General features: G+C 40.3%; 1 protein-coding gene, 1 long non-coding RNA gene and 1 pseudogene across 3 annotated transcripts; 2 read left to right on the top strand and 1 right to left on the bottom strand.

Moving 5' to 3' along the window:
* Positions 1–32,696: 32,696 nt before the first annotated feature.
* Positions 32,697–107,338, bottom strand: CWC22 (CWC22 spliceosome associated protein homolog). Of its 2 annotated transcripts, XM_070070512.1 has the most exons (21): positions 107,077–107,141; positions 97,390–97,532; positions 86,837–86,974; positions 80,770–80,837; positions 78,674–78,784; positions 73,708–73,956; positions 72,416–72,544; positions 68,163–68,331; positions 66,421–66,474; positions 62,396–62,531; positions 62,098–62,304; positions 61,945–62,007; positions 56,735–56,839; positions 55,415–55,496; positions 48,121–48,181; positions 44,883–44,960; positions 43,384–43,536; positions 42,048–42,175; positions 39,930–40,031; positions 39,610–39,848; positions 32,697–33,539 (listed from the first exon to the last, which is right to left on the bottom strand). In XM_070070512.1, the coding sequence occupies exons 3-21, from the start codon at positions 86,861–86,863 to the stop codon at positions 32,953–32,955; spliced, it is 2,748 nt and encodes a 915-aa protein (XP_069926613.1). In that variant the 5' UTR covers positions 86,864–86,974; positions 97,390–97,532; positions 107,077–107,141; the 3' UTR covers positions 32,697–32,952. The 2 variants fall into 2 exon arrangements, with proteins under 2 accessions (XP_069926613.1, XP_051704346.2); XM_051848386.2 differs by lacking the exon at positions 97,390–97,532 and having other exon boundaries at positions 107,077–107,338.
* On the top strand, positions 92,144–93,430 carry LOC138848968 (protein AF1q-like; annotated as a pseudogene).
* LOC103348789 (uncharacterized) lies at positions 102,465–143,923 on the top strand. The gene is made up of 6 exons (XR_011387215.1): positions 102,465–107,163; positions 107,978–108,065; positions 108,724–108,834; positions 130,265–130,357; positions 136,839–137,032; positions 142,987–143,923. It is a non-coding gene; the product is annotated as an uncharacterized lncRNA (long non-coding RNA).
* The last annotated feature ends 256 nt before the right edge of the window (positions 143,924–144,179 follow it).

The raw sequence follows: 144,179 nt of genomic DNA, 5'->3' as shown, positions 1-144,179 counted from the left end.
CTCTCCTTCTCTCTCTCTGTGTAACTTACTTTCAAGTAAACAAATAGATCTTTAGAAAAAATGTGAATGGTACTGGCAAAACTAGATTTGTATATGTAGAAGAATGAAATTAGATATGCACCTCTCACCATATACGAAAGTCCATTGAAGATGGATCAAAGACTTACATATAAAATCTGAGACAACAAAGATGCTGGAAGAAAATGTAGGGGAAACACCCCAAGGCACCGGTGTAGGGAAGAACCTCTCGGAGAAGATCCCCAAAGAACAGGCAAGGAGAGGAAAACTGAACAAATGGGAGTACAGCAAACTCAGCAGCTTTTGCACAACAAAGCAGACCATCAATAGAGTGAAGAGACATCCAAAAGATTGGGAAAAACATTTGCAAACCACCTACATGAAAAAAATTAATATATCAGCAACTTAAAAAACTCAATAACAAAAAGACAACCAATTCAATTGAAAAATGGGCAAAGGACTTCTAAAGACAGTTCTCAAAGGAAGAAATAGAAATGCTCAACAAATACACGAAAAAATGCCCAACATCACCAGCCATCATGGAAATGCAAATCAAACCCACAATGAGGTATCGTCTCACCGTGTCAGAGTGGTTAAAATCCCAAACTCAGAGGGTAACAAACATTTACTCATTAATAACTTTTTCAAGAAATATGTGTGCAGTGGCTGTTATTTATCACGCAGTATTCTAGGCACTGAGGAACACACAAGTGAGAAGACCCTGTTTTACCTTCAAGGTACTCCCGTTCTAGGTGGGAAGGTGGTAAGCAAACTCCCACTGGAGGTCTGCAAATGTTTCCCAAACCAACTATATTATATATTCTTTTCTTTTTCCTTATTTGACAGGTAGAGTTATAGACAGAGACAGACATTTCTACTACGAGTTTTTCTTATAGCTGAATACATCTGTATATGTTCTCCCATCATCATCCTTACTTTTTAAGGCACAACACAAACAGCATATATTCTAATAATGCTTTTCTTAATTATTCAATCTGACAATTTTACCAGTTACTTAACACATCACAAATGTTAACAATTTCTTGTCTGTTTGTCACAAGTTCTGTGTTGTGAGCAATATACGGGCAGACTGTGCTGTATTCAAAGTCTACAACATCATAGCACTAGCCTTGGACCTTACACATCTGTCTGTATAATAAATGTTTATCCAGTGAATGATATGAGTGTTAAATGATAGACTTTAGTAATACATAAAAATGTCCTATACTAATTTTTGCATTTCTATTTCATTTCAATGAACCTTTTGTCTTTTACTTTTTTTTTTTTTTTTTTTTTTTGCTTGAAAGAACTCTGGGCAGGAACCTCATCTGTTACGTCTTTTCTGTCTGCCCACAGCATCTAATACAGTGTTGGATCTCAGTGTGTGCTCATTAAAGGTTGACTGACTAAGCATTTAATACCTTAAAACAGAAATTCAATAAGTGTAGTCCCAGTGACCTGAAAGAGTAATGTTTCTCCTTGTGTGTCTAATGGATTTCCAAAGAGTATCTTAGAGCCAGGATTTTAGAAACAATTGTCAGTGTCAGATACAAGGACATAGCTATCACTTGAAAGAGCCTACCCCAGAGAAAGAAAACTCCCAAAGGGCAATAAAGGGCTGAAGGAATCAGCCTGCACTCAGGCCACAGAAACCGAGACTCCTTCATAGCAGACTCCCCACGATCAGGAACTACACCCACCCGAAAATCAAAGATTTCCTTCCAGGGGAGTGAATATCCCGTCCAAGCCCAGGGACCAGTCAGAGCCCAAGAAGCTCATGGGAGGGTGTTCAGCACAGGGGCTAAGACACCCGCATCCCGTTCACTGTGCCTGGGTTCAATACCCCGCTCTGGCTCCTGAATCCAGCTTTTTGCTAACACAGATCATGAGAGGCCATAGTGGTGACTCACGTGACTGTGCTGGCACCAGCGTGGGAGAACTGAGTTGAGCTCCTGGCTCCCAGCTTCAACCTGGCCTGAGTTCCATTGTGGACATTTAGGGAGTGAACTAAAGGAAGGGAAAGGATCCTTCTCTTTCTTGTCTCTCTGTCCCTTCTCTCTTTTCTTTGCCTCTGCAAAAACAAACAAATGATGATTAAAAAAAAAAAAAGCACTTGCACATTTTCCATGAACTTTTCTTAGACTTCTCATGTTAATGATGAGGCTAAGAAATAACTACTACTGATGAAATGGCAGACTTCTACTGCAAATTCTCATCAAAGAAAACAAATCCACAGGGCCAGCTATGTATACCCGATAGTACCTGCCCCTGCTACCCTCATGGGAGACCTGGAAGGGGCTCCTGGCTCCTGGCTTTGGCCTGGCCCTGGTGCTAGCTATGAGTGGCCCTCTGGGGAGTGAACCAGTGGATGGAAGATCTGACTCTACTGGAAGATCTGTCTCTCTCTGTCTTTCTCTCTATATATAACTCTTTCAAATAAATAAATAAAAGTTAAAAAAAAAGAATTAACTAATTTTTTTAAAAAAGGAAAGAGTTTGAGCTCCCATGATGTAATTACTCTTCAAATATACTTGGTTATGACATTTAGTATATTCAGGGCTATGGAAATAATAATATTTTTGTCAAATAAAAGAAAAATATAAAAGTGGAAGATATAATGAATATTCAAGCCTCAGAATATAACATTTACCATTTGGATTTTCAATAATTTAATAGAGAACCAAAGCAGTTTTTATTATTTTGCTTCTGGATTATCCATCAGAGATGTAATTGCCTCTAATTCAACCATGCTTATATTGTAGGTATATTAATAACCACTACTGATAGCTTCTGTTTTTTGTATTTAATTTACATTTGTTATTATGAGAACAATAAATATTATTTTTAAGGAAGAGACAAAATTACATAAAGTGAAATGATATCTAAGGGGGAATGGAATAAAAGAAAAATTATTACTAGAAACAGGCCTTAGAAAATAAATTGATTTTAAAATTCACAATTATAGTATAGAATATTTTTTAAAAATTTGTATGCCCTAAAAAAGAATTAAAATGATTCATGGAAGTCTTTTGGCTTCAGAAGGCTATTAAATTTAATAATTTAAATAGCCTTGAAAAGTCCTTGGTATTTTATTAAGAAGTTGAATAAAGAATAGCAAATAGGCCGGTGCCACGGCTCACTAGGCTAATCCTCTGCCTGCGGCACCGGCACACCGGGTTCTAGTCCCGGTCAAGGCGCCTGAGTCTGTCCCAGTTGCTCCTCTTCCAGGCCAGCTCTCTGCTGTGGCCCGGGAGTGCAGTGGAGGATGGCCCAAGTGCTTGGGCCCTGCACCCCATGGGAGACCAGGAGAAGCACCTGGCTCCTGGCTTCGAATCAGCGCTATGCGCTGGCCACAGCAACCACTGGAGGGTGAGCCACCGGCAAAAAGGAAACCTTTCTCTCTGTCTCTCTCTCTCTCTCTCACTATCCACTCTGCCTGTCAGAAAAAAAAAAAGCAAATAAAGCATGATCATCACAAACTCAAAGTGGTATTTATTAAGCTCCTGTCTGTTTTCTTTAAAATCATCTCAAAGACATAAATAACAACAAGGGGCACATCAAAAATTGATCCTTGTGTTGCTTTCACATTAATTTTTATCTCTGTGCTCCTGCACAGTACTTCTAGCCACCACAGCAGTAGTTATAAGGCACACGCCACAAGTCAAAATCTGCACCAGGCACTCTAAGCATACAGCCCTATGGCTATGTACTCACCTAGCTGCTGATGGAGAAACTGAGGCTTACGGAGCTAAAATCTTTGTCCTGGAACACACAGCTGTACATAGCAGTACCAGAATTCAAATATCAGTTTGGCTCTAGAATCTAAGCTCTAATTCATTCTACTGTGTCTTTAAGACCCTTAAATTAAAAAAAAAAAGATTTTATTTATTTATTTGACAGGTAGAGTTACAGACAGTGAGAGGGAGGGACAGAGAGAAAGGTCTTTCATCTGCTGGTTCACTCCCCAAATGGCCTCAACAGCTGGAGCTGAGCACATATGAAGCCAGGAGCCAGAAGCTTCTTCCAGGTCTTCCATGTGGGTACAGGGGCCCGAGCACTTGGGCCATCTTCTACTGCTATCCCAGGCCATAGCAGAGAGCTGGATGGAAAGTGGTGCAGCTGGGTCTCCAACTAGCATCGATAGGGGATGCTGGTAGCAGCTTAACCCGCTACGCCGGCCACAGCGGCCATTGGGGGCTGAACCAACGGAAAAGGAAGACCTTTCTCTCTGTCTCTCTCTGCTGTCCACTCTGCCTGTCAAAAGAAAAAAAAAAAAGAATTGGTCAAGGGGCTGGCACTGTGGCAAAGCAGGTAAAGCCACCACCTGCAGTGCTGGCATCCCATGCGGGTGCTGATTTGAGTCCTGAGTGCACCATTTTCAATCCAGCTCCCGGCTAATAGCCTGGGAAAAGCAGTGGAATATGGCCCAGGTGCTCGGGCCCCTGCATCCACGTGGGAGAGCAGGATGAAGTTCCTGTTGCAGCTTCAGCCTCGCCCAGCCCTGGCTGTTGCAGCCATTTGGGGAGTGAACCAGTGGGAGGAAGATCTCTTTCTCTCTTTCTTTCCCTGTAACTCTGCCTTTCAAAAAAATAAATAAAATAAATTTAAAAATATGTTTTATGAAATATTACACTTGGGTTTGAAATTTTGTTTGTACTGAAATAAATTTATCACTTAATTCTATTTTCCCACAATCTTTTTTGAAGCATTTTTGTACTATGTGCCTGAGTACAAGGGACTGAATGAAAGTAATATAATGACATATTTTTGATACATTTTGTGGAGTGGAGGAGGATATGGGTAGAAGACAGTCTTTTTAGAGATATAACTCACTTGGGAGACAGAAATTTGAATTTCATAAGAATATTATCTGTGGGGCCAGTGTTGTGGTGTAGTGGTTAAAGCTGCTGCCTACAGTGCCAGCATCCCATACTGGCACTGGTTTGAGTCCCAGCTGCTCCACTTCCGATCCAGCTCTCTGCTATGGCCTGAGAAAGCAGTGGAAAATGGTCCAAGTCATTGGGCCCCTGTACCTGCATGGGAGACCTGGAAGACGCTCCTGGCTCTTGGCTTTGGATGGGCACAGCTCCGGCCTTTGTGGCCATCTGGGGAGTGAACCAGCAGATGGAAGACCTCTTTCTCTCTCTCTCTCTCTCTCTCTCTCTCTCTCTCTGCCTCTGCCTCTACCTCTGCCTCTCTGTAACTCTGCCTTTGAAGTAAATAAATATTTTTTTAAAAAGAGTATTATCTGTAATCTTTTTACCACTAACGCTTGAGGCCTAAACAGCCTCTGATTTCATAAGTGATGGACAACCATGAGTATTAGCGAAGTACAGTTGCTTTAATTCCGCTTCTTAATTTTTTGATATGAGTTCATTTTAACATGGGATATTCCATAGCCCATTGTTATTTCCTTTTAAATGTAATCTTTGGACTGGCATTTAGCCTACCAATGCAATGCCAGTTAAGATACTTGCATTCCATAGTGGAGTGCCCAAGTTCAGGTGCAGGCTCTGCTCCTGTTTCCAGCTTTCTGCTGATGGACACCTTGGTGATGGCTCAAGTGCTTGGGTCCCTCCACCTGGATGGGAAATCTAAGTTGATTTCCTGGCTCCCTGTTTCAGTCCCAGTCTTTGTGGGCCTTTGTAGAGTGCACCATCGGATAGGAATGCTCTCCTCTCTCCTTTCCTCCCCCCTCTTATGCAATAAAATAAAAATAACAATCTTGAATGTTGCCTTTTGACCACAAATCTTATGGGAAACATCACCTGCTCTTTCCAGTGCATTTGTATTACGTTAAAAATATGTTTTATTCTTTTCCAGGGGTCAGCTTTGAATCATTTTTTTCACTTCCTCTTGCATATCCTTTCCTGATAGAAGATTCACTCAAAAGAGTTCCAATCAAAAGAAATCACAGAGCATTAGGAATGATGAGGAATGCTCTGAGAGAAAGTACTGACCCCTACTGTAATTCCTCTTAAAGTGATGACTCACTTCTGTGGCCAACACCGGCTTCCTTGGGTGCAGATTCTTTTCTGTTTCTATACCTTTACCAAAGATGGTCACAATGGCTTGCAATATCTTCATTTGCTGGGAAGCAACACTTTTACTGGTTTCAAGGTAACTATACCAGCAGTTAATAGAGTTGTCAATATCCAGAAGCAAAATTGATTCTAGTAACATAGAACTGGAAAAAAAGAAAAGACTTAGATATTTTCTTTGGCCTTTGAAAAGTTTCGTTTAACTATATATCCCTTCGTGGTACCATTTCTTTAAATATCTGGCCAACAAAGTAAAGTTCTATAAATAGGATTATTAGTGATAAAATATTGGAGTTGTAGCAAAAGAAATGTGATTGTTTCAGAATGAGACAAAGCTGAACAAGGCAGAAATAAGAATGGGATAAAACAGTCCAATGCCATAGAAAACATTGTCTCAATTCCAAGGATAGAGAAAAAAATTCATTACTCCAAGTAGCTGACCAGAAGTATACCTTTTATGTTCATTTAAGCATTATTTACAATGGTGAAAACTTAAAAGCAATAGAAATCGTCAATATTCTAGCTCACTCATGTGAGAAAACACAATGTAGTCATAAAAATGGACTGCAGAGGAATACTTAATGACATGATAAAAATGTATGAAATATAAGGAAGTAAAAACCAGATTATAAAATGGTAAATATAGCATGATGCAAATGAGATAAAACACACACACATATTTACATACACACACATAATATACGAATGGCAAAGATAAACACCAGAATGCCAGCACTACTCCGTTCTCTCTCGGTTATGAGCTTATGGATGGTTTTAATATTCTTCCATGTACTTTTGTATATTTCTAAATCTTTTTATAATTATGTTTTATTTTTATAACCACAGAATAAAAAACAGTACAATATAGTTCTAAAAGAGAAGAAGCCAGTAAGGAGAAGTTCTAGTTTTGGTAATAAGGTTGACAACACACCCTAACCAGCCCTTTTGCTAAAAATAAGAAATTCTGGGATTAAACAAATGAATAAAACCTTCTTCTTAAACGTCTTGCCAAGCTGGTAGATATACACAGAAACCTAAAACAAAGTCAAAATAGAAATCCAGGTAGATAAGCAAGTAGTCAAATGTCTTTCACTCTGAGGGATATGCCAAATTCCAGTGAATTCATAACCACGCAAAGTGCATGCAGTGATGGGAGTGACTACTTCTGACCCTGGGAGCTTATTGTACACATCCTTTGCAACTTCCCCTTCAGTGCCATCATGTTGATAGCTTGGCACTGGCCATTTGAGTATTTACAACAAATAAATTGACAAATGCTATGAATCGGGATTTTTTTTCCAGAGTCAGTTCTCAAGCATTTACTAACACATTGCTAAAGATAAAGTTTAGGAAACAAATCCAAGAATCCTATGGAAGATCAAGAATCTGAATGTACACCTTGAGAAAATACTGGAAGATGCAGAATAGTGAGGGAGTGCACTGACAGTCCAGGAAAAGATAGTTTAATAAAAGTGGAGTTACTGTAGTCTCAGGAAAAGGCTCAGGAAAAAATTGCAGAGGAAACTCTTTTGGATCTAGTGGATGTGACATGGAGTCCCTACGGGGAGAGCAAGGTCGCCCACTGTGTGGAAGCCCAGCCGCAGAGTCTGTGCGGCAGCGCTGGAAGGGGAGGTGAGACAAAAACCTCGGTAACCCGAGACTTTGGCAGGGAAAGGCAAAAAGAGCCTAGAGGGAACGAGGCCTGAAGCCCCACTGGGGAAAGTTCACCAGGCTGACTGGAGGAGAGAAAAAAATGAATAAATAAGGGGAACCGGCACAGACACTAGCCTCTCTCTCCACTCACCTTGCAAAGCCGAGCAGGACAAAGAGCAGGCACCATTTCGGACATACGTAAAGTGGCGCCCGCCATCAGCCAAGCAGGAAAACCTGACTCTGGTGGGGAGAAATGACAGGAGGTTAGGACCTAGTGAAAATGTGGAGCTAACAAACTGAGACTGTGAAAATCTGGGGAGGGGGGAGAGAACTCACTGAGCACACAAACTCGGTAACCCTGGCAACCCAGTGAGAGACTGCGGAGAAATTTGAGACCATACTGAGGGCTGCATAAACTCTTTGTGTGGTCTCAGGGGTAGATCAGATGAATACCCACAGAGGCCAGATTTCATACATCAACTACCCTCAATTCCACTCAGCTGTGCAGAATTACTTCCCAACTGAGTCAAGAAAAAAAAAAGAGAGAGAGAGAGAGAGCGAGAGAGAGCGAGAGAACAATCTGGGTGAGTCACCTTTGGAACACCCTTAACCCTGAAGAACCAAACAGAGCTCTCTGGCCACACCCATCACAGCCTCTAAGGATCCATCAAAAGCAGACAGTCCACTTAATCTAGAGTCATAATATAATGAGAAAAAGCACCACAGTGAAGAAACCAAAGAGTATCTACACAATGCCAAACAAAAGCAGAAACCGAGGTAACAAAAACAAGGAAGACACTATGATGCCCCCAAATGAAAAATACACCCCAATTCAAGATTATGAAGATGATGAGATAGAAGAAATGCAAGAAGCAGATCTCAAAAAATTGATAAGAACATTAAGAAGTTCTCAAAAACAAATTCTTGAACTACAGAAATCATTAATGGACAGGATAGAAAATCTCTCTCATGAAAATGAAATATTAAGGAGGAATCAAAATGAAATGAAACAACTAGTAGAACGTGAAACTGTGATAGTGACGAGAAATCACAATGAAATGAAGAATTCAATAGATCAAATGACAAGCACATTAGAGAGCTTTACAAACAGAATGGGTGAAGCAGAAGAGAGAATATTGGACTTAGAAGACAAAGAACAGGAAAATATACAGTCAAACCAAAGAAAACAAGAGGAAATTAGAAATCTAAAAAACATTGTCGGGAATCTTCAGGATACTATTAAAAAAACCAATATTCGGGTTCTAGGAGTTCCTGAAGGCATGGAGAGGGAGAAAGGATTAGAAGGCCTTTTTAGGGAGATACTAGCAGAGAATTTCCCAGGTTTGGAGAAGGATAGAGACATCCTAGTACAGGAAGCTCATAGAACCCCTAATAAACATGACCAAAAGAGATCCTCAACACAACACGTGTAATTAAACTCACCACAGTGAAACATAAAGAAAAGATCCTAAAATATGCAAGAGAGAAACGTCAGATTACTCTCAGATGATCTCCAATTAGAATCACAGCTGACTTCTCATCAGAAACCCTATAAGCTAGGAGGGAATGGCAAGATATAGCCCAGGTACTAAGAGAGAAAAATTGCCAGCCCAGAATATTATATCCTGCAAAGCTCTCATTTATGAATGAAGGTGAAATAAAGACCTTTCATAGCAAACAGAAATTGAAAGAATTTGTCACCACTCATCCAGCCATGCAAAAAATGCTTAAAGATGTGCTACACACAGAAACACAGAAACACAGCCATCAATATGAAAGAAGGCAAAGAAAAAACACATACCAGTAAAAGATCATAGGAAGCTCAAAGCATTTACTAGAAAATATCTTTGGAAAAATGGCAGGGCAAAGTCACTACTTATCAATAGCCACATTGAGCGTTAATGGACTCAACTCTACAGTTAAAAGGCACAGACTGGCTGAATGGATTAAGGAACAAAACACATCTATTTGCTGCCTACAAGAAACACATCGTTCCAACAAAGATGCATGCAGACTGAAAGTGAAAGGTTGGAAAAAGATATACCATGCCAACAGAAATGAAAAAAAAAAAGAAGGTATAGCCATATTAATATCAGACAACATAAACTTTAATACAAAAAAACGGTTAAGAGAGACAAAGAGGGGCACTATATAATGATTAAAGGTTCAATTCAACAGGAAGATGTAACTATTATAAAGGTTTAAGCACCTAATTATAGAGCACCGGTTTATTTAAAAGGTATGTTAAGATACTTAAAGGGAGACTTAGATCCAAATACAATAGTACTGGGGGACCTCAATACTACACTCTCAGAAATAGACAGATCAACAGGACAGAAGATCAACAAGGAAACAGTAGATTTAATTGACACTATAGCCCAAATGGATCTAACAGATATCTACAGAACTTTCAATCCTACATCTAAAGATTTTACATTCTTCGCAGCAGTGCATGGAACCTTCTCTAGGACTGACCACATACTAGGCCATAAAGCAAGTATCAGCAAATTTAAAAAAATTAGAATCATACCATGCAGCTTCTAAGACCACAGTGGAATGAAGGTGGAAATTAGCAACTCAGGAATCCCTAGAGCATACACAAACACATGGAGATTGAACAACATGCTCCTGAATGAACAATGGGTCATAGAAGAAATCAAAAGAGAAATCAAAAACTTTCTGGAAGTAAAAACTTACGGGATACAGCAAAAGCAGTGTTGACAAGAAAGTTTATAGCAATAGGTGCCTACATCAAGAAATTGGAAAGGCACCAAATAAATGACCTTTCAGTGCATCTCAAGGATCTAGAAAAACTGCAGCAAATCAGACCCAAATCTAGTAGGAGAAGAGAAATAATTAAAATCAGAGAAGAAATCAATAGGATTGAATCCAAAAAAAAATTGCAAAAAATCAGCCAAGTGAAGAGCTGTTTTTTTTTTAAAATAAAATTGACACCCCATTGGCACAACTAACTAAAAAAAGAAGAGAAAAGACCCAAATCAATAAAATCAGAGATGAAAAAGGAAATGTAACAACAGATACCACAGAAATAAAAAGAATCATCAGAAATTACTACAAGGAGTTGTATGCCTGCAAACAAGAAAATCTATCAGAAATGGATAGATTCCTGGACACATGCAATCTACCTAAATTGAACCATGAAGACATAGAAAACCTAAATAGACCAATAACTGAAACAGAAATTGAAACAGTAATAAAGGCCCTCCCAACAAAGAAAAGCCCAGGACCAGATGGATTCACTGCTGAATTCTACCAGACATTTAAAGAAGAACTAACTCCAATTCTTCTCAAACTATTCAGAACAATCGAAAAAGAGGGAGTCCTCCCAAATTCTTTCTATGAAGCCAGCATCACCTTAATCCCTAAGCCAGAGAAAGATGCAACACTGAAATAAAATTATAGACCAATATCCCTGATGAACATAGACGCAAAAATCCTCAATAAAATTCTTGCCAATAGAATTCAACAACACATCAGAAAAATCATCCACCCAGACCAAGTGGGATTTATCCCTGGAATGCAGGGATGGTTCAATGTTCACAAATCAATCAATGTGACACACCACATTAACAGACTGCAGAAGAAAAACCATATGATTATCTCAATAGATGCTGAGAAAGCATTTGATAAAATACAACACCCTTTCATGATGAAAACTCTAAGCAAATTGGGAATAGAAGGAACATTCCTCAATATAATCAAAGCAATTTATGAAAAACCCACAGCCAGCATCCTATTGAATGGGGAAAAGTTGGAAGCATTTCCACTGAGATCTGGGACCAGACAGGGATGTCCACTCTCACCACTGCTATTCAATATAGTTCTGGAAGTTCTATCCAGAGCTATTAGGCAAGAAAAAGAAATTAAAGGGATACAAATTGGGAAAGAAGAAGTCAAACTATCCCTCTTTGCAGACGACATGATTCTTTATTTAGAGGATCCAAAGAACTCTACTAAGAGACTATTGGAACTCATAGAAGAGTTTGACAAAGTAGCAGGATATAAAATCAATGCACAAAAATCAACAGCCTTTGATACACAGGCAATGCCACGACTGAGAAAGAACTGCCAAGGTCAATCCCATTCACAATAGCTACAAAAACAATCAAATACCTTGGAATAAACTTAACCAAGGACATTAAAGATCTCTATGGTGAGAATTACAAAACCTTAAAGAAAGAAATAGAAGAGGATACCAAAAAATGGAAAAATCTTCCATGCTCATGGATTGGAAGAATCAATATCATCAAAATGTCCATTCTCCCAAAAGCAATTTACAGATTCAATGCAGTACCAATCAAGATACCAAAGACATTCTTTTCAGATCTAGAAAAAATGATGCTGAAATTCATATGGAGATGCAGGAAACCTCAAATAGCTAAAGCAATTTTGTTCAACAAAAACAAAGCCGGAGGCATCACAATACCAGATTTCAGGACATACTACAGGGCAGTTGTAGTCAAAACAGCATGGTACTGGTACAGAAACAGACGGATAGACCAATGGAACAGAATTGAAACACCAGAAATGAATCCAAACCTCTACAGCCAACTTATATTTGATCAAGGATCTAAAACCAATTCCTGGAGCAAGGACAGTCTATTCAATAAATGGTGCTGGGAAAACTGGATTTCCACGTGCAGAAGCATGAAGCAAGACCCCTACCTTACACCTTACACAAAAATCCACTAAACGTGGATTAAAGACCTAAATCTACAACCCGACACCATCAAATAATTAGAGAACATTGGAGAAACCCTGCAAGATATTGGCACTGGCAAAGACTTCATGGAAAAGACCCTGGAGGTGCAGGCAGTCAAAGCCAAAATTAACTATTGGGATTGCATCAAATTGAGAAGTTTCTGTACTGCAAAAGAAACAGTCAGGAGAGTGAAGAGGCAACTGACAGAATGGGAAAAAATATTTGCAAGCTATGCTACAGATAAAGGATTAATAACCAGAATCTACAAAGAGATCAAGAAACTCCACAACAACAAAACAAGCAACCCACTTAAGACGTGGGCCAAGGGCCTCAATAGACATTTTTCAAAAGAGGAAATCCAAATGGCCAACAGGCACATGAAAAAATGTTCAAGATCACTAGCAATCAGGGAAATGCAAATCAAAGCCACAATGAGGTTCCACCTTATCCCGGTGAGAATGGCTTACATTCAGAAATCTACCAACAACAGATGCTGGTGAGGATGCGGGGAAAAAGGGACAATAACCCACTGATGGTGGGAATGCAAACTGGTTAAGCCACTATGGAAGTCAGTCTGGAGATTCCTCAGAAACCTGAATATAACCCTACCATTCAACCCAGCCATCCCACTCCTTGGAATTTACCCAAAGGAAATTAAATGGGGAAACAAAAAAACGGTCTGCACCTTAATGTTTATTGCAGCTCAATTCACAATAGCCAAGACGTGGGATCAATCTAAATGCCCATCAACAGTAGCCTGGATAAAGAAATTATGGGATATATACTCTATAGAATACTATGCAGCAGTAAAATCAATGAAATCTGGTCATTTGCAACAAAACGGAGGGATCTGGAAAACATTATGCTGAGTGAAATAAGCCAGTCCCGAAGGGACAAATATCATATGTTCTCCTTGATTGGTGACAGCTAACCGAGTAACAAAAAGGAAACCTGTTAAAGTGAAATGAACACTATGAGAAACGGTGACTTGATCAGCCCTTGTCCTGACTGTTGATGAACAATTTAATACGTTATCCCTCTTAGTATATTTTTTGTTTGTTCTACTTAATACTATTGGTTGAATTCTGTAATTAATATAAGTTATTCTTAAGTGTTGAAACTTAATTGAAAAGTGATCCTTGTTAAATATAAGAATGGGAATAAGAGAGGGAAGAGATGTACAATTTGGGACATGCTCAAGCTGACTTGCCCCAAATGATAGAGTTAGAAACATACCAGGGGATTCCAATTCAATCCCATCAAGGTAGCATATACCAATGCCATCTCACTAGTCAAAGTGATCAATTTCTGTTCACAATTGATCATAATGATAGGACTAAGAGTCAAAGGGATCACATAAACAAGACTAGTGTCTGCAAATACTAGCTGATAGAATAAAAAAGGGAGAGAACGATCCAACATGGGAAGTGAGATACACAGCAGACTCATAGAATGGCAGATGTCCTAAACAGCACTCTGGCCTCAGAATCAGCCCTTAAGGCATGCGGATCTGGCTGAAAATCCCATGCGAGTATTTCAGGCATGGAAAGCCAAGACACTCTTGGGGAAAAAAAAGAAAGACCTAAATGAAAGATCCCCACGAGTGAGATCCCAGTTGAAAGAACAGGTCATCAAAGAAGGAGGTACCTTTCTCTGAAGGGAGGAGAGAACTTCCACTTTGACTATGACCTTGTCTAAATATGATCAGAGTCGGTGAACTCAAAAGGCTTCCATAGCCTTGGCAACTCATGACAATAGCCTAGGGTGATTACTGATGCCATAAACAAGAGTGTCAATTTGTTAAGTCAACAACAGGAGTCACTGTGCACTTACTCCTCATGTAGGATCTCTGTCTTTAGTGTGCTGTACATTGAGATTTAATGCTATAACTAGTACTCAAACAGTATTTTTCACTTTGTGTTTCTGTGTGGGTGCAAACTGTTGAAACCTTTACTTAATACATGCTAAACTGATCTGCTGTATATAAAGAGAATTGAGGGGCCGGCGCCGCGGCTCATTAGGCTAATCCTCTGCCTTGCGGCGCCAGCACACCAGGTTCTAGTCCCAGTCGGGGCGCCGGATTCTGTCCCGGTTGCCCCTCTTCCAGGCCAGCTCTCTGCTGTGGCCAGTGAGTGTAGTGGAGGATGGCCCAGGTACTTGGGCCCTGCACCCCATGGGAGACCAGGATAAGCCTGGCTCCTGCCATCGGATCAGCACGGTGCGCCGGCCGCAGCGTGCCGGCCGTGGCGGCCATTGGAGGGTGAACCAACGGCAAAAGGAAGACCTTTCTCTCTGTCTCTCTCTCTCACTGTCCACTCTGCCTGTCAAAAAAAAAATAATAAAGAGAATTGGAAATGAATCTTGATGTGAATGGAAGGGGAGAGGGAGCGGGAAAGGGGAAGGTTGCGGGTGGGAGGGAAGTTATGTGGGGGAAGCCATTGTACTCCATAAGCTGTACTTTGGAAATTTATATTCATTAAATAAAAGTTAAAAAAAAAAAAGAAAGAACCCTACCTCATAAAAGGAATCATCAAGAAAACAACCTTCGGGGCTGGTGCTGTGGTGTAGTGAGTAAAGCTGCCGCTGCGGAACTGGCATCCCATATGGGCGCCAGTTCATGTCCCTGGTGTTCCTCTTCCAATCCAACTCACTACTAATGCACCTAGGAAAGCAACAGAAGATGGCCCAAGTGTTTGGACCCTTGCACCCAGAAGGTCACTCACGTGGGGACCTGGAAGAAGCTCCTGGCTTCAGATCAGCACAGCTCCAGCCATTTCGGCCATTTGGGGGGTGAACCAGCAGATGGAAGACCTCTCTCTCTTTCTTTCTGCCTCTCCTTCTCTCTCTGTATAACTCTTTCAAGTAAATAAATAAATCTTAGACATAAAATAAAATAATGGAAGTAAAACTTGGCAGAAGAATTAAACAGAATATAAAAGACAGCTGAAGAGAGAATGAGAAAAATCAAAGGGCAGATATAAAGGAAGGATCCAGAATGTAGCAACACAGAGATGCAGGGGTGGCATATATGTGAGAGAAGAGACGAGGTGAGATGCATGTGGTTAGCGTACAAGCAAGAGCATGGGGATGCAAATATTAAATTTAGGATCATGTTTACCTACAGGATGGAGCGAGGCATTGGAGGAAGAGCATATAGGGTTTCACAGATACTGGGAATATTTTATTTCTGAAGATAGATGGTAAGTGCACAGTTATTCCTTTTTATTCATTTTTTGCTCTAAATTATATTATAAATACTCCTTTGTGTGTTCTCAATATTTAAAGAAAACTATTTTAGCTGTATTCAAAAAGGAAATACTTCACAGTATTAACTGTAATTGCATTTGAGTCATAAGACTATCACTATTTCTATTTGCCCATATTTTTCTGACACTTTCAAATTTTCCTTCATAAAACTATTAAGTTTACAATAAAAATAAACATACTTTTTAAAAATAAAAGGAAGCATGCGGTTGTTCAACATGATAAACCTGTTTATATAAAGGAGCAAACAAACTCAGCTGATCTAGGATCTTCTCCTTTATTTGTGGATAAATAGGCAAAATTTTAAGATGTTACAAACCAAAGTGGGAAGATGCCTCTGGGCTCTGCTTTTTCTGTGGTTCCCAATAAATTAAGGAAGGCTACTAATTTCTCTGTGGAACTTATGAAGCTTCTTAAGTGGAATCACTTCATTTTCCTAATTTTATTTAATGACAAATTTATTAGAGTCCTGGGATTGGTAAAATTAGGATAAGACTGCTGAGGTTTAAACTTGTTTAAAATAGAGTCCATGGTAAAGATGAGATTCGTGTAATTTATCTATTTTGTTTTTAAAAAGAGAACAAGATGCATTGGTAAGAGAGGTACTGACACTGGTAGAGAATTTTGCTAAGCTTCAAAGCATTTGTAACACCTGATGACTAACTGAATCCTAAAGAGAAAAGACAGACTTTTTAAAATTAATTATTTTATTTATTTGAAAGACAGAGTTAGAGAGAGAGAGAGAGGTAGAGCCAAAGAGAGAGAGGTCTTCCATCCACTGGTTCACTCCCCAGATGACCGCAACAGCCAGAGCTGAGTTGATCCAAAGCCAGGAACCAGGAGTTTCTTCTGGGTCTCCCACGCGGGTGCAGGGGCCCAAGGACTTGGGCCATCTTCTACTGCTTTCCCAGGCCATAGCAGAGAGCTGGATCGGAAGAGAAGCATCCGGGGCTCATATGCGACGCCAGTGCTGCAGGCTGGAGCTTTAACCCACTGCGCCACAGCGCCGGCCCTAAGACAGACTTTTTTGAAGTTCCACATTTGACTTGCCATAAAATTACACTTTGCAAAATCACTTAAGGGAAACAGAGGTAAAAATTTTAAAAATAATCTCATTGGAGATTGCTTCACTTTTTCTAACAAAAAATAAGCTATCTTGTAATATGCTGAAGGCTTAGTACTGTTTCCTTATTTAAAACCAACCTTATCTAGCAATTTTTACTGGAAATATAGAAAATAACTTCTCATGAATATTTTTGTGTTTCCAGTCATATTTTTAAGGTATAATTCATACATAGTGTAAAAGCACAGATGTTCTAACATTCGATCAATTTTGACAAATGCATACATCTGTGTAACTCAAACCACTGTAAGATATAAATCATTTCCATTGCCTCGAAGATATCTTTTGTGCCTGACAGCCCTTGAAGCTCTGCAAACATGCTTCTGATTTCTATTACCATTAATCGAATCAGATATTTCTAGAACCATGGGATATTCACTCGTGTTTGATTTCTTTCATTGAGCATAATGTTTAGGAAATATTTAAAACATTTTATTGTATACCACAACTTGTTGATTCATCTTCCTGCTGTTGGCCACCTGGGTTGATTCCAGTTTTTAGCTATTGCACATGCTGTTCCTATAAACATTTTTTAAATAAAGCTTTGGTGGACAATATGTTTTAAGTTCATTTGGAGTAAAGAACTAAGTGTGGCAATGGGGGATCCCACATCAGATAGAGCTTTTGGAAAAAACTGCCAGGGTTCCCCAAAAGAAGGACATGATTTTATATTCCTGTTGTGACTATATGAGATTTTGGTTGATTCACTCTTTTTAAAAAATTTATTTATTTGGAAAGTAGAGTTTCAAGAGGCAGCGACAGAGAGAGAGGGATGGCTAGGAGCTTCTTCTGGGTCTCCCACACAGGTGCAGGGGCCCAAGGATTTGGACCATCTTCTACTGCTTTCCCAGGCCATAGCAGAGAGCTGGATCAGAAGTGGAGCAGCCGGGATTAGAACCAACGTCCACATAGGATGCTGGCGCTGCAGGCAGTGCTTTACCCGCTACTCCCCAGCGCCGGCCCCTGGCTGATTCAGTCTTTGTCAGATCTCTTGTGCTGTCAGTCCACTCCATTTCAGCCATTCTAGAGGTGTGTAGCGAGCTGTGCTTTTCTCTTCTTCAGTGTTCTTGTATGATCTTAACATGACAGCACTCTGACCTCATAAGCTGGGAAGGATTTCTTCTTCCTGTATTTACTGAATACTGGGAAGTTTTATATTCTGTTTTAAATAAAAGTATTGATTTCTTTAACATCTATAAGGCTAGTAAGATTCTCTGTATACTTCCATGTTAGATTTTATAATTTCTGTATTTTTGGAATTTGTCTATTCACCTAGATTGTGGAACATATTGGTAAAAGTTTTTTCTAATATCCTCTTTTGTCCTGTAGTATCTGCAGAAAATGTGATACTTTCCTCTCTGACACTCATAACACTGGCAATTTGAATGTTACCTTTTTTTTAGATTTAATTTTTTATTTGAAAGTCAGAGTTACACAGAGAGAGAAAGAGAGGCAGAGAGAGAGAGGTCTTCCATCCATAGGTTCACTCCCCAGTTGGCCGTAATGGCTGGAGCTGAGCCGATCTGAAGCCAAGAGCCAGGAGCTTCCTCCAGGTTTCCCACATGTGTGCAGGGGCCTAAAGAGTTGTGCCATCTTCTACTGCTTTCCCAGGCCACAGCAGAGAGCTGGATTGGGAGTGGAGCAGCTGGGACTCGAAGCAGCGTCCATATGGGATGCCGGTACTGCAGGCGGCAGCTTTACTCACTGCGTCACAGCACCAATCCCACTTCTTTTCTTAATCAGCCCAGTAGATATCAATTAATTTTATTAATATTATCAGAAAGTTTTTCTAAGTTAAAAGCATAGATCATTTAATGAAGCATAACTCATTTCATGTATGTCTTTATTTGATCTAATATAAGCATTTAAAGCCATAAATTTATCTTTAAGCACAGTTTTTGCTGCATGCTACAAAATGTGAAATGTTATGTTTTGTCGTATAGTTCTAATTAGTTTTAATTTCTCTGTGATTTCTTCTTTGATCAATGAGTTATTTAAAAAATCAAGCTGGATGGAGATGGGGCTGCTGTGGTGAGGGAGCTGGCAAAACTACTGATTGCAACACTAGCATACCATATGGGCCCCAGTTTGTGTCCTGGCTGCTCCACTTCTGATCTAGGCTCCTGCTAATGGCCTAGGAAAAGCAGCAGAAGATGGCCCAAGTGTTTGGACCCTTGCACCCATATGGGAGACCTGGATGGAACTCCTGGCTCCTGGCTTTGGTCTGGCCCAATCCTGGCCACTGCAGCCATTTGGGGTGAACCGTAGAAGATTTTCTCTCTCTCTCTCTGTCCCCCTCCCCCTTCACTGTAGCTTATTATTTATTGGAAATAAATAAATAAATCTTTTCAAAGAATCAAGCTGGAGAGGCTGGCACTGTGGCATAGCAGGTAAAATTGCCACCTGCAGTGTCGGCATCCCATATGGGTGCCAGTTTGAGTCCTAGCTGCTCCACTTCTGACCCAGCTCTCTGCTAAGGCCTGGGAAAGAAGTGGGCCCCTGCACCCACATCAAGATTCAGAAGAAGTTCCTGGCTCCTGGCTTTGGATAAATGCAGTGCCGGCCATTGCGGCCAATTGGGGTATGAACCAGCGGATGAAAGACCTTTCTCTCTCTTTCTCTGCCTCTTCTCTCTCTGTGCAACTCTGACTTTCAAATAAATAAATAAATCTTTAAAAAAATCAAGCTGGAGGCATCACAACACCTGATTTCAAAGTATACTAAAGTTACAGCAATTAAAATAGCATGGTATTGGCATAAGAACCAACACATAGATCAATAGAACAGCACAGAGATACCAGAAATTAATCCACATACACGCAGCCAACTAATTTTTCACAAAGGTGACAAGACCATGCATTAGAGAAAGGAGAGTCTTTTCTCTCTCTCTCTCTCTTTTTTTTTTTTTTTTTTTTTTTTTTTTTTACAGGCAGGGTAGACAGTGAGAGAGAGAGACAGAGAGAAAGGTTTTCCTTTTTTCATTGGTTCACCCCCCAAGTGGCCGCCACGGCCAGCGTGTTGTGGCCAGCGTGCTGCACCGATCTGAAGCCAGGAGCCAGGTGCTTCTCTTGGTCTCCCATGGGGTGCAGGGCCCAGGCACTTGGGCCATCCTCCACTGCCTTCCTGGCCACAGCAGAGAGCTGGCCTGGAAGAGGAGCAACCGGGAAAGAATCCGGCGCCCTGACCGGGACTAGAACCCGGTGTGCTGGCGCTGCTAGGTGGAGGATTAGCCTATTGAGCCGCGGCGGCGGCCAAGAAAGGAGAGTCTTTTCAATGAGATACTTGCAATACTGAATATACAATATGCAGAATAATGAAATTAGATCCTCACTTCTCACCATACACAAAAGTCTATTTGAGATGGATCAAAGACCTAAATGTAAAATCTAAAACGGGGACAACTTCCACTGAGGACAATAGGCGCTCCTGTCTAAGGACATAAAACCTGAAACTGGGTACTCAGTAATGGAAAATGATGAGGAAAGATGAAAAAGAACCATCAGTTACTATTTCAAATCACCTAAGACGGAAACTTGATTTAACCCTTTTCAAATGGAAGTACTTGGGATGAGTAGGAAATGTAAGAATAGAGACATTGTCTGCAATACTGCTAGTTGTTTAAAGATGATGCTGATGAGCCTCTCTACAGAGCACTTATTTGGGTTGGTTTTCCTGTTGTGGCCACACAGTTGTGTTAATCAATCAACATTAGCCCTCACCCTGCAATTCTGATGAGCATATTCACATTGGAGGAACAGTGGCCAAGCGCAGGGGTATTGCTTCCAACAATAACCAACATAACCAATTAAGTAGAATTCTCCAAAAATCCAGATTACAAGCCACAAGTCTTAGAGGAAACAACACTGCAAAAATTCAGGCCACTATTACTACACTGCAAAGAGATGCGTGCAAACGTTCCCTGGGCTTTCTTCTCTGTGTTGCATTTCTGGCATAAGCTAAAATCCTACAGTCAGTAGGAATCAGGAGATCAAATAGGATATGGTCTACCTGCCCAAATTGAAGAAAAGGTCTTTCTTTCAACGGCTTAGGAGATTCCGCAATCTCCATAAGCAATTTATTCTATAGTTCTCTGGTAGGGAACGTATTCCTTTAAGCAAAAAACCACACAGCTGCTGAAGAGGAGTTTTAAGTGTTAGTTTCTAAATGGGTAGAACAGAGATCATCATGGTTTGTGGGGAGAACTTCAGCATGTCGGGAAGTCATTGCTAGAGCTCTCAAAGAGGCTAGTGAAACAAAACAAGTGACAATGGTACAAACAACTAAATAGGCATAGTAAGTATTTTAACATTTGTGAAGGTAAATGCCGGGGATTGATGTTGTAAAACTAAGTAGGAGGAAACATTACATGATCAAGAAATGTTCACCATTGCAAAAGCATCTACTAAGTGTATAACAGTAGGTGGTGTTACACTAGTTGCTATTCAAAAATTTCAGGGACTATTTTGTCAGCTTATGAAGTGTAGCAAATTACCATACAACTAGTGGCTTAAAAGAAACATTTATTAGTTCTTAAAGTTCTGAGACTTAAACATTGTGTGCAGGCAGTCTTGCTGATGTATGCTGAACAGGTTAAGGCTCACCCACAAGTCTAGTCTTGGGAATCTTGTTGGCACGGAGAGGACTCAAGTGCCTGGCATTTCCCACAAAGTCAGTTAGTAGAGGGCTGGCCACCATGTGTCATTATCCAACAAGCTGGACCGAGTTCATTCTCTGGGTGGTGGAAGCACCGGTGCACAACAACTATTCAAGTTTCTGTACCCATCATGCTTATCATTGTTCTGTTGAGCAAAGCAAGTTACATGCCTGGATTCAATCTACTCAGAGTTATAAAAGCATATTCTTGGCCAGCGCCGCGGCTCACTAGGCTAATCCTCCATCTGTGGCACTGGCACACCGGGTTCTAGTGCCGGTCGGGGTGCCGGAGTCTGTCCCAGTTGCCCCTCTTCCAGGCCAACTCTCTGCTGTGGCCCGGGAGTGCAGTGGAGGATGGCCCAAGTCCTTGGGCCCTGCACCCCATGGGAGACCAGGAGAAGCAGCTGGCTCCTGCCTTCGGATCAGCGCTGCGGCCACTGGAGGGTGAACCAACGGCAAAAGAAAGACCTTTCTCTCTCTCTCTCTCACTGTCCACTCTGCCTGTCAAAAAAAAAAAGAAGAAAGAAAGAAAGAAAGAAAGAAAGAAAGAAAGAAAGAAAGAAAGACAGACAGACAGACATTCTTGGGGCTGGTGCTATGGCACAGCGGGTTAATGCCCTGGCCTGAAGCGCTGGCATCCCATATGAGCACTGTTCGAGACCTGGCTGCTCCACTTCCAATCTAGCTCTCTGCTATGGCCTGGGAAAGCAGTGGAAGATGGCCCAAGTCCTTGGGCCCTTGCACCCATGTGGGAGACCTGGAAGAAGCTCCTGGCTCCTCGCTTTGGATCAGTGCAGCCCCTGCCATTTCGGCAATCTGGGGAGTGAACCAGTGGATGGAGGAGCTCTCTCTCTTTCTCTCTTCCTCTCCTCTCTCTGTGTAACTCTGACTTTCAAATAAAAAATAAATAAATCTTTAAAAAAAACCATATTGTTGTAAAATGGCTAAAATTCTAAATACGGTTCAGATAAAGCTTAGATTTAGTGTTGAGCCTCTCTTTGGGTTCCAAGGGGAAAGATAAAGCTATGGGGGTACTTCAAAAGGTACATGGAAAAAACCTATTATGTAAAATCTATGCATTGATTTCAAATTTTTTTTGAGTGTGCCAAATAAACATATTTTAATTCCATTTTTTGCACAAATTTTCTGAAGTATACCTGCAAAATACTTCATAAGGGACATGTATAGGCCAGCGCTGCGGCTCAATAGGCTAATCCTCCACCTAGCGGCGCTGGCACACCGGGTTCTAGCCCCGGTCGGGGCGCCAGATTCTGTCCCGGTTGCCCCTCTTCCAGGCCAGCTCTCTGCTGTGGCCCGGGAGTGCAGTGGAGGATGGCCCAAGTGCTTGGGCCCTGCACCCCATGGGAGACCAGGTGAAGCACCTGGCTCCTGCCTTCGGATAAGCGCAGTGCGCCGGCCGCAGTGCGCCGGCCGTGGCGGCCATTGGAAGGTGAACCAGCAGCAAAAGGAAGACCTTTCTCTCTGTCTCTCTCTCACTGTCCACTCTGCCTGTAAAAAAAAAAAAAAAAAAAAGGGACATGTATAGAGAGATTAATTTGTGGTTATTTGGTTATCTCCCATACCATGCATTTTTATCTACGGTTAACAAGAGGCAATAATTCTAGTTGTATTCAGTTGGAAAGAAGGGCAAAATCAGTTTACTATAGGATAATACCTTCTTTATTCCAAGTTGATTTTGCTACAGACCACAAAGAACACAAATCCCAAGGATTTACAATTCAATGCATATTAGGGCTAAATTCATGCAACTCGTGAAACTAACACCTATCTGGAAATGTAGTCCCGTTTATCTCTTCTCCCAACACTATCCCACTCTCCTCCCCAAAGATAATCCCTATTCTCACTGTTAGGTTTGCCTGCTTTACTTTATATAGTTGGGATCATAGAGCATGCATTCCTTTTATTATGCTTTATTCAACATTTATGCTTGTTAGATTGATCCATATTGTTGAATGTTGCTGTGGTTTTACCATTTCCGTTTCTGGGGAGTAATCAGTTGCATGACTGTAACATGCATTTGGATGTCTGGACTGCTTCCAAGCTTTGGCTGGTCTGAGTACTACTGCTCTGAACACTCTTGCACATGACTTTTGCTGAGCTTGTGTGCATGCTTTTGTTGAGAATATACCTAGTATGGAACTGCTGAATCAGAGGAAATGTTCAAATTTAGCTGAGACTATAAAACAGGTTTTTAGCATACTTTTATGCATACATTTTATCTTCATTTAGTGTCCTAGGTTTTCAGCTAATACCCTAGGTATTCTATCTTTCTCCTGCTTGACCATAAAATACTCCGAAGTTTAAAATCCCAGTACAATTTTAAGAATCTCAAAGTATACCAAACCAATCTTCCTAAGAATAAGCAAATATAATAGTACTATGTCCCCCATCCATAAATCAACTGTTTATTGAACACCTGTGATTTAGATTTGAACCTTGCTTTACCAAGGAATGAAAAGCAAAATTAAACTTCCAGCGTCCAAGAAGTGTGAACAGTGGTTGATGAGTCGTTTTCATCAGCATCCGTCTGCCCTCCTGTGCCTTCCTCTCCACTTCCTGTCACTTCAGCACTTGCCTCTACACCCTACATAAGCACTACACCACAGGCTGCTGGCTGTGAATGGGACTATTTGTAGTACTACAGGCAGCATCCTTCATTAATCACAAACATAATTTTCCCTCTCTTTCACCTCTCTGGATGACTATTCATAAGAGTTCTCTTCTGGACAAAAATTGTTAAGATCATGAGCAAAATCAATCTCGAACCTTGAGGAATGGTGGTAATAGTTACTTTTCGAAGGTATTCTATATTTTGAGGAAGAGTTTCTGCATCTATTTGTAGCTAATAACGTTTTCAAACTACATGTGTATTGAATAAGAAGACTGAAAATGTTTGCAGTGACCTTACTGTTGAGTGTTTCAAACAGTTAAATGATTGGGAGAATACATTAGTTGTTAATGTGTTCAAGTATCTTTATGGCTTAAAGGTGGTATTACAGCTTCTAAAATAATTAGTCCTTCTCACATTTATACAAAACTACTTTTTGTTTGTGAATTGAATTGTTTCCTTGGGTAATATAATTTCTTTCTGTAAAGCATTAAGAGCCACCCAAAGGTCCTGTACTGTATCTTTTCACAACTACTTTTATTGGGTCTATTTATTTCCATCTGTAGTCAAAAGAAAGGGATTCCAGCAAAATTATGTAAGCAGAAGTACAATTAGGGTGGGGGTCGGGACAGGTGCTGTGGTGCAGCAGGTTGAAGCCCTGGCCAGCAGCACAGCTATCCCAGAATGGAGTCCCAGTTGCTTCACTTCTAATCCAGCTCTCTGCTAATGTGCCTGGGAAAGCAGCAGAGGATGGCCCAAGTCCTCGGGCCCCTGCACCTGCATGAGAGACCTGGAAGAAGCTCCTGGCTCCTGATTGGCTCAGCTCTGGTCATTGCAGCCATTTGGGGAATGAACCAGCAGATGGAAGACAACTCCCCCCCACCCCACACACCTCTGTCTTTAATTCTTTAAAATAAATAAATCTTTTTTTTTTTTTTTTTTTTTTAAAGTGTAGTTAGGTAGAAACAGGAATCCTACCACCCACAGAATACCAACCTGGCCATTGACAGGAAATCACCTCAAATTCATACGGATCCTTTTAGTGCAAGTGGTAAAAATTTATTATTTTTTTTTAAAGATTTTATTTATTGATTTGAGAGGTAGAGTTACAGACAGTGAGAGAGAGAGACAGAGAGAAAGGTTTTCCTTCCGTTGGTTCGCTCTCCAGATGGCTGCAACGGCTGGAGCTTCACCGATCCAAAGCCAGGAGCCAAGTGCCTCCTCCTGGTCTCTCCCACAGGTGCAGGGGCCCAAGGACTTGGGCCATCCTCTATTGCTTTCCCAGGCCATAGCAGAGAGCTGGATTGGAAGAGGAGCAGCCAGGTCTAGAACTGGTGCCCATATGGGATACCAGAGCAGAAGGTGGGGACTTAGCCTACGATGCCACAGTGCTGACCCCAAGATTTATTTTATTTATTCAGAATGGGAGGGAGAGGGAGGAAGAAAGAGAGAAAGAGACAGAGACAGAGAGAGAGAGAGACAAAGAAACAGAGACAGAGAGATCTTCCATCTGCTGGTTCACTCCCATAACGGCCACAACAGCTGGGGCTTGCCAGGCCAGAGCCAGGAGCCAGAAGCATTAACTGGGTCTCCCACATGGGTGCAGGGGCCCAAGCACTTGGGCCATCTTCTACTGCTTTCCCAGGCACATCAGCAGGGAGCTGGATTGGAAGTGGAGTAGCCAGGACATGAACTAGAGCCCATATGGGATGCTGGCGCTACAAGCAGCAGCTTAACTTAGCATGCCACAGTGTCAGCCCCAAGTGGCATGAACTTAAAGTAGCTTGTGTGAAAAAGGGAATTCACCGGGGCACATAACTGAGAAGTCCAGCTTCAGGCACAATTCAATTCAGAGACTCAAATTAAACTATTGGGACTATCCCTGCTTTCTTCCAGGTACATGAGTCTCTCTGACTACAAATTTGCTTATTCCATGGGGCAGGTGATAAAGAAACACTCCACTGAACTCCCTTCCTGCTCTGTGTGTCCTTTAGACATGACTGTGTTTCAAGCCCCAAATTGAAAAATTCCTGGGAAAGAACTCTGAGCATCCCAGCATGGGTCACATGCTCACTCTCACACCATTTACAGTGGCCAGGCTAAGAAGTTCTTTCATTGGTAGACTAACTAGAATCACCTAATCAAAAACAGGCATAATCTTCAGGCAAATACAGGTAATGCTCAACACAGCTCTTACACAGGCTTCACTACTATATAAAAACTCACAAGAATTCCTAATTCATATCGAAGATGCTTACTGCAGAATTTATTTCCATGAGGGAAGCCGTCTTGCAGCAGATTCAATTTCACTTTTTAGGTCTTGTAATGCATGAAATTACAGATTAAAGAACCAGTTAATTCACTTTAACAAAGATTTGAATGTCACTGAAGTATTAGACTAAAAAAAATGAAGATGCTTGCAAGACCGAACTTTTTAATGTCGACTACAGACATTGGTTGATCATCTCATATCAGTGTAGGTTCATCCGTTGTGACAGATATACCAGTCCGGGGGGATGTTGACAATGGAAGAAGTGTACATGGCAGGGGCAGGGGAAATGTGGGGACTCTGTACTTTCTGCTGAATTTTGCTGTGAACCTAAAACTGCTCTATAAAATACAATCTATTGAAGGCTAATCCTCCACCTAGCGGTGCCGGCACACCGGGTTCTAGTCCCAGTCGGGGTGCCAGATTCTGTCCCGGTTGCCCCTCTTCCAGGCCAGCTCTCTGCTGTGGCCTGGGAGTGCAGTGGAGGATGGCCCAAGTGCTTGGGCCCTGCACCCTATGGGAGACCAGGAGAAGCACCTGGCTCCTGCCTTCTGACAGACACGGTGCGCCGGCCGCAGCGCACTGGCAGCGGTGGCCATTGGAGGGTGAACCAACGGCAAAGGAAGACCTCTCTCTCTGTCTCTCTCTCACTATCCACTCTGCCTGTCCAAAAAAAAAAAAAAAAAAAAAAAACAATCTATTGAAACAGTAGAAAATTATAGATATTAAAAAATTGAAGAATTTGAGTACTGGATAACCTAACTCTGTAATAAAGTATTAACAGTCACAGTGGTTGTTTTCCATTCCTAGTATAAACGTTGGTTCTATAAAAGGCTACAGTGAAAAACAAAAAACTTTACGGGACAATTATATTTACAGGCTTATCATGCTTCCATTTTCAGCAAACTTGTTATAAATGCCAACTGGAATGTCTTCCCTAGAATGAGATATCAGGATATCTTGCTACATAAAGATAACTGGGATACTCTTGCTGACTACTCTATTAAATGGGTTCCCAATTTAAAACGAATCTTGCCCTAAACACAAAAACAAAAACACTGAGTCAACACAGCTTTCTGAGGGAAGAGCAATGCTACCTAGAATAAACAGTCATGGCTATCAGCTACATGGTTTCTCAATGTTAGATCCATGGGACTGGTAATCAACTAGTGATGATCTTGTCCCCCTCTTCCAGGGATGTACTTGGCAATGTCTGGAGACCATCTTGGGACTGGGAGATCTGTGCTCCTGGATAAGGCCAGTGATACTACTCAACATTCTACAATGCACAGGACGGTCCTACTCAATACAAATTTAACTGGTCCAAATACGTCAATAGGGCTGAAGTTAAGGATCCTGGTTTTTAACAAGGTACAGAAATAAAGCAAATGTTTAAGTCAGAGGACCTGATCATGGTGAGTATATAATTTGAGGGGAAGATAAATAAAATTGATCTCATTGTACAATGTCTGACAATTTCAAGGCCTTTACTATGTTTTCCTTGAATTGCACCAAGTGCTATAGAAGCAAAAGCCATGGCTGTGATCTACAACACAGAAACGTGCAGGGGATGAATGTATGTCGACTCTGAAAAGATTTGGATAGGCAAGCGAAAAAAAATAGTATTTTAGGTAGCAGAGTTAACAGCGAAGCATTCATTTTGGAGTTGCAAAATAAAAAGGGCCAGAACTATGGTGGTGGTTAGCTGGGAAGTTTGGGATATGAAGCAAAGTGATAAGAACAGTGTTTTCTTGGAACAACAACTAATCAGTGGAGCTATAGTAAGAACTTAGAGGAAAACAATGCATCACCTTGTCAGGCAGGAAAATGTGGCCAACGGAATCCTGGCTCTTGATAGCTCTTAGCTGGGGAGACACCAGTAGCCGAGTGCCTCTTACCTTAAAAGTTGCTCCTTTAAAAATCAGGCATTAAAATGCCTGTCACAGTCATGCTCAAAGAATGGTAGGTCTGAGAGCAACCATCAAGGAACGAAAGGTTGAACTTGAACTTTTAAAGAAACTGAACAGGCTGGGAATTTACATTTACCCTATGGGCTTAGATGAAGTCACTGGACTTAACTGTATAAAGGAGAGATGAGATGAAAATATACTTTAGACTAATCTGAATCTAGGTGGATGACATACAGGTGGTCACTGCTCTATTCTCTCAGCTTTTTTGAACTGCAGTATTTGAAGTCTAAGTACTTATTTTTTTGTTATTATTTATTTTATTTTTTGACAGGCAGAGTGGATAATGAGAAGACAGAGAAAGGTCTTCCTTTTGCCATTGGTTCACCCTCCAATTGGCTGGTGCGCTGCTGCCGGTGCACCACGTTGATCCGAAGGCAGGAGCCAGGTGCTTCCTCCTGGTCTCCCATGGGGTGCAGGGCCCAAGCACTTGGGCCATCCTCCACTGCCTTCCTGGGCCACAGCAGAGAGCGGAAAGAATCCGGCGCCCCGACCGGGACTAGAACCCGATGTGCCTGAGCCACTAGGTGGAGGATTAGCCTACTGAGCCGTGGCGCTGGCCTGAAGTCTAAGTACTTATTTTCTGTTTCCTTGTGCAAGAATTTATGCTCAGCAGACAACAGGTACCTAATTGCTCACTGCTGTAACCTCAGCAACTAAAACAGTACCTGGCATACAGCAGACATCCACAGACTATGGTTAAACAGCCTCGCAGAAGTTAAAAAGTAAAAAGAGCTATAACTATGGTGGTAGTAGTTTGAGTGGGAAGTCAGGACATATTCCAAAGTTTGTTGGAAGCAAAATGGATAAAATTTGTTTATGTGTGGGGCAGCCGTGAAACTCAAAACATGAAGAGTTGGCGGGATTAGTTGCAGGGAAGTTAGAAAAGTTTTGAAGAAAAATGAATCATATTTGAATGCCAAGAATTATGGGGAGGGAGTAGACCAATGAAGAATAGAACTAACGCTTGACAAAAGTTTCAGAGCAATGTAGCGAGAGGGGATTGCTGAGGCTGGCACAGTAAATGAGGCTTCCCAAGGAATATGAAGGGCCTTACCCTCCCACTGTACGAACAGCAGAGACAAAAAATGGTCTGCTTTGTACAAGTAGTGTCATCTGAAATTAAACAATAAATAATTTTTGAGGGTATAGGAAAACAAGCTATTCAAATGTTAGTTTATCTGTACATTGGTTTTTTGGACTACATATTTTTGGGCCCATTTTAAGTTATTTTTAGATCACTGCTAACATTTAAAAATCAGAAGTTACATAAAAGTCCTGACTCTTTAATCCTCTTTGACAACAGTCAGGTGGTCAACTCAGAGCCTTCGTTTCTGCAGGCAGAACCGGATGGAGCTAAGAAAGTGTTGCTGCCTTTAAGTGACCCCAGTTTATGACCCAATTCAACTTGCCTCATTTGCACGATCAACCTAGCCCTGGTTGAGAGCTTTAGTGACAATGACAACAACAAAAACAGTAAGTTAAGTGTTGCACATGGAGCTGCTAGTTCCAGGCACTGTTCTAGGTGTACTGTACCACGGTGTAGGTGGGAGGCCTGAGACAAGTAAAGTAACTGCCTCAAGGTCAACAACCTGCCAGTGTTAAAAAGTGAGATAGAAACCCAGACAGAATTAAATGTGTTGTCAAAAATGTCGTAGTCCAACTATAATAAATAACTGTCCATGAACCGGAGTCTTTTTTTAAGATTTATATATGTATGTATGTATGTATGTACGTATTTATTAGAAAGTTAGGGAAAGACAGAGATCTTCCATACTCTAGCTCACACCCCAAATGGCCACAAATGCCAGGGCCAGGCCAAGCTGAAGCCAGGGGCCTGGAACTTCATCCAGGTCTCCCATGTGGGTGGCAGAAGCTCAAGTACGTGGGATGTCTGCCACTTCCTTCTGGGGTACATCAGCAGGAAGCTGGATCACAAGTGGAGCAGCCGACTTGAACTAGTACACAGGTGGCCAGCACTGCATGTGCCACCCCAGGTCTTCTTCTAAAAGCAAGTGCCTTCACTTCAGCCATAAATGCTTGTGCTCTTTTCTGCAATGTATGCAAACATGCAGACTTCTTTACAACTCTGGGTAACTGAGCATCTTCTTTCTTTTACCTGTGCATAGCTGATCAACGGTGAACTCAACAGTTGAATTCCTAAGCATAGAACAGGAACTTTGGATGATGGGGGGGTCAGTAAGACTTGTGCTCACTTTTATCGGTAGTAAAAACAAAACACACAAATATAGCTATCTTCAAGAAATGCTTGTTTGAACTAGAGATATTCAACAAATGCACAAGTTTTTAAAAATACATTTGGAAGGAAACACATGGGTAGGTATAAATGGAAGTTATGGCATATTCAAGGCTTGAGGAGACACAAGATCAGACTAAGGAAAGCCAGGAACACAATTTGGAGGTGTCTCAGCTAGGGTTTAAAAGTGTGTAATGTGATGCTGTCCATGTTAAAGGAACATAAATATCCTCCAAGTCACACTGGCACTCTGAGCACTTTCTGCTAAAGTAACAGTGAATGTCAGAGAAAGTTTATTTGAAGGAAAAGTCATTCTGTGAAATAAACATGGAACAGAAGGAAATAATTTTAAAGATCAGACAAAAAGGTCATTTGACTGCTGCTTAAATCAGATTTTCTTCTCTATAACAAAATACCTGAAACAAGGTACTTATGAAAGAAAAATATGTATTTTGGCTCAGAGTTTTGGAGATTCACAGACCAAGATTGGGAGATTCCATTTGTTCAACATATGGTGATAGTATTCTTGCTGGCAGAGTCCAGAGGGGTACATAACATCACATGGCAAGAGTGGGCACATGTATCTATCTGTCTCTCTCCTTATAAAGCCACCACAACTCAATCATGTGGGCTCCACTCAAACTAATCCAATGCAGTCACTACGAGAAGGCAGCACATTTAAACCCCATGTTTGGATTATTAAGTTTCTACCTCCTTCGTACCGTTAACATAAAACTTTGAGGACCAAGCCTAAAACACACGCGCTTTTGGGGAACATGCAAGCCAATATATCCACACCACAATAAGTACACTGGTAAAAGTGATACCTGGATCAGAAAGCAGATCAGGGTTCTAAGGAATCCTGATGCATGGAAGCTGCTGTGAAATGAGGAGAAATGCATCAGTCAAGATAAACAGAAAACTCTAAACAAAGTATTGAAGGCAAGAATCCAAAGTTCACTCAGAGCTATCACAGATACAAAATATTTTTTCCCCTCATCACAAATCTGAGAAATGTGAAACAAGTTGTATATGAAGCAGTTGCTTTAGCTGAAAGGATACACACATTGTAAGTCTATTGCTTTTGTTTTTATTTTTTCTTTCTTATGACCTTTAAAGATCATGCAAATAAATTCTTGCTTATTTTCTTTAGGAGTCATAGCCTAATGTGTTCCTTAAATCCAATATGCTAGGCTAATAGTTCCATGAAATGTGCTAACCCTATGATAGCCCCTTCTAATGACATCACCTTCTAACAACTGCAGTTCTAGAAAACACTATAAAGAAGTTTTCCAAGCTATTATATTCGATGAATATTTTTTGGTGGTGGGCACATAATATTTATTTATAAAGAGTCTATACTGATACTCAAGTTTTTAAACCAAAAAACATTTTGAATCAGAGTATGCCTGAAAATTAAACACTAAGATAGTTTAATTTCACACATCTTGAAACTAGACATTGGCTAAGATGGACTATTAATCTCCTTCTAAAACAAGCAAGCACAAGAAATCTATTTCATAAGTAGGGTTTAATATATGTCAGTAAATCTAAGATCTCAGAGGTACTATTTCAAAAGTAATAAATAACATGGTCACATATTCACTGAAGAAAGTTACAATAATGGAAATTCTTAAAATTCTTCTAACAGTGGAATTATTTCAGATAGCCTGTTTGCATATCTCATGATTATATGTTTCCCAATGACCTACTAATCTAAATTAAAAATTAAATACATATTTATTCACCAACAGTGACACAGCTTTAAGGCTGAGAAAAAGAACTAATCACGAGTTTAACACTTTATAGCCATCCAAAAAAGAAATGTTACCCAACAGAGAAGTCCTCATTGTAGCTAATGAGAGCTATACATCAGTTTAAAGACTAATAAAATTCAACTAGCTTCACCAAAACACTCGTGGAAAAAATTACACCTTACCTATTTTGTTCAAGACATAATATGAAACTTGAAAGGGTTTGTCTATTTTGGTATTCAGTTACAAATAAGAAGCTATAATAATTCATTATAATACCTTTGCAAACAACTAGAAACATTAATTTGGGGAAACTATTTGTCCATAAAAAAATCACCAATTCAATTACCATTGGATCATTTTATTCACAAAATAGAAGCAAGATTTACAGCCCCTTTCAGTTGAAAGTTTTCTCTCCAAATAATTTTAAGTAAAAGGCCTTGAGATGTATAAACTATAAAACATGTTGAAATGAAAAAAAAATTCTTAAAATTTACAAACTAGTACTTTGTATAAGAATTCTGTATAAAGTTTGTCAATCAATGTAAAAATATTTTTCAATTGAATATAAGGCATGTTCAGTTTATATCATTCTGTAGAATTATTTTTGTTTCGTTGGAGACTTCTCTCTCCGCCGTTCCTGATTTTTCCTGGATTCTCTGGAATGTTCAGAGTATCTGCTAGATTTTTCCCATTGTCTTTCAGCACCATTTTGATATCTATCTTCATCACTTCTAGAACCAGAGTGTTTTTTATTCTTTTCCCTTGACTTTGATCTATCTTTTCTTCTGAAATGTTCACTGTCCTTATTTTGGTGTCTGTGTTTTTCACTTTCAGAAACAGAATTTCTTCTCTCTCCTCTCTTCTTTTTGGGATCACTATGTCTCTTTTCCAAATCCATATGCATTTCTTGGTCTCTGTCATTCCCAATTCTACCATAACTATTTCGTTCAGGAGGAATACCTCTGTCTGATGTGTACTTTGTTATGGGATCTCTCCAATTTGGATCTCTTGAATTTTGATCTCTGTGTTTTTCTGATCTTCTTTCTCTCTCAGACCTTGTTTCTTGGTGCCTTTGTCCTTGTCTTCCTTCTTCTTGCTTCCTGTCATTTGTATGTTGGCTCCTGATCAATTTATTTACTTCTCTTCTTCTGGTCTTCCCTTGTCCTTTCTTTCTTTTGTCTTTAGCTGCATGTGTAAAATTAAACAATTAGATTTTATCTTAACCTTGATTTCATAACTTAATCACATTAACTGGTTGTAATTCCGATAACCTACTTATAAAGCCAAAATGATAAAATGGAGAATCTGATGACAGAATATTTTACAAAATGTATAATTTTCAGGAATATATATTATCTCAACATTAACCCAAAGCACTATTTTGATCCTTAGCTCAAGATAGTAAACAGGAACATTAAATAAACACTTTTCCAAAAAGTTCATGGAAAAATGGAATTAAGAGATATAGATGCCAAAACATTTTGAAATCCATGCGTACTGTTTTCATAATATATCTTCCACAAATATTAAGCCACTCATGTGCATGGATTTCAAAGTTTCTATACTAAAGTAAACTTATCTTTTATAATTTCATTCCCACAAATTTTTGAAGTATTTTTGTATAGCAAATGTTGTGAACATTTTTATGAAGTGACTACAATGGTATATTTCCATTTTAAAATTTTAATGTAACTTGGAAATTCCAGACCATAAATATTAATCATCTCCTATGAAATATTATGTCAGAGCTGCACATAATCACAATAAATGACCACAAACACCAGAAACTTCACTCCTAAAGTGAGAGGAATTCAGTAACTGAGTTTGCTTAACAACACGAACACATATTTTTCAAATAAAAATCTCTTCCTATGAAAACAAGAGCTGGGCCCGCCAGTACTGGCAGAGAGGCACTAACTGCACAAATGAGAGAAGCTATGTGAAGATATACAGCCACAGGTTAATGAGAGCCACAGAGGCTTAGTTTGTGGAAAAACCATTCTAAGACCTTGAACAATTTAATTTTACTGATATAATCACAAATACAAATATAAATCTTAATGAAACAATTTATCATTTTAAGCTATAAAACAAATTTAACCACTTTATGTTGAGTGCATAAATCAGATACTGAGATGACTAAAATTCTGTCAAAAATCTACGTACAAACAAGAGTGACAAAAATGCGAAAGAAACTTGTCTATGTTTTCCCTAATTCTATCCAATCTCAAAGCTTCTGTTTCTTCTGCCAAATGCCTGCCCCTGGCACACAGGACAGTCAGCTGGTTTGCCACCAAGGACTTATTTCTCTGGTTCCTATCAAACAGCTCAGCTGAGCTGCAGCTACCCAAGCAGAAACCATCTGGCTCTGTGCGACACTGACGTCTCTGACTCCACTCCGCACCACTCTCAGGGCCCTGTCAATACTAAAATCCAGACACCAAACAGGATTGCAATCTCCTGTCCCTCTGCCCTGCTTGCTTTTGCAATATTCTATTTTGTGGAAAGTTTATACTGCTTTTAGGCTAATACTTTTACATTAATAAAATAAAGTTCTCTTCTGAAACTGTATAGTAAGGGAAATTAATTTTCAATCAGCCAGCTTCCTTATTGCAGCAATTCATGCTGTGTTATCATCTGTTCTCAAAACAGATACAATAACAAATTCTGTAGAATTAAAGAGGTGAATGTTAAATGAACAATATTTGTGAATTTCCATTCAAGAATAAAAGTTCCTTTGAGAAATTGGAATTTGGGTCTAAAATATAAAATACTGAGAGCTCCACAATTCTGGATGCCACATAGTATGTGAAACACTTTGAAATGTAACAAGCTAGTGAACAAGACCATAAAGATTAGCCTTTCCAGCCTAAGGCTGCAGGGAAAAGTACTACCACTCTGAAACACGGCATTAAAAAAACATAACACATAACACAAATGCATATAGACACACAAACACTAAGAAAGAAATGGCATGCCTTTTAGAAAAGCAGTCCCTTATTTAGCCCAAGATACCAGAGTGGAAGAAAGCAACGCTGACCTTGGGTAAAACAACACAGACCTATGTCAAAAACATGAACCAGAATGAAATTTTGAAAAACATCTTTTGCTACAGCATATCCACTTCCAAGTAGGACAGGGAAGACTATAGAAGACATGTGTTTCCTGCTGAAAACAGATAAAAATTTTTAAAATTTTCTGTATAAAGATATTGAAGTTCTAAAACAACATATGATACTAAAATGGAAGAAAGTGCTCAAAAAATGGGTGGAGATACGTAAAAGGAATGCTAGAGACAAGGTGAGGCAACTCGGGCTTGCCAAACTGAAAAAATCACAACAGAACAAACGACAGTACTGGTGGGGTTGGCGCTGTAGCACAGGAGGTTAAGCTGCCATCTGTGATGCCCACAGCCCATAAGAGTGCCAGTTTGAGTCTCCACGCTCTGCTTCTGATCCAGTTCCCTGCCAGTGTGCCTAGGAAAGCAGCGGAAGACAGACTGAGTGTCTGGGCCCCTGCTACCCATGTGGGAGACCCAGATGGAGTTCCAGGCTCCTGGTTTCACCTGGCCCAGCCTTGGCCATTGCAGCCATTTGGGGAGTGAACCACCGTACAGAAGACCTCGTTCTCTCTCTGTCTCCCCCTCTTTTTATAACTCTTTTAAATACATAAATGAATAAATCTTTTAAGAAGAGATAATATTAGACTTTAATTCACAGAAGATAAACATGCGTGATTCTATATTCCAAATATATAGGTGAAAAAAATAAATAAATTTTAGGTGAATTTCAATTACTAAATGTAGAAAAAGAGATAAACAGACAATGGGGTAGGACTTTGGCCTAGTGGCTGGGATGCCTGCATCTCATCTCAGAATGCCTGGAGTCCAGTCCCAGCTCCACTCCTTATTCCAGCTTCTTGCTAAAGTGTTCTTGTGAGACAGCAGGTAATAAATAGCACCAACAGCTGGATCCCTTCCAGTCATGTGGCAAACCTGCACTGAGTTCCTCATTCCCAGCTTCTGCCCAGCTTAGCCATAACTGCTGTAGGCATTTGGGGAGTGAGCCAGATAACTGGAATTCTTTGTGTGTGTGTGTGTGTGTCTCAAATAAACAAAATTGCTAAGATGACCTTACAAAAGGAAAAAAATACCATTAGGAAAAACTACAATAATAAGTTCTGCAGACAAGATTCGAATGGATGCTAAAATGAATGAGTGAAAGTTAAGGAGAAAGAGATTTGCACATGTTAAGTTTGTCTCCCTAAAAAGGGTATTAATTTAACAAAGGAAATTATTTCTGCTAAGAAATCTAGCAGACATCACCTCAATTCAGTGATCAAGGTCAATGTCACTAAAAATAAAACCCATCAATATTATGAAGCCCTTGACAATATGCATTAACAACAAATCATTTCTATGGTATTACTGCAAAAACTGCCTAACCTCATTCCACTTATGAGAAAACACCAGACAAATCTCTAAGCTGAGGGTCAGCCTATGAAATTAAGTGACTAGAGGACTTCAGAAAGTCTCAAGGCTACTAGAAGAATGAAAAGCCTGGAACAAATATCACAGGCTGCTGAAGACTGAGGAAAACAGAATTAAATGCAATAGGATCCTGAAAGAAAAAAACAGACATTAATGGAAAAACTGGTGGAATTCAAGTAAGGTTTGCAGGTCAATCAGGACTAATATTTCCATGTTAATTTCCAAAGTTGTAACAAATTATAATATTAGAGGACACTGGATAAGATGTTTATGTGGACTGTCTGTACTGTCTTTCCAGTTTTCCTATAAGTGTAAAATTAATTCAAAATAAAAATAAGAAATAAAGGCAGTAGAGAATTAGTGAAAAAATGAGGCCAAGAAGAGCCAAATTTTCCATGAAGCTCCACAGAGGCACAGTAAACCGATGCTCCACAGTTACTTCCTGTCAGGGAGCATCTGCTGATTCAGGTTGCTGCTGAGGGAATAGAGAGAAGACAGGGCGTTCTGGCAAGCTCACAGGGCTGGAGAGAAGGGCATCAGTGAGCTGCAGACACATACATGGTGAAAGATACACATCTCGGATACGTAAAGAATTCTGATAAATTAATAGAGCAGACATAAAAAAATAAGGTGGGGGTCACACAAAGCCTGGAACAGCCACCTAACAAAAAGGGAAGTATTAAAATGGCCAATAAAGCTTAAATGGTATTCCGCTTCATCAGTGAGAAAGACAATGAAAATTAAAGTACAATACCCACAATACTGTATCATTACATAGCCACCAGATCTGGCCAAAATGAAAAACATGGGCAATCTCAAGCGCTGGTAGGGAGCTGCTAGAACTCTATATGTGGCTGGTGGGAGTGTATGTTGAAATAAACACTTAAAAAAATTGTTTGGCAGGGGCCAGCACTATGGTATAGCGGGTTAAAGACCCAGCCTGTTGTATAAGCATCCCAGACAGGCACCAGTTCAAGTCCTGGCTGCTCCTCTTCCAACCCAGCTCTCTGCTATGGCCTGGGAAAGCAGCAGAAGATGGCCCAAGTGCTTGGGCCCCTGCACCCATGTGGGAGACTGGAAGAAGCTCCTGGCTCCTGGCTTCAGATTGGCTTAACTCTGGCAGTGCAGTGGTTTGAGAAGTGAACCAGAGGAAGGAAGACCTTTTTCTCTGTCTCCCCTCTCACTGCTCTAACTCTACTTCTCAAATAAATATATAAAATCTTTTTTTTTTTATTTGACAAATAAGAGTTAGAGAGAGAGAGAAAGACAGAAAAGTCTTCCTTCCGTTGGTTCACCCCCCAAATGGCTGCTACAGCTGGAGCTATGCTGATCCGAAGCCAGGAACCAGGTGCTTCCTCCTGGTCTCCCATGTGGGTGTAGGTGCCCAAGCACTTGGCCATCCTCCACTGCTTTCCCGGGCCACAGCAGAGAGCTGGACTGCAAGAGGAGCAACTGGGACTAGAATCCAGCACCCATATGGGATGCTGACGCTGCAGGCGGAGGATTAACCAAGTGAGCCACAGCGCCGGCCCCAAATATATAAAATCTTTAAAAACAAACAAACAAAAAAAACCCTGGTTGATAGTATTTACTAAAGTCAAACACAAACACATGCTATGACATCTGATTATCAGCAATAATTACATGCTATATTATCTGATATACCACCTGTAGGTATATACCCAAAGGAAATGTGCACACACATACACACATATACACAAACGTTTCTTGTCCAATGATGGGGCTATGTCCCAATAAATCAATTCCAAGTTAAAAATACCAAGATGAAAATGACTAAACTCCGAAACATAACTTAGTTTAGCCTATCTTAAATGTGCTCAGAATACTCAACATTAGCCTACAGTTGAGCATCATGAGAGCAATGTATGGCATTACCCCAGCCCAGGAAAAGATCAAAATACATAATTCAAAGTACAGCTTTTATGGAATGCATATGGACTATCATAGTCAAAAACTCCTAAGATGAACCATTGTAGGTTGGGGACTATCTGTGTATATATGATCAGCAAAAGTTATGTACAAGAGTATTCATGGGAACACTATCTGTAAATTTACATGTCCACTGACTAAAAAGATAATAGGATTACAGTATATTCATGAAGTAGAGAACTGTAACAGGAATGAATGAACTATACCTAAATGCAATTCTATACAAGAATCTCACAAACGTAATGTTGAAAGAAATGTCAGACATAGAGGATTCGTAATGCACAGTTCTGAAGTTACAACATACAAAACGAATCTATAGAATTACAAATCAGAATAGTAGCAGATAGGCCAGAGGGAGGGCAGTTACTGGGAGAGGGAACAAGGAGAAATTCTGGCCAGAGTGCTAGCTATTCACATAGCACACAGGACAAGCACTGCATGTGTGGTATATGTCAATCACTAAAATAAAGCTTTGCTATTAGAAGAAAAGCCAAAACATTTTTTTTTTTTCAAATAAAAGCATCAGGCAACTGTTATACATTATATTAAGTTGACACCACGATAAACACATGCCCATGAAGTATCTTGGCTTCGATGAAGAGGATTCCAACAGGTAATGTTGGCATTGTAGATGCTGTAATACACTAACACATTGTAATAGTGACGGATGATTGTGCATATTATTAACTAAAGCTTTAAACAACTCAACTCTAAAACAAGCAATACAATACAATCACTTTCTTCCGTCATTATAAATACCACCAGCAATACGCTTGTTAGCAAAGAGCAGGATAGGTTATGGAGAAGCTTCAATACCTGAGGCCGAGCTGTGACTCCCGGAGGATGAAGAATCGCTCTCCTCACTGGAGGACCCTGAACTGCTATCACTGCTGTCAGAGTCAGAGTCAGAGTCAGAGTCAGAGTCAGAGGAGTCGGACTCCGACGAGGAGGACGCTGATGACGAAGAAGACAGGGAGGATTTATTTGGTTCAACATCTGGTTTCTGAGCCACTATGACTTTTGGTGTGTTTTTGAGATGCTCACGCAATTCATCCCTAATTAAAAACATAGTCTGTTAGATTCTGTCTCAAAGGCAACTGTAAGGTAATTGTGTAAGGTGAAAACAAAATTCTTACGTTAAACCTCCAAGACCTATAGAAGTAAAGAAGTTGATGGCAAATCGAGTGTTTCTTGGATTATCTCGGGGTAACAACCCTTCAAAGAATGGCTGTAGGGTTCTATAAAAGAAAAAAAAATGAATGGAAGAGAACAAAAAGACAAAAATCCTTACAGTTATTTTGCAGACTTCCAGTATATTAAATAAACAAATGAAATAATAAATGGTGGTGTATGCCTCTTATTAGGTTATGCTACCTGCTATCTAAATGAAATGAGTAGGGTCAAGTAATAATATACTAAGCTGAATTTTTAAAAACTTTTCACTCGTGTCAACACAGAAGAATACACATGGACACATACATATATGTGTGTGTATGGTATACATATATAAAATTTTTTAAAGGTTTACTTACTTATCTGAAAGTCAGAGTTACACAGAGAGAGAAGCAGAGGCAGAGAGAGAGAGAGAGGTCTTCCATCCGCTGGTTTACTCCCCAGTTGGCCAAAATGGCTGGAGCTGTGTCAATTCGAAGCCAGGAGCCAGGAGCTTCTTCTGGGTCTCCCACATGGGTACAGGGGCCCAAGGACTTGGACCTTCTTCTACTGTTTTCTAGCCAGAGAGCTGGATAGGAAGTAGAGCAGCTGGGACTTCAACCAGTGCCCATATGGGATGCCTGTGTGGCTTTACCTGCTAAGCCACAGCGCCAGCCCCCGTATTTAAGATTTAAAAAAAACCCGCTTGTATTTTAATATATACACAGGCATGTGTACACAACACTGAGAGATATGAGGAAGGAGTCAACAAAAGGGAGACATTTAGGATTGAGGACTGCATAGAATTACTCTATTTACAGAGCAGGGCAAACAGAAAAACATTAACAATGTACTGTGGTTCTGATCAATTCTGAGTGCCACACTGAATGACTACTAGATGGAGTCAGGAAAACGTTTCATAGAAAAAGGTAAACTATTATAAAAAGAATGATTAAGAGTTTGCTAGACAGATGAAAAAGAGAGGGGACTGCCAGTTGTAGAAACAGAAATAAAGAAACATCAACAGCCAGACAGGCTTGACACGATGGCAGTGGAGATGTGGCTACAGTGCCATTTGCTAAAGGAATTGAGCCTGGTACAACTGACAGGAACCAGAGTCAGTAAGTATATGAAGCCAGGAGAAGTGGATGGAATAGCCCACAGATAGCATCCAGAACCCAGGACAGACCTCAGGTGAACCTTAACACTGGAGAGGCCAGCTGAGGAGGAGACGGAGACTAAGGATAAAGTGAGAAGTCACAGTGAGCAAGTGACCAACTGCTAAAGACAGGCAGAGAAGTAAAGGGGCATAAGGACTGACTACAGCATTTGGCAGTGGTCATGGAAGAAGCTGGGAAGGATGCTTCAATGGTGTCCACTGATTACAAAACATTGTTGTTTTAGGGCTCAACACAAAGGTACGAAATAAGAGAAAACTAAGTACTCATCAACTGCAGAATTTCAGTGAGCATGCAAAAAAAAAACATTTCATATGCTCTAATGAAATTAAAGGAAGCATTAATTTTGTTTTCCTGCGACTAGCAGTATAAGTACAATTAAAAGTTACATGCTGGAGGCCAGTGCAATGGCGCAGTAGGTTAATCTTCTGCCTGAGATGCCGGCATCCCATATGGGCGCTGGCTCTAGTCCCAGCTGCTCCTCTTCCAGTCCAGCTCTCTGCCATGGCCTGGGAAAGCAGTAGAAAACGGCTCAAGTCCTTGGGCCCCTGCACCCACGTGGGAGACCACAGGAAGCTCCTGGTTCCTGGCTTTGGATTGGTGCAGCTCTGGCCATTGCAGTCATGGAAGACCTCTCTATCTCTCCCTCTCACTGTCAAATAAATAAATAAAATCTTTATAAAAAAAAAGTTGCATGCTGTCCTATGCTACATGAGATACAGAGAAGTAGATGATTAATGGATTAAAAAAGTCCTAGGGGCCTTTTCTTTCTTTTCTTTTCCTTCCCCCTTCTCTCCTTCCTCCTCCCCTTCCCTTCTCTTTCTCTGTCTCTTTCTTTACAACCAAGGACAGACTTATATCTGCCAAAGAAGGGGAAAATCCCTGAGGACAGTAAGAATAAAGAGTGCTTAACGACAAACTTACTCATCCTTTAATCTTGCATTGAGTTTGGGAAGACCCATGTATTCACACAGTTCTTGGAAAAATATTTTGACAAAAATTCTACTGGATGATGTAGTGGTTTCTTCACTCAGTTTTATACATTCAAGAACCTGAAAATTAAGACAATTTTATTTTAGTTTTCAAAAACAGTACAAGGTGACCAATACATTGTTAAGAAGTATCTCCTGAAATTATGACTTATTTTCACTCTCAATCACAATTATTTCTGAAAATCTTTTATGCTGACATGCATTATTTCTGGCAAAGTTTAAGACTACTCCTCTATCCCAATTTTCAAAATGTTAAGATGTTACAGAAATAGATTTCTTTCTCTTTCTTAATACATTTTTATAGCAGGGAAGACATCTTGTCCTGAGCATATAATGCAGAAGCAGAGAGTACTAACGCTAAACCTCCCTCATCAAAATTTGGTGTATATGAGGGTTTGGGGCAAAATACCATTTACAGCACTAGGCTACAGTTTTGTAAAGCACATGTAACAGATAATAAAAGCAAATGTAAACAGAATTATGGCTTTTTCTGAATGCTAAGATTACAGATTAGGAACTGAAACTCTTAGATAATTGAAGGCACATAAAAATAAAAGTAACCTTCCGCTTTTATGTGCTACTTGTTTCAGGTGGTTGAATGATTAGTGGTTGTATAGTAAGTATCAGTGTTAAATATATTTCTAATTCCAATCCAGTGCACTGGATTCTTCTGCATTAAGAATATCTCTCCTTGTTCTAACGATGATTGTGGCAACTCTTCCCCACTGCTTACCTAACTTCAGTGTCTGTTAAAAATAAAAATAACATATCCTACTAGCACAACCATTTCTCTGGATTCCTATCAACAGGAACCATGGAGAGATTAATCCCTGAGAAAACAGGGACAGTAATTCAGAGACACACACAGCACCAAAGTAATAGTACAACACACAGAACACAAAAAATCTGTAATACAGGGTGGCTACAAAAAATAGTGGAAAAATGGAATTAAGAGACAATGTAAATTTTCCATAAACTATTTGAAGCTTCTCAGACTTTTCCTGAAAATGCTCTTAGAAATTAATATTTAAAAAGCACTGTGATTTAGGCTGTGAAATATAATCCAGGATAATATATATTTCTTATACATTATTTACTTAGGTTTTAATTCCATATTACATGAACATAATCCCAAATATAGCAACTATAGTAAAGTTTACAGTTCATTTTAAAGCTTATCTACCAATAGATAAAAATGCCTAGGTTTTAACCTTTTTGAGAATAAAGGGGATGAAGAACAAAGTACAAATATTGACCCATCTACTTACACTCCATGGAAGTGAATCAGTGTATAAAAGGTGAGCAAACATCTTAGCAACATTTCTCAATTTGTTTGTTTCCAAGCGATGGATGGTATCATACTGTTCTTTGAATATACTTTCAAAGGATTCCATGTATTCTTTTTTTAGCATGCAAAATCGCTAATAAATAAAAAATTGAATGGCAATACCATTAAAAATTGAATGTTTATACAATTATGAGCACAATAATCCTCCTAAATTTACTTAACCAAAATTTAAATATTCTATATTCCTTCAAAGACTTATATCACTATACTTTTTGTGCTATAAGATGCTCAAAAAAGAAGCTAATATAGATGGTTTCTATCTATCTGAGATTTATATGCTAAAACAAATTACACATGCAGCTGATCATTAACACATATATTTGTATACTGTATACATATGCCTCTACTCTGGGGGTAGAGTTTTGATTTAAAAATATTTTAGCTCATGCTTTACCTGTGCTGTCTGAACAAGTACTTGACTTTTCTAACTGTTCTGAGATTCTAAAGATAGTAATTAATTGTCCTTTACTAGGAAATTATTACAAAGTAGAAGTGATTTCAAAAAAGTTCTGCAAGAGTTAAATGCAATGTTGAGGCACTGCAAGAATGAAATGGGAAAGGTGGAAGCAGAAGAGTAGGGAATCTGAAAATGTGAGTAACTGGCTTTTGTTGTACTGACTAATTTGAAAGCCAGAATGAGAGAGCACAGAGGCCCACAGAATCAGAGACAGACAGGAAAAGATCTTCCACTGACTGGTTTACTCCTCAAATGGTTGACATCAGCCAAATCTGAGCCAGCCCTTCCATCCTGGTCTACTATTTGGGACACAGGGGCCCAAGTACTTGGACCACCTTCCACTTCTTTCCCAGGCACATGAGCAGGAAGCTGGATCAGAAGTGGAGTAGCCAGGACTTGAACCAGCACTCTGACATGTGTCACAAACAGCAACTTAACCTAATGCACCACAACACTGGCCTCAACAACTTGGTTTTTTTTTTTGGACAGGCAGAGTGGACAGTGAGAGAGAGAGAGACAGAGAGAAAGGTCTTCCTTTGCCGTTGGTTCACCCTCCAATGGCTGCCACGGCCGGCGCGCTGCGGCCGGCACACCGCGCTGATCCGATGGCAGGAGCCAGGAGCCAGGTGCTTTTCCTGGTCTCCCATGGGGTGCAGGGCCCAAGCACCTGGGCCATCCTCCACTGCACTCCCTGGCCACAGCAGAGAGCTGGCCTGGAAGAGGGGCAACCGGGACAGAATCCGGCGCCCCAACCGGGACTAGAACCCGGTGTGCCGGCGCCGCTAGGCGGAGGATTAGCCTAGTGAGCCGCGGCGCCAGCCTAACAACTTGCTTTTAACAGAGATATCTCATTGTATTAGACTAGACTATAAAGTAGATCATTAATTCACAATATTCATGGTAAGAATCACATAAACAGTTCTATTAAATTCCAACAACAACAAAAAAATTATGGAACTCACTCCAGCAAGTAAGCCAAAAAATTTCTCATATGTTCTTTGTTGAGCACAGCAATCTAATATCATGTTGCAGAGTTCTTTCTGTTTGGAAAAAAATTACAATAATCGTTCAATGGATCTATACTATTTGATAATTTACCAATATGACAGCAACCGCCTGCATTTTAAATTAAGGTTTCAAAGACTTCAAAATCTTATGAACTGTCATTATTAGGATAAAATAAAAACATCAATTTATGTTAAGCTCATAATTCCTTAAAGGCATTAGTTTAACTGGCAGCTTCCAGTATTTATGTTAATCAGATTAATCATCTGATTCTAAATTCATCTAAGTATGAACCACTTCAAGAAAATCTGTCATATAAAACACTAAGGGAGATTATACCTATGATATTATGAAAGGATTCTATACAGAATTCCTTTAAAAATACTCACCAAGACAACATGTAACAATTCATTTACCTCCCTCCCAAAGATACAAACTCAATTGTTAAGGAATACATCTAGTTAATATGGAAAAGACAGAATATGCTAACACTTTACAGAAGCATCAGGGGCATAACTTCAATGTTAACTTAAATGACATTCTGGTTGATAAATGAAAAATGTCTTGTAAAAGAAAAAGAAACACCTTTGTTGGAGAATTCTAGCCTTAAAATAAATGTTATGCACACAGATCTATCTATAGATGGATCTATTCAAATAGATGGAATCGTTCCATAATTGCTAAAATAAAATTTTATCCAATCAGCTATTTAGGTGTCTTGAAAGCCTCTCTAAAACTTCTGTTCAATCAATGAATAAAATCTCCAATCAAAAAGTACCATCATCACAAATCATTTGTACTTAACTAACCACAGATTTTAAATTAACAAATTCCATTTATTAATTCCTGAAACAAACCTAATGAAATGTATAGATTATAACAATTTCAAAGATGAAAGAATTCAGGCAACACAAAGTAAATGCAGACAAAATGAAAAAAGGCACAAACTTATCCCCTGACCACCACAGTAGAATCTGCTAAATTGTCTTTTTCTATAAAACATTAAAAGTTTAAAATATTTTTCCAAGTATATAACTGTAAACTATTTTCTATAAACAAAAAGCAAGCCTATAAAAATAAAATATATGTTGATTCAGGTAACTAGGTAGCTTTATCCTTTATATTTATAATGAATAATTCTGACATTTTGTATTAATATAGGATATAGTAAAAACTGTAAATATTTTGAAATGAAGTCAATAAGTATTTATTGTACGTATCTACGTAAACTATTTGTGTTGAGACTCAGGTCTCAGGGCAAGAGGTAGGCCAGGAACCCCAGAGAAGTACAGACCACTCACTTTATAATTATGCTGTCAAATATGGTAGCCATTAGCCACATGTGGTGATTTAAATTACGTAAAACTAAATAAAATCAAAACCTTAGTTTCTTACATCACATTAGTTATGTTTCATGCACTTAAAAGCTGCATGTGAGTAGTGGCTACTCTCCTGGGCCATGCAGAAAATCAGTATTGCCATCATCGCAGGAAGTGATGCTCAAGAAGCTGATAATCTACTCAAGAAACAATTCACCCAAAGGCCTCACTTTTTTACAACACAGGGATATTTTTAGATGTCACTGTATTACCAGACTTATTGCTGTTGTTGTTTAAAGATTAGTCAAAAGCTATCTCAATTAAGGTGTTTATACATGTATAGAGTTCAGAGAACATATATTTTGTCAATATTCCTATATTACTGAAAAGTTAAGATGAAACTTTTCTAAATTCTTCCATATTATGTTAACTTGATATATCAAAATTTATTTTCAATTTTTTCATCATTGTATTTTTACAATATGGCAGTTAATCAGGTTTTAAAAAATAAACCATGATAACAAGAGGAAAGCACTGTGAATAGTTAGTACTACTTACAAAACAAATTACTTTCTTCTTCCCTAGGTCAAATGCAATTATAAGAGTCAGTCCCTCTGGCTTATCATAATTAAATATTTTAACATTTTAATTAAGTATTACAAAGATTTTAGGAGTCCTCAGAGCTTAAAAATAGATGTACTACATTCTTCCAAATATTAGCAAAACATGTTGAGGTTAGTTCTAGAACAACTATGCTCTAGATGAATATTAATAAACTTTTGTAATAGCTTAATTATATTTCTCAAATAATGTGACAAATTATATAATAATTTCAGTGTCAATTACACTTTTAAAGGTTAATTTACTAATTTATTTCCTTCCAATGATGATATACCAGGTGCAGTCGGGGCACAAATAGGAACACAATTACTAATATAGCAATAAACAAACTTTAAAAGAGAAAAAAGAAGTTTTTAAAGTTGGAAGGAATATTTTCTTTTTCTTTCAAACTTCTACACCATGGCACTTCAAGAATGAGTCTAGAACAAAGACTGGCAAACTTTTTCTGTAAAGGATCAGTTGGCAACCATTTTGCACTTTGAAGCACACATGGTCGTTCTGTTAAAACTATTTTTTCTCCTGCTGTGGTTTGGGAACAGCAATAACTGAAACATCAATGAATGAGCTTGGCGATATCCCAATAAGACTTGATTGAAACAGAAGTGGGCTCAAATAACCAACTGCTGTAACACATTTCACTTCAAGTCTTGAGAACAAATTTCCTTCTAATAGTGACCTATCTCAGCTAAACCAGAAAATCTAGAACAGCTAGATACTGAGGAGCCTTTTGGAGCTGATATACTCATTGTGGCATCTGTGCTGGGTCTACCACATGTAAAGCGAAGTGTGAAAAACAAAACTACCAAAGTCTTAGCTCAAGTTCCAAGGACCTAAAATCAAGATGGGCAAATACAATAATAAATCAGGAAAAAAAACACAAAAAAACAAAACAAAACAAAAAAACAAGATAATCTATTTGTTCCAATCTTTACTATCCCAAGCACTAAAATTCTGATACTCTGAGTAGTGAAGTATACCAAATTATAGGACAATGAATCCCATGTGGCTGAGAGAGAGAGTCATGTGTACTTTAAGGATCTATAAATCCCCGATACCTTGCAGAGTGCCTGTTGCATAGTACATCAATGATATAATGAACGAAAAAAGAACATAAATTCTTCTGTATTAAATTAGGACAATTTAACAGCTTGTGCTTTATAACTGCCAACAGCCAAGAATGCTTTTCTTGTGCATGAAGACAGAATAGGCAATTAACCATTACATATTTCCTAATAGAAAAAAAGCATCAACGTACTGTTTGGCTTTCGGGAAACTCCATTTTGAGTAATTTGTGAGCACACTCTTCAAAATCCAAACTGTGGAGATAAGATGGTTGTAACAGGTTAAAGGACTACAGCATAAACTGTAACATTTTTTCACATACAAGAATCTTACTTCAAGTTATTTTTTAAAAAATTTTACTTATTTATTTGGAAGTCAGAACTTCAGAGAAAGAGGAAGAGACAGACACATCTTCTATCAACTGGTTAACTCCCCAAATGGCTGCAACAGCCAGGGCTGGGCCAGGCTGAAGCCAGGAGTGAGGAGCATCATGCAGGTCTTCCGTGTGGGTGCAGGGGCCCCAGCAGCTGGATCAGAAGTGGAGCAGCTGGGACTCAAACCGGCACACACATGGGATGCCAGTGCTGCAGACAGCTTAACCTGCTGTGCCAAAGTACCCCAACAATTGTTCTGAAGACTCTTATTTTGACCATGGTTTAATATTATTTTATTTCCTCTATGAGAAAACAGAGTTCTGGTGTTGTGAGACTTGCTCCTCACCAAATCGTCCCAGAAGTAAAATTTGAACACAGGAATACTTAGTTTTCTCATCTAATATTTCACAAGCAAAAACTCTAATTAATATTTAATTGGAAGAATAGTTTCCTGAAATGTATATTATATGTTTAGAGAAATCAGCGAGAGTTCTAATTAAGACAGCGGCAAACAAAAGTCAAGTTTCTCATGTTTAACACTAAACCTCAATGTGGAACAGTAAATGAATATATTCTACCATAACGTAACTTCATCTATCTTTACTAGATTGTCGCTCCCCCTCTTCGCGGAGGAACGACACAGGACCCTGCGCTGTTCTTTTGTCTGCTCGGCCCTTCCCGGGTTTGCTGCTGGTCCTTCCCGGGTTGGCTGCCGACCCTCCACCTCCGTGGAAGGGCGGTTCCCCCTGCCACTTTCCCCACTTCCGTGGAGAAGCAGCACACCACCGCCCGGCTCTCTCGGGGGCTGCTCAGATGTTATCCGGATGTTCCTGGTGCATGTTGTCTCTCTCCTCCTTTATAGTCCTCTTCCACCAATCCCAACTCTGCTACCCACACGCTGAGCACGCTGCTCCCCTCCAATCAGGAGCAGGATCAGCTCCTGCAGCTTGTTAAACTGATGAGGCAGCTGCGTAGAGGTTGTCTGGTCTCTTTCTCTCAGCGCCATATTGTGGGAGAGCAGATGCATAGAATAAGTCTTAATTCCAGTAACTTAGTCTAGTCTCAGTTGCTCTCCACACTAGATAATGCGAACTTCTTACAATCTGCATATATACTGAATTTAAAATACCTTCAATATACCTCAGCTAAGGAATAAGCACATTCAATGTGAATTTGAGCCAGCGACAATGCTAATATGAGGGTGCTTCAAAAAGTTCATGGAAAAGCATAATCTTTTAAGTCCATTTCTCCCTGAACTTTTTGAAGCCCCTCCCCCATATACTCGTACCTTTTGTAGACTGTCAAAACCCTTATTCTTTTCAATTTAAATTGTGCATTTTATTATATGTAAACTACACTTCAATTTTTAAAACTATCAGGGTTAGCCAGCGCCACGGCTCACTAGGCTAATCCCCCACCTGCGGCACCGGCACCTGGGGTTCTAGTCCCGGTTGCTCCTCTTCCAGTCCAGCTCTCTGCTGTGGTCCGGGAGGGCAGTGGAGGATGGCCCAGGTCCTTGGGCCCTGCACTCACATGGGAGACAAGGAGGAAGCACCTGGCTCCTGGCTTCAGATCGGCACAGCACGCTGGCCACAACACACTGGCTGTGGTGGCCACTTGGGGGGTGAACCAACGGAAAAAGGAAAACCTTTCTCTCTGTCTCTCTCTCTCACTGTCTACCCTGACTGTAAAAAAAAAAAAAAAAAAAACAAAAACCAATCAGAGCAGAATTAATAACTGCAGAGGGGCAGGGCTACATTGTCCACTACTCACTTCTCTTGAAACAAGCTCAAATATGTAGTAGTCTTCCTGTGACTAAGTTCGTTCCTCCTTCCTTCCTTCCTTCTTTCCTTGCAGGAGATCCTTATTCTGAACCAGATTTGGGGTAACTTAGGAAACCTCCCTCAGACAGTATATTGAAAGCAGAGCAAGATGCCAGGTGAAAGCCAGAGATGGAACTTGGATAGCAGAGCCACACAATTAAGGTTATGTCACCAAGACCAAGGCTTTTATGGCTATTTTCTCCAAGCTACTTCAACTGTACAATCTGTCCTCAAAGTCCTTTCCAGGTTCCAAGCTCAAGATCATGACACCTTGGGGACATGGAGGTAGTTTCTCAAGGCTGTCTTCTGATAAACTCAAGAGTGCCTTAGCTCATTGTTGAGCTTAACAAGCAGCTGCGGTAGAGAGATTCTGGACCCAGAACTCAACAGCTGGGACACAGAGCCCACTGCTGGGATCAGTTAATCTTTTGGGAACAGCAGTTTAAAATCTTCACTCACTGAAATATAATAATTACGAATTTTGTTTGGCAGCTTATCTGTACTTTTCAGCTTCTCTTACTAACTGGGTTCCATAAGCACAACTGGGTAATAATACAGGATGATAAAAGGAAACAGAATAAGAGGAAAAAGAAAAAAAGATATCTACCAGTACAGAGACTTTGCAACAGTGACATTAAACAATATCAGTGTGTTGGGGCCAGCGCCAGTTTGAATCCTGGCTGCTCCACTTCCAATCCAGCTCCCTACTAATGTGCCTGGGAAAGCACAGGAGATGGCCCAAACACTTGGGCCCCCATATCCATGTGAGAGATCTGGAAGAAGCTCCTGGCTTCGGATTGGCTCAGCTCCAGCCATTACAGTGATTCAGGGAGTGAGCCAGCAGATGGAAGACCTCTCTCTGTCTATACCTCTCTCTCTAACTCTGCCTTTCAAATAAATAAATAAATAACCAAATAATTCTTTAAAAAAAAAATCAAGTAGCTGATGAAAACATTTACCACCTTCCTTTCATTTAATTAGTGAAGTTTCAGAGGTAAAGTTCTATGACAGTGTATTTTCCTTGTTCTTGTTTTATTTTAAAACCGATGACTCACTCAACAAGATTGCTTTGAAACAGCACTAATTAAAAATATTACTTGCATTAAATTTGCTTGATATTTTAACTCTAAGGTTGCAAAATCAAATGAATTGCAGGCTTACTACAAATTAATAGAGGACAGTAAATAAAAAAGATTTTATTAAATTACTCTCAGTTTTCAAGCTATGTCAACTGGTTTTGTTTATGTTTCTAATTTGAAAAACTTTAAATAGATGAGGACATAGTAGTTCATTTCCCTGTGATACTACAACTTCCCTAAAGCAAAAATCAGACTATTGGTTAAAGCCTCGAGCAAACAAGAATCCATTATTCTCAACGACGAAGCTGGCTGGGTGGCTTTATATGTTATGAAAATAAAAGGCTTTAACACTTAGAAAACAAGAGTACTGGTGATATTTGTCAACAAAAATTTAAAACATAAAATATCCCACATAGTTCAGTTACCAGAACTTGGTTTTGTTTGCAAGATCCCCAAGTACAAACTGTTAGTATAAAATGCCTTCAAAGCTACTTGACTTGATGATTATAGACCACTGGATTTCTAGCCTGGTATTAGAGACACAGATTGTTAGAAACCACATGACTGGAAAAGCTACATAATACAAAAAATGTATAATCCATCCTCAAAATAACCATCAATGTTAATGTATTATTTCTAGAATATGCCTGCTATTTTAACAGCTATGATAATTTTACATCAGTCTAATAAAATCTATAGTTTCTGCCACCCAACAGTGTATCAGACCATTTGCCCATATTTATAACTCCTCATTAACCTAATCTTCAACGGTGGCATAAATTAGACATTTAGGCTACTCATGTCACATAAGATGACACTCTCTGGTTTTTGTGTGCATATTAAACAATGCGGTCTTTAACTATGTATATTTCTTTATATAATAATGAAAAAGATGGGTCAAATGGCAAGAACAGTAAGCCCTAAAAGAGTCTAACTAATATAATTTCCCATTGATTACATGTATCTCACTGAAGTTCTCAGAAGTACTGCACACCACAGCTTTAAAAAATAAGCCACCTTAGCTATTCTAGTTTTTATTTATTTATTTTTTTGACAGGCAGACTTAGACAGTGAGAGAGACAGAGAGAAAGGTCTTCCTTCCATTGGTTCACGCCCCAAATGGCCACTATCCGGTGTGCTGAGCCGATCCAAAGCCAGGAGCCAGGTGCTTTTTCCTGGTCTCCCATGTGGGTGCTGGGCCCAAGCACTCGGGCCAAGCTCCACTGCCTTCCCTGGCCACAGCAGAGAGCTCGACTGGAAGAGGAGCAACCGGGACAGAACTGGCGCCCCAACAGGGACTAGAACCCAGAGTGTCAGTGCCACAGGCAGAGGATTAGCCTAGTGAGCCACGGCACCAGCCAACCTTAGCTATTCTAATGACCAATAACATTTCTTTGTCTACAGTGAATATTTAGTAACATTTTTATCATCATGTTTTATAATCTTGTTATATGAAATTTGCCATCCAGGTCCTTTAAATACATAGCTATTAAAGTCTGTTTGCTGGGGCCGATGTGTGCCATGCGGGCATCTCATATGGGCGCTGGTTCGTGTCCTGGCTGCTCCACTTCTGATACAGCTCTCTGCTATGGCTTGGGAAAGCAGTGGAGGATTGCCCAAGTTCCTGGGCCCCTGCACCCGTGTGGGAGACCCAGAAGAAGCTCCTGGCTCTTGGCTTTGGATCAGCCTAGCTCCCTCCATTGCAGCCATTTGAGGAGTGAATCAGCAGATGCAAAACTTTTGTCTTCCTGCCTCTGCCTCTCTGTAACTTTGTCTTTCAAATAAATAAATCTTTAAAAAAAAATTTGTTTTCTAACATTTGTATGAGCTTTTAAGTACAGTAACCTTTGCCATATGTAAGTATTTTTTAAGTAGGCATTTAGGTACTTGGAATTCAACAAATACTAACATACAACAATCATGGAATAGTGGATACCACTTATTTTTTAATGTTTTAATTTTTTTTAGTCTGTTGTATTCCCAGAGACAATTTTAGTTAGGTCAATAAAAAAAGGATTCTTTTAAATAATTATTCAAAAGTACTGGTGTAACTTTTTTTTTTTTTTTTTTTTTGACAGGCAGAGTTAGACAGTAAGAGAGAGAGTGACAGACAGAAAGGTCTTCCTTCTTCCATTGGTTCACCCCCAAAGTGGCCGCCATGGCCGGCGCATTGCAGCCAGCACGCTGCGCCAATCCGAAGCCAGGAGCCAGATGCTTCCTCCTGGTCTCCCATTAGAGTGCAGGGCCCAAGGACCTGGGCCATCCTTCACTGCCCTCCTGAGCTACAGCAGAGAGCTGGACTGCGAGAGGAACAGCTGGGACTAGAACCAGCGCCCATATGGGATGCTGTTGCTGCAGGCAGAGTATTAACCAAGTGAGCCACGGTGCTGCTGGCCCCTATTTATTTATTTAAAAGATTTGTTTATTTATTTGAAAGTCAGAGTTACACAGAGAGAGGAGAGGCAGAAAGAGAGAGAGAGAGAGAGAGAGAGAGAGAGAGAGAGAGGTCTTCCATCCACTGGTTCACTCCCCAACTGGCCGCAACAGCTGGAACTGCAATGATGCAAAGCCAGGAGGCAGAAGCTTCTTCCTGCTCTCCCACATGGGTGTAGAAGCCCAAGGACATGGGCCATCTTCCTCTGCTTTCCAGGACACAGCAGAGAGCTGGATCAGAAGTGGAGCAGCCAAGTCTTGAACCAGCACCCCTGTGGGATGCCAACACTTCAGGCCAGGATTTTAACCCGCTGAGCCACAGCACTGGCCCCTATTAATCAAAATTTTAAAGAATGATTTATAAAAAGTGATGATTTGGACTGGAACTGTGGCATGGCAGGTAATGCTGCCGCCTGCAAGTGCCAGCATCCCATGTGGGCGCCGGTTCGAGTCCCAGCTGCTCCACTTCCGATATAGCTCTCTACTATGGCCAAGGAAAGCAGTAGAAGAAGGCCCGAGTCCTTGGGCCCCTGCACCCACATGGGAGACCTGGAAGAAGCTCCTGGCTTTGGATCGGCACAGCTCCGGCTGTTGCAGCCAACTGGGGAGTGAACCAGCGGATGGAAGACTCTCTCTCTCTGCCTCTCCTTCTCTCTCTGGGTAACTCTGACTTTCAAATAAATAAATAAATCTTTAAAAAAAAGTGAAGATAAACTGTCAAGGAAAATAAATAAAATTAAACAATATACCATACCGGGGGTGGAAAAAGACAACTTATTGAAAGGCCAAATTCTACTTAAGAATATTTACCTATAACAAATAATTTCTCATTCTCCATTTTGAATTTATGCAAAAAAATTAATAGATTTTCATGTGAAAGGCAAACAAATAGGTAAGGATAAACCAAAATATTTCCAACCAGTGTTCTGCTGTTTCACATTCCTCTATTTGGAGATGAATCTAAAGCCAAAAAGTTTCAGACGGACTGAAAACAAGATGACTCTTACTTATGAATCATTATTGCTATTACATCAGACTGAATGGAAATACACAAGACTTAGTAATAAAACAGAACTGAGAAAACATTCCTTTTCCAGTGTAAAATGTAAACACTATGCCCACTAAATCAATAACTGATTCACATATAAATGACAGATGCACTAAACATTTAACATTCTCATTTATTTCCCTTTAAAGCCAACTCACAGTCTTCAAAAGGGATAGGTACTGTTTTCATGAAATTATAAAAGTTCTAATGATTACTTCAAAGGGCCCTTAAAATCTTCCTAAGTCTAATTTGTATTTCCATTTATATTCATTTTCAACTGCATAGCAAATCAGTGTCCCAAAGTCATCACAATAGTGCTTCTTGTTAGAAACCAGATTATGGGAAAAAAATTAAATTTCCCTTATACAAATATTAACTCCATATGAGCTCTATAATACAGTTGTTGTTAATTTTTTATTAGTGATATTTAACTATAGGAAATTACGCAGCATAAAAAAAGCCATTTAATTCTGTAATACAACTAGACTTTCCAAGTAAAAGCAATTTTCATTAAAGCAGAGAACCAACAGTTAGGGATCTATGAGTCTGGGCATGGTATGAGAGAGGAGGGCAAAGCACTCTGAAAATGTTGAAGTAGTATCTAGTGTTCTGTTACCAGATTCTAAATAGTATCCCTGGTCTCCTTACTCATCCTAAACAAAATTAAAATATATATATATATATATATATATATATATATATATATATCAACTAAGGTATAATGTCTTACCTTGACTGAATTGCAAGATATATTGTACGACGGAATGAGACTAGATTAATTTCTGTTTTGTCATGAATGGTCACTTTTTGTCCTGAAAGAAAGTAAACGTGACAAAACTATAAAACTATAAAAATAAATATGGATAACTGAAAATGTATCTGCAAAAGTTTTAAAAATAAATCTATTTACAATCTCAAAATAACACTTTTTTCTACTGTGCTAGTCAATATTTATGGAACTCAAGGTCACTGTGTCAAGTCTTTTATCACATTATTTTATTAGCTTGAGGAAGCATAAACCACAGCAAGAAAAACTATTGTTATGACCATGTTATGTGCTCCTTTAGATATCATGAAAGCCTTCACTCATGCTGTTATTTGGTAAAAGATTATTGCTAGAGAACAGTATCTTCATAATTCAGAACTGTAACTTATGGGTAGAAATTCAGTTTTAGAGATTGCTGGACCAGGACAAGTTGAATGGGTCCAATATAAATACTCGTACATACATTTGTGAAAATTTCCTCCCATTCGAACACATGAAAACTTTCCTTATATATATTTAATAGTTTCTGTTTGAATACTACTACATGTAAAACAAATCTAAAGTAAAATATAGTATAAAGAGATGAATTACATAAGGAAAACATCAGGAAACATTTAAACATATTTGTTATAAAATGTTACAGAAGAGCAAATCCACACTGTAAATAGAACTAAAATACATTATATCCTAAAAGGGAAGGATACATTAATATTTTCAAATATGTAATACATATAAATAATGATCACTTCAAGCACGTTCTGATGTTAGTAACCGAGACTGAACCAAAGTAAAGTTTTGAGTTTATTTTTCTGAGAAATAATGTAATGAAAGCTGAAGAGGAAGAACATCATGCCTGCTTCTGTACAAATATAGCTTTTGGCCTCCCCACTCTATTTTGCCAAAGTGAATAGAAAATATCTAGTCACTCTAATCTACCACATTCTTGCCAGGGTTATATAAATCACACATCCTTTAGATGAATACACCTTTTTCCAGTTTATAATATAATCAAAAGCACAAAATGTCAAATTAAAATTATGTTGATGTTTAAAAATTAATTTCCTTGTTTTTCCCTTTAGAGCACAGTTTCCCAACCTTGCCAATACCGGCATTTGGGGCTGATCGTGCCCTGTTGTGGGAGCAATTGTTCAACTGCAGCCTCTGTTTTCACTTGCTAGATGCCAACAGCATCCCTCCCATCACAACCCCATGAGAAACACTGTTTTGGAGGCTTATATTAGAATTAACCTGATCTTAAAATATTTTACAATACAACACCTTTACCTTCTTCATCTTCTTCTCCTTCTTCCTCCTCTTCTTCCTCCTCTTCTTCACTGCTTCCTGCATCTTGGTCTGTGTTTGAGTCACTGTCTCCTTCATCTAGAATTTCTACATGAACAAATTACATTTAGGAAAAAAAAACAACTAATGAGTAAGTGATATAAATGTATCTCTGAGAAGACAATTCTCAGTTCATGGAGATCCATAGTGGTTAACCAAAAAAGAAGCCCACACAACCCTCATGTTACTGTCACGGTAGTGAGGGTAGTGAGGAAGCATTACAACTGCTCTGATTAGAGACAGCCATAAATGTCATTCTTCCATCAGCTAGAAAGTGTCCATGAACCAAGGAAGGAATTTAAAAAAAAAAAAAAAAAAAAAAAAAAAAACAAGAAAAGGTAGATGAAGGTTTTCCAAAACAGCAAGAACACTATAAAATTAGGACCAACAACCAGCATATGGAAGTCAAGATACTATTTTATCATCTGTCTACTACATTTAGAAAAAAGTTAAGCTAAGAATGTACTTAGATCAGAGACAGGAAACAACTGCATGAGTTAGTGTTTCCTTTAAATAAACAGATTTTTATTGGAATATAAATATATACCTAATAAGTTGAACATTATAATCAATCCAAAGACGTCTAATATGTAAACAGAAACAGAAGTTTAAAAACTTTTAAGCAAATCAAAAGACAACTCTTGGATTATCACAAATGAAAACACAACCCATATTCAGAACTCCATGAAAATAGGGATGTATAGGAGAGGCTACAAAAAGCAAGTCATTATGCTAATAGTAAATCAGTGACAAACTAAAATTATATTTTGTCCAGTGGTTCTGTTAGCCTGATAAAAGGTTTTTCAAGAATATTTTATTTATTTATTTAAAAGGCAGAGTTAGAGAGAGAGAGAGACTGAGATCGAGAGAGATTGATTTCTCCATCTGCTGGTTCACTCACCAAGGGCCAGGGTTGGGACCCACCAAAGCCAGGAGCCCATAACTTGACTAGGGTCTCCCATCTGAGTGGTAGGGGCCCAACCCTGAGCAGGGAGCTGGATTGGAAGTAAAGCAGCTAGGATTTGAACTGGCACTTATATGGGATGCTGGTGTCATAGGCAGTGGCTTAACCTACTGTGCCACAATGCTGACACCTGGATAAAAGATTTTACAAATCTGGCCAATTTTATTTTTGTGTATCTATTATAATCAGAAAACTTTTAATGCAAAGTTTTATGCCAACTCCCATGTAGGAAAATTTGAATGTCTTTATATTTGAGCAATATACATAAGGAGCTACATATTTCATGCTAACAGAGCTTCATAATATGAAAAATAAATCATTTACAAAAATCAGAGAATACAGCTTTTTTCTGACATAGCAATCTCAAGAATATTCCTAATGAACATGACCAAAGAAATAACCTGAAGTGTCAAGTTTATTATTATACAATATAGCTTAGACAGACTTTTAAAATAAGAACTATTTAGTATTCAGTAACAGAAAGATAGGCACTCCTGCTGGTTTCCCAAATGCTGTAAGACCTAGAATTCAAGTACACCTGGGTCACTCTAAGGTGCTAATTACTAAAGCTGTGCTCACTCCCTGCTGTGGCCATTTTTAAACGCCAGTCCTAGACAAACATTTTAGGAAAGAATGAAGGTCAAATGAATGGTCTAATTGTTTATGTAGTCCTGTTCTCATTTCTCCACTTTTAAATCAACTTATTGGAATCACTTAGGCCATGACAATGGGATTTCTTATCTGAATAAAGTAATGGTTTCAAAGCATGGTCTAGGAGGCCCTGGAGGATCACTGAGACCCGCCAAGTGGCCTGTGACATCAAAACTACTTTCGTAATATTGGGTGGGCATTGCAGTGTATTGAGTTAAGTAGCTCCTTGCAACACTTGCATCCCACATCAGAGTGCCTGTTTGAGTCCCTGCTATTCCACATTTCTAATCCAGCTTCTTGATAATATGCCCGGGGGATAGGGTGTGGGGGGAAGATAGGAGATGTTAACTTAAGTACTTGGGTTTCTGCCACCCACGTGGCAAACGCAGATAGAGATCCGAGCTGCTGACTTAAGCCTGGCCTGGCCCCAGGTGTTGCGGGCACTTGGGCAGTAAATCAAGACAATCCTTTTCTGTCACTGTGCCTTTCAAATAAATAAATAAATAAATTGAAAAAACCAGCTTTTATAATGATACTAAGATACTATCTTTTTATTGGGCTGACTTTTTTTTTTTTTTTTTTTGACAGATAGAGTTATAGACAATGAGATAGACGGACAGAAAGGTCTTCCTTCTGTTGGTTCACTCCCCAAATGGCCGTTATGGCCGGCACTGCGCCGATCTGAAGCCAGGAGCCAAGTGCTTCCTCCTGGTTTCCCATGCAGGTGCAGGGGCCCAAGCATTTGGGCCATCCTCCACTGCCCTCCCGGGCCACAGCAGAGAGCTGGACTGCAAGAGGAGCAGCCGGGACTAGAACCAGCGCCCATATGGGATGCCGGCACTGCAGGCGAAGGACCAACCAAGTGAGCCATGGCTCCGGCCCCTGGGCTGACATTTTTGATTTTCCAAAAACAAAACAGGTTAAAACTGCTGAAACCCAAACACAAATCAAAAATCACACAATGCACTAGTAATCAATGCATTCTTTACCGTGCACTTCAGCCAACAGGAAACAAGAAAAGCTAGTTTCACTCAAGAATGTCTTAGGACCAGCACTGTGACTTAGCAGGTTAAGCCTTGGCCTGTGGTGTGGGCATCCCATATGGGTGCTGGTTCAAACTTCAGCTGCTTCACTTCCAATCCAGCTCCCTGCTAATGGCCGGGGAAAGCAGTGGAAAATGGCTCAAGAGCTTGGACCACTGCACCCACATGGCAGACCCAGAAGAAGCTCCTGGCTCCAGGCTTCGGAACAGCCAAGCTCCAGCTGTGGCAGTCATTTGGGGAGTGAACTAGCAGATGGAAGACCTCTCTGTCTGTCCCTTTGTCTGTAACTCTGCCTCTCAAATAAATTAAAAAAAAACTTTAAAAAAATCTCGGCATTTAAATATAGTGACAAACTATGACACTGAAATTCATGTAAAATGATTGGTAAGGGTTATCTCAAGAGAAAGTACTTGCATAACTGAGGTGCAAGATAAAACAACTACTTCTTTCATTTTTTACTTGAAAGAATGCCATTCAATTCCAACAAATGATAGCTGTTAGGTGTTTGGCAGATACTTTCTCAGATGTAGACAAAGTGAGACTGTCATTTCAGAAGAAACAACTAACAGTGTTTGCTACCATGCTAAAAAGGTTTCAAGAGAAAAGTCAATTTTTGGAAAAACTGTACCAACCTCTGTGAGCGTCAGAGCTCCCTATCACTGACTTTTCTGACGAGACAGGTGTTAATACTAACATGTAATTTCCTGATACTGTATGAACATAATTTCATTGTGATAATCTTAATGTGTTAACACTTAGAAGATTCGATTAATCAGTATCTTCCAAATAACAAACGCAACGTGTTATAAAATCATGTATGTGTAAAAGAAACATTCTAAGGGACAGATTAATGGATTTTAACATAATAGAGTATGAAAATTCACTGATGCTGTTTCAGATTTCACATTAAAATTAATCTTTAAGAAACTATCAGCTTTTAAATATTGGCACAGTATCAAGGAAGAATATATGCAATTACCTAAAAAGAAGGTTAACATACTCTTCCCTCCTCTAACACATATCTACACGAGGTTTCATCAACTACTTCAAGTAAAACAACTTACTACAACAGACTGAATATAGAAAACAGCGGTTTCCCACCAGGCCAGATACTAAACTATCTAAAGCATGCCATTCTTCTCACTAAATGTGTTTTGTGAAATAATTGTTTTCATAAAAACATATAATTATGTTAATATATTTTAGTGTTATTAAGTTGCTCTCTCTTTATATTTTAAAATTTACGAAATGATAAATAATCAATAGACAAACCACACATATTCAGAGGCCTTTTATAATAAATGAGACCAAAGAATTTGAGGACTGCTAAAATAAAGGAAAGTGCCACTTATTTTCCAGGCTTTGGCAACTGCCTACACCCTAAAGAAATAGGCAGGAAATTCCCAAGTTTAAAAGAGAAAATAAATCATACCAAATATAGTGAGAATTCCAAAAAAAAATCATTTGGAAATATTTTAGGGAAGTCATAGGAAAGAGGTCATAAGAAAAGAAGGCAAAGTGCGTCTAAGTTTTCCACATTTGGAAACTAAAATATGGAACAGACAAAGGGATCTGGCAAGGAGCAGTGAAATGCTCCTGGGAAATCAGCATTTAAGAGAATTTATTTCCTGTACTAGATTTTTAGAATAATGTACAGAGCTGGAAGGCTCCTTGCACCTTTACCTTCTATTTCCAAGTACTACTAAAGCACAGAACACAGGAAAACAGGGTTTTAAGTCTTCACTCCCCTTTCTAGGAGCTTCTAGAGCACCAAGTCCTTTTTAGGTAAAATCACAGCTCAAGGGAAATAAATCCATAAAACTATTATAAAAGTAGGCCTGAATATTAGCTTTAGGAGGAAAAATAATGATATACATGTAAAAACAATAGTTATTACTGTTCTCCAAAAATAGTTTAAGTGTCTGAATATTTACTCTGTAGCAACACAAAATACTGCATTTATCCTTTCACAAGCAGTAAAATTCACTCACATGTCAACCAAGTAATTAGTTCTAGATCACTTAGCTAGTATCACTAAAGATAAAATATAAACCCAAATCTGTGCAAAGTTAGTGCTTACAACACACCAATGATGTACAAACAATAATAATCACGGACTTCCCAGGAACCCAAACTTTGGTGCTATCAGGACCCGCGCCCCAAATAATAAAGGAAAGCATTTTATAATAAAGCATATCACCTAACTGAATAGCAAAATGAGTCTGCAAGTGTAGCTGTAAATGGTACAGAAGTTAAATGAAGGCCCCTAGTAAACTGAGTATTTTTCAAGATGATGTAAATAATTGATACCATGGACAAGATTAGAAAGTAAAATAAACAATGGGGAAACACTGAAGTGATTGGCTCCACAGGAGAAGAGATTTTACTGCATGAGGCTGAGTGATCTATAAATACTTCCTTTTTCATCAGTATTGTATAACTATCCAAATTGTTTCAGTTTATCCCAAATGTATTATTTTTAAAATTCTACATACCCTTCTTAATAGCTTTGTACTTTTCTTCATTCTCCATAAAATTAGGATCCATCTTGAAAACATCTTTAAAAAAAAAAGGCAAACATTAAACCTTTATTTCCAATAGTTACATTTCTTGATACCCACTTCCCACTCCTAACCACCCAGACTCACTAAGAACGTCCTCTGGATTATAGTCGTCCTCCAAAGGTAGCATGTGGGTGAACTGGTCATCTTCTTCCACCAAGTCCAGTCCATCTAGTATAACAGGGTGGTCCTTGAACCCATCCTTCCGGACAGCAAACATCACTTCAATCATATACTGAACTCTCTTGTCAATCTCAGACTCATGCAGAATGTTTCGAAGGCGTTCAAATATAGCTAAACAAAAAGAAAAGGGAATGAAAAAGTGGTAAACATAATACTCAAACAAAAGATTAACATCAAACCAAGAATATTTGTATACACCTACCATTGATTCCTCTTGGTGACACTTGTGTTAACTTGAGGCCACATTCCTTGAGAAAACCAATTGCTACTTCAACACTATCATCTGTTGGTCTTTCAAGCAGCAAAGTGAGCATTTCCAAGCATAAAACTTCATGTGCCTTAAATAGAATGCAGACATAGGGAAGAGAGAAAATGCTTTTACAAACATTAACCTACTGTTGGTAATAATAATTAGTAAATCATTATACTATAATCATCATACTACACGTATGAATAGCAAAGTTTTATAATGTACATAGAAATACTCTAAATGTGGGATAATTTCATTTTGTACCTCTTTTTAAAAATTTTTTATTTTTAATTTTTTTGTTTTAATTTTCTCTTTTGTTTTCTTTTTTGTGTTTCTCTTATTTTTAAAGATTTATTTATTTATTTGAAAGAGTTACACAGAGATTGAAGGAGAGGCAGAGAGAAAGAGAGGTCTTCCATCCGCTGGTTCACTCCTCAGTTGGCCACAATGGCTGGAGCTGTGCCAATCTGAAGCCAGGAGGCAGGAGCTTCTTCCGGGTCTCCCACGCAGGTGCAGGGGCCCAAGCACTTGGGCCGTCTTCTACTGCTTTCCCAGGCCATAGCAGAGAGCTGGATCAAAAATGGAGCAGCCAGGTCTTGAACTGGTGCCCATATGGGATATCAGCACTACAGGTGGTGGCTTTAGCTGCTATACCACAGTCTAGCCCCCATTTTGTACCTCTTAAGAACTTACATGAGGTGGGTATTCAGCATAGCAATTAAGATGTGGGTTGGGATGCTCACATCCTATATCAGAACACTCGGATTTGAGCACTGGCTCTTAAACTGCATGAATACTAACATGGTCACAAGATACCTTCATTTTATCTGCTGCACAGTAACAATTTTGATCACTTTCCCCTTTGTAATTAAACTATTTACATGGGCCATGTTCAACAATTGTCATTAATAACAAATGCCAATAAGAGTGGGAATAATGCCTTTCCAAAATCAGATACTTATTTGAAAAAGGAAGAAGTCTAAATCCCAATTCAGGAGAATATCTTCTTCATATTGTGCACAACAGCAAATACACACTGATTTTCCCAGGGAAGAGAAGGGCATCAAACAGTCTTATATCAATGACAAGAAAATACTGTCTTGCACCACAGTTGCAAAGAGTCAAAATATTTACCATCATAACTCTTTTATGGCAATGACAAAAACCTCTGATGTGTACTCTAAATCCAAAAACAGAAATGTGTCTTTGTGGTACAGACATATGAAAGCTAGTTTCCATGGTCTTAAGCAGCAAGCTTCCATTGTAAATAATGTGGTAACTAATTAGGTTAAAATCTAAGAGTGGACACTAGAAAGAATTTCAGATAGGTAAAAATGAACTACTACTTAATGTTAGAGGAATAAGGTTAAATAGGACTTCAAATACAGACATTACACTAAAAATGTGAATACAGATCTGAAGAAAACCTTTGAGGATAAATAAGAGCAATTTTACAATTTTCAAAGTTACACAGAAGCTAAATCTGAACCATCAAATAGTTTTGTATGGATGCATATAAAATAAACACAAACATTGAACAATAAAGCGATAAAATCACCTGCACTGAAGACAGATCAAAATTATTTAATAATCTAATTATTATGTAAAATAAATAAAATTATTTTATAAATATCTATACAAATAGAGGAAGAGTTTTTTGTACTTATCAGCTATTTATTGGTTCTTCATGAACACCATGTATGGGGAAAAAAGTAGAAAAGATACTATCTTTATTGCTTTAGAAAATGAATTAATTAACATTCTTTTTTTTCTTTTTCTTTTTTTTTTTTTTTTGACAGGCAGAGTGGACAGTGAGAGAGAGACAGAGACAAAGGTCTTCCTTTGCCATTGGTTCACCCTCCAATGGCCGCCGCGGCCAGCGCACCGCGCTGATCCGATGGCAGGAGCCAGGTACTTAGCCTGGTCTCCCATGGGGTGCAGGGCCTAAGCACTTGGGCCATCCTCCACTGCACTCCCTGGCCACAGCAGAGAGCTGGCCTGGAAGAGGGGCAACCGGGACAGAATCCGGCGCCCTGACCGGGACTAGAACCCGGTATGCCGGCGCCGCAAGGCGGAGGATTAGCCTAGTGAGCTGAGGCGCCAGCCTAAATTACATTCTTTAAAAAAGAAAAAGATATGTAGTCAAGTAACCACATTTAGATCAATTCTGAAAAAATATCTAGAACTACCTAATGTCTCTTATTAAAGAATATTATGGGCCGGTGCCACGGCTCACTAGGCTAATCCTCAGTCTATGGCACCGGTACCCAGGATTCTAGTCCCGGTTGGGGCACCGGGTTCTGTCCCAGTTCCTCTTCTTCCAGTCCAGCTCTCTGCTGTGGCCCAGAAGGGCAGTGGAGGATGGCCCAAGTACTTGGGCCCTGCACCTGCATGGGAGACCAGGAGGAAGCACCAGGCTCCTAGCTTCGGATCGGCGCAGCATGCCGGCTGTAGAGGCCACTTGGGGGGTGAACCAACGGAAAAAGGAAGACCTTTCTCTCTGTCTCTTTCTCTCTCTCTAGCTGCCTGACTTTGCCTGTCAAAAAAAAAAAAAAAAAAAAAAAGAATATTATGAGGCCGGCGCTGTGGCCTAGAGGGTAAAGTAGCACCTGTGATGCCGGCATCCCACATGGGCACAGGTTCAAGTCCTGGCTGTTCCACTTCGGATTCAGCTCCCTGCTAACGTGCTTGGGAAAGCAGTGGAAATGGCCAAAGTCGTTAGGCCCCTATACCCACACAGGAGACCTGGAAGAAGCTTCTGGCTCCTGGCTCTGGACTGGTCCAGCTCTAGCCAATGTGATCATTTGGGGAATGAGCCAGCAAATTGAAGATTTCTTTCTGTCTCTTCCCCACCTCTCTCTGTAAACTCTGTCTTTCAAATAAATAAATAAAGCACTAAAAAAAGAATTTAAATGCATTTATTATAGCTTTTAAAACTAAAATATCATACAAGATATTTATCTTTTTAACTTTTACTTAATGAATATAAATTTCCAAAGTACAGCTTATGGAGTACAATGGCTTCCCCCCTCCCATAACTTCCCTCCCACCCGCAACCCTCCCCTTTCCCACTCCCTCTCCCCTTCCATTCATATCAAGATTCATTTTCAATTCTCTTTATATACAGAAGATTAGTTTAGCATATATTAAGTAAAGATTTCAACAGTTTGCACCTACACAGAAACACAAAGTGTAAAATACTGTTTGAGTATTAGTTATAGCATTAAATCACAATGTACAGCACATTAAGGACAGAGATCCTACATGAGGAGTAAGTGCACAGTGACTCCTGTTGTTGACTTAACAAATTGACACTCTTGTTTATGGCATCAGTAATCACCCTAGGCTCTTGTCAGGAGTTGCCAAGGCTATGGAAGCCTTTTGAGTTCACTGACTCGTATTATTTAGACAAGGTCATAGTCAAAGTGGAAGTTCTCTCCTCCCTTCAGAGAAAGGTACCTCCTTCTTTGATGACCCATTCTTTCCACTGGGATCTCACTTGTGGAAATCTTTTTCATTTAGGTCATTTTTTTTTTTCCCAGAGTGTCTTGGCTTTCAGTGCCTGAAATAGTCTCATGGGCTTTTCAGCCGGATCCGCATGACTTAAGGGCTGATTCTGAGGCCAGAGTGCTATTTAGGACATCTGCCATTCTATGAGTCTGCTGTGTATCTCACTTCCCATGTTGGATCATTCTCTCCCTTTTTTATTCTATTGGTTAGTATTTGCAGACACTCGTCTTGTTTATGTGATCCCTTTGACTCTTAGACCTATCATTATGTTCAATTGTGAACAGAAATTGATCACTTGGACTAGTGAGATGGCATTGGTACATGCCACCTTGATGGGATTGAATTGGAATCCCCTGCATACAAGATATTTACCCCCAAGGACAATACATCAAAATAATAATAGAAATATAATTACTGAAGTGTATCAAGCTGAGTTCTAAGGGCACTGAAAGACACCAATTACTTACCACATTTTGGTTAATAAGATGTGCCACAAACTTTGAAGCAGTCAGGCAAAGTTGCTGAAAAGTGAAGACAGAAAACAAAGTTGTAAACTAAAACCAATTTTCATTCATCAATAGAATCCACAGCATACTAACATCCCCTACATAAAACATATACTACACAAAGATGATTTTTATATGAACATAATCCAAGTGAAAGAGTGCCATTTCTGGTTAAAAAGTTGGAATTCTACAGGTATAGCTACCATATGTGTGGCTCATTACTAGTTGTCAAGGATATATACTAGGACAAAAATGGTCTCATGGGAAGGTGTTTGGTATGGCAGTTAAAACACTGCTTGAATCACCAGCATTCCATATTGGGGTGTCTGGATTCTAGTACTGGCCTTGCTTCCTGTTAATCTGCACTCTGGGAAGTGGTGATGATGGCTCAAGTAGCTGAGTCACTGCTACTAATGCAGAAGACTCAGGATTGAATTCCCAGCTCCTGGCTTCAGTCTATCCCATTCATAGCTGTTGGAGGATTCTGGGGAATGAGACAGCATATGAAAGATCTCTTTCCAAAAAAAACCCAACACCAAAAATGAAAACACCACAAGTTCCCATTAAGTAGAGTCTTTAAAAAAGAAATTTGGGACAGGAATTTGGCCCAGCAGCTAAGATGCCTGGATCGCACACCCGAGTGCCCAAATCAATTCTTGGTTCTGGCTCCAATTTACTGCCAGTGTAGATTGTGGGAGGCAGTGGTGATGGCTCAAGTACTTGGGTTCTGCCACTTATATGTGAAACTTGGAACTGTGTTCCTAGAGAGTCCTGACCCAGTCTTAGCCTATATAAATTTTTGAGAATGTTAACCAGCCAATCAAAGGTCTCTTTCTGCCTCTTAAATAAACTAAAAAAGAATAAATAAATTTAAAATAAAATAAAAAGCATGGAGCTAGAGTTGTGGCATAACAGGATGAACTACCGCCTGCAGTGCCAGCATCCCAAATGGGCACTGGCTCAAGTCCTGGCTGCTCTTCTTCCGATCCAGCTCTCTGCTAATGCGCCTGGGAAGGACACTTGGAGGACACCCAAGTTCTTAGGACTCTGTACTCACATGGGAGACCTGAAAGAAGCTTCTGGATCCTGATTATCCACTGGCTGTTGTAGCCATTTGGGGACTGAATCAGAGGATGGAAAACCTCTGTTCCTCTCTCTCTAACACTGACTTTCAAATAAATAAGAAAATAAATCCCAAATAAATTAATTAAATTAAAAGCATTTCTAAGTAGAATCAACATCGGTTACTCTTATTTTTTTTTTTGTTTTTTTTTTTATTTTTTTGACAGGCAGAGTGGACAGTGAGAGAGAGACAGAAAGGTCTTCCTTTGCCGTTGGTTCACCCTCCAATGGCCGCCGTGGCCGGCGCGCTGCAGCCGGCGCGCTGCGGCTGGTGCACCGCGCTGATCTGCTGGCAGGAGCCAGGAGCCAGGTGCTTTTCCTGGTCTCCCATGGGGTGCAGGGCCCAAGCACCTGGGCCATCCTCCACTGCACTCCCTGGCCACAGCAGAGAGCTGGCCTGGAAGAGGGGCAACCGGGACAGAATCCGGCGCCCCAACCGGGACTAGAACCCGGTGTGCCGGCGCCGCTAGGCGGAGGATTAGCCTATTGAGCCGCGGCGCCGGCCCTCGGTTACTCTTATTGACACTGGTTTATTAGTCTGTCCCTAAGCAACAGTTTATTTATAAGCCATTCATAAATACCTTGTCATTTCTTCGATAGCCTTTTCGGAAATTAAGGATTAACCTCTTGAGGATTAATTCTCCAATTTGTGGAAATTTTGAGTTGATAATTGCCACTAAAGCTGCATAAACATGGGTGAAGATAGGCGAAGCACTCTGTGCTTGCAAAACAGACCTAGACAGCAGTCCTCTGTTTAAAAGAAAAGAGGTCAAAAACAATCAATTTAGTTAGAATGGGAAAAAACATTTAAAATCCAGTAATATAATTCTGTAAATTTTAAAAGATAAATTTTTACTACTTTATCTAGGGAAAAGTTAGTCCTACTAATAAACAACAGCTGCTTTTGATAAACTAAACTTTGAATTTTTGCTTTTGTAAAATAGAAAGTTTACTACAATTGTTTTTTCAAAATTTTCTATCTCAAGATAGTTCCTCTCTTCCTGCTTGTTGTTGTACAGCTAACAAATTTGAGAGTTTTCAATATCACAGAAATCATTTGTTTAACAACTTCAAAAAAGTCAAGGAAAAAAAGACTTCTTTCAAAAGTATAAAATTTAGACAACATAAATTTTCCACTACAGATACATCATTCAATGTAATTAATTCTGTGATTAAAAACAAATTTGAGTTTTTTCTGTCTTTAAACTTAATTTTACTAGGATAAAAATGAAGATTTAGAATAAATAATACAAACATTCCAAGATTAATGCTAAAATGCTAATAAGAAAATTAAAAGTTGCCCACTTGTAATTTACTTAGAAATGGTTATGATTTGTATGCATTTGATGCAGAAAAGAAGAGATGCAAAGTGGGCTAACTGAAGCTATTTTTAGCAATGTGATGACAAATAATTACTGGATTACCAAAACACAAGGTGAAAATGTCTTAATAGCAAATTTAGTAATGACAACTGAATGACTAGAGTTGAATATGAGAAAACTATACTCAGGTTATAAATTATAAGATCTTAAGCAATCCATATAACTTCTTTAAATCTACCTTTATTCTAAGTAAAATGGGGAGAGTTATGTCTACCTTTGAGGACAGCAGCTACCTTTTGGTCAACTTGCTATATCCTTACAGCACACTGCACTTACTTTCATTTCCCAAATTTTTTATTCTTTTGAGGTGATGAATCTGAGTAATGTGAAATAACATCAGAAAAGAGCCCTCACATTTTTAAATAATAAATAGAACATACAATATTTTTGTTTCCTGAGTTTTTTCAATTTTACCAACTGCTTAAAAATCAAGTAGAAAAAATGGTAATTGAGTCCTTTCTATTTTCTAAATTATTTCTTAATTTTTCATTTTGGTAACATTCTCACTTTGCTTTCATCAGAAACTAAATTAAAAAAAAGATTACATGCAACAAGCCATAGCTAATATAACAGTAAACGGTCAAAAGTTAAAACTTTTTCTAAGATCAGGCAGAAGACAAAAATGCCATTCTCACTATTTCTATTTAACACAGTACTAATAATCTTAGCAAATGTAATTGGGCAAGAGGAAGAAATGAGAAGTATTCAAATTTGAAAGGAAGTTAAACTGTTTGCAGATAACATGGTCTTATATTTAGAAAACCCTAGAGATTCCACCAAAAAACTGCTAAATTCAGTAAACTTGTAGGACACAAAATGAACACATAAAAATCAGTAGCATATGCTAACAAGAATCTGAAAAAGCAAAAATAATCCTATTTATAATAGTTACAAAAGAAAATGATGTTAGGAATAAATGTAATCAAGGAAGTAAAAGAATTATGTCCTGAAAACTATAACTCACTGCTAAAAAGAAATTGAAGAATGGGCAGACATTGTGGAGCAGTGGGTTAAACCACTGCCTGCGACATTAGCATCCATGTGAGAGTGCCAGTTACTTCACTTCTGATGTAGTTCCCTGCGGGTGCACCTAGGAAAGCAGCAGCAGATGCTCCAAGGGCTTGGGTCCCTATGACTCCCAAGTCAAAAGAAACAAAAGCAAAAACAAATACTTTTACATCAAAATGAAAAGTTTCTGCACAACAAAGGGAACAGCAGACTGAAGACACAACCTATGGAATGGGAGAACCTGTCTGCAAATGATTTATCTGATAGAGTTAACATCAAAAATATGTAAGGAATTCAAGTCAATAATTAGAAAACAAATTATCCAATAAAACATGGACAAAGGACCTGAGTAGACATTTCTCAAGAGAAGACATACAAATGGCCAAAAGGTAAAGGAAGAACTGTTCAACATCACCCATCACCAGGAAATGCAAAGTGGAACCACAATGACATATTACCTCACCCCTATTCAACGGCTGCTACAAAAATGACCAAAGATAAACACAGCTGAAGATGTAGATAAAAAGAAGCCTTATATGCTGCTGCTAAGAATGTAAATTAACCTCGCCACTATAACAAACAGTACGAAGCTTCTTCATAATAATTAAAAGTAGAACTTCCTCAGGATTCAGCAATGGCACTGCTGGGTGTATATCCAAAGGATATGAAATCAGTATGTCAAAGAGATATTTGAACAAGGGAATACCATTCAGCTTCAAGAAAGAAGGAAATCCTGTCATTTCAACCATGTGGATGAACCTGAATGAAATAGCCAAACATGATGAACAACACGATGAATCTAATGAAATAAGCCAGACAAGGAAAGAAAAATACCACATGACCTCACTCGTGTGCAACTGAAAAGAGTCAAACTCATAGGAAGAAGAAAATGGTGGTGACTGGACACTGGAGGTGGGTAGGTTAAGGAGCTGTTGGTCAACAGACATAAAATTTGTCAGACAGCAGACATAAGTCACATTATGGTGATTACAGTTAGTAACAATTTAAGAGTAGATTTTAGATGTTCTTACCGCACACACACACACACACACAAAAAGTGAGGTAATACAAATGTGGAATAGTTTGGTCTAGCTACTCCACAACACATACATATATAAAAACAGCACACTTTATGTAATTTTTACTTGTCAATTAAGAAAAAATAATCAGGGGCCAGTGTTTGGCATAGTAGGCGAGATTCCACTTGAGACACTCACATCCCTTATCAAAGTCCCTGGGTTCAAGTCCTGGCTCGTACTGATTCCAGCTTACTCTAATGTTCATACTGGGAGGGAACAGATGGTGGCTCAAGTACCTGCATTAGTGTCACCCACTTAGGAGACCCAGGCTCCTGGCTACAACATGGCCCTGACACAGCTACTATAGGCATTTGGGGAGTGAACCAGCAGATGTAAAATGTGTGTCTCTCTCTGCCTTTCAAGTAAAATGAAAATAAATTTCAAAAAAGAAGTTAATTTTAATATTCATTCTCTTCATAGATTTAAATCATTATAGGTACTCAGTATAAACATTAGAGCCTCTTTAAAAAATTTTATTTTTTATTTATTTGAAAGACAGAGTTACAGAGAAGGGGGGAGAGAGAGATTGATCGATCTATCTATCTATCTATCTATCTATCTATCTATCTATCTCCCATCCACTGGTTCAATCCCCAAATGGCTGCAACAGCCAGGGCTGGGCCAAGCAGAAGCCAGGAGGAGCCGGGAGCTACTTGTGGATCACCCACACAGTTGTAGAAGCCCAAGCACTTGAGCCATCTTCTCTGCTGCTTTTCTAGGCGCATCAGCACAAAGTTGGATTGGAAGTAAAGCAGCCAGGTCTTGAACCAGCACCGATATGGGATGCCAGCATCACAGGAAGAGGTTTAATCTGCTATTCACAACGCCAGTCCCTAGAGCTTAAAAAGCAAAAAAACTCGAAGGAGGTATTGTGTCATAGCAGGTTAAGCTACTGCCTGTAATGCCGGCAACCTATACAAGCATCCTTTGAGTTCTGGCTGCTCCACTTCCCATCCTGCTCCCTGCTAACGCACTTGGGAAAGGCATGGAAGATGGTCCAAGAACCTGGGCCCCTGTCATCCACGTGGGAGACTCAGATAGTGTTCCAGGCTTCTCGCTTTGGCCTGGCCTCGCCTGAGCTGTTACAACCATTTGGGGAATAAATCAGTGGAAGGAAGATCTCTTTCCCTCTTTATCTGTCTCTCACTCTCTGTAACTCTGTCTTCCAAATAAGTAAATTTAAAAACTTAACAAAAAAAAGGCAAAAATTCCATAACATCTTAACAACAAAACAAGTAAAACATAACTAAGAATTTCATTTTAAATAAACACTCCCAACTACTTTTCAATGATTATTAGTGAAAATACAAGTATTATATTCCTATGAAGAAATGAGTATGAACAAATAGAATAGCTGACACTTACCTTCCTCTAACTATATTTTCTTGAAGAAGCTCTTGAATAATAATACTTATATTGGAAATGTTGACTTTGTTGATAAGACCATTGATTGACTTCTTTAGGGCCTCCCAGCTCATCCTCTGGTAAGCTAAGCTAAAAAGAATTTATTTTAATAGATTAAACTTTAGTCAACAACTGTAAGAACAAGAAGCTATGTTAAGAACATAAAAAACTACTTGTGTTCATTATTTTCACAGAATGATCCCAAAGTGTAATAAATATATGATGATTAAAGGAATAAATATTTAACCACATTTGGTTTTCTGTCTGTATTGCTTAAGTACAGACCACTTTTCTTTAAATGCCTAGTAAGATAATGTAAGGATAATGTTTTGTTCTTATGTCCATGTATACTGCAACTTAAAACATTATTAGTCAAATTCAAAATATGTTTACTTTACATTATAATGATTCACTTCAAGTTGCTTTTAAAAGAAACCTTTTAAAAAGCAATGCATTTGAAAAAATTTTTTTAAAAAACGTGAAGCACTCAAACATAAGCCAGGAAAAAAAGAAAAATTCTATTATATTTCTTCTTATAAAGGCATATCAGGGATAACATTAAATGCTTTACATTCTAATGAAATGGTATTAGACAAAGGAAACAGAAAATAGCATAGACTTATGGGGCTGAAAAACTGTTCTAAGTATTTTAAAGATCACTTCTGGTTTTATGCAGTAGTACTATAGCAATACCAACTGAATGCTATACAGCTATACTGTCTATAATTCAGACTTCAGGTAAATTTTTTAGCTTCAGTAAATATCTTTAGGTTGAACCTGATAAGGTCAAAAGTTGTTTCAAGTTCTAAAATTCTATAGTTTTATAACAGTTTCTTTGTGGAATCTGATTTCAGCTGCAGGAAATCTTAAACTTTTTCCTTCCATTCAACTCTCTGGAAGTCTGATGTTGCCAGTAGACTTATGGGAATATATATAACTCATAGGATTACAAAGGATACTGGTAGTAAGCATGCATGTGACTAGAAAAGGAACAACAGCTTAAAATACTAAAAAAAAAAAAAAAAGAAAAGAAAATAAATGCTTTCCTCAAACTTTCTAATTCATGCATGCAGAAAATTAAGGAAGTTAGAGCTAAAGTCGGAGAAAGCAGTATGCAGAGCTCCAATGAAGAAAAGAGGTCTCTGTCATTAAAGACGAAATGTAAAGCCTCAACAGCCAAGGTTATCTACCCCCAGCTGACTGATTTTTCAGCAAGACGTCACTGCCTTGTATACTTAGTGATATTAACATGCCTGTTTTTATCTGTAATCTGCTCCTGCATCATCCTCAGCTTTGCAGGAGGAATATACGCTCCACCAGTGCGAGTGAGGAGAGGATCCAGCTCATCTTTCTTCTTCTTTGTAGTAGGTTCATCTTGAGCAGAGGAACTCTGAGTGACTGAGGGCTCTGGGCTTCGTCTCCCAGGAGCTGGGGATCTCCGGGACCTTTTCCGATCTGTCCGATCTGTGTCTCTTTCTTTGCGTTTTTCTCGCTCCCTGCTTCTGTAATATTGTTTTTAAAAACGGAAGGACAATATGAAACACATTGTTGCAATGAACTGCACATCAAACAAGATCACAAGAGGGCCCCACAAGTTCAAACTAGGAAAGGAGGTTTAGAGTGATGAGGTAACACCTGTCAGAAAAAATGTAACTTAAAGTAGGTCTCAAAGGCTTGGCAGAATGTAGACTGGGGCAAGGGAAGGAGGATGGCATTCTGCAAACAGCACAGGAGAGAATAAGTAACTACTGAAAAATGGAAGGGTGCTAAGGCCAGAATGAGCACAACAATCAGGAAACAAACAATTATGCTGGAAAGATGAATTTCAATCAGGCTATGAAATCTTAAAAGGCAGAAAACAGGGCCGGTGCCGCGGCTCACTAGGCTAATCCTCCGCCTTGCGGCGCCGGCACACCGGGTTCTAGTCCCGGTCGGGGCGCTGGATTCTGTCCAGGTTGCCCCTCTTCCAGGCCAGCTCTCTGCTGTGGCCAGGGAATGCAGTGGAGGATGGCCCAAGTCCTTGGGCCCTGCACCCCATGGGAGACCAGGATAAATACCTGGCTCCTGCCATCGGATCATCGCGGTGCGCTGGCCGCGGCGGCCATTGGAGGGTGAACCAACGGCAAAGGAAGACCTTTCTCTCTGTCTCTCTCACTGTCCACTCTGCCTGTCAAAAAAAAAAAAAAAAAAAAAAGGGCAGAAAATAGACTCTAAGTTTTCTTTACCAGAGAAGACTGAGAATCATTCAAAGCTTCTGAGTGCAAGAGTGACATGAAAATAGTGCTTTTGAGGAGACAGGTATATGTGATAAATTGTATAAAGGAGAGACCAGAATTTATCTAAAATTATAGCAATTTTAGGTATAAGTTATTACAAAAAATGCAATATTTGAAAATTTCTAGATAGAATTATTTTTAATAGAAATATCAGAATATCAGAACCGCCTGGTTTTTTGACACAATGTGGAAAAAAACACATTTTCTATTCACAATTACTCTTCCCTACAAATGTAGTGATTATCCTTTCTTCAGCTAACACTTTTAAAATAACCAGCATTTTCTTTGAATCTGTCAAGAATGGTAAACAGCAAGTCCTGGCCTACTGCTATCATTCCCCAAAAAGGTGTTTGTCCACTTCGTGTTTTTTCATATATTGTCTTGGAAACTCAGATAATTCTGTTAATGCTCTGTGCAGCCATGAGTTACATGAACACAGTACATAAAAGCAAATTTCATATCATCACTGCAAATACAAGGAAACTGAGGGAAGAATAGACTGTAGCAAAATCTAAAAGGTATGTTTGGGAAGGTCTATTTTAATATATAGTACTATTGGCTGGCGCTGCGGCTCACTAGGCTAATCCTCCACCTAGCGGCGCTGGCACACCGAGTTCTAGTCCCAGTCGGGGCGCTGGATTCTGTCCCGGTTGCTCCTCTTCCAGGCCAGCTCTCTGCTGTGGCCAGGGAGTGCAGTGGAGGATGGCCCAAGTCCTTGGGCCCTGCACCCCATGGGAGACCAGAATAAGTACCTGGCTCCTGCCATCGGATCAGCGCGGTGCACCGACCGCAGCACGCCGGCCGCAGCAGCCATTGGAGGGTGAACCAACATAAAGGAAGACCTTTCTCTCTGTCTCTCTCTCATTGTCCACTCTGCCAAAAAAATAAATAAATAAAAATATATAGTACTATTTATCTGGAGAGAGAAGAGCAATCACTTTAAAGGGCAGTTGTGGAGGAACAATTTTGAAGCTGAGGGATAAGACCTGAGTGAGTACCTATGGCAACAATTAAAATACACCAACAAAGAGTGTATGGGGGCTGCTTTCAAATTTAAACTTCAATTAGTCACAAAGGCAGGTGCTCCAAATTCAACCCACTGATTTGCAAATGGGTTGTTTCGTATTGAGAAAGTGGCATGTTGCAGGAAGAATATACTGACATTATGATTTGTGTGAGAAACACCAGGTAAGACATCTGACTGACTGATAGAATCACAGCCTTACAATTATTGTGTTTGTCCCTTTACAATGCAGAAGGAATAGAGTATTCTCAGAGTCCAAAGAGAAACATTTGGGGGCAGACATACTGGAACAGCAGGTTAAGCCCCTACTTAGGATGCCCGTATTCCATGTCAAAGTGGTGGTTTGAGTCCTGGCTACTCTGTTTGCAATCTACATTCCCGCTATGTGCCTGGGAGGCAGCAGATGATGGCCTCCAGGATGTTTTTTAAAAAGGACAGAAAACAACATAAAATATAAAATAAAGTACTTGGGCTCTTGCCACCAAGTGGGAGACTCAGATGGCACTGCAGGCTCCTAACTTCAGCCTGGCTGTTGGGGGTATATGGGGAGTGAACCAGCAAATGAAAGATCTTGCTGTCTTTCCCTCTCTCTTCATTCTGCCAAATAAATAAATAAATATATCCTTTTTAAAAAAAGAGATATTTGTCTCCAAATGTTTTTGGACGGTTGTCTTTTACATTTCACAATGTAGAATCTACATTAATACCTCATCTGCTTCTTTTGCAGTGTGATTGTGTGGATCACATGATATTTAAGTTCACAGACTGGACCAAACTTAAGGAATGACACTAAAGCAGTAAGGTCAGGGGTTGGGTTAAAACAAAGGTTTCAGAGTCAGAATTAAGTTCAAATCTGTTTCAATTTCTACCAGATGGGTAAGTGAATCTCAGGTAAGTTATTTAATCTCCTCAAACCCATGTCCTTAGTTGTAAATTGGGAAAAATATCCAGGTTTATGAGTTTTGGTAGTATTTGAGAAAGTAAGCGAACTGTCATGCTTATGACAGTAGCTGTTTTTATTAAGTTGTCATTAAGGTCTCAGCTGATAAGCCTGGTTTTTGGAGGTTAATTGAATCTGGCATTTTTGGATTGAGTCTATATTAGAAAGTAGTGAGAAGGAAATATGGGCTACAGATATCAAAGGATGTACTTCGTACCAAACTACAGAAGAATCTGATCAAAATTCTATTGGAAGCCTACTCTACTGAAGGTAGAGTTATGTAGTGGACAGATAATATGAAAGAAGCATCAACATGCATACAGACCTTAGTGAACAATAAAATGTAGAAGACAAGTTTCTGAAACTCAATGGCTAATAAGCATAAATACAAAAATCAAGAGAGAGCTGGTTTTACGCAAATGACAAAGATCAATAGATGTCTTCAAAGAATGGTTGTTGCACAAACACAGAATGTAAAAAACAGATCACAGTTACTCTTCATATTGAAATAATAGAATCTGTTGGTTTTGTCAATTAAAAATAAAATCAGGATCAACCACTTTGTACAACACTGGAATTTAAATTCCTCTACTGCTTTCTGTATACTATTCAAAAGTATAGAAGAGAAATTCAGGGGCCAGTGCTATGGCATAATAGATTAAGCCTCCACCTGGGGTGCTGGCATCCTTCTGGGGACCTGTTCGAGTCCCAGCTACTCTGATTCTGATCCAGCTCTCTGTTAATGGCCCGGGTAAGCAGTGGATGATGGCCCAAGTCCTTGGGCCCCTGCACCCATGTGGGAGACCCAAAAGAAGCACCTGGCTTCAGCCTTGCCCAGCCTGGGAGGAGTGAATCAGTGGATGGAAGATCTCTCTTTCTCTCTCCTCTCTCTTTTTCAAATAAATAAATAAACCTAAACAAATAAGGTATATTATCATCCAAGGGAAAAAGAATTATGTACAGATCAATAACAACGGGTTTTAATACTCTACATAGCTTTCAATGAAACATGAGTGGCACGCACACACTTATGTCTGCCTCTTCTTAAATACTGCCCCAAAAGCATGGAAACACTCTCATTCCAATGTTCACCTGCCCTTCAATCACCTCTTTCTCATCTCTCAACCAGGTAAACCCTACAGATCCCATTAATCAAATGGGTAGCCAAGTCTTCTAAGATTCAAGCAGAAATCATTTATGTGTCTAAAAATCTCCCTACAAATTAGTAACTTCATTCTCAATGTTCCTCTGTCATGACAGAGGAAAGCAAATTTAGATACTCTACATCATAGGATATAAACTTCTTTCATTTAGTTAAGAATCTCAACAAAATCACATATGTCAGGCCCTCTGGCAGGACAATGTAATAGTGAGAGCTTGGGGCCTTCAGTCAGACAGACCTGGACTTGCCACTATTACAAAATACAAAACGTGTCTAGGTCTCAGTTTCTTCAGCTATGAAGTACACATAACAGTATCCATTTTACATACATATTTACTGCAATAAACACTTAATTCACATGAAGCCTTTCTCAGAAAGCCTGGCTGGGGCTGATGTTGTGATTTAGCAGGTTAAGTGCCATCTGCAACACCAGCATTCCGTTTGGGTACCGGTTCAATTCCCAGCTGCCCTACTTCAGATCCAGTTCCTTATTAATACTTCTGGGAAAGTAGTGGAAGATAGGCCCCTTCCACCCATGTGGGAGATCTGATAGAATTCCAGGTTCCCGGCTTTTTCCTGGCCCAGCTATGGCACTTGAAGCCATTTGTGGGGTGAGCCAGAGGATTGAGGATCTCTCTCTGACTCTCCCTCTCTCTCTACTCGTTCAAAAAATATAAAATCTTAAAAAAAAAAAAAAAAAAAAAAAGAAGGAAGCCTGGAGCTTAATAACATTCAATTAACACTAGCTGCTACTATCGATTTTATTATTAGGCATAAAGAATACCATTTTTCTACAGTTAAAATTTTCAGTACTAACCGTGACTCCGTGCTATCATCGTAAGAACGTCCTCTCCTTGAACGCTCATGGTCTGACCTGTTATAGTCAAAGTAGTCTCTATCCCGGGGGGATCTTTCTTGTTCTGCATATCTAACAGAAAATAAGAAAATCAAAGTTGTAAGTTCAAAATAACTGTTACAAACCCCTCTGGAAAGTTTAATGCTAGTAATGCTAAAGCAACTCTATAACTGAGCAACATCCTGTCAAACTGTTTTTAACAAACCGTTCATTTTGCTAACACCCAGTCATTCAGTCAGAATTACATAAACTGACTTCAAGCACAGCGAAACTACTCTTGGAACTGACTTAATCAGACCTCTTCATCTTGATTCATGTTGTCCTCACTGGGAGATACATATATGGATACCACACATAATTGGTGGGGAAAAGGCTATCCTGCAACGAATCCTTTTGTTTAGTTGGTTCATTCATCACAACACTGATATTACCATTTCAGTATATCAGTGTGTGGTCTCCATAAGGACCAATATAACTCTACTGACTATTCATCAGCTATTACTCTTGCAACTGCATTATTGGATAGCAATGAAAATGGCTTGAAATTATAAGCATATAAAGATGAATGGGGCTGGAACTGTAGCTCAGCAGGTTAAAGCCCTGGCCTGTAGTACCAGCATCCCATATGGGTACCAGTTCAAGTCCTGGTTGCTCCACTTCCAATCCAGCTCCCTGCTAATGCACCTGAGGAGGCAGCAGGGGGTGGCTCACGCCCTTGTGCCCCTACACCCACATGTAAGATCCAAAAGAAGCTCCTGGCTTCAGACTAGCTCGGCTCCAGCCATTGTGGCCATTTGGGGAGTGAAACAACAGATGGAAAACCTTCTATCTTTCTCTCTGTCTCTCCCTCTCTTTGTAACTCTTTCAAATAAATAAAATAAATCTTTAAAAAAATAAATGAATAGTATCAGACCTGTTATTCGAATTTTAAAAGTCAATAAAATCACAGAACTTTCAGAGAAGCCAAATAAACGTATGTATAATAAATACACATGGCAACATAATCTGTATTTTTTACACACATCCACAATTAAGTTAGGCACATAGGATTGTCTATGTGTATAAGGAGAAGGTTTTTTTTATTACTGTTCATTTTTAATATGGAAGCAGTTAACTGGTGAAAGGTAAGAAGTCACAAACCAGGACAATTAACTTAATGTCCACAAAGCAAAAGTTTTTAGAGATATTCAGCACAGTGAAATAAGAAGTACACAGGGAGTAAGGCTGAGGTTAGACAACAGAAGGAAATTTAAAGGATACTCCTTGCTTTATAATTTTTTTCTTTTAATCTGAAAGGTAAGGAGATAGAGAGAGATCCTCCATTCACCAGATTACTTACCAGATACCCAACAAGAGCTAGAGCTAGGCTAGGCTGAAGCCAGGAGGCCAGAACTCAACTTGGGTTTCCCATGTGAATGGCGGGGATCCAAGTGCTTGAGCCAGGGTAAATTTCCCAGGGCAATACCAGTGGGAAGCTAGAATTGGACACAGAGTCAAGACCCAAACCCAGATAAACCAACATGGAATGTAGGCATCCCAAGTAAGGTGGTTACCACTGCACCAAACACACATCTAATAAATTATGGTTAAAGGTCATAGTTTATTAAGTGAAATAACATTAGTCCTAATATGAGTGCACGATGCACAATAATGGTACAATTTTTAAAATCATTTACCTTAACATTATCATGATAAGATGATTTAAGGTATATAAAAATATAGCTAAATAAATATAAACAGCAGTAACAGCAAAGGCAGCCCTTCAAAATTATGCAATTTCAACTCAATTTTCTATTTCAGAAACTCTCATTCTATTAGTATTTGAGATACTAAAATTATTTTTCACCTAAATAATTATACAAAATCTGGAGTTATTTACTAGTTAACTCCTAAAATAATTACTCAAGGAAGATTCCTCTTATGGCTCATTCCAGTAACACTGGTTGTAAAACCATTAAGAAGAAGCTGTCCATCCTAAAAACGGGAACCCAACAGGTAAGTTATTGCACAAACTTATAAAAAATTAAACTGTATTCATAACATATAAAATCATTTACCTGTCTTCTGGAGAGGAGGACCTCTGATATGAATTATAGTTGTCCCTTCTGTCATGACCAGATGAGTACTGTCAGGGAAAAAAGGAAACATTTCAAAAATCATTTCTATTCAAAACTATGTAGAAATGAAATCTATGTATATGTTTCAGAAAATCAAAGTACTTCAGAAATTTTAAGAATTAAAATAATTTAAATTATCCGTAAGAGTTTATTACTTTAGTCTAGCATCCTAAGAAAAAATAAAGCAATGAGTAATCTGTTCTGCGATCTGTGTGTTTCTTTCTTAATGAGAAAAGACACATTTAAAAATAGAAAATTATTCTGAACAGACATGTAAATAAGCTCTAACTTCCTGATTTTATGACTTTGTAATTCATAGCCATTTCAGTCTAATATTCATTACCACAAAAAATTGTCAAAATAATATCATTACTGAATTTTTGAATAGCATACACCAACTAGGTTAAATCTTTGTGTGTGAATAAGTACATAACAAGATTCATAATTTAAGGTAGCCATAGTTTGGTTGTTATTTTATAGTAAAGGCAGCCATCTTGAAATCTTGTTTCTAATCTGTATAACAAAGTTTTAAAAGCTGTTTAACAACACATGAAATGGAACTGTTCAGTGTGTATGACATGTGTTTCCATAAAACTTCACAAGATCCTAAGCTAAATACAGAATGCGAGATTCACTGAGGTCAACAGTTACTTAAATTACAGTACTGGCCGGTGCCGTGGCTCAATAGGCTAATCCTCCACCTTGCGGCGCCGGCACACCGGGTTCTAGTCCCGGTCAGGGCGCCGGATTCTGTCCCGGTTGCCCCTCTTCCAGGCCAGCTCTCTGCTATGGCCAGGGAGTGCAGTGGAGGATGGCCCAGGTGCTTGGGCCCTGCACCCCATGGGAGACCAGGAAAAGCACCTGGCTCCTGGCTCCTGCCATCAGATCAGCGCGGTGCGCCGGCTGCAGCGGCGGCCATTGGAGGGTGAACCAACGGCAAAGGGAAGACCTTTCTCTCTCTGTCTCTCTATCTCACTGTCCACTCTGCCTGTCAAAAAAAAAAAAAAAAAAAAAAAAAAAAAAAAAAAAATTACAGTACTGACTGAGGACTTATTAAAGACATAGTCCTTCCTGTGCAGACATTCTGAAGGGTAGGGAGCACCCTCAAGAATCTTATGACCTTAGAGAAGAGAGATGCTTATAAAGATTTTTACAATCAAACACATCAGATTAGATATTCCTGAGAGAGAAAAGAGCAACAGAGAAAAAAGGAAGAAGAAAAGTTGTATTTATGAAATGCATGAAGTTCGTATACCTTCAACAAAAGGTTTCTGGGTTAAAAGAAATAAAGAAAGAAACTAAGTAAAACCAAAAATTAAAAAAAAACAACCCTCAACATATTAAGTTCAGCAGTTATACTGCTGCTTGGGACACTTGCATGTTATATTGAAGCCCTTGGTTCAGATCCCGGTTCTACTTCCAATTCTAGCTGTTTATTAATGTGCATCCTGGGAGGCAGCGGTCGACGGCTTAAGCAGTTGGGTAACACTTCCACCCACGTGGGGGACTTGGACTGAGTTCTTGGCTCCTGGTTTTGGCCAGACCCAGCCCTGGCTGTTATGGGCATTTGGGGAATGAATTATTAGAGGGGTGATCTCTGTCACTTTACCTTTCAAATGTATCAAGTAAATAAATAAGTAAATAAACAAACATTTTTGAAAATGAAAAAAAAAAGTTTCTACTTCTCTAAATTCACAGTTTGAGAATGACCAGTTAAGAATAAATTTGCTTTCAAATAGGACAAATCCAAGTACTACCATGTGTATTTTTGGAGCCATTTATGTTTGGGATAAACAGCACACAACATTAACAGACTCTACAATAAAATTTTGGACATAATGCAATTTTCCTTCTTCCCCATCCAAATGACACCTACATCCCACACTTTGCACTTTGTATGTTCCCTGTGCTTGTAATACAAGAACTTGTTTAGTCAGACATGCCTGACTATGACTTTCTCAAGTGTATATGACCAGCCAGGTTAAACAGAAGGCACAATAGTCCAACACGTTAAAACTGGAAAAGCAGGAAAGATTTCACAAAAGTGTTAAGACATAGGAAAAATTTCCAATCAAAAATCATAATTATGCTTACAAAGTTCTTAATGTTCTAAAATGTAAGATCCTTTAAATAGTCCATTTTACTGGTAGACACAAAATGTATGATGAAAGTTAACATTCTTGTGTTAAAATTATTTTTTTTAAAATCTATTTCCAAGAGTTAGAGACCAATCTTCTATCTGCTGGTTCACGCCCCAGACAGCCTCAACAGCCAGGAGCCAAGAGCTTCTTCTGTGTCTCCCATGTTGGTGCAGGCGACCAAGCACTTGGGCCATCTTTCACTGCTTTCCTAGACCACTGGCAGGGAGCTGGATTGGAAGTGGAGCAGTTGGAACTCTAACTTGCACCTATATGGGATGCCAGCATCACAGGTGACAGCTTCACCCGCTGTGCCATAACGCCAGCCCCTAAAACAATCATTTAAGAAAGCAGTTTAAAGATAATTTCAAAAAAGTCCACACACTCTTTCCAAAGTGACAGAATCATAAGCTTGGGCAACTCAGGTTGATGTAATACACGTAGTGAATGGTTTTAAGTCTTTGATTTATACTTTGTTCTAAAAACCAGGTGGTTTAGCAGTAGATGTAGCATCCTAGATCCAAGATTTCATCAATCTTAAAAAGACTACACCTACTGTCAGATTATTAGGTTCATGACCCAAGAATCCTTATATATTCAGATTCTTGTAAAACTGTTTCTTTATACTATACTGGATCTCTGGTACAGTTGTTTTTTCAGCCAGGAAATGCTAACAATACATATTAAACCTGCTGGGTCAGGAATATGTGCTGTGACAGAAGTCAACAGAGCTAGGTAATCATCTGGTCAGAATTTGAGTAAAATTATTTTAGTATCTGTAGTGGTGAAAAAACCAAAAGTTTGTCATATGTGTTCATGTATGCATGTCTACAGTATGTAGAAGAAAAACGCTTGGGGCCAGCATTGTGGCGTAGCAGGTAAAAACGCCACCTGCAGTGCCAGCATCCCATGTGGACATCAGTTTGAGTCAGCTGCTCCACTTCCGATCCAGCTCTCTGCTATGGCCTGGGAAGGGAATGGAGGATGGTTCAAGTCCTTGGGCCCCTGCACCCATGATGGGGACGCAGAGGAGGCTCCTGGCTTCAGACCGGCGCAGCTCTGACCATTGCAGCCAACTGGGGAGTGGGCCAGTGGATGGAAGACCTTTCTCTCTCTGCCTCTGCCTCTCTCTAACTCTGCCTTTCAAGCAAATAAATAAATCTTAAAAACAACAACAACAACAAAAAAGACAAACACTTGCCTGGAAAAAAAAAAAAGGCGACAGAGAACAATAAAACTGTACCATCTACTTTTTTTTTTTAAGGCAAAGCCATTATTTTGATTACATTAGAGAAGGCTTCAATTCCATGTTAATGATTTTTAGCACATCTCTGCAACATCTGCTGTAAGAGAGGGGAACCAAAAACACTGAAGTAGTGAGTCAGAAGCAGTTTATAATATGATCAAGTAACAAAGAATTGGACACACACAAGTGTTAATAGGAAATGCTGAGTAGGAAACAACACTGTGGCACAGAGGACTGAGAGATTATAATGGGTTATGGGGAATTTTAATTTGGCTTTGGTGAATGAACAGGATTTCACCAAGAAAAAATCATTCTGGAGTATGATCCAAATATTAAGAACCTGAATTTCCCTATTTACCTTATCACAGAGTTTAGACTGTAAGTCAGAGCAATAGTTGAAGACATTAAAATTCTCTAAGTTATTCAAGAAGCAAAACAAATCGTCTTTACATAGAGAGAGCAGTGTAAGGAAGTAAGTGGAGAAGGCAGTTTGGATCCAGTGGCTTTGAGTATCCACTAGGCTTAGGGATAGGGAACTAGTCTTCAAGAAGGAACAGAGAAGCACCTGGAAGACAGAGAGCTCAGTAAACAAACTAAGGAAGCCACAGCAAGGCTCAAGGAAAAAAACTGGGGCTCCTAAGCTGAAGCCTTACAAACCTAACAGGTGAGTTCTCAGAATAGCAAAGGAAGATCCAAGCTTCATGTGAAGAATGGGCCACATCCTGGCCAGCTGACCTGTTGTGGCAACAGAAAGGAGAGACGGAGGCAGACTAAACAGAACTGGCAGGGAGTGCCAAGCCCCTGTGTGTGAATGGCATGCTGACTCCCAGGCTAGGCAGATGTACACAGGACACATCAGAACCATGAGAGGGATATATGAAGAAGCAAAGTCCAAGACGGGAAGGAAAAGAATTCTGAGAAAAAGGAAACATTTCTCCCTCGCTGTAAAAGGTAACCAGTCCAAAGATCTGAGCACTCTTGTGTAGCACAGCTCAGCCAAGTGCCGATTCTGCGCAAGGTCTGCTTTTAATTTGAGTGCCCGGCACCTAACGTGGAGTCGACCACCTACTGGACCTTCAATAAGTTAACTGTTTAAGTAACAAAGGACCAGTGAGTACAACCCTCAAAGAGGCAGATTTCAGAACTTATGAAAAGAGAGCTAGTTTAGAAGACAGTGAGCCCCCTGCCAACAGAAATGCAAGCAAAGGCTAAAAGTCTGGCTAGCAGGGAAGCTGAAGAGTGTCACCTCACATGACAAAGACAGGAAAAGATGACAGCTGAGGCTGACTTAGTCTGTAAGTCCTAGCTACTTACTACAGTTTAATAATCACTTACTATACACTACAACTTATACCCACAGCCTGCTGTCAAGGTGTTTGTCAAAGAAGAAAGTATAGGTATGCAGAGCTAGTAGAGAAGTGAAGAGAGGAGTGCCTATATCTATAATCAAACAAAAAACATATTTTCCTCTTTGCTGAATCCAAAGCCCAGGAAGCGATACTGGCTTGCACATTCATACAGTTGAAAACAAAAAGAAACTAGATGATTTGCTCTCCTGCCAAGTCCACTCAGAGGCAGAACAGTTTTAAAAGCAGATGGAGTGACTGTTCCCTGTTAACTGCTCTGACTGTAACTCCTACAATTCCTCCCTTCTTATAACCTATTAAAGTCACACTAACAGGTGTGCCTTTGCACATGCTATCCCTCTTCCTGGAATGTTCTTCTCCCAACATATGCATGATTAAATTGTCTACTTCAAGTCTCTGCTCAGATGGCTATCTTTTCTATGGATCATACACTTATCCCACTAAAAACTGCAACCCCTGGGTGCTACTAATCTTCTTTACCCTATATTATTTCTTTGCTCCTTAGCACAAGTCTAGCACTTAACACCTACATATCAAGTTTATAATTTTCTACTGTCCCTCCTCTAAAATGTAAACTGCATGAGAACAAGGATTTTTGTATTGTTCACTATTCTGGACGAGGGCTTAGAATAGTCACTGTAATACAGTAAGAATTCAACTTGAATAAATGAATGTATACTGCTTAAAGCAGAGCACAGAATAAAGAGCGTGAACATTCATGCACAGGAAATATGCAACCAAACTCACACAGTGGATAGATACACAGAAACCTACACCAACGGAAGGAAGGAAGGAAGGAAGGAAGGAAGGAAGGAAGGAAGGAAGGAAGGAAGGAAGGAAGGAAGGAAGGAAGGAAGGAAGGAAGGAAATATTTGTCTTCTACTTCAAGCTCTTTCAGGAAGGCACACTGTTAGATGAGAATAACAGTGGGATTTCCTGTAGTATTTGTATTAATTTTTCTTTTGTTTATGTCACTGACATGACTTGTGCAGGCACTGATGCATATGTGTGTGTGTATACACATAAACACACATACACACAGATATCCACATACAAACGCTGGTCTTTCAACCACCTTTCTGCACACTCTTACTTCCATCTGGCCAAGTGTCTACGTGAGAAATTGTGCAAGTTACATGAATATGATACCATTCTACTGCCTAGATCTAAAGTTCTAATTATATAAGCACATTTTTGTTTAAAGGATAGATATCAGCTATAAATTTGTGTCTTCTATTATTATAACTTTCACTTACTTTTATCTGTGCCACACTACTTTTCATTTTGTAGCCTGCTGGTCCAATAAATCAAAGATTCTTCAAGTCGGTCCAAACAACAAGTGACCAATGGGCTGAATTCCTTGACAGTTTACTTTTTCTATCTGCAAACATCACCTATAAAATACATCAAAGAAAATCTGGTTGACACTGATAAAATGTGTATGAAATAACAATACCTTTTTTTCCACATAGTGGGAATTTGAACCCCTTATTTTTCTTAATAAGCACAGATAAGATAAACAATTAAATAAAAATTCAAAATAATCCTTAACAGTTCATGTTTTAGTAGAAAAGACTCCATGTACAAAAGAGCAAACAGAGGGGATTTTATGCTAACGACTCAGAACAAAAGTTAATTTAAAAACAGACATTCATTGAAGGCAGCTTATACCTAACATTATAAAACAGTATTATGATATAAAAAAAAGAGAAAAGGAAACAACTTTAAAAGAGAAACTCTATAAACAATGTAAAATATTTAATGTTTCTATATAAACTAAGAATGAAATATCCAATATTTCTGCAATAATGATCACTCAGAAATATACTTCACAACGAAATATAAATTAATAAGCTAAAACAATTAGGTCTCAGTGTCATCTATTAAAGATACAAGGCTTCAGATACATATACAAATGAAAACTAAGTATTTGGATCAGAATAAAACCAGCCATCAATATAAATTATGGTTTATCTGGCAAATGAAATTTAGTAGTTTCCACAAAATGTTAAACTGATAGTTATGTTCACAAAGAACTGAAATTCAAGCATTTTATCGGAATTATATTTCTAAAGGGTCTAAGATAATGAAATCAAAAAATAAAATGATTAAAAGATACAGAGTTATGGCAGTATTATGGCACAGCAGGTTAAGCTGTTGCCTGCAATACCAGCATCCCATATGGGCCACAGTTCCAAGTCTGGGCTGCTCTACTTCTAAACCAGCTCCTTAGTGTGTCTAAGAAAGTAGCAGAAGATGGCTCAGGTGCTTGTCATGTGGGAGACTAGGAAGAAGCTCCTGGATCCTGGCCTCAACCCGGCCCAACCCTGGCTACTGCAGCCACTAGGGTAGTCAACCAGTGGATAGAAGATCTCTTTGTGTCTTTCCCTCTGTCTCTGTAACTCTGCCTTTCCAAAAAAAGAAAATCAATTACATATGTTCAAATAGACTATATACACAAAGTACTGGCACCCAGTTCTTTTCAGAGATGCCCTCTTGACCTGTCAGGTATATTCTCGTCATTAAACTTTGCTGGCATACTTACTGCTAAAAGAAAGGGGGAGGGGCACTGCATTTAGTACCAAAATAAATTAATACGAGTAGGAAATTTTTTAAAAATTAGAATGCCATAGGGTCAGCACTGTGGTGTAGCAGATAAAGCTGCCGTCTACAGTGCCAGCATCCCATATGGGCACTGATTCAAATGCCAGCTGTTCCACTCCTAATCCAGTTCTGTGCTATAGCGTGGGAAAGCAGAAGATGGCCCAAATCCTTGGGCCCCTGCACCCGCATGGGAGACCTGGAAGAAGCTCCAGGCTCCTGGCTTTGGATTGGCCTAGCTCCGGCAGTTGTGACCATTTGGGGAGCAAACCAGTGGATGGAAACCTTTCTCTCTCTGCCTCTGCCTCTCTGTAACTCTGCCTTTCAAATAAATAAATAAATTTTAAAAATTAATTTAAAAAATTGAATGCCAGGCAGAGTATTAAAGATTACTTTTTCCTCAAGGAGTTACTATTAGAGTTGTGTGCAAAGCTCAGCCCTGTTTCTGACTGGCAAGATGTCCTAAAACATCTTTTGATTTTATTTTTTTCAAGAGCTATTCTTGTCTTAAATCATCTTAGCCATATAACAGTAAAGTCTATCTAGAATCTTATTAGGCCCTCTACTATGACATTACTGTATGAATTAAGTTCAGGTGTTTGAACTCAAGTTTCAGAGTAACTTATACTACTGAACGTTATACATTAGATAAACAATGGAGAAAATCTCTGAATAAGTTATGGAAAATGCTTCATAAAGTCAGACTCTGTAGTAGCAGGCAGAAAAGGAGCATGTCTTCCTCTCCTCAGTCTATCCTGATACAATGCAGAAATTGCAACCTTAATAAAGCTTTGTTATCAAAAGTCAGATTACAAAAAAAATTACACTGGAGAAAGAGGCAGTTGGAGCCTAGAAAGCATCAGACATAAAATAATTACACTATTCTCTTATAATAATTTAATTAATAATGGAGCTTTGATTCCCAAGGACACTGAAAAGCCCATTAGGTATTTCTGCATTAAAAAAAAAAAAAACACTTTTTAATTTTTTATTTGAGAGAGATCTCTCATCTGCTGATTCACTCCCCCAAGTGCCCCCAACAGCAGGCAGCTGGGCCAGGCCAAAGCCAGAACAGGCAACCAGGAACTCAATCCAGGTCTCCCACATGGGTGACTGGAATCTAGTTACTTAAGTCATTACTGCTGCCTCCCAGGGTCTGTGTTAGCAGGACGTTGGAATTAGGAGCTAGAGACAAGAATCAAATCCAATTACTCTGATGTGGGACTTGGGCAGGCATCCTAACATTCTGTTAGGCCAAATGCCTGACCCTTGGTGCAAATTTTTAAAAAGGGAACAAGGACTTCCACTTTTGAAATGGCTCAGCAATTTCTACTGTACCAATCGTTTCACAGACAACAACCAAAACCTGACGACCCTGGAGACTGCACAAAAACAGGCTGATTTCAGAGGGGAGGAGACACCTGGGAACAGGAGCAAGAAGGAGTTATCCCTTTATTAGGACTTTGGCCTGGGGACAAGCTGCGTCTGTATCATGCAAAGGTGGTGAACAATGAGGGGAAAGCTGCAGTCTTTGTCCTGTGAAGAACTAGAGGACTGCATCTGGGGGAGGCAAGCAGAGAAGGGGAACCCACACAGGCTGGCCGTAAACCTCAAAAACCTGTAACTACTTGCGAATCAACACATGGAAAAAACAGATTCCTACAATGGACACAAGAACTGAATACTTGAACTGCTACTCAAGAGCCTAGAGCTTGCAATTTAAATCCTTTAAAAAGTTGCCACTCCTCAGAGGAATTTAACAGCATTCAAAATCTTTATAAAAGTAACTGTATATATATATGGCCAAATTTAAGAGAAAAAACTAGAGGAAACCAACCCTAACATGACCCAGATACTGGACTAGGCATATTAGGTTTTCAAAGCATGATTTTTAAAGCACATTCAAACATGCAATGGAAAAAAAATGCCTAGGAAATTTCAGTAAATTAGAAAGCAGAACCAAACAAATTCTAAAACTCAAAAATATACAAAATTAAAAACTTATGGGGCCAGTGCTGTAGCTCACTAGGCTAATCCTCCACCTGCGGCGCCAGCACCCTGGGTTCTAGTCCCAGTCAGGGTGCCAGATTCTGTCCCAGTTGCTCCTCTTCCAGTCCAGCTCTCTGCTGTGGCCCGTGCAGTGAAGGATGGCCCAGGTCCTTGGGCCCTGCACCTGCATGGGAGACCAGGAGAAGCACCTGGCTCCTGGCTTCGGATCGGCACAGCGTGCTGGCCGCAACGTGCTGGCTGTAGCGGCCACTTGAGGGGTGAACCAATGGTAAAAGGAAGACCTTTCTCTCTAACTCTGTCAAAAAAAAAAAAAAAAAAAAAAAAACAACTTATGGAGTATATAAACCACAGGATGAAGATAGAAGTCACCGAAACTCAAGATGAATCAACAGAAATTATTCAATCTAAAGAACAAAGAAACAGAAAAATAAGATTAAGAGAGCGCAGTAGGGAGAGAGCTTGTTGCTCTAGTCTAGAAGAGTTTTAAAAAAGTGGAAAGAGAGCAGTCTCAGGGAAGAGTTAGGGAGAAAACAGCAGAGGAAACTCTACACAAATTGGAGGAATACAGTGGACCTACGTGAAAGGCAAGGACACACACAACTCAGGACCCCAGCAGCCAAGAGCCTCCGCACCAGCATTGGAGAGTGAGGTGTGACCAGACTGCAGCAGCCCAAGCCACTGGCAAAACACTTGCAGGAAGAGCCTAGAGGGAACCCAGCTTAGAGCCCTGTTGGGGATAGTGTGTGTACCTGCCAAACTAGGGGAGAAAAAACAAAGGGGAGGGCACATTTTCCCTCTCCCTAATCGCACTGCAATGGCCTCCTGTAACAAGGTGAAAGAGAGCAGGCACCATTTTGGACAGACACTGTGCCAGCTTGTGTCTGTGCCCAGCAACTAGCCAAGCAGAGGCTCCTGAGTCTGGTGGGGAGAACAGACAGAGGCTGGGTGCTCGTGACTGTGGGAGGCTTGTGTGCCCAGACTGTAAAACACTGAGGCTGTGTAGGGGGACTCAGAGTGTGGCTGCAACACTGGGCAGTCACCGCAAGAGGCTTCAAACGATCAGGGCTCCTTAGTTACCTGGTGAGGGATACTGCTAGGGAATCTGAACTTACACTGGGGCTAGTCCCCAGGCACTGGTCTCTGTTGAGGAAAGGAACTCAGCTGAGTGTACACCAACAGACAAGAACAAACCTCTCTCTGATAAAAAAAGAAAAAAGATTTACCACACCAAGCCTGAGTGTGTCACCTGTCACGCCCTTCACCCTGGAACACTGAACAGAACTCCTAAGCCACACCCACCACATGCTTCTAGGTATTCGTATTCCTTGAAAGCAGATACTCCCCTAATCCACACAACTTAGTCCAAAGATAAAAGCTGCTACAGCAAAAAAAACAAGGAAGAAACCAACAAATATCTCCATAAATGCCGAATAACAAATGCACCAATTCAAGAAACAAGAATAAGGAAGACAACATGATGCCCCTCAAAAATACAACAATTCAATGCTAGATTGTGAAGATGATGAGATTGAAGAAATGCCAAAAATGGAATTCAAAAAATCAATCATAGAATTGCTTAAAAGTAATCAGAAGCAAATGCACAAACCAATAGAATCCATACATGACATGAAAGAAAATTTCTCCCATGAAATTGACATCTTAAAGAGAAATCAAAATGAAATCCTGGAAATGAAAAATTCATTAGAACAAATAAAAATGCAGTGGAAAGCCTTAACAGAACCAGTGAAGCAGAAAAAAAAAATCCATCTTAGAAGACAAAGCACAGGAAATTATACAGTAAGACCAAACACAAGAAGAAATTAGAAAACGAAAAAATACTGTCGGGAATCTACCAGATACTATCAAATGACTCAACACACAGGTCTATATTTGACCAAGGAGCTAAAATCAATCCCTGGAGCAAGGACAATCTCTTCAACAAATGGTGCTGGGAAAACTGGATTTGAACATGCAGGAATATGAAGTAGGACCCCTACCTTACACTTTACATAAAAATTCTCTCAAAATGGATTAAAGACCTAAATCTATGACCCAATACCATCAAATTATTAGAGAACACTGGGGAAACCCTGAAAGATATTGGCACAGGAAAAGAGTTCTTAGAAAAGATCCCAGAGGCACAGGCAATCAAAACCAAAATTAGCACACAGGGTTACATCAAATTGAGAAGCTTCTGTACTGCAAATGAAACACTCAGGAAAGTGAAGAGGCAACCAACAGAACGGGAGAAATTATTTGCAAACAATGCAACTGAAAAAGGATTAATAACCAGAATCTACAAAGAGATCAAGAAACTCCACAACAATACAAACAACCCAGTTAAGAAATGGGCACAGGACTTAAACAGGACATTGTTCAAGAGAGGAAATCCAAATGGTCAGCAGACACACAAAAATATGTTCAGGATCACTAGCCATCAGGGAAATGTCAATCAAAACCACAATGCCGTTTCCCTTTACCCCAGTTAGAATGGGTTTCATACAGAAATCAACAAACAAATGCTGGTTAGGATGTGGGGAAAAAGGTGCTCTAATCCACTGTTGGTAAAAGCACTATGGAAGACAGTTGGAGATACCTCAGAAATCTGAATATAGACCTACCATATGACCCAGCCATCCCACTCCTAGGAATTTACCTAAGGGAAATGAAATCAGCAAATAAAAGAGCTATCTGCACCTCCATGTTTATTGCAACTTAATTCACAATAGCTAAGACATGAATTAACCTGGGGAGGACAGGCTCACTCACCGAAGCCAGAGAGGGAGTGAGAAGACAAAGCCATCACTTCCTAACAGCAGTCCTCCTCTCCAGCCCAGAGCGGACCCCGAGCCCCCGAGGCACTCCCTCCATCTCTGCAGCACGCTAGTAATTCCTTAATAACAGGAAGCTATGAGGGACCCCGTGAGTAGCCAATACAGCTCCTTTCTTTTCTGGAGGATGCCTATCCCAGAACTGGATCTGTCAGAACTGGAAGGCTTGGGTCTGTCAGATACACCCACCTATAAGATGAAGGACAGCAGCGCTTGGCAATGTGACTGGGCAAGCACCTGGAGCAGAGAAGAACCTTGAAGGTGACGCTCTCCTTGAGTACAGCACCTTCAACTTCTGGAGGGCTCCCATTGCCAGCATCCACTCTTTCGAACTGGACTTGCTCTAAGGCTGAGACTTCTCCCACCACCTTTCCCTCATTGTCTTGCCTTTCCATACCTTACCCATTTTAATCTTGTTCTTTCTCCCTCTATTGTGTTGGTGTGCTGATGAATCTGCCAGAGTTTGAACTGCATGTATGTATGTATGTATGTATGATTTATCTATCTATGTTTCTCTCAAAAGCCCTCAAGGCACAAAGTAAAGGGTTCAGATAATGGAATATTGGGGGGAAAAAAAAAAGACATGAATTAACCTAAATGCCCATCAACCAAAGACTGGATAAAGAAATTATGGGATATATACTCTGGGGAATACCACATAGCATTAGAAAAAGAAAAAGAAAAAAAAAGAAAGGAGGGAGGGAGGGAGGAAGGGAGGAAATCTGATCATTTGCAACAAAATGGATGATTCTGGAAAACATCATATTTAGTGAAATAAACCAGTCCCAAAGGGACAAATACCATATATTCTTCTTGATCTATGACAACAATAGAGCACCTAAATGGAAATCTGTAGGAGTGAAATTGAAACTTTAAGAAGCAATGACTTGGTAGTCCTTGACTGTCAAGGAACAATCTTTTTTCTCTCCATACTATTTGTTGAACTCTTTAACATAATGTTAATCATATGTGTATAAAGTCAATAGAAAATAGATCTCAGTAAAAAATAAGAGTGGGAATAAGACAGGTAGGAGAAAGTTTGTAACTGTAAAGCTGTATAGTTCTGCATACATTCCTATGGACTTACTTCTTCTAAGTGTATAGTTTAAAAACTTGTTATGGTACCCCAAATTTCATTAAGCTATGTGATAAAAATGCCATCTTAAGTGTTAAAGCGACCATATTAAGCATTAAAGTGACCATGATATAGATAGGATTAAGTGTTAAAGGATCATATAAATAAGATCAAGTGTTTTTTGGTACTAATAATAGAAAGAATTAAAAAGGGGAGAATGTTCCAGCACAGGAAGCAGTCCACACAGCAGATTCAGAATTACAATCACTCTAAATAACACTCTGACCTCAGAGTCAGCCCATAAGGCATTCTGGTCTGGCTGAAAAGCCCATGAGAACATTTCAGGCATGGAAAGCCAAGATATTGTGGCAAAAAAATGTCCTACATGAAGGATCTCTATGAGAGACCTTAGTGGAAAGAAAGGGCCATCAAAGAAAGATGTACTTTTCTTTGAAGGGAGGAGAGAACTTCTACTTTGCATATGGCCTTGTCTAAATACTGATGGAGATTGTGGATTCAAAAGGCTTCCATAGCCTTGGCAGCTCATATCAGGAGCCTTGGGTGATCACTGACATACATAAAGAGTTTTAATTGTTAAATTAACAACAGAAGTCACTGTGCACTTACTCCCCATGTAAGACCTCTCTCCTTAATGAGTTGTACTATGAGAATTAACTGCAAAACTTGTTCTCAAACAGTACTTTATATGTTGTGTGGGGAAGGGAGTTAAAACTGTTGAAATCTTTACTTAATGTAGAGTTGGTATGTGTATAAAGTTAATTGAAAACAAATCTTATGGAGAACAGGAATGGGAGAGGGACGAAGTGGTGAGGTGGGAGGGCAGGTATGGTGGGAAGAATCATTTTATATTCCTAAAGCTGTGCTTATAAAATTTATACTCATTAATTTTCTTTGGGAAAAAAAAACACAGAAACAAAAATTTTAATGAAGGTCATGTGGGACAATATCAAAGGAACGAATATACATGCAACTGAAGTCCAAGAAGAAAATTAACATTAAGACAAAAAAACTTCAATGAAAAAAAAGCCAACATTGCTCCAATTTTACAAATTTGAGAATCTGTAAATTGCTTGAGTGTATAAAGTAGGATAAATATTTTTTAAAGCCACACTTACACTAGTCATAGACATAGATGAATACAAATGAAGTATCCTTAATCTGAAAGCATGTATGACATACAGAAAAGTTTCAGATTTTGAAGCACTGTAGATTTCAAGTTAAAACAATCTAATAAACTCTAAACAAATATTCCAAAATCCAAAAACATCTACAACCTGAAAAATTTCTGATCCCAAACATTTCAGACAAGGGATGCTCAACCTATAGCCAAATGACTGAAAATCAAAGATAAAGAGAAAATATTGAGCACAGTATAAAAAAAAACAACATAGGGGTTGGCTCTGTGGCGCAGTGGGTTAAAGCCCTGGCCTGAAGCACTGGCATCCCGTATGGGCACCGGTTCTAGTTCTGGCTGTTCCACTTCTGATACAGCTCTCTGCTATGGCCTGGGAAAGCAGAAGATAGACCAAGTCCTTGGGCACTGCACCCACGTGGGAGACCCGGCAGAAGCTTCTGGCTCCTGGCTTCGGATCAGCACAGCTCCAGCCATTGTGGCCATCTGGGGAGTGAACCAGCAGATGCAAGACCTTTGTCTGTCTCTACCTCCCTCCATAACTCTTTCAAATAAATAAAATAAATCTTTAAAAAAAAAAAATGATGGGGCTGGTTCTGTGGCACAGCGGGTAAAGCTGCTGCCTGCAATGCTGGCATCCCATATAGGCGCCTGTTTGAGTTCTGGCTGTTCCAGTTCTGATCCAGCTCTCTGCAAATGTGCCTGGGAAAGCAGTGGAGGATGGCCCAAGTGCTTGGGCCCTTGCATCTACATGGAAGATGCTTCAGTCTGGCTTCAGCCTGGCCCATTCCTGGCTGTTGTGGTCATCTGGGGAGTGAACCAGAGGATGGAAGATCAATATCTCTCTCTCTCTGTAGCTCTTTCAAATAAATAAATATTTGAAAATAATGGAAGCCCACAGTTTTTTCATAATACATATTTTTATGAAGTTTCTAAAGATTTGGATTGCAGAATTTTTTCTGCAGCAAAATAAATTTAACTTTTAATTCCATTTCTTATAATTTTTTTGATGAACCCTCACATATTCATGCCTATCTAAGCCAGAAAAGATGAGAGGGGGAAAGGAAGGTAATTCCAATATCCAAGTCTCCTCAGTTTCCCAACTCTGAATGAGAAACCTAGCTTCTCAATTTTTCTTAAAGTATGAGTCACTTAGAAACTTCACAACTTACATATAGTGAAAAACGTGGTAATATACCAACTGAAATAAGACACTTACATTCCAAACGTATTAATTCCTACACATTCATGGCTAATATGCTTGCTGATGCATATAAAAGAGTATCTATATCAGTATTCTTTTTAAAGAAATATTTATTTTATTTATTTGAAAGAGTTACAGAGAGAGGTAGAGACAGAGAGAGAGAGGTCTTCCATCCACTGGTTCACTCCCCAGATGGCCACAACAGCCGGAGCTGTGCTGATCCGAAGCCAGAAGCCAGGAGCTTCCTCCAACTCTCTCACGTGGGTGCAGGGGCCCAAGGAATGGGCTATCTTCTACTGCTTTCCCAGGCCACAGCAGAGAGCTGGATTGGAAGAGGATCAGCCAGGACTAGAACCGGCACCCATATGGAATGCTGGCACTTTGGGCCAGGGCTTTAACCCACTGTGCCACAGTGCCAGTCCCCTTAGTATTCTTTAAACATAATAAATTATGGACACAATTTATAAACATTTATACAGTCTTATTCAATACTCAATATAATCTGTTTTGGTGATTTTTGTTTTTTGGCCTTATTTTTCAATGTGGGAACTGAAGCACATACAAAAAGTTGAAAAAAAAAAAAAAGTTGAAGCAATTTGTCCAAGTAAATTATAGCTACTAAATGACAGAGCTAAAATTCAAAGCCAGTTTTATCTGATGTCAAAACAATCTGACACCACATCCCTACAATAACGCCAGCATTAATAAATTGATGTCACATTAGTGAACATAAAATGGTACAGTCTCTATGATCCAGAAAACTTTCCATCCAAAACTGAGCTGATCCTTAAAAAGTTGAAGATGGGAAAGGCTGTGATACTATAATGAAGCATTACTTTTCACAAATGCTTATTTTTTTTTTTAAGAGAGTTATTTATTTGAAAGTCAGAGTCACACAGAGAGGAGAGGCAGAGAGAGAGAGAGAGGTCTTCCACCTGCTGGTTCACTCTCCAGATGACCGCAAAGACCAGAGATGTGCCAATCTGAAGCCAGGAGCTTCTTCAGGATTTCCCATGTGGGTGCAGATGCCCAAGGACTTGAGCCATCTTCTACTGCTTTTGCAGGCCATAGCAGGAAGCTGGATTGGAAGAGGAACAGCTAGGACTCAAACCAGAACCCATGTGGGATGCTGGCACTGCAGGCGGCAGCTTTACCTGCTATGCCACAGCACCAGCCCCACAAATGCTTAATTTTAATTCCTTTAATTAGCATACCTAGAATTCACTGTGACCACATAAAACATGAGGAAATCAAATGCATGCCTGTGTTATGCAAGATAGAACATTTTCCTTTGCTATTCCTTTGGGGTCTTTTTTTTTTTTTTTTTTTTTTAAGATTTATTTACTTGAAAGGTAGACAGAGAGATAGGTGTCTTCCATCAACTAGTTCACTCCCCAGATAGCCACAGTGGCTGGAACTGCAGCAGTCCAAAGCCAGGAGCTTCTTCTGGGTCTCTGACAAAGGTACAGAGGCCCCAGGACTTGGGCCATCTTCCACTGCTTTCCCAGGCCATAGCAGAGAGCTGGATTGGAAGTGGAGCAGCCGGGGACTCGAACCAGTGCCCATATGGGTTGTCAGCACTGCAGGTGGTGGTTTTATCCACTACGCCACAGTGCCGGCCCCCTTTGGGGTCTTAAACCCAGTTCCCATCCCACTCCCTATGCCTTTAAAAAAAAAAGGCAATTTTCTAAATGTTTTATTTCTAGTTGCCTTACTTATTTAATGAGTTTTCTTTATCAGTCTCTTCCTTTCCCATTCTACCCTTCAAACTTCATCAACAAGTAATTTCAAGTGCAATCTGTTACATTTCCGTATCTCGGAATTTAAGTGTGAAATTGGTAATATCATCAAGTCGACTGCTGCTGCAGTTCTAACCGAAAATGCATGAAGTACCATCATTGTCCAAATTTATACAGAATATGCCTGTAGGGAAATTCTGAGAGTTCAACATGTGCATGCTTGATACTTAGACTAATTGGAAATTCCTGCAGTGAGAGCAATTTATCTGGAGTTTATAGCTCTCCTTGCTCTTCTTAGCATCACTATGTAGATTTTATGATGAATTATTAAATTTTTCCCCTTGTCACAAGCAAGCACAAGCAACTAAGCAAAATCACACCTGCTTTCCTGAGCAAAGGGCATATTTTACAAAAGGAGACGTAGTACTCATGGGAGCACCAAATTCAAAACAATGAAGAATCTTCTCTGTTTCAGCAAGCACCAGAAAGCAAAATCTTTAGTAACACTTGTAAAAAGTACTTCAGACTGTTAACTAGAGGCTATGAAATCGCAAATTCTGCATTTATCTCAGTTCTGTATACTATTTGATTTGAGTAACAAAGAATAAACACAATATAAAAGCATTTGGGGCGAGAAATGTGCAGCAGGTTAAGCTGGCTGCCTGCCTTGTCAGCACCCCATATGGGCGCCAGTTCAAGTCCCACTGCACCACTTTCAATCCAGCTCCCTGCTAACATGTCTGGAAAAGCAGAGACAGATAGCCTGAGTGCTTACGCCCCTGCCAGCCATGCGGGAGATCTGCATGAAGCTGCTGGCTTCGGCTGGCCCAGCCCCAGCTATTGCAGCCATTTGGGGAGTGAACTAGTGGGTGGAAGATCTCTCTGTAACTCTGCCTTTCAAAATAAACAAAAACCTTTAAAATAAAAATTAAAAAACAGGCTGGCGCCGTGGCTCACTACGCTACTCCTCCGCTTGGGGCACCGGATTCTGTCCCGGTTGCTCCTCTTCCAGTCCAGCTCTCTGCTGTGGCCCGGGAGGGGAGTAGAGGATGGTCCAAGTGCTTGGACCCTGCACCCGCATGGGAGACCAGGAGGAAGCACCTGGCTCCTGGCTTCGGATTGGTGCAGTGCTCAGGCCATAGCAGCCATTTGGGGGGTGAACCAACAAAAGGAAGACCTTTGTCTCTCTCTCACTAACTCTACCTGGCAAAAAATAAAAAATAAAAATAAAAAATTTAAAAACGGAAGCATTTGACTTGTCTGTGACACCGTGCAGGGGAGAAAATCCCCACTTGGGGACATCTTACAACATTAAGATTCAGATGAGAAAAAAAATGACATTTCAATGAACTTGATGCCACCAATGTCTTACACTGAAAATTACTCATTAGCTGTGAGGAGATATCCTCCTTTCTTCTTCTTCTTCTTTTTTTTTTTTTTTTTTTTTTTTGACAGACTGAGTAGACAGTGAGAGAGAGAGAGAAGGTCTTCCTTTTTCTGTTGGTTCACCCTCCAATGGCCGCGGCAGCCAGAGTGCTGCAGCCGGTGCACCGCGCTGATCCGAAGCCAGGAGCCAGGTATTTCTCCTGGTCTCCCATGGGGTGCAGGGCCCAAGGACTTGGGCCATCCTCCACTGCACTCCTGGGCCATAGCAGAGAGCTGGACTGGAAGAGGAGCAACTGGGACAGAATCCGGCACTCTGACCAGGACTAGAACCCAGTGTGCCGACGTGGCAGGTGGAGGATTAGCCTAGTGAGCCGCAGTGCCAGCTGATATCTCCATTCTTTTTCTGCATCACGAAGCTAGTCCATGTAGTCCACATTTAAGTAAGCAATGACATAAAATCACATAGAAATATTCTTCTGAATTTTAAAAATTTACTGGTACACAGGAAGATTCTGGATGTACTGCTTTTTTGTCAGAACGTGGAATCTGTGAGAGCAGAAATTTGTCTATTTTTGTTTCAAAATTTCAATCAGCCTTCTCTGACTTATAGTATTTATTTCCTTTTGAGATTGCTTTAAAGAAAATCTCTACATCTGGGGTTCTTTGTCACTGATTCAACTGAAGCTAAATAGTGGCATTTATGTAATAAATTCCCTTTATTACATCCCCTCTTTAGTTCTCTTTCCCTACAGAGCTGAGATGTTTCTGATCCACACTTCCTGTCTCCAATTCTTCATGCCCCACTAACCGCTCTAGCCACTGTAATGTGGCTTTCCTTTCCCACTCCTCTACAGCATGTATCAAGGTTATACAACAATCTTCTGGCTGCTAAATCCAAGGGCTACTCCCTTTGTCACTGCTATGGGTTACTGCTAATGCCCTTCTCGAAGTTCTCATTTCTCAACCTACAGAGACACCACCTTCATCTGGTTTTCCTCTTCTACCCACCCCTAAGATTTCCTATCCTTTGGGGCAGGTATTTTGGCACAGCAGGTAAAGCCTACAACACTAGCAACCCATCTGGGCTCCGGTTCGAGTCCTGGCTGCACCACTTCTAATCCAGCTCCCTGCTAAGGCACCTGGGAATGCATCAGAAGATGGCCCAAGTGCTTGGGCCCCTGTACTCAGGTGGGAGACCTGGAAGAACCTCCAGGCTTTGACCTGTCTCAGCCCTGGCCATTATGGCCATGTGGGGAGTGAACCAGTGGAAGGAAGACATCTGTCTCTATATACCTCTGCATTTCAAATAAATAAAATAAACCTTAAAAAAAAAAAAAGATTTACTATTCCGTGGGGCAAGTGCTATGGTGCAGCAGGGTAAGCCATTGTTTAAGACACCTGCATCCCTTGGGGCCAGCGCTGTGGCACAGCGCGTAAAGCCACCACCTACAGTGCCAGCATCTCCTATAAGCACTGGTTCAAGTCCCAGGTGCTCCACTTCTGATACAGCTCTTTGCTATGGCGAGGGAAAAGCAGTAAAGGTGGCCAAAGTCCTTGGGCCCCTGCACCACCCCCACCATGGGGGACCTGCAGGAAGCTCCTGCTTCCGTTACAGCCATCTGGGGAGTGAAATAGTAGATGGATGACCTCTTTCTCTCTCTGCCTCTACCTCTCTGTAACTCTGAATTTCAAGTAAATATATAAATCTTTAAAAAAAGACACCTGCATCCCATGTCACAGTGCCAGGTTGAGTCCCACCACCTCTGCTTCAGATCCAACTTCCTGCTAATGCATCCTGGGAGGCAGCTTGGGCCGCTGCTACCCACATGGGAAATCTGGATGGAGTTTCTGGTTCCTGCTTCTGGCTCTCCCAGACCTGGCTATTTTTGGCATTTGTGGAGTAAACCAGGAGATGGAAAATTTCTCTGTCACTCTGCCTTTCAAATTGATGAAGAAGAAGAAAAAAAAAAAAGGCTGGCACCACAGCTCACTTGGCTAATCCTTAACCTGCAGCGCCGGCACCCCAGGTTCTAGTCCCGGTTGCCCCTCTTCCAGGCCAGCTCTCTGCTGTGGCCCGGGAAAGCAGTGGAGGATGGCCCAAGTGCTTGGGCTCTGCACCCATGGGAGACCAGGAGGAAGCACCTGGCTCCTGGCTTCAGATCAGCACAGCGCACTGGCCATGTGGCCATTTGCGGGGTGAACCAATGGAAGGAAGACCTTTCTCTCTGTCTCTCCCTCTACTGTCTAACTCTGCCTATCAAAAAAATAAAAAATAAATAAATCTTAAAAAAAAGAAAATTAAAAAAATAAACTTTAAAACAAAAAGACTACCCTCCCTCAAAGTTTAGTCTTGCTCATGGACATTTGTCTGTTTCGTTCAATACTACATTCTCAACACATATTTGTTAAATGAATAGTCCTTTTCTTTCACCATCTTCTCTCTGAAAGACCACCTCCATCGTACACCTTCACCTAACATGGGAAAACAAAATTTTTACTCCAGCCGAATCTTCTCCACAGACAAGTTCCAAATCCTATGCTCAGCTGGCTACAGGAAACCTCTCAGTAGGTATTCCAAAGACCAAGTTTAAGGAAGGCCAAACTGGAACTCTTCCTCTTCCTATTTCAAAGCAGCTCTTCCTCTAAAATGTTCCCTCTAGAGCTTCCCAGATGGCAATTTCCTTCTCTTCTCTCAGTCACCAAATCCTACTGACGCTACCTCCTCAGTTCACAGACAAAATAAATCTGTACCTGTTTTTCTTCTGATCTCTCTGACACTATATACACTCACAGGCGGTTAGGGGAAATTTTCATTTAGAGAAGATCCCATAATGAGACCACCTTAGTTTCATTTTAGAAGGCAGCCAAGTGTCTTTTACCTATCTTTTTTTTTTTTTTTTTTCAAGAGAGAAACAGCTCCAGAGCAACAGGACTGAACTTCCCTCAGCAACCCCCACGTCTCATTCCTTAAGCAAATGTATCACATTTTCATGATAACAAAGATGAAACAAAACTTCACATTTCAAACCTATACCCAAGTCCTCACCACTCTACTAAATGCTTGGTAGTAAAATAAAGAAATAGCTCTAGGGCTTCCAGTCACCCACTCAACACTTTCCTTCTTCATTTGCTCAAGCTGCATTTGTGCAGAAGAGTCTCTCTTTCAGAGGTTATAACAACTGAAAAAGTCTGTTATAGGAAAAGACCAAAAAACGATACGGTTAGGGCCACAGTTCATATTTTCATTAAATGGCTCAGAAAAGTACTTACAGAAAAAATGAGGAAGAGTGATGCTAATAGAAAGAGAAGTACAACCATGCTCTTTTCACTAAAGATGGGCCAGTGTACAGGAGGATGATATATATTAAACAGCACACAAGGTAAACAGAACTGGCAGGTCAAAGTTCCTATTCTCAGGTACGGAAGAAAAGTGTTAAGTGCTGTAGCTATGAAAGGTTTCCAAAAAGTTCACAGAAAATAAGCATATTACGGGAAAAAAAACAACTATGCATGGATTTCACAAAATATTTTGCAGCAAAACATTATTGGTCTCATCCATTTGTTCATCTCCAAACGCCTGTAATGGTTTGGAGGCTGGAGCCAGGAGTTCAGTCAAGGTCTCCTACATAGATGGAAGGAACCCAACTAACTTCTGTCATTACTGTTGTCTCCTAGTGTCCACATTAGAAAGCAGCTGAAATCAGGAGCCAGAGCCAGGCACTGAACCCAGGCAGTCCAGATTCGAAACTTGGGCATCCTAACCAATGTCTTAACCATCAGGCCAAGTGCTCACCTCTAAATTTATCTTGTAATTACATTTTCCATGAAGCTGTTGAATGCTGTATCATAAACACCGTACTACAGGAAAAGATGAAGTACAACTAAGTGGATCTGCGATGTACAGAAAGAAGTTGGTACTGAAACTCAGTGTTAAAGGACCAGTAGAAATTACCATATGGGAAGGTGGAAAAGGTCATTTTGGAAATGAGCTCAGCATGTGTAAATATTCAAAGACAAGACAACAGAGAATTCTAGCTTGTATGAGAAGTGCACAGCATGCACAAGGAAAACTGAAAAGTAATGAAAGGGAACATGAGAGACCCATAAAGCTAAAGCATGAAAGACCTTTCATGAATATATTGGATCCCTAGGGGTCTGGGTCACTGCTTTACATTCAGAACCTAGGACAGCATTACCACTTAACAAATCACAACTCTAAAATCAAAAGGGGAAGAGTGTGGACTCTGGATAATTATCCCTAGCTTTTCCTACACAGACTTCTCCATCGCACTACTTGACAACTTCCTTATGAAGAAATGCCTTGTTCCACCTATAATTCCTATTTCTTTTGGGACCACCAAGCTGTTTGTTGCCAACTGCAGCAAGACAGCACTGTCACGTGCCTTTGCATATTTGTTTTTGCTCCATGTTAACCCAGAAAGCAGTTTGTATAAACTTCCCTATTATTGAGTTCCTTCCCAGAAATTACAAGAGAAAAACTGACCCTAAAGGTACAGTTCAATTTATAAAAACATGCCTAATTATGGAGTGTGCTATATGTCTTCACCATACAATCATACCACTGTTGTCTGTCCCCCTCCCCCAAAATCTGTTCCTTTTCAGGTCACTGAATATATGGGCTGGATACATTCTTAACAGACAGCACAGCTCCAAGAGGGGCCTTTCTGATCATTCTGAGAGCCATTTAGTCAACCACATTCTGGTGTAAAGAATCTTTGGAGGTGGTGGCCTCTACAGCAAATTTATCAAGTAGCGAACAAACTGCACTCCATTCCAGCACGGCCACTCCTGTCACCATGGTTGCAATAAAGCTGTCCTGACAGACTCATTCAGGCAAGGACCACAGATGTTTTCAGTGGAAGTGCTGTCTAGTATGACCCATTTATGAGTTAGGCTCAAAGGTAGGTTAAACATGAGCTGCCCACAGTCCCACTCTCTCTTTAGCCAGCTATTCTTCAATTACAGGAGCTCTTGATGTGTCCCCAGGCCTAAGCAGCCCATAGTCCCTTTCTGGTGTCTGCTCACTGGGAAGTCTTGCTAGCCTGGCTACAGTAGCAAAGGTCTGCTTTAATGTACTGCTTCTTCTCCTGAAGTTCTCTTTTTAAAGAAAATGCTTTGAGAGTGTACTTTGTTGAAAGCCTCGAAATGTCTCTTTTCAATGTTCACTTGAGAAATGCTTGCAGTAGGAAACCAGCAGGCCTTATTGTCCCATTACCCTCCAATGGCAGAACTGTCAGACTTTAACAGAAAGGGAAATTCAACAAGGAAGCCCTCCAAAACATAGGTGGAATCATATATATATATATTACCAATAGCCCCTTTTTTCTTACTTAGAATAGCTCTAGGATAGTCATGACTAAGTTAGGGATAAACCAGGTAGAGCAAAATTCAGTCTACATACAAGATGGCAATAAATAGCAACTACCGTTCAAGTTAAGGCATAGTATAGGCACATAAAGGGTACTACAGACACATAAAGTGCCACTGTCTCCTTTGTTGAAGTGATGTCAAATACAAACCACTGTAGGTCATTTGGCAATGCAAAATTATGAGATAATCTCTAACAATTCAGCAAATGAGAAAACTAACAAAGAAAGGTGTTTTATAAAAGTAGTTAAGTAGTCTAGGAAGCATCAGAATTGCAAAAGTGAGTAAGCCAAACTACCCAAAGCAGGGAAGGATGTGGTGAAATAATAATGATGGGAAACTGGTTGGCCACGAATCAAATAATTTGGAACAAAGAGGGCAGGCAACCTGATTTGGGGAACCACAGCATATCTCTAAGGCATTAGCTTTTTTATGGTCTGGTAAAAAACATACAGATGGGTCCCATGCCCCAGTTTTTGATTCAACAATTATTACATGACTAACAAGTTCCAAGGAGATACCGGTGCTGCCGACTTGGAAAACCACATTTTAGGAACCACTAAGCCAGGGTAATAGAAAAAGCTTTTTGGCCTCTAAAGTACCAGTAAAAGAATCTCAGAACTCCAATGAGTTAGGAAAGATTCCACAAAAGTGACACGAGCACTTAAAAGTGGCAACATTCAGAAGCAAAGAACAAGCACTAAGGAACAGAGAAAACTCATTAACTCTATCATATATTAACAATGTTAAAACACCGGAGGCCAGCCCGGGAGCACACTGCCGGACATGCAATGCCTTCAGACTCAACCAGTGAGCCAGGCAGTTATTATTACAACTATTATTACCTTTAGACAAGGACTCTGAGACTAAAGATGTTAGTACACTTGCCCCAAGTGATAAATCTAATAATCACTGAAGCAAGACTGCAATCTCTGGCTTGCCAGTCCATCACCCAGCACCCACACAAGTCATTTCCTCCTCCTATAGACAACTGCCTGCAGCAACGCTTCCAAAACCGCACTTTTAACGCTAATCCTAAGTCTGCCCTTCCACAGGATAACTGATGTTAACTCCTGTGTTCCTAAATAAATCTAAATGCAGATAGGGAAGAGGGAGGCTAACTGATCTTTTTTAAGACCAACTTTGTTCGTTTATCTGCTATTTCTAGTCTGTTGATATCGCATAACACAAAGGAAACTCATCACATTTAAATCACCCAACTCCTACACCCAGAATAGCCTTTTCCCAAATTTCTCATTCTCACTCCCCTCAAAGCACGGAGGATTAAGTAAATACAGGTAAAGACGCTATTTCAGTTAGTCCAAGCAAAATTAACTATCATATCACCATTACATTGAAGTGTATTGTAGGACTCCAGAGCTCAGCAGAGAGTGACGAACCGGAGGACCAAGTTAAGGAGTTGTCAATCTTATTGGAAGTGGTTCAACTAACGGCAGGACGAAAGATGATAGATGAAGACAATGGAAAAGGAGGGGTTCCCAGGACTAAACATCTGTAAGTATCAGTAAATGGCAGGGCAAATACATGAAAAAGAAACCACTAGTGAAATTTTACAAAGAGAGTCACAGGGATAGTACTCCGCCGAGAGGCTTTAAAGTCAGTTAGCTATCTCTTAAATGAACTATAGTTCATTAATCCTATTCCCGAGTCCCTGGGACCCGGGCACTAGGTAGGGGCCTGGGCAAGCCCCCTAACTCGAGAGGTTCGAAGTGACCCGCGCCCAAAACACTGCACACGGCGGGAGGAAGAACCAGCTCGGATGCAGTCACCCAGCAACTGAGACACGGCCAAGGTACGGCGCAGGAACCTCATGAGCCTGAGGTCCGTCCGCGCAGGCGGAGAGCCAGCTCACGGCTGCCCACTCTCCACCTGACGGGGCGACTCGGCCCAACCCGCTCGCTTAGCCCAACCTCGCGGGCCCGCGCGTGGCGGGAGGACGGCAACGCGCTCCCGGGGCCGCCCACAGCCGGACCCGGCGGCATACTCCCCCCGCCCACAGACCTCCTCACTATCCCTCCCGGTCCAACAACCCGCGACCCCCCACTGCAGTTGCCTCCCCGGGACGACTCGACCGAGTTCGATAATTACCTAGAGCTCCACCGCGGCGCCATTACACCGGATGCACGTCACTTCCCCTTCCCGGGCACCGGCAAGAGGAGGAAGGCGGAGCGTGAAGTACGTAAAAACCGGACGCTCATTTGGGTTTGACGCGCTTTGCCTATTAGGTTATCTTAAACACCACATCACAACGCCAGATTGAAAGCAGTGCATCTAATCATACTGTCTCCTTACCAACACGGCAACGAAAAGCAAGTAGACCCGAACTACAAAGACCAGCATCCTCCCTCTCGTCAGACGGAAATGACTAACCGCAATTGTAGTTTTAGCGCGAGAAAGCCCCAGTGGACGATGGGAATTGTAGTTCTTGGATATAAGCATCTGCGACTGCCTCCAGGCTGCTCACAGAATACCTGAGAGTAATTAGGGTTTGATAAGATTAATTATAATCCAAAACTGTTTCTCTGCGGTTGGCAGAAAAGTAGTCCTCTGTGGTCACGTTTCCGTGAAAATATTAAAAAACAGAAATCCTCTCAGACATTTTGGTTTGACCAAGAGCATATTAAGCAAAATGTTACTAAATGATTAAGTGCCTACTAAGTTCCAAGAGAATATTAGCCCATTAATAGACTGAGAGAAGCTAATTCTGTGAAGACGATGATGTCTCTCTTTGGGCTAAGATACCAGGTGACAAGACACTGTCGAGATAAAGAGATTCCGCAGCTGAGTTAGAAACTGTCTTATACAGAGTTCAGAGGTAGGGCTTCAATCAAACAATTTCCTTGAACTTTCGTTTTTGCAATCACAAAACCCAGAAGTCCAAGTAATTGTTAACTGTTTGGGGAGTTCTCTTGCTTTTTTAAACCAGGACTGGTTTCTGCAAATACTTCATTACAATTTTAGGTTATTTGTGCTTCTAACTCTTTCCTAGTTGCAGAGATTAAAGGCATTAAAAAACAAAATGGAGCTGGGCTACTTATGCTTAAACGATGGATTTATTCATGAATCATTGACTTCGAGTAAGTTACTTCACATTCTGTGTCCATTTCCTGATTTGTAAGGAGTAAAAGCAGTACCCACCTATATTCTGTTTTATCAATGATGCAATGCTTGATATACAACTGCAATTGGGCTAATACTTGGTTGAAGTTGCTATAGTCTATAATAATTATCCTAATTCAGTTGATTTCTTTAGATCAGACCGTCAAAATTAATTGGAGCTATGTTGGCATTATCATAAAACCTTGACATTTTTCTGGATATCATTTAAAAAATTTTTTTTTCTATTCTGGGTATCATTAAACTCTACTATTCACATATGACACTGATTTTGATTGCTCTCTTGGCCAAGAGAGAAAGTTCAAAGACTTTTGCTTAGCCTTATCCACTGTTACAGTTTGGATGATAGTTTGTGTGTTCCCCAAAGGTCTGTAGGTTGAGGACTTGATCCTCAAAGTCTTATGTTAACCATTAACAGGTCAATGTTAATGGTTGAAGGATTAAGGGTTGAGGCTTAATCCAATTATGGTGTCTGGAAGGTGGGCTCACTAGGAAGTATTTAGATCATTGGGAGCTTGCCATCAGAAGGTGGTTCTTGTGAGAGAGCTGATTATATAAGCCTCCTTCTACTCAACTGTTCTCTGCTTCCCGTTTCACCATATGTGTGTCCCACACCAGCCTCCAGCCTCATCAAATGCATAAACCAATGGGACTGCCTGATCTTGGACTGTGAGCTGCCAGCACTGTAAGCCAAAATCAGTTTTCTTCCTTCCAAGTAGCCCTTCTCAGGTATGTTAATTGTAGTAACAAGAAGCTGACTAATATACCCACTATGGTAGCTTTTACTTTACAGGTCACAGGAAATATATGGAAATGTACCACCTTTGAAGTATGTCAATCCCAATTTTACACTTGGGACTGCGTAACTGGCTACTAGTTTTGCCTGTGAGCCCAGTGAAGCCATTGTGAAAAAGATGGCTGGCCCTGACTCCAAAACTACAATTCACCTCCTTCCAGCAGGAGAGCCATAATGGTGCTTCCTATCTTTAGGTGTCATTGTTCGCTGCTGCTGTGCGTTTACCAGTTCCCCTTTCCTTGTGTGCCATAATTCAGATAATTGGAAGTGACTCTCTTTGGGGAAGGATCAGAGGAATCATGACTGTGTATACCTGACTTGATATTGCAGGATGTTTCTTTCCAAAACCCAATTAAGTCCCAATTAATGGCTTGAAAACTGGACAGGTAAGAGATTCAGAGTTTTTTGTTGAGTTGACTACCTTTAGCTCATCCATTCTTTTTTTTAATATTTTTATTTATTTTTTTGAAAATCAGAATTACACAGAGAGAGGAGAGGCAGAGACAGAGCGAGAGAGAGGTCTTCCATCTGATGGTTCATTCCCCAATTGGCTGCAATGGCTGGAGCTGCGTCGATCCAAAGCCAAGAGCCAGGAGCTTCTTCCAGGTCTCCCACGTGGGTGCAGGGGCCCAAGGACTCGGACCATCTTCTACTGCTTTCCCAGGCCATAGCAGAGAGCTGGATCAGAAGTGGAACAGCCAGGTATTGAACTGGCACCCATATGGGATGCCGGCGCTTCAGGCCAGACCGTTAACCCACTGCGCCACAGCGCCGGCCCCTCATCCATTCTTCATTCTAATTATGTGTAATTAAGGAACCACTTCATTGGATGCACAGATATTTCTGTCTTAAGAGACACCCTATTCTATTCACCATCTTCATATGTCCTCTTGGTTGCTGCTCTGTGAAGTCCAGCCACTAGGATGACTGTGAACCCCAAGCTTTGGGGATGAAGTGTTGCCTCATATTCTCTTGCTGCAGGGCCCCTGCATTCTCATTGTTGCTAAGGATTCAGTTCTGTGACAGCCTCTCCCAAAGTCAGCCCTGACTTGTGAAGAGCCAAGACTGGACATGTTGGTGATGGTAGTGCTGTGCTCACCAACACTTTCCTGATGGTCTTGGAAAGTGATGTGTCCTCTGGAATCTCTCTGGAAAATAATTTTCTGGTAGCTTTTCTGGTCTTCTGCCCATTCCCACATATCCACTTTCCTGGGCTTATTCCCTGTAACTGTGGTCATCTATAAAAACTTAAGCGTTTCAGTTTTGCTCAGCATGAGCTATCACTTTCTCCAGATGTGTCGTGTCACCCTCAGAGCAAACATACTGTGCCTTTGGATCCTTTCCGAGAGCATAAGGCTATATGCCAAGAGACTGCTCAAAGTCACTAAACTCTCCCTCATCTAGAATTATTTTCTACTTATGAAAATAGTTAGTAATTAGTCAACTATGTTGTGCCAGGCATAATTGTGCTCCTTATACCACCTGAGGTGGGATCTTTGCCCTTCAGGGCTCCATCTCCAAAATCTCACGTTACCTGATGCTTTTCTGTATCATTCCTGCTACCAATATGTTGGTTGAGTCTCTTCAGAAGCAGACAGAGATAGAGAAGAATATAGGTGGTTTACTGGAGATTAACACCTATGAAAGCAAAAGGCAGGGAACATGATTGAGTAGGAAAGTCAACCCTTGACCACCAGGTGAATCTGACAAAATATCCAAAAACTCAACAGAGAGGTCCAGAGCAAGGCTCGCCTATTAAAAGAGTCTTTTTTTTTTTCTTTTGACAAGGCAGAGTTAGACAGTGAAAGAGAGAGACAGAGAGTAGAAAGGTCTTCCTTCCGTTGGTTCACCCCCCAAATGGCCGCTATGGTCGACACGCACTACGCCAATCCGAAGCCAGGAGCCAGGTGCTTCCTCCTGGTCTTCCGTGCGGGTGCAGGGCCCAAGCACTTGGGCCATCCTCCACTGCCTTTCCGGGCCACAGCAGAGAGCTGGACTGGAAGAGGAGCAACCACGACAGAACCAGCACCCCAACAGGGACTAGAACCCTGAGTGCCGGCGCCGCAGGCGGAGGATTAGCCTACTGAGCCACGGCACCGGCCTAGAAGAGTCTTGCATTAGAAGAAAGTTAAACCATAGTCTTGTTTGGTTGTGGCCGGGGCCACCTCAAAAAAAGCAGGACCTGGGCTCTGCGGCTGACCTGAAAGAAAGCTGGCATCCTATATCCGAATATCTTAAGGGTCCAGTTCTGTGTCTACCACAATGGGTACCAGTAATAGAGAGATGCTAGAAATAATTAGTATTACTCAGTATGTACCACATAATTAGCTCAACAATACTGTAAGAATTGCATAGGAAGAATTGTTGAATCAGAGTGATGTTCTGCCTTTCTTAGGTTAAGTTAATTTCAGAGATCACAGAACTTAATGAAAGAGGCTAGAGATTTACCACAACTTCATTGTCCATAATAATAGATTGTTACTTCATGGGAAGCATTGGTCAATCTCTTATGACATAGCTAAAAAAAAATTTTACTCTCCTTTGTTCTGATGTTATTGATACTTCTGTAAATGGATCACAGCTACTCAGATTCATTTTTCAAATAGGTTTCTGCTTTTCTCTAAGATGATCTGAAAATCCTAGTTTAGGCAACAGATTAATCTTTGTGTCTCCAAAATAAGACACTCATAGCCCCTGGAAAACTGTTCCAAGGACTCTGAAGTAAGAATAGGCTCTTGGGAACATCTTTCAAGATGAAGTTGCTTAGAAGATTTTCAAGCTGTAACAGTGGCCCAATCCAGGATTTCCAGAACTCTTTTCTGCTCAGAAGCAGACGTCCAAGAGAACTTGGAAAGATTCCTGGAAAAAGGAATTAAAAGAGAAGTCAGTTTTGGTGCAGAAATCTTTGAAATCCATGCATAAATTTTTTTCATTTGCCATAAACTTTTTTAAGATCTCTGTTAGGCAAATCCATCTTCCTGATCTAGGTCTAATGGAATAAGAATTAATTAAAAGGGACTTTAAGAAACTAATAAGGGAATTTTAAAGCAGTTATTTAAATATTTTGATATTATTTTAATGTTCTTTTAAAAAATTATTTGCAGATACATGAGATATCCCTTTCTTTTTTTTTTTTTTTTTCTGCACCTGTTCCAAATCCTCAGTTTAGTAGACTCTGCTTTTGGGATCTGATTCTCACTGAGAGCTAAAAATTGAGAAGCAACTATTTTTACCAAGTCTCCTTACTTTTATAGCACAATAAGTTTTGCATAAGAGCAATAAGAATATTTTCTTCCAGATATAATTGATCCAATCAGTTGTGTGGTAAGGTCATATATGAAGTGTCACATTCGAGAAAAATTCTCATTTAAGCATGTGTCAGCAAAGGCTTTTGTGTGTGGAGGTCAGCTCCTGGGTGGTATTAGCTGCTGACATTAGTTGTGAAGTCTAACCAGCTTAGAGTAATGACCAGTGCCTTGGAGATCAGAGAACCTGGGAACACTGCACTGATCTACAGATCTTCAATAATCCCATTTCCTAAAAAACACAGATGGTACATTGGGGAGGAGGTGAGGGGATGGCTGGAACAGACATGCTAGAAAGTTTATCTAAATACCTGAGCAGGGGGCCGGCGCTGTGGCTCAGCAGGTTAACGCCCTAGCCTGAAGCACTGCATCCCATATGGGCACCAATTCAAGACCTGGCTGCTCCACTTCCGATCCAGCTCTCTACTACAGCCTGGGAAAGCAGTAGAAGATGGCCCAAGTCCTTGGGCCACTGCACCTTTGTGGGAAAACTGGAAGAAGCTCCTGGCTCCAGGCTTCAGATAAGCCCAGCTCTGTCCGTTGCAACCATTTGGGGAGTGAACCAGTGGATGGAAGAACTCTCTCTCTCTCTCTTTAACTCTGACTTTCAAATAAATAAATAAATCTTTAAAAAAAAAAAAAAAAAAAAAAAAAAACCTGAGCAGTACTAAGTATTTTTGTTTGGGAGAGGGAAGTGCTACTACACAAGGCGTTTAGAAATGTGTAAGGTAATGTATGCTAAACTGATCTTCTGTATATAAAGAGAATCGAAAATGAATCTTGATGTGAATGGAAGGGGAGAGGGAGTGGGAAAGGGGAGGGTTGCGGGTGGGAGGGACGTTATGGGGGGGAAGCCATTGTAATCCATAAGCTGTAGTTAGGAAATTTATATTCATTAAATAAAAGTTAAAAAAAAAAAAAAAGAAATGTGTAAGGGTAGCTCAGGCTGTTCCAATGCCCGGAGGCTGCTACTGGCATTTTGCAGAGGAAGAAGTTAGAGGGGTGGGGGATGGCAAGTGTCTTCCGAGCTCTAGGAAGAACTGTCCCATCTTGTGTGCCCTCTGAATTGCCAAGAGAAATTTGGAAAGGTGGTACATAAATTCATGCATTTTGCTTTAGCTAAATTGCTTAGGATCTCCCTGCTCCACACAGCCCATAGTACATGGGCTCTTGAGGGAGAAAAGATAAGTTTAAAGTAAATACAGAATTACCTGTTTCCAATATCCAATTTGTAAAGTGACAGGCCCTATTTTAGCTATGCTTAAAATCACAGTGAATCCAAATGCAAAGTAATGATAGCCAACATTTTTAAAGTTAGGAGTATATATTTCTAGAAGGAACAAAAGATATTCTTTAACTCATTTCTGTCGCTCCCCCTCTTCGTGGAGGAACGACACAGGACCCTGCGCTGTTCTTTTGTCTGCTCGGCCCTCCCCGGGTTTGCTGCTGGTTCCTCCCAGGTTGGCTACTGTCCCTTCCACCTCCGTGGAAGGGCAGTTCCCCCTGGCCACATTCCCCACTTCCGCAGGGGAGCGGCACACTGCCGGCCGGCTCTCTCAGGGGCTGCACAGGTGTTCCCCTTAGATGTTCCCCTTAGATGTTCCTGGTGCATGCCGTCTCTCTCCTCCTTTATAGTCCTCCTCTGCCAATCCCAACTCGGCTGCCCACACGCCGAGTACGCTGCTCTCCTCCAATCAGGAGCAAGTCCTACAGTTTATTGGCTGAACTGGAGGCAGCTGTGTAGAAGCTGTTTTCTTCTCTCCCAGCGCCATATTGTGGGAGAGCAGATGCATAGAATAAGTCTTAATTCCAGTAACTTAGTCTAGTCCGGGTTGCTCCCCACAGATCCCCCTTTCTTTTTATTTTTTGGCGTTGATATGCGCCTGTCTTTGGTGTCCCGCGGCACACACTCTGCTCTACTTGCTAGAGTTGCCACAGGTTCTTACAAGTCCTATCAATCAGGCAAACCGAATCCGGGTCCTCTCTTTGCCATGTTGTGAGGAGGTTTTTAGGTGCTGATGGGTGCCTGTCTTCGGTGACCTGCGGCTCATACTCTGGTCGAGCCGCCTGCTGGTGCTTACCGCCTTAATCAGGCAGACCGAATCCAAGCTCTCTCATTGCCATGTTGTGGGGTGACTTATTGGTGTTGATAACGTGCCTGTCTTCGGTGACCTGCGGCGCATAAGCTGCTAGCCGCCCGCAGGTGCTCATCGCCTCACTAATCAGGCAGACCGAATCCAAGCCTTCTCATTGCAGTATTGTGGGGAGACTATTGATGTTAATAACGTGCCTGTCTTCGGTGACCTGCGGCGCATAAGCTGCTAGCCGCCCGCAGGTGCTCATCGCCTCACTAATCAGGCAGACCGAATCCAAGCCTTCTCATTGCAGTATTGTGGGGAGGCCTTTCTATTTCTCTATTTCTCTATCTCCGGGCATTCCTATTTCTCCCATTTTACTTCTGTCTGCCAACATTCCTATTTCTCTCATTTTACTTCTAAACTTCTGTTTCTCTTATCCCTGCGGCCTCCCGGCGCCCGCCCCGAGGCTGCTTCTTGGCGGCTTCCCGGCTGAACCGCTTCAGCCCGCGCCTCTCTCATCTGCGCGGCTTCCCGGCTCTGCACGGCTCGGCTTCGCGCGCACACTCTGCGGTCTCCACGCCCCTTCGCGTCCGCACCACGGCCTCGCGCCAGCCCCGCGTTCCCTATCTATTCACGCCCCGTGCTCTCTCTGCACGCGGCGGCTTCCGCGAGTCACACAGCGTAGCTTGCGTTTCCGCCACTAGCATTCAATCCAAGTTCCTCGGGCTAACCTGGCGAATTCAACCCAGCTCACGTCTCCGCCCCACGATTTGGCTTCCCGTCCTTTGCTCCCCAGGCTAATCAGACGGATCCCAACCGGGCTTACGTTTCCGCTTCTGGTTTTAACTTTTCGCCCCCTATTCCCGGGCTAACTTGAGAATCCCAAAGTGGCTTTCGTCTCCGCCTTGGCCTGCCCCCCGCGGCTTCAATTTCCCTAACATTTTTCTCTACCCGGTATGTTTCCCCAAGCTTTCCTCCAACAATACTCCTCCCTCATTTCTCCTGGCCTCTCCCCACAGTCCGCATCCGAGTCTGTTTGTTCTAGCTTTCACTTTCGCTTTCAACCTTAGAGATTTCTCCCAGCTTCCCCCCGTAGTCCGTATCCGAGTCTATGCCTAGGCTTTCAATAGCTTCTTCCGGCACCTTTTTCGTCCGGCTTTTCCCTAGGCTGTTTGCTAGTCTCTCTCCGATATTTTCCACTTCTTCCCGTTTCTTCCCTCCTAAGTTTCCTATCCGTCCTAGGTTTCCTATCCGAGTCACGGCACCATTATGTCTCTCCCCCTCTTCGTGGAGGAATGACACAGGACCCTGCGCTGTTCTTTTGTCTGCTCGGCCCTCCCCAGGTTTGCTGCTGGTTCCTCCCAGGTTGGCTACTGTCCCTTCCACCTCCGTGGAAGGGCAGTTCCCCCTGGCCACATTCCCCACTTCCGCAGGGGAGCGGCACACTGCCGGCCGGCTCTCTCAGGGGCTGCACAGGTGTTCCCCTTAGATGTTCCCCTTAGATGTTCCTGGTGCATGCCGTCTCTCTCCTCCTTTATAGTCCTCCTCTGCCAATCCCAACTCGGCTGCCCACACGCCGAGTACGCTGCTCTCCTCCAATCAGGAGCAAGTCCTACAGTTTATTGGCTGAACTGGAGGCAGCTGTGTAGAAGCTGTTTTCTTCTCTCCCAGCGCCATATTGTGGGAGAGCAGATGCATAGAATAAGTCTTAATTCCAGTAACTTAGTCTAGTCCGGGTTGCTCCCCACAATTTCTTTAAGATTTTTTTTTTTTTTGCTGGTGCCTATATCTTAGATGATCATGGTAGTGACATTGAAAAGCTGTTTTGACTCACTGTTGTGTGACTCAATTCAAATCATACATTGAGTGTTTTAATGAGTCTCTACTGCTTATGTAATCTACAAGTAATAACTTAAAAGTACTCTTGGTGCTATTTCTGACAGTTTCTAGAAAAACACTTTAATTGGTGTAGCCAACAACTTTTTACTGCCACAGGGAATGTTTTCATATAAGGAAGTGGATGAGGAAAAAAAAAAAAAAAACACTGAAAACAGTTCTCTCACACCACTCCCCAAACTCACCCCAACCTGTGTTTTTCTTTCTGGTGCTGTTTCCAAAAAGCTGTTCCTTTCAGACAAATGTTACTGTTTCCAGCAAGTAACTGGTGCCTTCCTCTGTGAGTGCAAGCAAAGGCAGGAGCAAACAGTTTACAGGATAAAGAAAGGAGAGAGGAAGAAGAAAATGGAGTGAAGGGTAGAGAAAATCATCAGATACAAAAAAGCAGTGAAAAAAGAGAAGGAAGTGGAAATCAATGGAATGGTATTAAGAATTGCTATTTCCGAAGTGTAATTCCACAATGATGAATTTGTGGTGCGAGCAAGAAGACAGCAGGAATCTTTCTTTAGTCCACAAGATAGAGTTTATCATAGTGTTTGCTGTGTGCTAGAAGCTGACGGCTACCTGGACTCTCAGGAAGCAGCAGGGAGCAGACTACGTCTAGCCTCTGTGGGAGAAGCTCCGAGAACTGATCTGGAGTCATAGAGAGCAGTAGAGTACAGTGGTTAAAACACGATGTCCATGGCCATATTACTCCAGTCACGTTTACCAGCCGCGTTAGTTACCGCTACATAACACACGGAAGCAGCATTTATTTTCCCACAGTTTCTGTGCATCAGGAATCCAGGTACAGCTTAGCTGGCCTCTCCAGCCCCTGGTCTCTCACAAGATCACAAATGGAAGTGTCATGTGAGGATTCGATCACCTCAAGACTTTACTAGAAGATGATTGCTTCTGCTATGGTCTGAATTCTGTCTCCTCAAAATCCATGTGTTGAAATCCTAACCTCCAAAGAGATGGCATCGCAAAGTGGAGCCTTTGGGGAGGTGATTAGGTCTTGAGGGCAGAACTCTCTAGAATGGAGTGAATGCACTTATGAAACAGGCCCCGGGGCAGATTGTTTGCCCCTGCACCAAGAGAGGACACAGCTAGGAGGCGCCATCTATGAGGAATGGGCCACCCCAGACCCCAAAGCAACCTCTGGGATTGTGAGAAATAAATATATGTTGTTGATAAGCCACTCAATAGATGGTATTTTTGTTTTGGCAGACCAGAGAGACAAAGCAGCTTCCAAGCTCACTCTTGTGCTCATTGGCAGGCCTCAAGTCCCCCTTGGCTGTTCAGCAGAGACCTCAGCTTTTGGTCATTAGCATGGAAATAACTGGCTTCCATTAGAGTGAACAAGCAAGAAAGGATGCAAGAGTTCACAGCCTCATCTTAAAAGCGACAGCCAATCATTTTTGCCAAGTTCCATTCATGAGGGTCAGCCAATGCTTGAGAGAGTGGTAGGCTGAGAACCGGAATGAGTCAAGAGCATGGCTGTCGGGGGATCATCTCATGATGTTGGGTAACCCAACCTACCAGACTTCTATTGCCTGAACTCTACCAGGAGGATAAAAAATAGCACTGGGAGGTGGGCATTTGGTACAGCCATTAAGACACTGCTTAGGACACTCACATTCCTTATCACGGTACCTATGTTTGAGTCCTAGCTCCACTTCTGTTTCTAGCTTCTTGCTAATACACTCCCTGGGAGCAGTAGGTGGTGGCTCAAGCTGTTAGTTTCCTGCAACACATGTGGGAAACCCAAACTGAGTTCCCAGTTTCTGGATTTGACTTGGCCTAGCTCTGGCTGTTTTCAGCATTTAGGAAGTGAACCAGTGGGTGGAAGATCCCTCCGTGTGTGTGTGTGTGTATGTGTTTGTTTCTTTCATAGAAATAAAAATAAATACTTCTAAAAATAATATTTATGACATTAATATAATAAATGTTAGAGTTGTTGAAGGATGAATTAAGATACTGTAGGTAACATACTGAGCAAAATAGTTTTGAAATATTTACCATTTTTTCCTTCTAGGGATGGCTTTTTTCCCCCCATACAAGCAACTGGTTTCCTCTGCTCATTTTTCATGAGAAAGCTGTGGCAGAATCAGCTGAGGGCCTGCAGCTCCCATCTTCCTGGTTTTGCTTCCCAAAGTCTAGACCCTTGTGAAAACAGAAAGTTTGGGGTGGAGATCAATACTTGGAGAAAAGCATAGGGAAAGAAGAAGTCCCTTGAAGGGGCTGTTGAATGAATGCTGAACTTTCTCCTGCTAAATCAGGAACAATACATTTAAAAAGCCTCTGTTTTTTAACTGTTGAATAAGCGACTTGGTGAAAATAAGCAGTACTGTGAAGGACAGTGGCCAGACTCTCACAGAGAGAAGCTCTCTGGAATCTCATTCACTCCTGCAGCATGTGTTCAGTAATCCTTGGATTAAGTCAAAATGAAAAATGCCCTGGAAAAGCAATAATGTGGGTTTTGCTGCTTGGTTAGGTTTAGTTTGAGTTAAAATTTAATATCATTTGGTAGTATGTTTAAAGTCATGTATCAGTAGTCAGCAAATTAGTCAATATTATATTAAAATACTGCAAATATTCTCTCATATAATCAAATCTGTGCTGGGAAAATGCTGACCTAAAAATCGATGGAAAATTGGAAAATTTCAGGTTACAAACAAATAAAGTGTATTTCTCATTTTGTTTTTGATATGCAAGTAGGAATTATCCCAAGTACAGGTCAGAGTGAGTGGCACCAGGAAGAATATGAGGTTTAGAAAATTGGTCTGAACTTTCAAGTTTTGTGACTAGTTGAGAGCTTTCATGATTTGAGTGACCTTGGTTGAAATATGTTTGTTTGTTTAAATCAGGTTTCCCTACTGACTTCTGGAAATTCATATGAAGTGGGTGCAGTAGCGCCACTCCCCACCCTGTATCCATGGGGAATACATTCTAAGACCTCCCAACAGGAAGAGGGGTAAGACCATGTGCCTGAAATCACAGATGATACTGCCTCCCCCGCCGATGCACCGTTTGTTCCCACACATACATATCTGTGAAAAACTTTCAGCTTGTCACTTAAAGGAAGCAATGTATGGCTTTTCTTTGGCATATCCAAATTGCTAGCCTCGTAACTTTTGTGCTTGGCTGTCATCTAGTGAAATAAGTTATAATTAAAACCCAGCATTGTGGTACTGTGACAGTCTGACACTGCAGCAGTGGCTAAGTGATCAGAAGGAGGGTCATCTACAGGGCATGGATGTGCTGGGCAGAGATGGTTCATGTCCTGGGTGCAATGGTGGGAAATAGTGCTCGATTTTATCCTTGTCCTCAAGATGGCAGCCAATTTGAAATGTATGAATTGTTTATTTCTGGGATTTCCCACTCCACAATTTTGTGGTGTGGTTGACAGAAGGTGAAAGAGCAGATAAAGGAAGACTACCATACTTGTCCCAGAAACCTGTCCCAAGAGATAGGCTGTGACAGTGGTTAAGGACCCTGACCCTGAAACACAACTGTCAGAATTTATAACTTGGCTCTGCCACTTACATAGTGATATTAATCAAACCATTTCACATCTTTGTAGCTGAATTTTCCTACCCATTAAGCAGGAATAGTAAGGCTACTATCAGAACCAAATGAGATAATATAGAAAAATGTTTGGAACATGTTCTTTTTTTATATAAAGATTTATTTATTTACTTGAAAGTCAGAGTTACACAGAGAGAAGAAGGAGAGTCAGAGAAAGATGGGGGGGGGGGTCTTCCATCCGATGGTTCACTCCCCAGTTGGCTGCAATGGCTGAAGCAGTGCCAGTCCAAAGCCAGGAGCCAGGAGCTTCTTCCGGGTCTCCCATGCTGGTGCAGGGGCCATCTTCCACTGCTATCCCAGGCTATAGCAGAGAGCTATCCATATGGGATGCCGGCACTACAGGCAGCAGCTTTACCCGCTTCGCCACAGTGCCTGCCCTGAAACATGTTATTTCAAAAATATTACTCAATAAACATGAAATATCATGTTTCATTTATTTATTTAGGAGGCAGAGTTACAGAAAGAGAGAAGGAGAAACAGAGAGAGAGAGAGAAAGAGAGAGAGAGAGAGAGTTCTTCCATCTGCTGGTCTACTCCCTAAATGGTGGCAACAGCCAGAGTTGGGCTCGTCCGAAACCAGGAGCCATGAGCTTCTTCCAGGTCTCCCATGCAGGTGCAGGGGCCCAAGCACTTGGGCCATTTTTCTGCTTTCACAGGCAGTTAGCAAGAAGCTGGATCAGAAGTGGAGCAGCTGGGACTCAAACCGGCACCCATATGTGATGCCGGCACCACAGGCAGAGGCTTAACTTACTATAGCACAGCACTGGCCCCCATATCATTATTTTTTAAACAATACTAATTTGAAAGCTAGAGTTACAGAGCCAGAAAGAGAGAGAGACAGACAGACATAGATAGATCTTCCATCCTGTGGTTCACTCCGCAAATGCCCACAACAGCCAGAGCTGTGCCAAGCTGAAATCAGGAGCCAGAAACTCCATCCAAATCTTCCACCTGGGTGGCAGAGACTGAAGCACTTGAGCCGTCATCTGCTGCCTCCCCAGGTGCATTAGCAGGAAGCCAGATTGGAAGCGGAGTAGTCATGATCCAAACCAGGCCCTCCCATATGAGATGCAGGTGCCCTAAATGACCTCTGGACCTTCTGCCTTACAATACCCACTCCATTAGCATATTGTTTTGAGCTGGTTTCTGCTCACTTTTTTTTTTTTCCCACAAACATATACTGCTCCAGGCTTTTCTGCTCATCAACTACAGCCATTTTATAAACACTTGTTGCTATTTTCTTCCCACTTTAGTTATGCCCTAAAGATTGGTCTGATTCCTAACCCTTATTTTCCCAAAGCACAGCTGTGGTATTTAAAAAACTTTACTGAAGTGTATATGAGACAATATATGAGTGTACTTCAAACAGTTCAAGGAAGATGAAATTAAAAATGAGTTTATTTTGGTGCATAAGGAAGAGGCAGCCTTTCTTCTATAACTTTCATTGAGAGTGAGGAGCATCTGAGCCTGTTAAATCCCGGTATCCCAGAACACAAGAACAGTATCCCTGAAGAGAAAGGTAAGGAATAGATTCTGAAGCTGAGAATAAAGGACTGCTTCTATTGATTGGTGTTGCAATATTTAACACATAGAAGAATAGGAAATGGGGCCCACGCTGTGGTGCAGTGGGTTAAAGGCCTGGCCTGAGGTGCCGGCATCCCATATGGGCATCCTGGCTGCTCCCCTTTCGATTCAGCTCTCTGCTATAACCTGGGAAAGCAGTGGAAGATGGCCCAACTCCTTGGGCCCCTGGGAGACCCGGAAGAAGCTCCTGGCTCCTGACTTTGGATCGGCTCAGCCCCGGCCGTTAAGGCCATCTGGGGAGTGAACCAGTGAATGGAAGATCTTTCTCTCTGTCTCTACCTCTCTCTGTAACTCTTTCAAATAAATAAATATTAAAAAAAAAAGAATAGGAAATTAACTCGCTTATTTTAATTTTGGATATGCAATGAAAAATTTTCAAACAACTGTGTCCTTTACAGTATTTAGAATATGCTTATATTAAACATTACTTACTGTTTATATGAAATTGTAACTTAAATGGGCCTCAGGAACTGGAAAGTCTACTTCAAAACTACATTAACATATAATAATGTAAAGATACATAGGGCGGATGCTTGCTATGTGGCCAGAAGCTGAAAGTTGTTAGGGGAACAATCACAACAATTTCCAAACCTCAGTGCTTGTATGCCTGCACCATGGTAATAGTGACTGATGAGGAAAGCCTGTGACTTGGGTATGATACCTCTTGAAGCAAATGATCAAAGAGGGAAAATGTAGGAAGGCATGTTTCACACTTTTTGAAGCGATTGAGGTTGCAGTGACCTGGTTTCTGTAATAACTATGTTTTTCATGCTTTCCAACAACTGTGTTTAAACTGCATGATTCTGCAGTTGGCACCCTAGTTTTAGATGGAGGTAGACACCTGATGCAAACTGAAACAAACAGTCACACTTTGTCTCCTGGTATCTTGCGTTTGGGCTGGAGAGAAAACTAGCTGATCACAGAAGAACATGGAAACTTGGGAAATTGTGGAATGGTCAGCTTTTACAGGTTACATAAACAAAATTAAAAGCTAATCTCTAGCAGAAGGAAAAATAGATACACAAGAAAGAGACAAAATACCGTGTGAAGTATAAGAAAGAGACAGGGAGTTTTAGTTAGTGATGAATTTCAAATTTTAATTCTGCATATCTTTACATGTTTCTTTATAGTATGGTCCCTCTTTGCATTTAGGTAGGGCATAGGTGAAACCATTGTAACAGAGAGATCTGAAACATACAGTGGCTTAAATCAGAGAGCTTCCTTTTCCTTTATACCTCAGTGTCACTGACCCAGGCTGGCAGAGTGACTGTAACATCAAGAAGTCCTCATGCAGGGGTCTGAGTTCTGGCTCATTCACTTCCTCCCAGAGCCCATGACCATTCCCGCTTCCCCAGGTCTGATCATTTACAAGGACAACTCACGGTGACTCAGGGGCAGTAGCTGCCCCCTTTTTCTGGTGTTCTGGCTCCCTACCATTGTTGTCAGTCCTTCTCTGACAGCCTCCCATGTTCCTCCCTTGTAGTCAACTCTCTGGCCCACCCATGGCAAGTATCTGTTCACATGGGCTGCCCACACTCAGGCATGAATGTATGTTTACTCTCTCACTTTACACTAAATCCTGCACCCATTGTGCACCTTACTTACGCCTCGGCTTTGAGTTCTTATCTCTGCGGCGGCGAGAACTCGTAATATAAATTAAGATACGTAAGCCCACGACAACAGAACTCAGGAAAATGCAGTACAATTACCAGTTTATCACAAAGGCTGCAACTCTGGAACACGTGGAAGCGGTATGGGGATGGGGTGGAGATCTTCCACACCTTCTCTGAGCGCACCACCCTTCTTGCACTTCAACGTGTTTCACCGACCCAGAAGCTCTACAAATCTCCTTTAGGAATTTTCTTAGAAATTTCATTATAAAGGCACAATTGATTATGTCACTGACTATTTGGGATTAACTAAATCTCCAGCTCTCTTCCCTCTCTGAAGATGCTTGTCATCCCAGATATTCCAAGGGTTTCAGGAGCTCTGTGCCAGCAGCTGGGAACAAAGACCAAATATCTTTCTGTGGTAGTACAATAAAAAAGAGAAAAATTCTATAAATACAGAATCCAAAAACCAGTTTGCCTACAAAATACAATACCAAAGCTGTTTCTTCTTTGTAGAACAAAATATGAAATGACAGTGAATTTGGGTTGTAAGATTTTCCAAGAAAAATGTCAGTTTGTATCATTTCAAGTTGTATTATTAAATAATGATTAAAAAGTCACTTATAGACATTCATAATTGAGGAAATGTATCACTCATGTATTTATCTTAAAATGATTTTGAGACAATCTTAGGTTACGTGAAAAAGAAATCAAAATTAAAATAATCTGAAAGGAGTCATGGGATTTCCCTATTTAGTTTGCATTTTAAATTCAAAGATGATTTCATAGTTTCAGATAGATTCTGTACACCAGGGGGAAGTTTCCAACTGGTTCTTTACTCTCCTAGTAGCAAGAAAAGTGTCTTTTTTTTTTTTTTTTGCCAGAGTTATACAGTGAGAGAGAGAGACAGAGAGAGAGTTATAGACAGTGAGAGAGAATCAGAGAGAAAGGTCTTCCTTCCGATGGTTCACTCCTCTAATGGCTGCTACGGCTGGCACTGCGCTGATCCGAAGCCAGGAGCCAGGTACTTCCTCCTGGTCTCCCATGCCGGTGCAGGGACCCCAAGCACTTGGGCCATCCTCCACTGCCCTCCCGGGCCACAGTAGAGATCTGGACTGAAATAGGAACAACAGGGACAGAATCCTGTGCCCCAACCAGGACTAGAACCTGGGGTGCTGGCACCGCAGGCAGAGGATTAGCCTAGTGAGCCATGGTGCCGGCCGAAAAGTGTCATTTTTCACTCCTCCACTTCAGTTTTTACTTTCAGAAGGAATCTTTTGTAATCATTGCTGTATTAGCTTGGATTCCTCCAAATTAGAACCATGAGACAAGTCTGACTACATATAATTTATGTGATCCCAGCGCCATGAGGCAGTGGAGAAATGAGACAGAGAAGGGAGGAAACTCAATAAAGAATGTGTTAATGATCAAGCTATGACCGTGGGCAATTACAGCTGGGGATCCTTTAACCAACCATGTATGGTTTTGACCAGCAAAGATGCAATGCAAGCACATCTTTAATTTTAAATTTTTTAGTAATTAAAAAAAACTGGGGCCAAACTTCTGTGGCATGGTGGGTTAAGCTGCCTACTGTGATGCTGCCATTCCTATTCAGAGCACCGGTGCTCTGCTTCCAATCCAATTCCCTGCTAAAGCACCTGGGAAAGCAGCCAAGCCCTTGGGCCCCTGCACTAACGTGGAAGACCTGCATGGAGTTCTAGGCTCCTGGCTTTGGCCTTACCCAGACCCAGCCATTGAAGTTTTGCAGAGTGAACCTGGGGATGGAAGATCTTTCCCTCTCTCCCTCTTTCTATCACTCTGCCTTTCAAATAAATAAATAAATAAATATTTAAAAGAAGTTGATTTTGATACATTTTATTTAATAGTAAGTCCAAATAGAATTTCAACATGTAATCAGTAAAAATATTCATGAGATAGTTTACTATTTTATTATACAGCCTTTGAAGTTCAGTGCGTGCTTTATACTTACAAGGCATATTCATTTAGACTAGCTACATTTCAAATGCTCAGTGGCTACATTTTCTGAGACAATTATAATATAGAGACTATAACTGGGAGTTGCCACCTAACAATACAATGTGGTCCTTCACTGAGTGAGGGCTCGTCCTGCAGGAGTTACCCTCTCAGAACTTCTGGCTGGCCCAAGCCGCTCATGCAGATGAAGAAGGACCACAGTCAAGGAGATGCACGTACTTGTGCTAGCACGTCATCGGGGAACTTGCCCACCAAGGATCCATTGACCTCTGGGGAGGCTGAGGGATAGGGCCAGGTGACAGCAGCATGAGCTACAACCACTTAGAAAGGGTGGCCCCATTCCTTTCCAGTCCTAGCTAAACAGGACCAAATTACTTATTTAGAACACTACATCAGGAAAACCACTAAACAAACTGTTCTATCTCCGTCTGCAACAAGAGTGTGGGATGATAAACTATTGAGCTTGCTTCTCTCATCCTGGGCATTTCCCTCATCCCAAACTTGCAGAGACCACCCTTGCCTCAGGGAAGATTTGGGATCATCTGAAACTAGAAGCCACTCTAAGACTTTGCTGCCTTTTGTTTTCTGCTGCTGGTGTGGAACTTAAAGATATCCACCCAGACAAAATTAGGGCTGGGAAGGGAGGGGATGGCTTCATACAGGCCTAAGAGAAATCCTTTCTCACAGACATTTTCCAAGCCCAAGGAGATTTATTTCTTCTTGTTCAATATACCCGTGTTTTGCACATCTAGCAAGTATGAGCAGAGTTCGGTCACAAAGTTGAACTTCTTTTTAAGATTTATTTTATTTATTTGAAAGGGAGATGGAGAGGGAGGGAGGAGGAGGAGGGAGAGGGAGAGGGAGAGGGGGAGGGAGAAGGGCTTTCATCTGCTAGTTTGCTACGCAAATGGTTGCAATGACTAGGACTGGGCCAGGCAGCTGCCAAGATCCAGGAATTTTATTCAGGTCTCCCATGCAGGTGGCAGGGACCCAAGCACTTGGATCATCTGCTGCTGTTTTCCCAGGTGCATTAGAAAGGAGTTGGATGGGAAGTGGAGCAGCTGGGACTCAGGACAGTGCTCTGCACCACAATGCTGATCCCTTCAACATTCTTTAAAACTGCAAAAATTCAGACAAAATACTTTCGATAGAACACTTGCCCAGCAATGGCACCACTACTAAAAACATTTTTTTAGAGTATGACTGACTTTTTTTTAAAAAAGACTTATTTTATTTATTTGAAAGACAGAGTTAACAGAGAGAGGTAGAGACAGAGAGAGAGGTCTTCCATCTGCTGGTTCACTCCCCAGATGGCCACAACACCCAGAGCTGCACTGATCTGAAGTCAGGAGCCACGAGCTTCTTCCGGGTCTCCCATGTGGGTACAGGGGCCCAAGCACATGGGCCATCTTCTACTGCTTTCCCAGGCCACAGCAAAGAGCTGGCTTGGAAGAGGAGCAGCTGGGACTCGTACCGGAGTCCATATGGGATTCCGGTGCTTCAGGCCAGGGCTTTAACCTGCTGCGCCACAGTGCCAGCCCTATCACTAAAGAACTGATGCCAATTCTTTCCTTGGGTCTGTAAAACCAATGAATTTTGTATCCAAGTATCTTAAATGATTTTCCTTTTCACCTTTGAAAATGTCCCCTTGCCTCAACCTCCTTGAATACACATGTAGTTTGCTGTGGCACTTGTAGTATCTTTTCAGCGCTGTTCTATCCTCAAATAAATATAATTATCTGGAGAATAAATCTTATTTTTGATGAGTTTATTTATTTATTTGAGAGAGCGAGCGAGCTTCCATCCACTGATTCACTCTCCAGATACTCCTAGCAGTTGGGTCCGGGCCAGCTGAAACCAGAAGCCCAGAACTCTGTTTCCCACATGGGTGGCAGCTGCTCAAGTACTTGAGTCATCACCTTTTACCAGAATGCATGAGCAAGGAGTTGGATTGGAAGTGGAGTAGCTGATTTGGCATAAATTGGCAGGAACTTGGCTTAGTATTTCTGAGCTAGAAGCCACAAGCTTCCATGTGTAAGTCTGTCCTCCTACTTGTTGATCAAAATGCCCTCTTTCCTGGGATGCGTCTGCTTCATCCAGGACTTAAGAAGACTTCATGAACTGTGGACATTGAGCATCCCCTGCTGTGTACCAGGGTGTGCGTTACCAGGAAGCTGGAATCCGGAGCTGAGCAGGACTCAAACCCATGCCTTCTGCTGTGGGATGAAGGTGTCCAAGCAGCATGTTAACCACTAAGCCAAACACTTTCCCCGAGTGGATATTTGAGTAGAAATTTGTCCTTATTATTGATACTTTTAAATGAATACCTAAATTATATTTTGTTTTAGTTTTAAATAAATATACGTTCATGCTTATCGAAAATTATGACTAGTGCAACAAAGTTTTTCTAATGCTAACCAGTATTTTCTCCATTCCCACAAAACATACAAGCAAATTATTTGAGAGGAAGCTCTAAAAAATGACACCTATTTATAGTGAAGTATTTTAGAATATGATTTCTCAGAAGATAGTCTCTTACAAAACCACAATACAGTTAACAAAATCATGAAATCACAATTGACAAACCACTAACACCTAATATACAGATCTTTTGTAGATTTGGACAATTTTCTCAGTTACATGCTTTGCTGTTAAGAGGACATCCTGAATCCCAGGGTGCTCTCAGTTGTTGTGTATTTCCTAAGTCTCTTTTCATTCAAAACAGTTTCAGGGGGCCAGTGCTGTGGCATAGTGGGCAAAGCCACCACCTGCGGTGCTGGGATTCCATATGGGCACCTGTTTGTGTCCCGGCTGCTCCACTTCTGATCTAGTTCCCTGCTAATGCACCTGGGAAAGTCACAGAAGCTGACTCAAGTGCCTGGGCCCTGGTACTTCGTGGGGAAACCCAGAAGAAGCTCCTGGCTCCTGTCTTTGGCCTGGCTTAGCCTTGGATGTTGCGGCCATTTGGGGAGTGACCAGCAGATGGTCATGGAACATATCTCTCTTTCTCTGTTACTCTGCCTTTCAAATACATACATACATACATACATACATAAATCTTTTTTAAAAAGAAAAGAAGCAGCTTCATAATTTTTTTCTTTTTCTTTCTTTAACAATAGTGCCATTTTTTTGAAAAGTACTGACCAGAACCAGTTATTATGAAAAATGTCCTTTAATTTTTAAAAATGTTTTGCCATGATTAGATTTAGATTATTTATGCATTTTTGTTGGGAATGCCATAAAAGTGACATGCCTTTCTCTCAATGCGTTGTATTAGGAGGCACATAATATCAATTTGCTTGTTCATTAATTCAGTAGGAATCAGTTACATACAGTCAAGCAGTGAATTTCAATCAGATCTTTAATTCTTTCTAGATATTTAATTCTTCATAATTTCTCTGTAGCATAATGTAAATCTGCAGGTCCAATGCTATATCAGAGAGGAATTACAAGAAACATTATTCTACTATTAGTAAAATGGAGACACTATTGCCTTTTTATTATCAGATGTACTTCAATTATTTTCTTGCTCTCAAGTCTGTTATAAATTTACACAGAGAACTATATTGGAACTATCACTATCACTATGCATTATAAAGTTTTAGAGAGTGAGTGTGCAGAGAATGTAGTCTGCTAACCTTTTGTGATTTATCTCTGGCACTTGCAGAATAAATCTGTTCAGTTACTGGTATCAAGCAACATTTCTTTTCTTTTCTTTTTTTTTTTTTATTTGACAGATAGAGTTAGACAGTGAGAGAGAGAGAAAGGTCTTCCTTCTGTTGGTTCATTTCCCAAATGGCTGCTACGGCCTGAGCTACGCTGATTCGAAGCCAGGAGCCAGGTTCTTCCTCCTGGCTTCCCATGTGGAGCCTCTCCACAGCAGAGAGCTGCACTGGAAGAGGAGCAACCAGGACTAGAACCCAGCGCCCATATGGGATGCCGGCGCCGCAGGTGGAGGATTAACTTAGTGTGCCACGGCGCTGGCCCCTCAAGCAACATTTCTTTAATCTAATGGTGATATGACTGACATTGCTGTTTTGCATTGAGATTTTAGAATATAAACATGGAAACATTTTTGAAGATCTACTGTGGTTAGGCCTATTTATGTTTTTCCTTATTATGTTGTGATTCATGAATATGTATGAGGAATATTCAAAAAGCTCACAGAAAATGGCTACTATGAAAAAACCATATAAAAAAGAAAAACTGTGGATTTCAAAAAAAAAAACTGGAACAAAATAAGCTTATCTTCAAAATATTTACTTGTTTATTTTTATTTATTTATTTATATGTCAGAATGAGAGGGAGAGAGACAGAGAGAGAGAGATCATCCATTTGGTTCACCACCCCAATGTTCCCAACGGCCAGGGCTGGGCCAAGCCAAAACCAGGAGGCTGGAACTCCACATGGGTCTTGAGGGTGGCAGGGACTCATGTTTTTGAGCCACAGCCTACTCTTTCCCAGGATGTGCAACAGCAGAGTAGCTGGGACTTGAACCAGGTGCTCTGGTATGGGATGCAGATGCTCCAAGCAGTGGCTTAACCTGCTGCACCACAATGGTCACTCCAGTAAGTTTACCTTTTAACTTCCTCTCTATGAACTTGCAGTATCCTCATAGAGTTTATTATCCCTCTCTTTTATTCTGACAAGAGAACTGAGATTCAAAGACACAGTCTTTGTTAAGATGACATAACCTGTAAATGAATAAGGAAGTATCCAAACTCAAGAATTTCTGTCTCCAATGTCTCTCTTAACTTTCTATCTTTATAATTGGCCTAATTAAAAATATTAAGATATCTATAAATTACCTCTGGGAACAATACATTTTTAAAAGATTTGTTTATTTATTTGAAAGCCAGAGTGACAGAAAGAGAGGGAGGGACACAGACAGAAAGGCAAATTTTATCCACTGGTTCACTCCCCCAAGCAGCTACAACATTTTTTGAGGCTGGGCCAGGCTGATGCTGGGAACTCCATACTGATCTCCCAGATAGGTGGCAGAGACCTAAGCACTTTGGTCTGTCTTCCTCTGCTTTCCCAGGCTCCTTAGCAGGGAGCTGTTTCAGAAGCAGAACAGTAGGGACTCCAACTGGCACTCTGATGTGACTTATTCCACTGTACCATGATGCTGGGCCCAGAATATATATATATATATATATATATTTTTTTTTTTTGCTATACTGATTTCACTGTAGTGACTTGTAATTGGCCCTTTAGATTTGCCGATACGAAGACATTTTCTCTTAATAAAGACATCTCCATAAAAATTGAGCTAATTTCTTAGTGGTTAATCTGTTCACATTTTCCTCTATTCTTTATATCAAAGCACGAACCTCCTGGTGTGAAAGATGCCAAATAACGGATTAATGATGAAAACCTGGAAGCAGAAGCTGAGCCAAGAATCTCCAGAAACCAAAATGTGAGTTAAGAAAAATTATGTTGAAATTAGCAAGGCCTGCCTTCCTTCCTTCCTTTCTTTTTTTTCCCCTAGGAAATAAAAGGTCTGGGAATGCGTCTGTGTGGAAAGGCATGGTGGAAGTAGATTCATTTTAAGACTTTGTTACTCCTAGTACTACAGTTAATTTTGGAAATTCTACTGCATATCATAACACACTTAAGTGTACCCACATGCCACATTAAATGCATTATCTGTGTAATGAACAGGATGTAAATGTTTTTTATACCTTTGTTTTTGGAATTATTTAATTTGTGTCTAGCTCTAATTTCTAAAGAATCATTGTGATTCCTGGGGAATTATTTTCAAATAAGACAACTTAACTAACCTATGGCTCTCTCCCCAAGGCAGTGAAATGATTATTAGTATGAAACTTAATGATTAATAAAATAAACAGTATTCCTTTTATAGGCATTAGTTTTGTTTTGTGTTTTAAGCTAATAACTTCTGCTTTTTTTTCTTTTTTTTTAACTTCTGCTTTTAAAATAGAACAATGATCTTTAAAAGCAGCTTTACTGAGATAACATTCATGTACCACATACCATACAACTTAATCACTTAAATTATACAATGTAATGGTTTTAGTGAATTCAAAGTTATATATGACCATCATAACAGTGAAGTTCAGAACGTTTTCAACACATTAGAAAGAAATCCCATGTGCTTAAACTATTATCCCTCCCAGCCCTACAACTTCTCCGGTCCTAAACAACCACTAATTTACTTTCTGTCTTGATAGATATTTCTAGATATTTCATTTCAATAGAATAATATAGCATGTGGTCTTTTGTCCCTTTGTTTCACTAAGCATAATGTGTTCATGATTCATTCATATTGTAGCATGTATCAGTAATTCTTATTATGGTTCATTGAATGAGTATATCACATTTTGTGGTTTTCCATTCATCAGTTGATGGACGTTTGGGTTGTTTCTTCCTTTTGATTATTGTGAAAAGTGCTGCAATAAATATATGTGGGAAACCTCTTAAATACCCATCTCCATTTTTTTTTTTCTTTTGAGAGAGCTCTCATCCACTGTTTCACTCCCTAAAGACCCACTGAGGGCTGAAGCTGGGAGCTGGGAGCTCAGTCCAGGTCTGCCTTGTGGGTGGCAGGAAACCAGTTCCTTGAGCCATCACTGCTACCTCCCACGATCCATTACCAGGAGTCTGGAGTTAGGAGCCAGAACCAGATATTAAAACCCAGGCACTCAAATGGCCACAACAGCTGGAGCGGGGCCAATCTGAAACCAGGAGCCAAAAGCTTCTTCTGGGTCTCCCATGAGAGTACAGGGACCCAAGCATGTGGGCTATCTTCCACCACTTTCCCAGAGAGCTGGATCAGAAGAGGAGCAGCTGAGACATGAACTGGAGCCCATATGGAGTGCTGGTGCTGCAGGCAAAGGCTTAATCTACTGTGCCACGACGCCAACCTGTCTAGACTCTTTCCTAAAGTGACTACACAGTTTTACCTTCTTACTAGCAGTGTATCAGGGTTCTGATTTTACCACATCTTTGCACCACTTGCTCTGTTTGGGTTTTGTTTTGAACCTCCTAGTGGGTGTAAGGTGATATCTCATTTTGGTTTTGATTTGCATTTCTCTGATGATTAATGTTGTTGAGTAGCCTTTCAAGTACTTATTGGTCATTTAGACATCTTCCTTGGAGAAATTCTGTTTAGATCTTTTGCCCATTTTAAATTGTTTTCTATTTTTATTCAGTTGTAAATGTTCTTTGTATATTTGGTATTTTAAGTCCCTCATCAGATATATGGTTTGTAAATATTTTTTCCCATTCTGTGGGTTATCCTTTCATTTTCTCAAGTATATATTTTAAAACATGAAAGTTTCTAATTATGAGTCTACTTTATTTTTCCTTTTGTTGCTTATGCTGTTGATGTCTTATCCAAGAATCATTTGCTACATTGAAGCTCACAGAGTTACTCTTTGAGTTCTTCTAATTATTTTATGGTGTTAGTGGTTATACTTAGTTCTTCGATCCATTTTGAGTTATTTTTGTATATAACATAAAGAAAGGATTTAGCATCATTCTTTCGTAAATGACTGTCCAGTAAACTCAGCATCATCTGTTGAAAAGAGTAAACGTTAAATGATCTTGGCACCCTTGATGAAAATTAGTTGACTTTGGCCGGCGCCGCGGCTCACTAGGCTAATCCTCCACCTTGCGGCGCCGGCACACCAGGTTCTAGTCCCGGTCGGGGCGCCGGATTCTGTCCCGGTTGCCCTTCTTCCAGGCCAGCTCTCTGCTGTGGCCAGGGAGTGCAGTGGAGGATGGCCCAAGTACATGGGCCCTGCACCCCATGGGAGACCAGGAGAAGCACCTGGCTCCTGCCATCGGATCAGCGCGGTGCGCCGGCCGCAGCGTGCCAGCCGTGGCGGCCATTAGAGGGTGAACCAACGGCAAAGGAAGACCTTTCTCTCTGTCTCTTTCTCTCACTGTCCACTCTGCCTGTCAAAAAAAAAAAAAAAATTAGTTGACTGTAGAGAGATAATTTTATCTATGGACTCTCAATTCTGTTCCATTTATCTATGTCTATCCTTTTGTCAGTGCAATACAGTGTTACCCACCACTGCTTGGTAAGAAGTTTTGAAATCAGGAAGTATGAGTCCTGGTTTGTTCCTCTTTTTCAGTATTTTTTGGTCTATGTTGGATTTAATAAAATTTAATACAAATTTCAGAGTCAGTTTGTCAGTTTCTATGAGAGGTCAGTTGGGATTCTTGCAGGGACTGTGCTGAAAATCTATAGATCAATTTTGGGAGTATTATCATAATAATACTGAATCCTCAAATCCATGGCCAGTCTTTTCCCATTTATTTAGATCTCCTTTAATTCCTTTCTGCAGTGTTTTATAATTTTTATAGTGATGCTTTGACTTCTTTTGAAAATTTATTCCTAAATATTTTATTATTTTTGATGTTATTTATAAATGTAATTATTTTATTATTTTCATTTTTGTATTGTTCATTGGTAGTGTACAGAAATACTATTGATTTTTGTATGTTGACTTGATATCCTGAAACATTTACGAACTAGTTTATGAATTCAAATAATTTTTTAGTGGATTCCTTAGTACTACTGATACATGGCATCATGTCATCTGTCAATAGAGATTTACATGTTTTTTTCTAGTCTAGATTTCTATTATTTATTTTTCTTAACTGAATGCCCTTGCTCAATCTCCATTACAGTGTTGTGTAGAAGTGGTGACAGTGGACATTTATGCATTGCTCATAATTGTCATAAAATAAAAATACTTATGAGGGTATCTCAAAAAACTTATGAGAAAATGGAATAAAAAGATAACATGTATTTTCTAACAACTTTTTGAAGATGCCTTGCATATGTTTTAATCTCTGACTCTAGTTCTCAACATAGAGCTCCTTGGACCTTGGTACTTTCTTGAATGAAAAGAGCACACTATAAGTTAAATGATAGTGTCTCCTGAAAAATCATGTTGAAATGTAATCCACTATGCAACAATATTAAGCAGTGTGGACCTTGAAGCCTTCATGAATGGAATTAGCACCTTTATAAAAATGATTGAGGTTGAAGGGTATATTTTCTTGCCCTTTTTATAAAAGATTTATTTATTTATTTATTTGAAAGATGGAGAGGGAGGAGAGACATATCTTCCATCTGCTGGTTCACTCCCCACATAACAGCAGCAGTCAGGGCTGTGTCAGGCTAAAGCCAAGGGCCAAGAACTCCATCCAGATCTCCCACACTGGGGGCAAGGCCAAGCACTTGGGCTATCCTCCACTGCCTCCCCACTTGCATTAGCAGGAAGCTGGATCAGAATCCAAACAGCTGGGACTTGAACTGGCAAACTGATATGGGGTGCTGGCATTGCAAGCATAGCTTAACCTGCTGCCTCCCAACACTGGCCCCACCCTGGTACTTTTACATCATCTAAGGACACATCGTTTATCCTCTTGTTGCCTTCTGTCTCCTCCACCCTTTCTTATCCTTCCATTTTCTGTCACATGAGGCTGCAGCAAGAAGACTCTCAATGGGCACTTAATGCTGTTGTCTTCATCTTGGACTTCCCAGTCTCCAGAACTCAGAGAAATAAATTTTTGTTCATTATAAATTATGAAGTCAGTGGTATTCTGTTCTAGTGGCACAAATGGACTAGATCTCCAACAGTGTGCCAAAAGAGAGGGAAAAGTATAGAACATAACATATAGAAAATTTTTTTTAAAGATTTTATCTATTTATTTGAGAGGTAGAGTTACAGACAGTGAGAGGGAGAGATAGAAAGGTCTTCCATCAGCTGATTCACTCCCCATAAGGCTACAATGGCGGGAGCTGCATCAATCCGAAGCCAGGAGCCAGGAGCTTCTTCCAGGTCTCCCATGTGGGGGCAGGGGCCCAAGAACTTAGGCCATCTTCCATTGCTTTCCCAGGCCATAGCAGAGAGCTCGATTGGAAGATGGGCAGCTGAGACTAGAACCGGAGCCCATATGGGATGCCGGCGCCGCAGGCAGAGGATTAACTCACTGTGCCACAGTGCCGGCCCCATCACTGTGTACTCTTAACATGGCACTGTGCCTTGATATTTGATAGAATCTTTGCTTCAGGCAAAGAAATAGGGGTACTGCAGAAGATTGCTTGGTCATTGACTTGACAAAGGGTCTTATGGAAAACTATCATGAATTTTATGAATTTGTTTTAAATGTGTTAGTGTTTAATAATAGAATCACTGGATAACAATGCATAACACACTTTAATTTTTTAGTAATAAACAATTTTTGAGCTCCAAAGAATCTAGTAAGAGTAGAATATATGACAAGTTAAATCTTGAATTAGATTACATTGGGCCAGTCAGAGGCAGACATTTGCAGGAGTCCGAAGCCCACTAGAAGACAGGAATAGAGGCTTGAGTGCTGAGGATCTTCACAAAGATCCACAGTACAGTCTGCAATGCTTGGGAATCCAAAGAAAACTTTTGCTTATTCATAAATTTGCCTACAGCTAACTCTTCCCTGTTGACATCAACCTTGGGCATCACTAATTTCTTGATTTTAAGACACATAAAAGTCAAATGTTATATTAGCTAATTAATTTTTAAATGACACCATTTATTACTTTGGGACACATTTTCAGATTGCATCATGCATGAAAACAAGCAATGGTAAGCATTTATCACTTTTAATGGTCCAAATGAATGCACCATGTACTACCCATACTGTTTCCCAGGGTTATTCCGTCATTAGGAATACAGGGATTCTAAGAACATTCACTCGGGTGAGTTTCTCATAGGGCTTTCTGTTGTGAAATGAGTCTTTAGAAATTCAGCAATCTCTGGAGATACTTTTAACACCTCAACTGTAGTAATAATTCTATGAGGCAGTGTTATTTTAGGGACTCTAAGTGCCTTCAGAATAAAAATAGAGGTGACATATATCATAAGAGGTAACAAGTAACATCCAAAACTCTGTTTCTGAAGCCCCAAAGGCTCTTAGAACAGGTTGTCCAATATCTTGGGGGACAAAGAATTAAAGACCCAGATTCTGAATATTGTTCCCAGAATCCCAGCCTACAGGAAGATGGATGGAGTTAAAGATCACCACAGGAAACGTATATGGAAACATGGTGTTGTACATGTGTTGGAAGGAAAAAGAAAGGCTGTGGTGGAATGAGAAGGCCATGCCCAGATGGCTGCTGGCAAGCCAGCGTCAGTTACTCAGGAATGGCTTTGAAATGCACCTGGCAACAGAGCCTGCCTGGCAACAGGATATGATTGGATGGTTTTGGAAACCACATGGCAAACAGAGCCTGCCTGGCAACTGGCTGTGATTGGTTAGGGTATAAATCGCCCCTTCACTGGATTGGCTGTCTTGGCTATTGAAGCTGCTGTACCAACTGAAATAAACGAGTCTGCGGTCTGCTCACCTCTGGCCCGCTTTCACCGACTCCCTGGGTCTGTGTGGTGACTCTGCACCTCTTGCCCCCACCACGCTCCTCCTCTCAGGAACGAATCCTCTCAGAAGAAATCAACAGCAACAAAAGGCGAGAAGGAAGGACAAACCAATTCCAGATTTTGCTTGATTTCAAAGCTTGAACAGTGTTATTGAATAAGTTAGAGCCAAATGTTTGATCTCAAAACAGCAAATGTTCTTGAAGTCACTTGGAGCAGTGCATTAGCATCAAGAACAGGGCACATGGGCTCCTCAACTGCTGCAGCCTCTGAATGCTGCGTTCTTGTTATCCAGAGCTGAGTGCTCAGGGAGTCTTTGCGCATCACATGCAGGTCTAGGGTGGACTTCGTGCTGAGCACTCTTCCATTTCCCACTGCCAGGCTCATTTCAGTCCATCATCCCTGTTTGGTTTCTCTTGAATTTTTTTCCAGGGGATGAAAAAAACAAAACAAAACCTGATGCCTCTAACTTGATATCTATTCTCTTTGTTTCTCTTTGTTAAGGTCAAATGCAGCAGGGGAACTCTGATCCCTTTTAAAAGTCATACACCTTCTCCTCTCTCAACCCTGTCTTCCCTCTGTGTCATCCCGAAGTGCTGAAGATAAATTTGAATGGTGGAGGATCCTACTTCAACATTGACCCATGGAGGGTCTTCTCCTTTTAGATTTGGAGTGAGATCAATAGAGGGCTCTGGAAGGTCAGTGTCTCTATTGATAGAAACTGTGGGAGGAGGAAGTTCTTTCCAAAAATAACAAAGCAGCAACAAGTGGGGGATACATATTTTCCCATTCTGTGGTGTCAGTAAGTTAGAGTATTCTTGTGATTTACAGATGACAGAACTGAGTCTCAAGGAGGTTGAGAAACTTGCCTGAGGTCTCAAAGTGACACAACTTGAGCTTGTTGGCTGGATTATAGCTCCTTTCAAGAGTATCTGACTACTGCTTACCATTTTATTATTTTATGTTTTGTACTTTAAAAAATGCTGTAACCAAGGGAATTTCCTCACTTTCATGTGTGAAGTTAGTCTGATTCAAGTCAGAGGAATGAAGTCTTGAGAAAATTTTCCAATAGAGAAAGAAGAGAGAAAAGAGAAGAAAAATGATATATTCAATATTATATATCAAAGATTTATTTACAATCAAGAATCATTAGAAGCCACATGCTTATTTTATTGAATATAGATTCAATATAAAGGTCTGTAGGAACTTACTGAAAGAAAGCTATTGTCTGTCACTGGACTGGAAAATAGCTTTAATATAAAGAGTAGGTGTCTTTGTGTAATATTTCCCTTGCTCTTTTATTTGTCAAATATACCTAAATAAAACCTTTCTAGTAAATGGCTTGCATAGAGTAGAGTATAACAAGTAATGATGCCAGAACACCCCCCACGAAGAGTTCAGGAAGGCTGCATATGCAGTTTGCCTCTCTTCTTTTCTACAACCCTCTTGTTTCTGAATTCTCTTCCAGAGGGGTAGAACCAATTATAAGTTCTCATGTATGGTGTATATGCATACCAGGTTCTTCACTTCTTGACAATACTGGGTACTATTAATCTATTCAAATTTGATATTGTAATATGGTAAAATAAAATCCCATTTTGTTTTTCAGTTTCCTAATTAATGAGATTGACTTCACTTTCTTAAAATATTAATAATCACCTATAAGTGGTTGAATGCATATACTATGACAATTATGTGCTAAATTCCTTTTGTGGATTTTCTCCTGTACGCTGATAGCATTCCTAGGCAATAGGCTATCTCATTGTCTTCATTCTATAGATAAAACTAAGGCATGGAGTCGTCAGTGATTTGTCCAAGATCACACAGCTAGAAAGTGACTGCCTGGATTTGAATGTAGACAGTCTTAGAGTTCCTTGCTCTTAAGACCTGTGAATTATGCTACCTTTCCCCTTGTGCCTAATATCCACTTGATTTCTTCTTCTGTGAATGACCTATTCTTATTTTTTGTTCTTTAGAGTATTTAGATAGCACCTTGATGCAATTTTATTACTTGAATCTGATTAATGCTTTTTGATTGTGTCTTCAATACCTTGGATTTATAGCAGAACAACAGACTGATTTATAGATCATGAAATGATTTTTAGTAAATTTTAGAAATTCTCAGGCTCATTTATACAATTAATTAGGTAATGAACTATTAAGAAATATTTTATATATTTTATATTTTGATGGTGGAGAGACTTCTGGATCTTCATTCTCAATTTTCCTAATGTGTTAAAATGAATATTTAGTAGTTAGGCCCACTTAAAATATTCTTAAACACTTCTAAAAAACAACCTATAATTTTGTTTTTTTCCAAGAGGATGTAGTTGCTAAGAATATGTTAATCTTGGAGAATGTTGCATAATTTTGGCTGGCAGAAACTATTTTTACTAATCAAGTTAAAAATTGCTAAGAGAAGTTTCCAAGCAAAATTCTCAATTTAAGATGTTGACTTCCTTTTTCTTGTTGACATAAGAAAGGTCATTGCTTCCAGTTAATACGATCTGGTTAGTTCTACATAAGTGAATGCTACAGATCACTCCAGCTCTCCTTTTCTCTTCACTTTCTTGGATTGATTTTTTTCATTGGTTAATAGAATTTTTGTCTTTCAGTTACTTTAATTGTTTAAGAATTGGTTTTTAAAATTGTATAGAAAAATTCCCAGTCAGAATATACACACACATATACAAGGACACACACATGTGCATGCACAACCTTGTATTTAAAGCCAAATGAATATTTAAAATGTTATTTTTGGAGTTTAGAATTATTACGCATGCTATGAAATTGGAAAGAAGTAGGAGGAAACCATTGCTAAAGTAGTGGTTGATCATGAACATTACTTTGGAAATGCTTAGTCAATATCAGAGCTCTGGTGCTTATAAAGTCTTCACTAGGAATATGGGTGAAAGACCACAAAATACTTGCTTGACTGACATTGGCTAACTGAACTTTGGCCCAGGCTAACGGACCTCATTCATCAGAGTGGCTACTTAGAGAAACTCTCACAGGCTTATGTTTCTGCCTTACTTTTGTGTACTCTGGTCTAGGATATTCTCTCTCCTGTGTCTTACCTTTCCTTTGCTTAAAATTGTTATCTCCTTTGTTCATTATCGTGCAGCTTTTAAATGTAGGTTCTATGGAGAGACAGGAGAGAGATGAAAGAGAAGTGGGGGATGAGTAAACCTTTAAGCTGCCGAGGCAATGGCTTCCTTTCCTGCCCTTGTCTTCTCTCATCCTTGGGGTAGTCTTGGAGTATTTCCCTTCACCTCTCTGTAGCTATCCCCTTTTCCCACTCAGCTTCCTACCTAGAGACTATGACTAACGGGAGCTTCTGAAATGCTTGGTGATTCTTCTGAATACGAAGCAGATTTCACTGTAAAAGCTTTCATTATCACCTATGTAATCATTATCTTTGCGTCTAGAGGTGAAACAGTAGAATGGGAATTTGGAAAAAAAAAAGCCTAGGTATGTGTAAGCCATCTTGTAAATTACATTTTATGATTAATTAATAAAAATAAGAAAAATCACAAAAATGCTCCATGCTTGCAATAAAACTAGAATAAGGAAATAATTGTTGGATTACTTATTTTGTCATTTAGCCAAAGAAAAGCCCTAGATAGAAGCAAAATGTGGCATTGAAAGGAGAAGTAGCTTGGTCAATTCTTGAGGCTTTCCAAAGAGAAGAGAGAAGTGACAGGGCACTTGCCAAGATTATGGCCTTTTAAAATTAGCATTCCCAGGAGCCCCTAGCTCCAGTTTCTAAGATCCTCATCAAGTCACTGTCTGCTGAGCCCTTCGTTGGCCCGTGAGAACTGCATCTGCAACTTGGATCTGGGGATGGCAGAAGAAGGTCACAGGGACCACACTGATGAATGGTGGCTGGTTTTACTGTGTTGCTGTGTGTCATTTGGACAACATGATGCTTATTTATTCTTTTTTAGCATATGAAAGATTTTAGATATAGATATATAACCCTGTTCCCACTGTGCTCTGTTACCAAATGAATATCCAGCAGCTTCAGTTACTTAACGTTGTCTGCCTAATCCTGAAGACATTTACGATCTTGACTATAATTCCATAGTTAGAAATGGAGAATGGAAAGTGTTTTTACTGCCTCCTGGGCTTAGGTATGGTGAAGACTTTTACGGTTGTATCTTGGGGAAAACAAGGGAGGGCTACTCTGATTTCCCACAAGTGTTTTGTTTGCTTTCATTTTGGTTTTATTTTCATTTTGTCTTATTAAAACATCATTCCTAAAAAAAAAAATCATTCCTAAAGCTACCTCCATGGACCACTTTCTCCACCATAGTCTGCCTCCTTTCACACACAAGCTACTATTTCAGTGTTCATGCTGAAATGCTGAATGCAATTCCTTCTATCGGAAATTATCGACAACAAAAAATACAACAATACAGATTCTGAGACATCTACACATGTATCGACCTTCATAGATTTTTTTTCCTCCAGCAAAAAATAGTTCAACTGACAAGATAAGGATGAACCTAGAAGACTTCATACGTAGTAAAATAAATCAGACACAGAAAGATAAAATACTCCATGATTTCACTTACATATGGAATTTTAAGAAGTTGAACTTTAGAAGTAGAAACAGAGAATAGAATAGTGGTTACTAGATGCCAGAGGGGAGGGAAATGGGGAGACTTTGTTCAAAGTATAGAGGCTTTCACTTATAAGATAAGCAGGTTTTGGAGATCTAATGTATAGCATGGGGCTATAGTTAACAACAATACGTTGTACACTTGAAATTTGCTAAGAGAAGAGATCAGACTATTATATAATTTTTATTGGGAATATAAATTAAATTAGTACTGCCACTATGGAAAACAGAATAGATACTTAAAAAACGAAAGCTAGAACTGCCATATGATACACCAATCCTATTATTAGTTATATATATTTATATATATATATATCCAAAACAAATTAAATCATTATATCAAAGAGAACCTGTCATGTTTATGGCAATACTGCTCACAGTCACCAAGATATGGAATCAACTAAGGTGTTGGTCCAGAGATGAATGGATAAAGAAAGATGACATACATACATAATAGAATACTCTTTGGTCATAAAATGGGTGAAATCATGACATTTGCAATGAAATGGTTGGAAGTGGAGGACAGTTAAGTTATTCCAGATACAGAAAGACAAATACTACATTTCTGTTTCTTAGGTAGAAGCTTAGAAAAGTGGATCTGAACATGGAATAGTGAATATTAGAGTTTGGGAAGAGGGTGAGGGGAGATAGTGAGGGATTGGTTGATGGATACCAAATCAGATTAGATAGAAGGAATACTTTCCCAGGTCACACAACATGGTGAACCTCATACTTCTTTGAGGTAAGTATAGTTCACAATAACCTATTATATATTTTCTGAGCAAATAGAAGAGAGGAGCTGAAAGCCATAAATTATAGAGCAATGACAAGGAAAAGGAAACATTATTCCCTGATTTGACCAGTTCACATTTACTAAATTGTCACTCTGTGCCTGAAAATAAGTACAACTATTGTTAATTAAAAAATTTTAAAAGACAAAAATTTACTGAGAGTTTATCTTAAGTGTTCTCACCACACACAAAATAGTGGTAACTATGTGAGTTGATGGATATGTTAGCTTGATGTGATAATCAAAACAGCATATTGTTTCTTAAATATGTACAATTTTTATTTGTCAATTATATTTTAATACAGCAGGGGAAAATCAATTTCTTTTTTTAATAGAAAATTTTTATTTAATAAATATAAATTTCAAAAGTACAACTTTTGGATTATAACGGTTCTTCCCCCCATAATCACCCTCCTACCCACAAACTATCCCATCTCCTACTCCCTCTCCCATTCCATTCTTCATTAAGATTCATTTTTAATTAGATTTATATACAGAAGATCAACTCTATACTGAGTAAAGATTTCAACAGTTTGCACCCACACAGACACATAAAGTATAAAGTACTGTTTGAAGAGTAGTTTTACTGTTAATTCTCATAGTACAACACATTAAGGGCAGAGGTCCTACATGGGGAGCAAGCGCACAGTGACTCCAGTTGTTAAATCAACCAATTTCTTATTTGAGGTGAAAATGAATTAATTGAGGAAATAGAGTGATTTGTTGTAGCCGCAAATAATATCTGATAGATTTCAGTAACAACTGAGACATGAGCTGACAGAAGAGTTTAGTTTCTGAAGATTATCAACTCTTGGTGAGAATGACTGTTCAAACAAGGAAATTAGTTTGCATTTGTTTACCTCTTTCCATGTCAACTGGGATTAAGTTTGGCATTTTCTCCCTTTAACTATGATAGCTTTAAACAGAAAAAGCAAAGCAAAGAAACAATAAAACTTGTGGTAGAGAATATCCTTGGAAGTTGATACCATCCACTGACATCCTGTGCAATTTGAAGGAAATGTTTTAATTGGGTGAAAAATCAATTTACTATGCATTAAGAAACTGTTTCAGATATTGTATCATTAAGTAATAGCAGTTACTGATTTTTCTTAACCACAGTGGGAAATATGAAGAAGAAATTGGAGTACAGGGGACATTGCTCAGTGATTTGGTTGACCTGTACAACCTGCTGTGGAGTTGGAAAAATTCTGTTTAGCTCATCTTTACCGTTCTTTTAGGGATTTCAGAGGCCCTCATCAGTAGGAAGAAGGAAGAAGTTATAAATAGGACAAACTAGAACAGGAAAAAAGGACTTCTTTTTTGGATGATGAACCTCAGACTTCTTTGAGGTAATAATTCTTGGAGACTTCGATGAACATATGATAAAAACTAAACATACATAAAATTAATGTTGGGAGTTCATAGATTGCTGAGAATCATCCATGGACCATCAAATATTCTGAGGACCTAGCAAGTTGGGTGATCAGCAATCTTACACCCAGCCACACTTTGGCTCAATAGTAGTCAAGACCGGAAGGTAGTAGACAACAGCCAGAATGTAGGCTGTGCTGGGGTCAGTGCTGTGCCATAGCAGGTTAAACCTCTGCCTGTGGCACCAGCATCCCATATGGGCGCTGGTTCCTGTCCCAACTGCTCTACTTCTGATCCAGCATCCCTACTGATGCCTTGGGAAGACAGTGGAAGATGGCTCAAGTGCTTGGGCCCTTACATCCACATGGGAGCCTGGATGAAGCTCCTGGCTCCTGGCTTCAGAGTGGTCCAGGTCTTGCCATTGCGGCCATTTGGGGAGTGAACCAGAGGTTGGAAGACCTCTCTTTCTGTCTCTCCCTCTGTCTGTAAAACTGAATCCAAGTTGGCATCCAGAAATAAAATGCATGAGAACCTTAAAGTCTTCTTCACATCTTAGATACATTCATCTATAGTCTCTGAAACTCTTTACCTACAGGTTTCAGTTCAGAAATTACTGAGACAAGTAGGACTGTGGTATGAAGAGCTCAAATAATCTCCCTGATGCTCTTAAATTTATTTTGTTCCTAAAAGTACAGTGTTTTGTAGGCATAAGCTATTAGTTGCAGTTGGCTCTCCAGGTAGTTCATAGTCTCCAGATCTCTGTGTTATCCTGGGCTAAAAGGATTGCCTCAATTTCTTTCTTAGTATTCTAGTCTACTATTTGAATTATCTTGTTTTTTGTTTTTGTTTGTTTGTTTTGACAGGCAGAGTGGACAGTGAGAGAGAGAGACAGAGATAAAGGTCTTCCTTTTGCCGTTGGTTCAACCTCCAATGGCCCCCGCGGCTGGCATGCTGTGGCCCGCGCACCATGCTGATCCGATGGCAGGAGCCAGGTACTTCTCCTGGTCTCCCATGGGGTGCAGGGCCCATGTACTTGGGCCATCCTCCACTGCACTCCCGG

This window comes from Oryctolagus cuniculus, chromosome 3 (genome assembly GCF_964237555.1).
Source record: "Oryctolagus cuniculus chromosome 3, mOryCun1.1, whole genome shotgun sequence".
Taxonomy (NCBI): Eukaryota; Metazoa; Chordata; class Mammalia; order Lagomorpha; family Leporidae; genus Oryctolagus; species Oryctolagus cuniculus.
Note: the sequence above shows the minus strand (reverse complement) of the source record. Positions and strands in the feature narration are given on the sequence as shown.

Coding starts and splice junctions, on each gene's coding strand:
- CWC22 (XM_051848386.2), bottom strand. CDS start 86,863: ATGAAAAGTAGTGTGGCACAGATAAAA. Junction 48,182..55,414: donor TATCTTGCAATTCAGTCAAG/GTAAGACATTAT, acceptor TTATCTCCACAG/TTTGGATTTTGAAGAGTGTG. Junction 43,537..44,882: donor TTTTTGGCTTACTTGCTGGA/GTGAGTTCCATA, acceptor TTTATTTATTAG/CGATTTTGCATGCTAAAAAA.